The sequence below is a fragment of the Gouania willdenowi genome, chromosome 13, assembly GCF_900634775.1.
Source record: "Gouania willdenowi chromosome 13, fGouWil2.1, whole genome shotgun sequence".
Taxonomy (NCBI): Eukaryota; Metazoa; Chordata; class Actinopteri; order Blenniiformes; family Gobiesocidae; genus Gouania; species Gouania willdenowi.
The window spans coordinates 15,934,561-16,072,607 of NC_041056.1; the positions used below are offsets into that span (position 1 = coordinate 15,934,561).

Sequence of the window (138,047 nt, forward strand, 5' to 3'; positions counted from 1 at the left end):
CACCTCAGGGTGGAACTTTTTCTGTTATCTGTATAAAAGCTTAAGCTGTGAAACTGTTAGTTAGAGTGGGTCTTGCCTTTTTTCTCTGCCACGAGCCTTTTGCCTTTCATTCTTTCATGATGGAAGCTTCTTTTTTACTCCTTTTTTATTTAATTTTATAATAAATCTTTTTTATAAAATCATCAATGCCTCGCCTGGACTCCATCATTCAACCAGAGCAATAAATCATGTCTCCAAATGAGGTCAACCGCAAATTTGCCGTAACACTATCCATAAAAACCAATGGACCAAATCCAAACCAACATAGTCTTTAGAAAATAACTGCTTTATTATTCTGCCTCAACTAAAAATATTAGAAATAAGAAAGCTATTAGTGTATTGATGTCCTTTGTTTATTTTTAAACACACATTATTGTGTATTTTCATTAAAACTAAATTTGATTTAGAACTCTCAGTCAAATATGTAGTCAGTACAATTGGCACCTAGTTTTGGAGATTCTATGTTTATATAAAAAAAAAAATATATATATATATATATATATCATTTTTGAATAATAATAAATAAATTTAAAAAAGTTTGCCACGTGAATGTGCAGAAGCCATCTCTGTAACTAGAAAGCGTAATTTCTCCATTAAACGCTACCCCAAACCCTAGACCTAATCCTTCACATTATGGAGATAGATTTGAAAAACAAACAAACAAACTTCAATTAAAAAAACACATTTTCAATCAAAGAAAAAACTGTTCAAATACAAACAAATATTTCACACCCAAAAAATTGCATTTGAACACTTTGTTGTTGTTGTTGATTGAATTACAATAGTGTTTTTCATAGAAGCAACTTTTTTGTGCAAGGCTGGGCATTTCAAAATAATATCGCTTCAAAAAATACATTTAACCACAAAAAAAAAAAAAATTCAAAATACTATTTTTATTTGAAACAACATATTTTTTTGTTTAAATAATAAAGACAAGAATCTACCGCCATATATTTAATGCATTTTGTAAAAAAAAAAGTGTCACAAAGGCAAAAAACACACCAAAAAAAAAAAGGACATGACGTACTTTCTTTCTCTTTTTCCCGCCAGATCTATGGGCAGAAAATGACGTTTACATTTTTTTGGCTCTGATTGGTCCTTTCTCATTAAATCCCAACACTGATGGTTGGTTATTGGCCAATATGCCTGTCCGTCAATAATCCACGTAGTTACGTTTCCGGATATATTCACTGTTTCGCGGGATTTTGGGACATTCGCGGTCTTTCCTTCGGGTTGTTCTTTGTGACGGACCTGAGAGTGAACAATCCGCTGTTTTTATTCCTGAGGAAGGAGAGAAACAACAAACTACATCATGCATGTGGTTAAACGAGGTGAGTGTCGTTTTTAAGTGAACCTCAGCTTTATAAGAGCCTCACTGTGAATAATGAGGATATTAATCAGGTGTTAATCTGTCACTCACTCATCACAGACATTACACATCAACTCAAACACATTGAATTTAGTCATAGAGCTCGTTAGCTTCTGTCTGCTACTACGTAGTTAGACAGCCGTTTCTGCTACTTATCTGGTTTATATTTGGGATGATTTGAGTGATAAACTAAGTCGTGACGTTGTTGGTAAAAATATATATATATATTTAACTTTAACTTTGGTTTTGTCTGCTGTTAATGAGGTTTGTCTTTGTCGTGAAAGGCGCCAAACTGTGAATTAACGAGCTTCCCTGAACGCCTCATTTATGGCGACGTCTTAACATTCCGCTCCTTCAGATATTAATATAAATTTATAATCTACAGCTGTGATCGACGTGTCATTCAGAACAAACTTACCAGATAATGTGATTGGTTAGTTTTTAATTTATCTATTAATTAATGATTACATCGTGTGTTAGCTGCTGACTGATCCATTACTACAGCATTAATTAAAAAGTAAATAAACAGCTGATAAAACGGGTCAGATGTTTAATGTCTTATTATAAGTACCAGTAAGTTAATATTAATTTACAAAGGCTGCTGTTAAATGTTAAGGTGGCCAAACTACCTTTTATATTTATTACAGACATAGTTTAGCTGAAATAATGAAAGTAAAATATTTAATTCTGCCTTTTTTGCAAAGCAGCTGCTTTTTTTTTTTTGGATAAGATGTGATGTATTTTTCACTAAAAAGGCAGTGGTGTGTGTGTTTGATTATTGTTAGATTGCAGTTAACTATAGTTATTAAAACACTTTTTTTTTTTTTTTTTTTTTATAAACAACGAAAAAGTTTTTAGTTGTTAAAAGTGTTTTAATAATTGTTTAATACTTATTGCAAGTGCAATTTTGTTTATTTGACAGAGTAAATAAATCATTTTATTTATTGCTTTGGTTGTATGTGGGTCTATTTTATTGTTTGTGTATGTGATATTTATTAAAGTGCATTTTTTATGCTAACAGAGACTGAGTCCATTTTTATTTTAATTGTTTGTTTTATTTGTTTGAAATGCTTAAAAGTTCTTGAAATTACAATGGTAAAAAAAAATACTAATAAGAAATACAAGTTGATTGCATTTGAAAGGCTGTACTTGCATTTTTATGATATTACATTAGTGGTTAATTTGGTCTAAAAAAAAAAAAAATCGACAATATTGTTTATCGGCAATAATTTGTGGGACAATATATCGTTCAGCAAAATCTGTTATTGGCCCAGGCCTATCTACAAGCTTATGTCTCACAACAAGCCAAAAATGACCTTTTAAACACTTGTTTAAGTCTTGAGGAAAAAAGTTGAGGATTTGGACTCGAGCTGCACAAAGACTTGGGACTTGACTTTGACTTGCAAAACAAGGACTTGGTCCCACCTCTGCTAAAAACCAACTCTGACTGTTATCAGAACTATTAGATTAGCCTAATGTAGTTTTTTACATGCATTTGAATGGTACAATGTTGAAAAAGATCCTGTGCTTTTATTTTGAAGTGGATTTATTTGTCCATGTATTTCTTTATGTATGGGGAGTGTTGACAAATCCATTTTGTTCTTTGTGTTGCAGTTTTTAAATAATTGTCTGCATAGAAATTAAAAACTGAGACAGGTTTTTTTCTTTTTTAATATTTCATATTGTGGAATGTTGAGAAAGGCACTTTAAAATAAAATGTATTATAATAAAACTGTTTTGAAAGGATTTTTTTGGGGGGAAAACCTGCAAAATTCAACTAAGATTCTTTGATAGAATAAATGTATATTTTCTGCAAGCACTTTTTTTTTTTTTTTTTTTTTTAGTTTTTCAACTATTTGAAGAGGATCATTTTCCTTGATTTTGTTTGTCCAAAAAAAAATTGATCTGAGAACCACAGCTTTAAAATCACGTCACTTCATTTGTATATTTAACTAACAACCTCTGCACCTATTGACCAAATTTAAGGTGTTTTTTCTAATGTTTATTTACTGACTGGATGGATCTCCTGTTTCTTTTAATTTTTTAGATGGACGCCAAGAGCGCGTCATGTTTGACAAAATCACCTCTCGCATCCAGAAGCTTTGCTATGGACTGAACTCAGACTTTGTGGATCCCGCTCAGATCACCATGAAGGTGATCCAGGGTCTGTACAGCGGCGTCACCACAGTGGAGCTGGACACGTTAGCAGCAGAGATCACTGCCACCCTCACCACCAAACACCCCGACTACGCCCTCCTCGCCGCACGCATCGCCGTCTCCAACCTGCACAAAGAGACCAAGAAGGTGTTCAGTGACGTGATGGAGGACTTGTACTCCTACATCAACCCTCTGAATAGATGCCACTCGCCCATGATCTCTAAAGAGTTACTCGACATCGTTCGCCAGAACAAGGATCGCCTCAACTCGGCCATCATTTTCGACAGAGATTTCTCCTACAACTTTTTCGGCTTCAAGACCCTGGAGCGCTCGTACCTGCTGAAGATTAACGGGAAAGTGGCAGAGCGGCCGCAGCACATGCTCATGAGGGTCTCCGTGGGAATCCACTGGAAGGACATTGACGCCGCCATCGAGACGTACAACCTGCTGTCGGAGAAGTGGTTCACTCACGCCTCGCCGACGCTCTTCAACGCGGGGACCAACTGGCCTCAGCTGTCCAGCTGCTTCCTGCTCGCCATGAAGGACGACAGCATCGAGGGCATCTACGACACCCTCAAACAATGTGCGCTCATCTCAAAGTCGGCCGGAGGGATCGGCGTGGCCGTCAGCTGCATCAGGTCCACAGGAAGCTACATCGCTGGCACCAATGGGAACTCTAATGGGCTGGTGCCCATGCTGAGGGTTTACAACAACACGGCGCGTTACGTAGACCAGGGCGGCAACAAGAGGCCCGGCGCCTTTGCCATGTACCTGGAGCCATGGCACTTTGATGTGTTTGACTTCCTGGAGCTGAAGAAGAACACTGGGAAGGAGGAGCAGCGAGCCAGGGACCTGTTCTACGCACTGTGGATTCCTGATCTCTTCATGAGGAGAGTGGAGAGCAACCAGGACTGGTCTCTGATGTGTCCCAACGAGTGTCCCGGCATGGACGAGTGCTGGGGAGAGAAGTTCGAGGAGCTCTACACCAAATATGAAAAGGAAGGACGAGTGAAGCGAGTGGTGAAAGCCCAGCAGCTGTGGCATGCCATCATCGAATCCCAGACAGAGACCGGGACACCCTACATGTTGTACAAGGACGCCTGCAACAGGAAGAGCAACCAGCAGAACCTGGGAACCATTAAGTCCAGTAATCTGTGCACAGAGATTGTAGAGTACACCAGCCATGACGAGGTGGCAGTCTGCAACCTGGCCTCTATCGCCCTCAACATGTATGTCACCCCAGAGCACACGTTTGACTTTAAAAAACTTGCCTCCGTCACCAAAGTAATCGTCAAGAACCTGAACAAGATCATAGAGATCAACTACTACCCGGTGCCTGAAGCAGAGAAGTCCAACAAGCGCCACAGACCCATTGGTATCGGAGTCCAGGGCCTGGCAGACGCCTTCATCCTCATGCGGTTCCCGTTCGAAAGCCCCGAGGCTCAGCTGCTCAACACCCAGATCTTTGAGACCATCTACTATGCGGCCCTGGAGGCCAGCTGTGAGCTCGCCGCTGAGCTGGGTCCCTACGAGACGTACGAGGGCTCCCCCGTCAGCAAGGGCGTGCTGCAGTACGACATGTGGGACAAGGTTCCGACGGACCTGTGGGACTGGAAGTTACTGAAGGAGAAGATCGCCAAGCACGGAGTGAGGAACAGCCTCCTATTGGCCCCCATGCCCACCGCCTCCACCGCACAGATACTGGGCAACAATGAGTCCATTGAGGCCTACACCAGCAACATCTACACCAGGAGGGTCCTATCGGGAGAGTTTCAGATCGTCAACCCTCATCTCCTCAAAGACCTGACGGAGAGGGGACTGTGGAACGAGGAGATGAAGAACCAGCTCATCGCACACAATGGATCCATTCAGGTACTAGTTAACTGCTTTCACACAATTCATTTAAACCACTAATGAGTGATTATTTGACACAGAAGCAACACTTTTTTAAGATCATCTCAGTGCTGTGGATAGAGCTGGGCGATATGGACCAAAACTCATTTCCCAATATTTTTTTCACTAAATGGTGATACACGATATATCTCTTGATAATTTCATTTCAAATGAAGTCATACCAGAGACAATTCTGGGTTAAATTTGCTGATGAAAAATGCCACACAGACACATTCATTAACAAACTATTGCACAATGTGCCACTTTTGTTTTTTCTCTCCTATAACGGACAGCACGTGTGAGTGAGTTCTGTAGTGTGGCTTGTTTAGGAAAAGTTCTGGGTTAGCACGCACTCAGAAATCCATTTAACTGTGCTTTCCATTGCTCTGAATGCGGCGACTCCTAACAGAAGTATTTAATACAAAATAAGCTATACAAAAATATATCACCAAAAACTCAAAATATCTTGAATGTCAACATACAGGTGCTGGTCATAAAATTAGAATATCATGAAAAACTTGATTTATTTCAGTAATTCCTTTCAAAAAAATGAAACTTGTATACATTAATTTCACACAGACTGACATATTTCACGTGTGTTTCTTTTAATGTTGATGATTATAACTGACAACTAATGAAAACTCCACATTCAGTATCTCAGAAAATTAGAATATTGAAGACACCTACTGCACCTGCAAAGGCCTTTAAATGGTCTCTGTCTAGTTGTGTAGGCTACACAATCATGGGGAAGACTGCTGACCTGACAGTTGTCTGAAAGACGACCATTGACACCTTGTACAAGGAAGGCAAGACACAAAAGGTCATCACTAAAGAGGCTGACTGTTCACAGAGCTCTGTGTCCAAGCACATTAATAGAGAGGTGAAGGAAGGAAAAGATGTGGTAGCAATAGGGATAACTGTGTCCTGGAGAGTTTTAGAGCATTCCATGCTTCCAGCTGCTGACCAACTTTATGTAGATGCAGATTTCATTTTCCAACAGGACTTGGCACGTGCACACAGTGTCAAAGCTACCAGTACCTGGTTTAAGGACCATGGTATCCCTGTTCAAGATTGGCCAGCAAACTGGCCTGACCTTCACCCCATAGAAAATCTATGGGCTATTGTGAAGATGAAGATGTGAGATGCCAGACCCAACAATGCAGAAGAGCTGAAGGCCACTATCAGAGCAACCTGGTCTCTCATAACACCTGAGCAGTGTCACAGACTGATCCACTCTATGCCGCATTGCTGCAGTAATTCAGGGAAAAGGAGCCCAAACTAAGTATTGAGTGCTGTTCATGCTCATACTTTTCAGTTGGTCAACATTTCTAACAATGTTTTTATTTTAGTATCGGTCTTAAGTAATGACCAAATTTTCTGAGATACTGAATTTGGGATTTTCATTAGTTGTCAGTTATAATCATCAAAATTGAAAGAAATAAACATTTGGAAAATATCAGTCTGTGTGTAATGAATGAATATAATATACAAGTTTCACTTTTTGAATGGAATTACTGAAATAAATCAACTTTTTCATGATATTCTAATTTTATGACCAGCACCTGTACTGTCCAGCCCTAGTTGTGGACAGTATTTTCATATCCTAGGAAAACTCAAGAGCAGTGTTTCTTAATCTATTGCTGCGTTCACACCGGATGCTTCTCGGGCGTCAAAATCGTGCTTAACGGCCCAAGTTGGACGCTTGTGCTCATTGAATCAGAAACCGAGGACAGAAAGAAGTTGGAAAGAGCGCGTTTTTGGGGAGGAGCTTCTTTATCGCTGGTGAAAAGTTTAAATAACTTTCCCAAGACACCGACCTCCGCACTAATCCTCCTCCGAGCAAGTCCTTTCTATTCCTGTCTCGATAGTAATAGTCCGCTGGGTTATACAGCTCGGAGCTGCCACGAAATGCATCACTACGTCACTGTTGGAGAAAGCTCCTGATTGGTCGACGTGCTGCGATTCAAGCCAAAAGTTTAACAATCCCAACTCTAGCGTTGGAGACACTGGACGCGCGTCAAAGTTTGAAATCTCCAAACGCGCCACACAGGAGGCGTTGTGAGATCCCTCGACGGTCCTAGAAACGCGTCCACCGTATATTGTGTATGTAAACCTGATGCGTTTGGTGTGAACGTGTCATTAGTCTGAATTGTGCATTCACCAAACCCTTTGTAATGGGAAAAATAATAAATGATATACGATTCTGCTAAACAGACTCTAAAGCCTGGACCTATTTAATTTGCTTAGTTCAAAACCTTTTTATTTCATAATTATGTTCAGAATGTAATGTAAAAAGTTCATGTACATTTATTTTAGTTGGCACATTGTTACTCTTTGCCTCCTAAAGAGTTTGTTCTCTCTACAGGAGATTTCTGGGATCCCCAATGATCTGAAGCAGTTGTATAAAACCGTGTGGGAAATCTCCCAGAAAACCATTTTAAAGATGGCCGCTGATCGCGGCGCCTTCATCGACCAAAGCCAGTCTCTGAACATTCACATCGCAGAACCCAACTACGGAAAACTGACCAGCATGCATTTCTACGGCTGGAAGCAGGTGAGGAAACGCTGAAGAACACAGAATGACATGAAGGTGAAACCATGAGGTAACCTCCCTTTCTTTTTCTTTTTCTAGGGTCTGAAGACAGGAATGTACTACCTGAGGACCAAACCTGCTGCTAACCCCATCCAGTTCACCCTGAACAAGGAGAAGCTGAAGGAAGCACCCGTTACAGCCTCAGAGCAGGAGGTGAAGGAGAGAAACACAGCCGCCATGGTTTGTTCTCTGGAGAATAAAGACGACTGCGTCATGTGTGGATCTTAGATGAGATCAGCGTTGGTTTGAATGTTGAACTGTTTTTATAATGACGTTGGACAATAAAATCACATTTTAAATGCAAGTATTTAGTTTGAGGTTATGATTGTATACTCTTATAAAAACTAGATTTTGTGAATTAATCTGGCGTAAAGCTTAAAATGTCAAGACATTTGATATCAGAGGATTTTCTTCAAAGTCCAGCTCAGTGAACTTTGAAGATCAAACAATGTGCTTCATTCCTTAACAAAGCATTTAACAATGTCAATTTTCTTTATTCAAAGTAACTAAAAACTGACATTAAAGCTAATTATTCTATTCTATCTTCAATCTACCTTAACTCCCTTAATCACATTTTAGTTTTTTCAAATGCATTAGTATTACAACTGCAGCATTTACCAATGGAAAAGGATTTAATCCTATTGCGTTTACTTTTTTTTTAGCCTCACAGTATCAACCTTTCTTACAAATTTAATTGTAGATCACAGTGCATCAAAAGAAATTAACTTCACTGACAAGTTATAAATGATTTGGATATTAATGCACACAGGTAATTTAATAAAATAACTAAAAAGATGACAAGAGTCAGAGAGAAAAACAAAGCAGAGACCGGAACAATTTTTAAAGCACTACATAAAAGCCAGACTGAACAAATAGGTTTTAATCTTGCTTGGAAGCGTAAACATATCGCGCCCGCACTTGAAAACCCTCGGCCTGACTTTTGAAATGTCCTCAAAATAGTAACTGTTACGAAAAATGATTGACATTGATTTATTGTGACCAAGCTAAGCACTTCAGTGAATTTATAGTTGGAAATGGTTCATCTATTACATTTATCCCGGTAGGAGAATAAAACACTATTAAATATGATTACTCACCTGTTTATGCATTGAACTTCATTACGTAGTAGATTCTGTGACAAACTGATCTAAAGCCCTGAGGAATGTCCCCTTACAGTGAGGTGTCAATGGTCCGCCTCCTTTCCTTCTTTAAAATCAGTCCACGATTTTTTTTTTCACCAAAAATTGTCCAACTGGAAAAATGTCTTCATTACCTAGAATCCCCATATTAGTACCAATGAATTGTTGCTTTAAGAATTCAGATTTACACCTACATAAAATATCACAAAACAGAGACTTTAAAAAAAATTCAAATTTTTTGCCAAAAATGATCAGCTTGGAAAAATTTTAGCACTAATCTAAAGCCCTGAGTGAAAAGTGAAGGAGTCTTTAAACTTTGTGACGGTACAACTGCTGCAAGCAAAAATATAAGTTAACTAAAGACCAGTATCACATGACTGGTTTTCCAATAAAATCCATTATTGATCATAATGTTCACTATATTTAATCACAAGCCACAGAAACACACAACCAAGCAAATGCTTTGATAGTTATTTTAATATATCTTTTTTTTTTAATAAAATAATGAAAACATAATTTACACTTTTCCAATGTACAGTTATTACAACCCAAAGAAAACCAAAAAAGTTTTGCCTTTGCTTCACGTACCTCAGTCTCACGCTGCGAGCATTGACACCACGTTAGTGTGAAGCTAAACAAAACGCACATACGAAGCAGTATTTGTACAGGAAGTCAAGCATTGTTCACAAAATAAAACACAGTACTCTCACATCATGATGACTGACACAGTGAACAGCATGATGAAAATAAATAATAAAAATACATCTAAAAAAAAAAAAAAAAATACAGTTAATGATATATCAATTTGTTCAACAGGGGGCGCTGTTTCTGCTATAAATAGCTTAAAATTATACAAAAAAACGCAGGCAAAAACCTTTATAAAATGTGTAGAAAACTGAGAATTAAGACTAGAATTATCAGGAAAACCCAGAACTAAGCAGAGGAATTCAAGAAAACAGTAAAATAAACCCAATATAGACACAAACAATTAGATTAGAGGTCAAATCTGTACGTGATACAGAATAAAATCAGAGTCAGAATACAACAATCCTATGTTGTCAAAGCGTTGAAGAAATTCTTTGTCACAGCAAACAAACCAGTATGATCGTATGAGTTGTAGGATCATCTGTAAGGTATAAAACACAGGGTTAAGATCCTAACAGTGAACTACCCTGCTTTATGTGGAGTTATTAACAGCATGTTGAAGAACCTGAGTGTGAGAACAGATCCTGGTCTCTACCAGCACACAGACCATCCTTTATCCACCATGGAACACATCCACCCTCTGTTCTTTCAGTACCAGCATCCAGAAAAACAGACCCCTGCTTTCCATATGAAAAATATATATCGTAGACAATAGTGTTGTTAAGCACGTTGGCTGTAGAAATCGAGTCTTTAGGTTGGATGGCAGCACAGTGAGAGTTACAGAGTGTTTAAAGGAGCTTCAGTGTTGCTGAGAGAGTCGTGAGCAGTAAATGTGACAAATATGACAATAGTTTAACATTTTGAAAGGATTTACACTTATTTTCTTTGTGGAAGAACCTATAACGTGGCAATCACAAGCACTTTGTTTAATAAATAGTGTTTTAAAAAATATATATGAAACTTTACCCCAACATTTTCATCTGGAATGTGAACCTATTGTAAAGGTTACAAGTTATTTCTGTACGCTAGCAGCTATAATGCTTAGGGTTAAATTAGCGGTTCCCAACCTCTTTTTTGGATCGTGACTCCATTTTTATATCCCAAATTTCAAGAAACTTTTTTCAAGAATTAGTTCTTGATCATGTTTGATATACCGTGTTTGTTTTTTTTCCTTCTTTGTTTTTCTCTTTATATTGCATTTTATTTGAACTAGATTTATATTTGAGAAAGAATACAGTCGTTTAAGATTGTGTGTTGTGTTTTAATCTGAAAAGGAATGATTTATATATATATATTATATACATTTATTCAGTCATTATTTTAACACATTCAAGGCAACCCTGTTTAAATTTCAGGCACGACCCCAAGGTTGAAAAACACTGCGTTAGATAGTTAAATGCCAAATCGTAATTTAAAATACAGCATCAAAAAATAAAATTAAAGAAATTAACCAGCAGCAATTGCTGACAACTGAATTGGTCAGCATAAAATAATTGAATTAATATGTACAGTAATGTAGTTTTTGGTCACTTATTTGAAAGGAATTATAATTAAGATCTTTGCATTTAAAGTAAAGGAATATTACCCACATTTACCGTAATTGTTTCACATTTGATCAATTTGAGACAGGAATGTGATTCTGAGGCATTCCTATTAAAAAAAAAAAAAACAGATTCAATCACTTGCAGAACTATAACTGCTGTGTGTTAATAGAAAAAACCACGACCAGCAAATAAGTGTATCCTTCAATTTGCCACAACCATTGCATTACAAATGGATTTTAAAAAGTGAGATTTTAACATTGGCTCAGGGTTAAAACATGGAAGTCTGAGATGACAGGGCACTGCTGAGCATAAAAACTAGAAAGAGTAAAAAGACACGATGCTATCATTGGTCAGTGAGCGTGGTGACATCAACCACTTCCCATGGCTTATTTTCACATCCTTGGGCCAAAGGTCATCCATGTAAACAAAGGACAGAAGTGCGGCCCAAGAGCTTCAGTTCTACAGTAAACGGGTTTGTTCATCACTCAGTAATCATTTATTACTCAGATCACACACAAACACACACTAGCAATAATTAAAAAAATCATTTTTTCCTCAGCACAAACTGCAAAGCTTCAGACGTTGTACCTGCATTCACTCACTCACCTCATACACTCACACTGCTTCAACTATGTTGACGATATCCGAACAAGGCCAATCAAAGGATTTTGTGAGAATTGTACCACATCCTCTACTTGTAGTGAATTCTGGGAAATCTGTAGTGATTCTTTTTGGCTGGTTTGCTGCAGGAACAGTATTAGGCCTCTCCAGGTGATGAAGTGTTTACTAAAACAGTCGTGAGCTCCTCTCCTGTTTGCTCCTCCGGCATAGGTAACATATTCATCATTAGGTCACGTACCAAGGTCGTCTTCTAGAAAACGAGCACCTGCTGGATCGTGGGCCATCGCTTTCTTCTAATCCAGTTGATTCTGACGGACAGAACAGCAGGGCCTTAGTGAGAGAGAAGTAGCCTGTGTAGATCCAGTCACTCCCTCTGTGGGTCAGCGTGATGCACTGGGTGAGCGTCGTGGTCGGAGCTGCTCCTGGTGGCATTGGGGAAAATCATGTTGAACTTGCGCAGCTGCTCGCTGGCAGTGAGCCTTTCCTCCTGCAGCCGCTGATTGTTCTCCCTCAGGTTGGCCATCTCTGCCATTAGAACCACTTTGTCCTTCTTCTCCTGGTGTTAGATGGACAAAAAACAGGAAATAAAGGGCAACAATATTAATTAGACATGAGCATTAAACTAAAAACTAAGGTTTCATTTATTCAGACAACTGTTCCCTAGGAAATCCACTGTGATCTCCTGACACGTTTCGCCAGTCTCCGTCATTGGCGTCTGCTGATCACTTTGATGTTTTCTTTCTTTGATGTTTCTTTGGAAACAAAGCAAAATCCTCAGAGGTGAAAGCAATAGATTACATGTACTCACATTACTGTAATTGAGTTTCTTTTATGCGTACTTGTACATTTTACTTGTACTTTAGTATGTTTTAAAATAAGTAAAGTCATTTGTTACACCACACACTTTACAACACCCAGCCGTTACTGAGTAAATTATTATTTATTTTGTTTTAAAATGATTAACGGACATTGTGAAACTACAAAAAATGAAATGACCAGAATAAACGTAATGCACGACGCCAAAACAGCATTAATTAAATTAAGTTCCGATTGTGCAAGACTTGGTTTCTTCCTTTTTAAGTTTACACATGAGATGTTTACTGTATGTAATGAAACCGTGGCAAGATTTATTACCAAAAATAAACCTGGGAGGGTGAAAGTAACCATTAACTTTTACTTTGGTTAGTATTTAATTGAGCTACTTTTTACTTCTGCTTGTGTATTTTATGTATGACTTACTGGTACTTGTACTTCAGTACAATTTCAATCAAGTACCAGTACTTCTACTTGAGTAGCGTATATCACTACTCCTTACACCTCTGGCTTTGACATCAAAATGTTTGCTGATCGATTTGATGTTTCCTTGGATATCAGCAGACACCTCTGACGAAGTCTGTCAGTTGTCAGAATAAATGAAACCTTAACATATTATTAGAATAACTGAGTTTTTCCCTAAAAGTAGTTTATCTAAAAACATTCCCATGAATCTTTAATCTTTCCTGATTGAAAGTGTTCTTTAAATCGTTCTCTTACCCTCTCCAGATCATTGTTGAGCTGCTTCAGCATCGTTTCAAGGTGGTAGAGTCGAGTGGAGAGTTCGTTGGGCGCCTCATCACTGAACACACACAGCAGGCTTTCATTTACATTGAGCCAACAGGATTGATTTCAAGCAGGCTCTGTCTGGGTTTACATGTTCTCCATTTTGTTTCCTCTAGTGTAATGTGGGACGTACTATGGTTGGCTCTCAGAGTTTAGAAACCTGTTTAAAGTATTTAAAAGTGCAGTGCATAATTTCCACTTTCCAGAATAAGTGAGTATTTTCAGTGAGTGACCACTAGATGTCAGTCTACAGACAGACATGACAAGCATGCACATCAGCCTTTTTTCTTCCCTCAGGGCTTTGACTGACCTGGTGAAGGTGGGGGTGGTCCGAGGTGTCTGAGGGGTCTGAAACTGGACTGGGCTGCTGGTGGGTCTCACGTCTGCTGCTCCAACTTGAGGCTCAGTCAGCGAGAAGAGCGAAACAGCTCTTTGTGCTGCAACAAACACAACATTCTTCTTTAACATGACTCCATCAGAGCAGCAGTCAGGGTGAACCACATGGTCGGACAATAAAGCCATGGGTAAGGCTTTAAGGCAGCAGGTGGGATAAAAGGAGTAGAAAGTTCTGATTCATCACACTCGAGGGCAGAGGGTCAGTTGAAAAGAGAGACAATGTCTGTGTTGTATCTGAGTAATAACAATGTTATTGACCTTTTGTAAATTATGAATCAACTGCATTAAAAGACAATTGAATAGAAACAAAGTAAACATACTGTACTGTTTAAATTTGATAACAAAGGCTTTATTAAAGAAATAGTTATTTTGCTTCAAAAATATTACTTTAAATGTGCTTTGATCAAAAAAAAAAAACTTTGAGAATATCTGTGTCAGACCATCATCAAACATGCATCAGCCAACGTTTTTTTTTAATTCTGGTAGCTGACGTAGTCTCAACTTTCTGCTCTGACCCTTGTTTGGTTTTTTCCTAAAATGTTTTCCAACAACAAAGAAAGTTGTGCGTTATTTGATCATTTTTTTAAAGAAATGATACATTCTGACATATTTCCATGCTCACCTTCGTAGGCTTTAGCAGCACTGACCAGGCCCGACCATTCCAATCCACAGGCTGTGTCGGGGAGGGGCATCAGTCCAGGGTCCAGCCTCCTCAGGGGGGGAACTTTGTCTCTAACTTCATTCAGCGACAGCTCTGAAGAAGACAGAGGCACTGAAAAGATGTGAAACAACGTTTAGTTATGCAACAATCCAAACAAATCATTGACACTGGGATAATGATGCCTTGATGCCTTAAACCCTTAAAAAGGTCCATAGTCTCACCCTTCTTACTCTGCATGTGGTTCGATGAGCTGCTGTGTTTGCGTGTGGGCAGGGTGCAGGTGAACAGCAAGTCGGTGGGAGTGGTCTGAGCCTCGGAGCAGGCGAAGCTGGCGTCTCTTCTTCCGCTGCACAGCGATTCATCGGAGAAGGTTCGCTGCAACGTACGTCTGGGAGACTGGGAGTGAAGCAACAGAGCGTCAGTAAAGAGCATCATCATCAGCAACCAGGAAGTAAGATTGGGTTTGTGCTCCTCACTGGATCTCTCTGTGGACTTTCTCCAGGATTATCCATAATGATCAGCTTCTTCAGGTCGTCTTCAATCGTGCTCTTGTACGTCCGTCGTGGGGAGCGCAGGTCCCTTAGCGATGCTCGGAGGCGAGGCTGACCAAACACATTCTTTGGATTTGTGTCCACCTGTCTGGAGACACAAAACATTAGATTTACACATTAAAAATGTGACTAAAATGTGACAAAAACTTATTTTCAAGTATTTAAATAACATGTTAGGTTTGTTGTGAAATGTGTAGAATTATATTATTATTGTAATATACTATTGTGTTTTCATATATTTTGGCTTTAAACAAGGACACTAGGGAGTTGAACCCCATTCCACTAATGTGAAAGTACCACTACCGGTACCTTTTGCTATTTTAGCCATTGTAAAAAAGCAAAAACAATAATGCAACAGCATGGTATTTTAAAGTGTTTTGGGGGCTAAATCTGGTTAGATTTCTGTTTTGAGGATAATTAATGGGTATGTAAAGTTGAATATTGTAATAAGTATGAATTTGTTATCCATCAAGGTTATACTGTTGCATTGGTGCTAAACACAAACCCTTAGTATGTTTAAACAAACATGTTCACTTTTGAATAATTTGTTTTAAGACAGAAATTGGTAAGGTAGATAAAGAATGACGGCTGGTGTAGCACAGTGATGATTTTATTACAATAATGGTGAGGGTCATTTAAATCATAAATGGTAAATTATTAAATATATGTAATATTCAGGCCTGTAACAAAATGGGAATAATTCAATCATCATGCATGTCACATCATGCAAGAACATACATGTTGGTGCACGTGTACTTACCCACATAGACACACACACACACACACACACATAGACATATATTCACAGGCGCATACACCCACAGCTTTATGTTGAGTAGCACCTAATTCTAGTGATGTGTCAGTCGTGAACGAGCTGGCTCTTTGACGTGAACGATGAGAGCCGGCTCCTGATTGGGAGCTGCTTTGTTTCTCTCTCTCTCTGTTTTTTCCTCTTCAAGCCGCATTTCATTGATCAATATGTGTGTGTTTTGTCTCTGTCTGCGGTGAGCAGACGGGGGAGGGGCTAAGGTGTCACATTAGTTTCAAAAAGCCACACCTGTGAAAACAACAACCCCGCGCATAAAACCCGTCTATGAGGTGAATTCTCGTGCGCGTTTACGTGGGCCGTGGGCGTGGGCTCTCCAGCGATTGGTTCTGGTGCGCACGTGTCTATGGTGTGCTGTGATTAGGTCTGGTGCGCACGTGACTGCTCCGGTGGACAATGAACAATGGTATTTATGAAATAATTTATTCACGGAATCATTGCAGTCCAAACAAATCCGACGTCGCACACCCTTGAACCAAGCAGCAGCCATGTTGAAAATCTCATGGCAGTGTGATCCTGATCCACAAAGATATTTGAGGAACACACAGACAAACAGAGATTCCTTGCTTTTATAGATTTATATTCGAGAAAGTGAAAGTTTGGAACTGTTGTGTTTTAATTTTAAAAACAATTCAAAAATAAAACATATTTTAATCATTAATTAACTGTTTTAATCAATGGCTAGACATTTCAGGCGACCCCAAAGTTGAAAAACATTGGATTAGGTATAAGTAAGTTAATGCTTCTTCCTTCTCCCTTTTCGAACATGTGAAGCTTTAGTAAGCTAAACATTATTAGAAGGAGACATATAAAAAATAGGGCAGCGTTTCACTGTAGTGAGGGAGAGGATAACAAGGGAGAGGGAGTTAGGGTGGGACATTAAAAATGTATTGCTCTATGCTATTTACGTTGTGCTAAAAGTGTAATGTGATGTTACTTTTGTACATATTGTGCTATGGGATGTAAAGTACTGTCAGTCTACTGGTATACGTAGAGTGGCTAGAAAGGGTGATACATCACACTGCTTAAAAATAACGAGTGCGACTGTGAACAGAGGGAAGTGATGGATGATTACAGCTGCTATAGAATAATTAGTTGGGATCAATGTGTCTAAAGTTGGGCGCCAATGAGGTGCAAGCTACCATCAATAACGTTTTCTGTACCACTTAAACAATGAAAGAAACTTGTCTGATCACAAACCATCAAAGAAAAGGCTGATTTAATCAACAAACAAAGGAAACTTACTTCTTGCTGCTGTTGGTGCTCAACGCCGTGTTTGAGTTTGAAGGCGATGCACCTTTGTCCTCAGTCTGCCAGGCGGCTTGCCGGCTCTTTCCGTGGAGCGCTTTGGGAGCAGAAGTGGATAAAGGGGTGGAGTTTGAGGTGGGTGTGTTTCGTACAGGTCTGCTTTTTTCTGTGGAAGGAGTTTTGTAGCCTTGGGGGGTGTAGGCCCTTTGAACACAAACATGAAACACGTTATGAAAGCAGAAAAACAGGTCATTATTGTTCCATTTAAGTGGGGAGATATGTTTTCTATGTTGTATAAAATGTTGTAAAGCTGGCTAGGATGTGACACTTTAGACTTGTTTTAGTTTTAGTTTTTCAGTGTAATTATACAACACGCTTGAATCTCAAATGGGCTAAAACAGAAAAATCTAGATTTTGTGGCAAAAAAAAAGAAGCAATTTAAACATCATTATCCAAAGTGTAAAGCACAAAGTCATAGATCTTAATACCTCCAGGATCTTGACCAGTTCAAAATTCCTGAAAATGGCAATGAATTTCCATTTCCATTGAAGAGTTTTTGTAAAAATCCAGAGTTCTTGCAAACAATTTGCAATTTAACAATTGTAAAATGATGAGCAGAGAAAAACTGCAAATCCCAAGAATTCTATTACATTTGTAAATTTAGAGGGATGAAGATATTTAACATGGAACTAAATGGGGATTTATTTATTCATGTTTTCGCTTTAATTTATACTATTAACAAAACCATCGTTCAGGCCAAATTGGAGGCTCTGGTTGGCCAGATTTGACCAGCTTGCCATTCATTTCACCAACTGTTTTAGAGATCAAACCAATGGATTTTGCTGGACTATAAAAAGAAAGTATTTAAAGGCATAAAACAATATATATATATATATATATATATATATATATATATATATATATATATATATATATATATATATATTTTTTTTTAAGATTCAAAGAAAAGGTTGATTGGTGCTAAAAAGCAATAGGAATGACTTCAAACAAAAAATAAATGCAATATAAAAAAGTAAAGCCCTCATACCGGGGTTTGAAAGCATCCATCTTATCAGCGCTGGAGCCGGGAGGCGGGAATGTCTTGGTCATGTAGCTTTTGTTCTGATTGGCTGCAGGTGGAATGACGGGCGAGGACTCCCGCCTCCTGGTTTCTCCTCCTCCACTGCTCCGTCCCACCGACAGCTCCTGAAAGCCGCTGTAGGTGGCGGAGGAGTGCAGGGGCTTGTGGACTTTGCTGTTGGGAACATTGATGAGGCGAGTGCTGTTGTAGTGGGTGGAGGCGTCGATTCCGCTGTCGTTGGAGCCCCCCTTGTTCAGATGCTCGGGGTCGGGGTCGACCGGGTCGCCGTAGCAACCCCCGCCTCCACCTCGCTCTCCTGATGCACCGCCTTCAAACCAGCGCTCGTCGCTGTGGCTGCTGGAGGCGTTACTGGACAGGGTGTTGCTGCTGGAGTGGCTGGAGTACTGAGCGTCCCCCTGCAGAGGAGATGTGTCCCAGCTCAGGATTCCCAATGACATGTAGATTTAAAACAAATACAGGACCATGGTGAGTCTTACCTTTGAATGTCTGTTTGGAGAATCCTTTCCAGGGATGTCCTGTCTGGGCAGCCTCCTCTGCCCCCCTCCTCCAGATGGTCCACGAGGTGCTGACGTGGGGACATGCCAGAGGGGCTCTGGACACAAAACACACACAGACACTCAAGGGATTAATAAAAAACTGCAGTCGCAGCCCAAGGGTGGCGAAGAGGATTAAATACTTATAGCACATTTAAACGTGGACCTCCCCCCACACACACAATCATTCCTAATAACTGATCTACTGATGCACCCACATCCACACTGATGGAAAACAGTCCAAATGTAGCAAAGATTCTTCTCTCTTAACTGTAAGATTAATATCGGCATCTCTTTGTGACAACAATGAACAGAAATCTACATTTATTAGAAAATTTGATCAGATTATTTAAAGAAAGAAAGACTAAAAATAGATAAGACTCTTTATATATATAATATCATTTTCTTTTTTGCAAGTGTGTGTATAAATCCAACCCAAATCTACAAGCTACTCAGAAAAACTGTTTCAATGTGGCAAAGCGAGAGTAATCTTTGTATTAGAAATATAAAACTTAGACATGTTACAGCGAAATGGGCAACTTTTATTACAGGGGGGGCCACAAAAATGTAATTATCTGATTTAGGGGGCCAAAATATGGGAATTCATGTCAGAATTTAAAATCTAACGTAGAATCTAAAATCTAAAGTCAGTATTTAGAATTTTTTAATCCGTTTGTGTTATTTTGTTGTTTTTGACATCATTTAGTATATTCTTCTTTCTGTTTTTGTGTTTTTTTTGTGGTCATTTTGTGTGTTTTTGGAGTCAATTGTGTAAATGATTTTTTTGTCAATTATGTATTTTTCTGTTATTTTCTTAGTTGACTTCATGTTTATGTTTCAGGCATGTTAAGTGTTGCTTCATGTTCTACCTGTCTTGCTGCGCTCCATGGTGCTTTCCAGGCTCGTAAAGCCTGAGGAGGAATCTCCAATTGAGGCGATGTCCACGCTGAGGTGAGGCTCATAGGGGTGCAGGGGGCGCATTCCTGGTCCATATCTAACAAGATTACAGAAGAAAATGTGATCAATAAACAAATCCAAACAGGATTTTTAAAGAAATGGACTAGTTTAAACTGGAGGTGAAGAAAAAATGAGGCTAAAACAATCCCTAAAGTCCAGTTTGAAGTTTCTTAGAAAGTCCAGTTTGAATTTGTCCTAAAGAACATTTTTAGATACGCTTCATGCTGGTGATATAAAACATGTTTCTCTGGTTGCTTGAGATGTTATCGACCCTCTAACTGCAAGGATGAGCCACCCACACAACAGATTCTTCTTCTGGGACAAAGACTGCTCACAGAACACAGAGCTGCAGCTGCAGTATTCTGCCTCTGATACTCTGAGGATTTTCCTCCTACAGATACGTTTGATCTCAGAGCTGAAGATGGAACCTCACCCACCTGTCGGGAGAGGGTTTGTATCGTACAAAGGGTCCAGGTGTGATTCCTGGTGGCCCCATTGTGGAGAGGCTGACTGGGCCTGAGGGCGATGGGTAGGAAAAGCTGGCTGAAGGGTTCCTGTAGGGCTGCAATCTGTCGCCCCCTGCAGGAGACATGCTGTAGTGGTTCTCCGGGTAGCTTACTGGCCTGAAGTGAAAAAGATTATGTGAACATCTACATTTGATAAACCCCAAAAAGATACATACATAAAAATACATATGAATCATTGTATTTGTGTAAAATGAAAATGGTAAAAGAGATGGTAAAAAATATTTCAATATTTTCACTAGAATTAAAGTGTTACCAATTCAAGTCCAAGAAGAACTCCTTCACTGCAAGTTTTATCTTATTCTACATGTATGATAGGATGAGGTTTAAAGGGTGCCTGTAGTAGAAATTAACATAATCGTATAATGTTTAATATATTACCAATAAACAAAATATGTGCACATCTATTTAAAAACAAATTTAAAGTACTTTTTTGCATGATTTTATACCCTAAAACAATGTTAGGAACAACCATGTCCAGCAGGATGTGACGTAAAGTTGTTGATTCCATTGCGGTGTGTACATCGGCTAAAATTGTTTTATTTATTACTAAGGACAACACAAGGATGTGTGTTGGAGCTACTTTGGAATGGTCGTGTATGAAGCTGTTTTTGTAAGATCACCAAAAGAAAAACATACAAAAACAACAAGCAAACTCAGGGGAACATGCAAACTCCACACAAACACTTCTAGGGTTAGTTTAAATGGTCCAGTGAACATAACTGAATAAAGTGGAAGTTGTCCTCTGAGCTCTGAGAGGAAGCAGAGTAAGAACCTACCTCTTAGCATTGAGGTGCTGAGGCTCTCTGTAGGGAATGCTCTTGTGTGGACGAGGCAGAGGGGGTTGTGGTGGTCCCATTGGCGCCCAGCGCTGTGGGTTGGGGTTACTGTTGAGTCCGAGAGGAACAGAGGAGCTTTCCCACCGCCACGTCTGTCGAGGCGATGGCCGATACCCGGCTGCCAGGGGCTCAGGTTCTGGCTTCTGCTCCATGGTCTTCATCTCGTACTCCTCAGTGCAGCCTCTGAAGAGACAGAGACAAAGATATCTATGTTAATAGTGTTGATCTAAAGACAAAAACGTTGGAGAACGCTGCAGCCTTCTCTGTGACGGCCTGACTTTTATCCAATAACCAGAGGTGGCTTCTGAGAGCAGATAAAAGCAGTTACTTACATTATTGTCTGTACGCATCACACACGCACGCACGCACGCACGCACGCACACTTAGACTTAGAACAGCTCACCTAATGCTGAGCAACAAAACAAAGGATAAATGCACATCAGGACCACATCTTCCCCACTGTGATCCTGAGGCCAAAGTTGTGTCCATGTGTTATTGTACAAGTGACTGTTAGCCAGGGCATGAAATTAAGAAAATATTATGGGGCAATTTTGGCTACCGTAGTCTAACAAATTGCGGCATTTCTTAAATGATTGGGGACCATGGAAAAAAATGTTGTAAAAGCTTGGATATTTTATAAATTAAAATGCACTGTAAATACAAAACAATGAAACATTTTTTTCACATCTTAAAGTATTAACAGGTGCCTTACAAATACAAATGAAATTGAATACATCAACACTAGAATCTGCTTCAGTAATAGCATTTACACATTGAAAAAATGATACAATACCTGCAGACTCAAAGAGCAATTCTTCACAAGCTGTTATTTTATGGCATATATTTGTATATTATTTTGAATATAAAATGTTTGCATGTTATTGTATGCAATTAATTTTTTCCCTCAAATTTATATTCAAATACTTTAGCGGCACGCACCCTCGAGCTCATGTGAACAGCACTCTGCAACCTTTTTATTTACTGTACATCTGGAGAATAATAAAGTTATTGACAAAAAAATTGAGGGCAAATTTTGGTCTGTGGTCCTTGCTGATTCTGACAAGGCTGTTAGCACTCAGTATATGCAGCAGACGAGCAAAGGCACAAAGCAAGTTTCAGTCAGAGCTTTTAAAATATACTTTCACAGTAAAAAAAACCTCACCGCACTTTATATATGCACAGCACTTACTTTGACCCTTTTATCTTTTTGAAAGAATGAGAAGCTCGGTAAGAGACAAACAAAGATAAACTGACATTTATTCTCATCAATTATGAAAGTGAATACCCAGCTTGAGGTGAAGCCATCTTTACTACATAAACCTGAAATGTTTTTACTACCGGTAATCTATGCTATGAACTGAAAAAAGCCTGTAACATGTGGGCAGGAGCACCAAAATGCAAAAAGAAAACAGTAAACCATAAAACAGAGCTTAGGACCTAATTCACTGTACGGTAGTAGGAACTAAAGCATGTCCCGTAACAAGCTCCGCCCCCCTACACATGAAAACATGAGTAAAGATGGAGAATGAATGCTTTCAGCGTGAAAGACATCAGCAGCTCCAAGTCTAATGTTTTACATAATAAAATGCACTGCAATTTCTGTTACAATTTTAAGAAGGACAATATGAAATAAAATAAAAGTGCTGTGTTAGCTAGTTTTCAATGAGTGAAGATGGTCTTTAAGACATGTGTAAACACCGATGAAAAGAGAAGAATAATGAAACTGAAAAAAGAGAGAATCACAGATAGATGAATGAACCGCATGCTAAAGACAATCTCTAGCCAGTGTCAACAGTTCCACAGAAACACAAGCAACAAACCTCAGAGTGCAGCATCTACATCGCTCCAACAGTTCCTCACATCCAGTCCTCCGACACTCGCTTCACACACCCAACCTCTTTCTGCTGCATCCGCACATCCTGTGTGTGTGTGTGTGTGTGCGCGCGCGCGCTCAGGGCTGAGCCACAATGGCAGAGCAGATTTCCTTTCACTCCTTCTCTCCCACCCACTCCTCAAAGTCTCAGTGCTGTTGAAACATGTCGTCCTTGCTCAGCGCTCCTCTTCCTCCCTCAGCCTGCTCCACGCCGCTCTCTCCGTGTATCGCCTGCTCTCTGTCTCCCCTTTTTTGTCCTTTTCATTTGCACATTCTTATTAAAGCTCCTCCCTCAAGCTTTGAGGTCTTTTTTTTTTTTAAACCGAGAGATCCCTTGCCAATAATCTCTGGCAATCTGCTCGTTCGGTACAAACGTGTCAGGGAAGGAGAAAAAAGTGAAACAGAATACTCTAATAATCAGATACTCGATTGCCATGGTGTGTGTGTGCGCGCACATCTCTGTGTGTGTTCGAGGGATTTAACTTGGCATAATTAAACCACCTCCATCATTAAAGAAACCTAACCACAGTGCGCTCACTCACCTCGACATTCGATTGCAGTGTTTAGGGGCTCTGGTTTTTAAAGAGAAAACACACATTGTGATTATTTCCTCACCCCTTTAACACCAGCGACTTATTTAGTCTCATTATCATGATTCCTTTTCTTTCTGCATGGGTTGAAGAAAGCGATTGGAGACTAAGATGTGGAACATGGGAGGAGGGGAAAGGAAAGATGTGATTGAAGCTGCGTGTGAGACAAAGACGTAATGAACAAATGCTCTGTCCTCTTTGTGTGTTGGTTTGTTCGTTTCCTGTTCAGCCACACATCGTTTTCTCGCTGTTGGCTCGCTTCCTAATTTCACACCCTCCCACACAAAATCCTCTCAGAACATTGGAGTCTGTCTACTATCTCATTCCAGCCTCTGAGGGTTAGTATGAATACGGTAGTTGTCCTGCAAACCATGCACTGTTTATTTTGTTTTTACTGCAGCTCACTTTTTGCCAACCTGTTGCTTTAACATCTACATCTGTGACAGATGTTTACAGGACATTTGCTTCCAGGAACTCAACTTCAAAGAAAATGACATGCAAATGCAACTCACCTGCGAGGTCCGCCCTCCTCATAGGGTGGAATGATGACCACTTTGACCGTGACCGACGTCCTGAGCAGGTCGATCATCTGATCGTGGGTCAGCGTCACTGCTGCGACCTTACAGATCTCTACCAGACGGCTACCCTGCCTCAGGCCGGCCTGCCAGGCAAAGCCGTATTCCTCCACCTGCATGGACCATCAAAGGACAACAACATCAAAAACAGGGGGATTAGCAACAGCAGCAGTTTTGTCTAAGACGACATTGTGCGACTGTACCTCAGCCACTGTGCCATCAAGCCGAACATGGAAGCCCAGCTGTCCCAGCCCGTTTCTCCTCAGGGTCATATCCACAGTTTCACACCCAACAGTCAACGACTGAGAGAAAACAGACCAAGAGGATGGATCAGATTTATATCAATAACATGCTGTCATTAATCAATACCAGTAAAACTACAGAGCTGGTTCATTGTTTATCAGCATCAGCTTAATTTTCTATAGTAACAAAAAACCCATTTAATTTATATCTTCATCATCTCCTGTGGTCATACTGAATCTCAACTATGCATTAGAACAGAGTTTTTCAACCACTGCACCGCGAGAGATCGTCAGGTGTGTCGTTGGAAATTATTCGATTTCACCTAATTAGTCTAAAATATTTTTTGAAAACTAATTAATTATTTTCTGGAAATATGTCATTGTGTTGCCGTGAGCCCCACTCCGTCCTTAAGCGCACAGACAGTCAGCTTCACAGCAGCTCCCGACCACAGCTGCAGGTCAGAGCGTAGAGGAAACCCCCACCAATGTGGATGTGTGCAAATAAGAATACCTTAACTTGTGATATTCATAAAAAATACACAATAAAAAAACACCAAGGTGATATTTGCCTGTTATGGGTCCTATTCTCCGGTCTGGAATTAAGCGCTTTTTTACGCCTGCAATTAGGTGTCTCTCTCCAGTCCAGGCTACTGACACGCCCACCGCGCGTAAGTAGACCAAAAGCGCGTAGTCTGTCAATGAAGGCATTCTGAAGCCAAGGAAGTGGACTGGAAATCACGGAACATGAAGTTTTCCCAATGCTGGTAAATGTAAATTGAAATCTGTTAAAAATGATAAAGCGCACTTTTTAATTTGAAAAGCCTTCATTGATAAATAATGTAACAGGTTGATTTGATCAGATTATTGCAATGTGAGGATCAGCTGCACTCTTCTGTCGGAACCACAGTTAAAATCTCTCCTTTTCTCCCCTCATACTAATGACCAGTGTTGGGACCATTACTTTAAAAAAGTAATTAGTTATAGTTACTCACTACTTTGTTCCAAAAAGTAACTGAGTTAGTGATTGAATTACTCTATAATAAAAGCAACTAATTACCAAGGAAAGTAACTATTTGCGTTATTGTTAAAAAAAAAAAAGTTACTATATGTCAAAGAATTCAGATTTTTTAGATGCGTGTGACGTTGTGAGGTGCTTCATTAAATTCCAGTTGCTTACAACGGATGTGGACAAAGTCTTCTCGCCTGGATATAATGAGCACTTCACATGCACGTTCTTGCCTTTGACCACAATTAATTTAAAGTAGTGTTTGTATCGCCACCTTAAAAATGCCAACTTTTCATCAGACTGCTCCACGCTCGCCATCTCTGCTGCTTCATCAAATCTGTAGTGGTTGTGTGTGTGTGTGTGTGGCGCATGTACTGGCACATGTGTAAAAACACAGGCTCTGATTGGCTACCACGAAACATGACGCCGCCTTAGCCAATCATAATCGCTCACCTTGTTTTTAACCCACCTCCTCACTACAGCTGCGTATGAAGCCAGGGGTGCTTTTGGATAACAGTTTATTCAATCAATGCATGTAACGCACCGTATTTAACGTTCAGTAATGTTAACGGTGTTGTAACGGCGTAAAAAGTAATTAGTTAGATTACCCTTATTACCTCACGCCGTTATTTTAAACGCTGTTATTCCAAACACTGCTAATGACAGATTAACGTTTGTGTGTAAAGCCTGATTTTAAAAACTTATTCCATTCCAACATTCAGAAATGATCAGTGCATCAGTATCATCTGTCATCAATACGCAACCTGCTCTAAAGCGTGACCGAGTGTATATAAATAACGATGCAGAACGTCCTGCTTCAATACAGATGAGACGGAGATATTTGCAATGAAACAAAGCCATTGGCTTCCTACATAATACGCAGTTTTAAATATTAAATTCGAACTGAAGCTGAGCCTCATTTAAATATGTGTGGGAACAGTTTCTGGTATCCTTCGTCTCATGAGCATTTCACTTATTTACTCTTTAGTGGATCAAACTGTGGCTTTACGTTGGACATAGTATGAAAATAGTTGGAATCACTGTGACCAACATGGACAGAAATCTGACATCTGTCAGAGTTTTCTTTATCGAACAGCAGCAGCCAAGGCGCAACGTGAGTGCGCACAGCTGATCAGCTCCACGACGCACGACCTACCGTCTCTGCAGAAAAAGGAGTAGACAGCACGGATAAAATATAATGAAATGTAACACATTTTGTCCCTTCTAGAACTGTTAAATGTGAACATATTGAACCCCATGACAGCGTGACAGTGGACAGTGTCCATTTGGATAAATTCTTTGTTAGAGTCTCTTTTGCAATATTAAGAGTCCGTGTTGCTTAAAATGTAACTAAGTCCAAACTTCTAGTTCTAGTGCAATATAATGTTTCACCTTCTCGGGGCACTGCACTTATTCCAGGTTCAGAAGCGCGTAAGAAGAAAAGAACTTAAGCAGACGGGAGAATATGCGCAAGGCCAGATTTGAATGAGAACAACCACATTTCAGGGCTCCACCGCTCCACCTAGAGTGCATAACTGGGATGGAGACACACAGTGACTGAAATGAGTACAAGGGGGAGAATAGCGCACAACCAAAATCAGTGCTGCTGCGTGGCTTTTGTGACTAACGCGCATGGGAGAATAGAGCCCTATAAGCACATGTTAAACACAGCGATAAAAAATGACAAAAAAGAGCATACAACTGCCACTCAGTTCTCATCGTTCATGTTAATAAACTAGATTTGTTTCATTCCTGAACATCACAATAACAGCCTTCACATTTAACAATACAAAACAAAATTGAACGATAAAAATGGATCGTATATTTATTTTTCATTATTGTTATCACTGTTAATAACATATATATACATATATATATATGTATATATACATATATATATGTATATATACATGTCTTAAAAATATAAGATAAAGACTGTTCATTTCTTTTTATTTGAACAAAAAAATATGAAAAGATTTTTTTGTTGTTCATTTGATTCCCATTAAAAACATTTTTAGAATGATTGCAGATTGTTAATTGCACTTTTTATTAAAAAAAAGGAAATATGAAAGCATTTGTCTTTATAAGATATAGTCATCATACTAATAACCTCTAGACAGCATGCTTTTTTCAGCTCAATCCAAACAATGAAAGTGACACTTAACTCTGAACAACCTTTAAAGCACAAACAATAGTTTCTATGGTAATCCTCTACACGGAGACACTAATTCAAAATGAAAATGTTTCATCTGACCACTTGCATCTGATTGCATGGTGACTTGGCAAACGGCCATTTCCCTGTTCCTGATCTGAAAACAAATAGGCTTTATAGTCATCACAAGCAGCCTTTATGAAGCTCCAAGCACAGGTTTTAACAACTGAAAGCTCTTTAGAGCAGCAGGTGAACAAGTTCTGGCCTTTGTAGATAGGTGTGACGCACACACGCACGCACGCACGCCTTTTCCCCTTGTGGGTTGGTTACCACAGAAACCTGCACTAAAACAAACATACAAAATACACCAAGATGTCATCCAGGCTAAGCATCATAAGCATCACTTATTTCACTTCTTATTTTCATCACTTCTTTTCACGGGATGTAAACCGACTACACCTCTTCAACCAATCCGACTCTATACGTCCATTCCTTATCATAAGCTTTTCCAACTAAGATAGGGGGATATTTTATGGATTAATCTAAAGGATCTTATTCTTTATGGGTAAAATTTGATTATCTTTAAATAGATAAGTAATCAAATCCTCATCCACAACCAAAGAAAAATGATGACGTGTAGCCTCACAAAACTTTGTTAGTTGTTACTTCTACTTCTTTGTTTCCTTGTTAAACCGCTGCATACAAACACATTTCAATAGGAAGAAGGATCCCTTAGTTCTTCTTAAATTTCCGTAAACATCCGACACATCTTACTTGTCAACCTCGTAACAAAAACTGAGAAAGGATGTAAAATCTCACCTTTAACCTCTGCACCATCTCCCTGATATCCGGTGCACAGCCCTCCGGCACTCGCACTGCGATGTAATCTCCTCTCCCATAAAAGATTTTCAGCGCCAGCCGCTCCGGTGTCCAGCCAATCACGTCGGCGCAGAAACAGTTAAACACCACCTCCTTGGTGGAGCAGTCAATGAGGAGGACATATTCAGCCGACAGCCCCAAAGCACAGGAGAGCTCTGCTCCTCCTCCGCTGAAGTCCTGAGCGTGGACTCTCCAGCCCACTGCTCCTGCAGCTCCTAGCTCCGCCCCCTCTCTTGCCTTTGAGCGCTCGCGCTTCTTTGAAGCGAGGGAGATGAGGTTGTTAAGTTTGCCAGCCGTGTCGAGCGGCGTGCTGCTGACATAGTTTTCGGCGAGATCTCGGAGGTACTCCTGCCGCGTTCGGGTTGCCATGGTGTGAAACTTCTCGGATTTGTGCGCTGCGTTTTCTGCATTTATGACTTTGGCGAGAAGAAAGTTACGAAAAGTGTCGGGGTCACGAAAGGTGACTGAGTTTGGGATGGGTGGTCCGAAAGGTGGCACGTCCTTCATTCGAGTCACAGCAACACTAAAAAGAAAGAAAAACAAATACGTTCTACTTCATAGACCAGTACTTCTCAAACTTTATTTTGGCTCAAATACCTCATAAATACTATGAAAAAAACCACTATAGAGCAAAATGATGGAATAAATGAGTGATAACACATTTTAAAGAATCCCATTTTGTAAATGAGTGGAATCAAACAGTATTAGTGCCTCCTGATAGATTTATTTCTATAGTTTTTATCATTTTTGATCATCTCCCTCCTGATGTGGAACCCAGACTGACCTTTGTATTTTCAGTTCATGTTCTAATCAAGATCATTTCTATCATCATTTGGTGTGTTTTTGCTGTAAAGTGTTATATTTTGGTATTATTTTGTTTATTCTCTCTCAGAGTGTGTTTTTGGTGTTGTTTGGCTGTTTGGTTTGCCGTTTTGTATGTTTCTGTTATTTTTTGCGTATTTTGTAGTGATCTTGTTTATTTTTCTCTCATTTAGTGTCTTTGTTGTCATTTTGTGTGTTTCTGGTAATACCATTTTTCTCTCTGTCATTTTGTGTATTTTATTGTTGTTTGTCTGTTTTTTTTATAATTCAGTATATTTTTCTCTTATTTGGTGTGTTTTTGTTGTTGTTTTGTGAGTTTCTGGTAATATTTAATATGATTATGATTTTAACTAAAAATAAACATTATAAAAATCCCATATTTTTAATGCTTTCATTGGTTAATTTTCCTCTCTCTCTCTCTCAAGTACCCCCTGTAGTACCATCGCGTACCTCTAGGGGTACACGTACCCCCATTTGAGAAATACTGCCTTAGACATTGAAGGTGTGAGTGTAAGCAGATCTCTAACATTTACAGTAATATTTGCTCTGCCAATGTGTGTTTGTTTTGTAACCAATGTTAATCTGCTGATCAGCTGGGAGCACTCACCTGTAAAAGGTGTTTTCTGAGCAGGGGTTGTGCACCCGCACAATAACAAAGACGTGCTGGAAGTGTGAGCGGATGTTTTGAGGGGTGAAGGGTAACGCTCCCGGCTCCTGGAAGATAATGGTGACGATGTCGTTGCCAATGTGCCTTTTCCTCAGAAGCTGAGGATGAGACAAGTGATGGAAGATAATCAGCAAACATTGTTCCACAGAAAGTAAAAATGTATCAAGACAACATTAAACCAGAAGGTGTTAGTAAAGTGTGTTTCAGACCATGTGGTTTGTGGGTCTGTCAGTGTGTCTGTAGGAAACATAGTGCACAGCTGAACTGGACAATCAATTTCAAACTGTATCCTCAAATAAAACAACCCTCATGTGGCAACATTTTCATCTCCCATTCTGCTTATCCTATGTACACTGTCAGATGCTGCCACCTATAGGTTTGTTCAACAAAGTGAGGCGTTGTGCAGCCCCAGAATCCTCTGGATGAAGTTATTAAACTATGATTGCTTTCAGATTAAGATGGTGTTTTGTTTTTTTAACTGAGGAATTAAACAGAGGGACAATGCCTCTGCAAAGCCTAATGAAATATATCAGAGAGAGATAGAGAGAAAAAAAAAAGGAAATAAAATAATCTATGAAAAATTGCACACGTGAACCATAAAGTCAAATTTGTTTTTGGGGAAGATTATCTTCGGGAATCCTTTCAAATATCCATATCATAAATTCTTGGTAAAAAAAATGGGGGAATGAGTGGCTGGTAAAGTTGAAATACATTCTCCAATCTTGACCACCTGCAGAGTTTGTGTGAGTAAATGTTCACGCCATCATCTCAAGCAAACACACAAATCATAAAGAACTGCACACAAAATGTGTGTATGTGCATAGTTACACACAGTTTGTACTGCAAACACAAATAATTAATCAAGGGAGAACGGCCCTTTAAAAAAATAAATAAAAAAAGAGTAAAAACAAGGGAGAAGTCACGTTACTATTGAGCTCCAGTTTATTCTTATCTTTTATTTATTTATTTCTATATTTAAGTAGGGACAGTACATATTAATGAACATTCAAAAAAATGTAAATATGCCAGATTATAGCCAATGGCTAATTTCCATCTGTTGTTCCTAGACACGCTGATGTGATATAATGTCACACTTAACAATGAGACATGGCGAGACACAAAACAATATACAAAAGGATTATATACAGGACAAAGAACATAGGGATCATAAAATACAGTAACTTTTCATTTAAATGGAACACTGGGATCAGAACAACTACACTCTCAAGAGAATAGACAGGATGGGTGAAGAGTGTGAGGCAAACAGGTGACAAAAACAGAAAATAGAAACTGTGACAAAAGCATACAAAAGCTGTCCAAAATAAACTAAAAAAGAAGTAAAACAATAACCATTTTGACTGAGGTTAATGTTTTAAGAAAAAGATGTAGAGTAATAATGATGGTGATTTTTCAATTTCATCATATTTATATATTGTTATCATTAGTACTATCATTGTTACTATTATTATGTTTCTCCCTCAAGCTCTTCTTTCTTTTTTCTCTCACTCTCTTTAAAGTCTGTTTCTCATCCAGAGTGATCCCTTGATTTTTCATTTCTTCAATGTGTTTATTCATTTGTGTGTGTTAATTACAAACACACCTGTGTAAGAGAGATCTAGGACTGAAGCTATCAAATATTTTGGCAATCAAGTATTCTATTGATTATTCCATTGATTAAATGAGTAACTAAATAAAATAGACTTTTACTCAGTTAAAGTTCAATTTTAGATGTACAACAGGAAATAAGACTGATCGCTTAATAATGCAAACCAATTTGTTTCCTTTTTGAGAAAAAAAATAACATTTATTTGTCACATACATATTAAGCAAAGTAGAAAAATAAATTATATGCATGTTTGTTGTGAAAAGATTCCACTACATGAGGTGTTAAAAACTATGAAAACCAAACAAAAACAATAATAGAAAATTCAAACAAAAACCAACAACTTTTCTTTAAATAAACAAAGCTTTGAGGCAGAGTAAATTAATCGGTATTTTTTTTCTTTTAATCAGGGTCGTCAAGGTCAGTGTGTATAATGAGATCTACTGTATATATGCTAACATATGTAAATGGGCAATAAATGAAATAAAACATAAATTAAATTGATTATTATTATTATTATTATTATTATTAATGTGTTATGTGGATAACCCAGGGGGCTCATAAACTCCTACCTGCTGTGGGTTGTTGGGCATGTATGGCAGCATGGTGGACACGTGGAACATGACCTCATAGCCCTGGTAAGTGGTGTAGAGGGACTGGGTGCCTGTGGAGTCGGCTGGAGAAAGATGAGGGAGAAAATTGTTTTTTTTACAGAGTGTGGAAAATGAAAAATACATTTTGTTCCTGGTTAATTGGGAAGCCACATATGAAATTTTAGGAATGATAAAATATTTCTCACAAAATAATAATTTTAAGTGCTTATTAGACTAAAAACAGTATTTAGACTGACTAGAAGTAATTATTTTTGCAAATTCCTTCAAATCAGTGTTTCCCAAACCTTCCACAGTCCCGTACCCCTTCAGACATTTAACCCGAAGCCATGTACCCCCTACTGCTGCACACTTAAAAAGACAATGTAATGTCGTTGTTTTCAACCTTAGGGTCGTGACCCCATGTGGGGCCGCCTGGATCCCAAATGGGGTCCCCTGAAATTTCTAATAATTTTTAATGATAAAAAAAATACTGACTGCCTGCTGGTCAATTTATATTCCATTTTTTAATATTGTACCCCCTATGGCAATTTGTGTACCCCACTTTGAGAACCTAGGATTTAGATAGAAATACACTACATATTAAATAAAATGTAATAAAGGAGATTTACAATTAAGAAAATGTACCTAATGGTCTAAAAACATCACATTTCATGTAAAAAGAAACAATCATGTATGTATGTGTAGGACAGCATATAGAACTCTCAATAATAAGTGGTGAACATTAGCTCTTACTCTTTGTGTCGAGCTGGGCAGCGTATTTTGTGAATCCTTTGAGGAGCACCTGCTCCCCGAGCAGCTCCAGGAAAGCAGAGAAGGCGGGCGACGCCTCCTCATTGTTGTACATCTCCTCTTCTGTGCTTTGGCCTGCACGGCACAGCAAAACGCCCACTTTGTGCTTTTGACTCAACTATGGAGGAGACAGAAAACATTGGTATGACGCACACTGTCAAAGCAAACAGATGAAGAACGGCAGCTTTAATCTTTAACCCTCGTGTTTACATGCACCTGTGTACACTTATAGCACAGTTGCTTCAACAAACTACAGTAAACGCCTGCTTATCTCCACTACCTCACACTCCAATGTGGGAAAGGTGAAGTAAAGTACACACACACACACAGCAACACTCCACACCCTGTTTTTCACAGCTTTCACTGCCCTTCACCAAATCATACACTTTGCACGGACACCGAGTCAGTTAAACAGGCTTTACACGCGCTATCTTAGCACAGCATATGGCACTCTGTCAGCTTATCAGTGTGTTTTTTTGCTTTGCAGTGGTTCTTGCCTGTTTGAATCCCTCTGACTGAGCAGGTGTTCACTCCATGCTTGGTCATTTGAATAACCGTCAGATATTCAGTTGAACTGAATAAACCCTCTAAATAAACACAGACGGGAGAAGATAAACTCACCCCTTGTTCATCCAGTTTGAGGAGCTGCTCTGTGACTTTGGCTGTACTGAGTGCCAGTCTCAGACAGGACACGCTGAGCTCGGGGACCACCTGCTCCAGGACCTCTTTAAGAGGCAGACCTCGGACGGTGCCGTGTTTCCCTGTAGATGCCACAGTATCCTCTAAAATGGAACCTCGCAGTGTGACGAGCTGCACGTGGAGTAAAGAACACGACTGATCAAAAGCAAAGCACATTTCAGTAGTAAAAACAAAAGGCCTTTAGGATAGGATAGGACATTCAAGAAGCAGTTTAGTAAAATACAGGATTTCAAAGCAATCAAATATTCAGAAAACTCCATGAAAAAAGGTAAAGAAGTAAGTAAATGCTTTTTTAAGATAAGAATCATGGTTTTGTGTGTGCGTGTGTTACACAACTTGAGCATTGGGGGTGGGACTAGGACTGCTGCAGGATTCACAGTTACAGGAACTCAAAAGACGTGAAACCAAAACTGATAAAAAAAATACCAAACCATCACAACATGGACATCATGACAGTAGAGTTCATGAAACAGAAATAAGATGGAAGAGCTGCAATATGGATATAGTGACTATATTATGTAAAATTTTAAATCATAAATTATTGTTGTAACATTTTGTACAGTACATTTGTCTCCTCCTCACTATTATTTTTGTTAATTTTAACCCTTTAAAAGCCTAATGTGGACAGGTGTCGTAAATTAGCACGTGCTAACACACTTAAAACAATACATCTGGGTAACTAATGTAATTGTCATATTCACATCAAATAAACCAATAAAAAAATAAAATTTTGCATGTAACAATCCTACTAAATGAAATAAGAACATTTTGATCATTTCAAAGCCTTACTTTTTATATCTTCCCCATTTAGCACAGCACAATTGACTGTATATTTCATGTATACTCTTATATTTATCTTATTACTGTATTTGCTTATTCAAATTTTATACTGGTGTTCCTGTGTGTAAGTACCCGGAGGAGTGACACACACTGTATGATTGTGTATGTGACAAATAGAGTTGATTTGATTTGATAAACTTCTGTGCCTTTTTTGTTGCAAAGGTAAGTTTAGTTCAACCTTTTTACTTCTATAAAATGAATGTAACAAGAAAGATACAAAATAAAACACTAATTATGTAATACTAAAGACTATACTGTAAGGTAAGATTGAATAAATAAATATCAAACCTGAGTGAAAAATAAAGGTCGCTTATGATCCTGAAGCCTTTTCTCACACAGACAGTGAAAGCTCTGTTTATAGAGGGTTTGAAGTCAACCAGCTGTATGAAATATTAATATTCTACTTAGTATCGTGCTACTACTGTGTGTTATTACAATAACCTGCAGCACAGTCAGAGGATTGGTCTCTCCTTACTACAATCGCATGCAGACTCATTAAAAATGCATGTAGTGCTCAATGAGCCAGCAGGGCCTAGAGAGGAGAAGGAGGAGGAGGAGGAGCTGAACCTTAGAGGTTGATCGTGAATGACACTCAGCTGAAGTTACACAGTCAACGCTTCCATTCATCTGCATGACTCTGGTGTGCAGATCAGAGGAGGATTATTATGTGTGCAGCAGAAGGAAAGGAGAAGGACGTTTGACAGGGAATGCCTCTCCACCTTTGCTGCGTCAGCACTACTGTATAGAATAAATAACAGCCTTTTCATGGGGAGCCTATGAGAAAATGGCTGTGTCTTATTAAATTGGAGGGGAAAACATCAACAATAAATCTCTCATCCTTTCCTGTTCTTGAAGAGTAAGCTAGCATGAGCAAGAAGATTACACAAAGAATACAGCAGAGGCACCTCAATGCAAAACCATGGAGGCACACTATTCTAGTTCACACTGTCTCAGCCTCTGGGTGGCGTGAAGGGTAGCATTCCTACCTCAAAGCAAGGAGATTGTGATCTCAAGCTTTAATCTTTCAATAGAATGTACCTGTTCTACCTCAGTGTGGGTGGTTCTACTCCTCCACACCGTCTTTATCCAACCCACAGTTTAAAATGTTTAGATATTTGGAGGTCGGGAAGAGTGAGTGTCTCTGGGATTGTGTGTCTCTGTAGAGAACTTAGAGAAGTTAATGTAATCTATTACTGCTCATTACAGTTGACTGTCACAATTTTACTAATTGAATTATGAAAATCTTCATTGAAAGACTGAATGCACCAAAATCTGTGGCCTAACGTCCCTGGATGGCAAACTATTAACTAGTTTTGTCATAAGGTTGGGAAACCAATCATCGTTCCAAAAAATACTTTGTGTTTCCTTATTAGTATAAAGAAAACCTGCCATATAAATGTATATACTTATTATTAAACACATATTAGCGACTCATCATCTGTAGCCGGCAACACAGGAGAAGAAATAGCCTTAACATTTGGTGATGGCAGCAGCCTCAATATTTTCATTTGCTCTAAGTAAATAAGCCAGGTGTTTAAGAGGATGTCATTTTTAACATTAACAATACGTTTTAACTTGCAATAGTTATTATCAGCTCCTTCTAGCTTTATGGTACTTTCTATCGTTAATGTAAATGCTTGTTTTCATGTGCAGGTCTGTCGAACCCATTGTCAACTCGCCCGTTAAAGTGAAAAAGGTATTGGTACCATATCAGTTCAAATGTGAAAGTTACCCATCCCTAATTTGATTGCTGAATTGTTCAAAGTATTTAAAAACATGTTTCTTGATCTGAATCTGTAACTTATTGTAAGTATTGTTGGATTTTATCCAGATACATCATCAATTTTAAATTGCTCCTCTGTACATTATTTTGGACAGTGCACGTCTTATTTCTTTTGTTAATTGGTTGGCTTTGACTGGTGTATTTCCTTTCTTCCTAGGAATTTTGCTTTTCATCGTGGCCCAGGCGACCCTGAGGTTAACAAACCTTTCCCTGGTAAAAAAGTACAGATTTTTTTTCTTGAGGCTTTTTGATATGTCTAGTTCTGAGGAGAAATTCTCCGTATACATCAGCCTATCATTCCGCACATTTGGAACTTTGATTCTTGGAGAAGTAGAAAAGCAGCTGGGTGGACTATGTGTTGGTGCAGTGCAATAGCTTAGGTGGCAGCTGCCTGTTTGGTTTGGATTCAACTCATGGTGACTGAGCAGGTGCAACTTTTCTACTGACAGTAAGAAGAGGAGGGGGAGGGGGAGGCTGTGATCACGGCAGAGAGGGTGAGAGGTGTCCCGGGTCGGGTCAGGCCAACTGAAAATGGAATCAGGCTGATCGTGCAAGCTGTGACTGAGTCACCACTGCATCATCAGTCACTGTCAAACACACAGACAGGGGACGCCACTTACCTCGCTCGTTCTGATGATAAGGCGGTACTGGTACTGGTCTTTCAGGTCTTTGGTATCTTCTAATTTCTCCCTGCGGATGCTTATGGCCACAGGGCCTAGCTTGTCATCGGTCCCAAAGTAGTTTGAATGCTCTGATGAAAAATAAATACGTTGGATGTTATTTTTTTGTGTCTGGATCAATACGTCAGAAACACACCAACCCTTTAACTCAATCGTATTAATAACAATAAAGTCATTTTAAGGGGTCTTATCAGAATTATTTGTTGAATTATGAACAAGCCATCCTAAAAAAAAACCCTGAGCTCTGAGGGATGTTTGTGGATATATTTCACTATTCAGCAGGCAAACGCAATTCAAGTAAACCTCTAGGGAGAGATGAGCAGGAGGGGGAATGGACAGCAGGTACTTTATGGGTAATGAGGAGGACCAACTGCGCATGGACATTCAGTCAAGGACAGGACAGGACTAGGATGATAGCAGGCTAGGGATCAATAACGCGGTAAAAACAAAATCAATTTCAGCTAGGACAAGGTTCAACACAGATGATTATAACAATTACAAACAGGATGGGACATTTTAATAAATGAAGGGCTAATGGTCAGAGGATGAGGATTCTATACTGAGTGAGAAGGGTTCATTAGAAAATTTTAAATATCTACAGAAAAAACATTGTAAGGTGTCAATTGACACCTATTTTAGTTTTAATATTGACAAAAGGCCAACTTCTCACATGTCCTATAGCATGTGTGTCAAACTCAAAGCACGGGGGCCAAATCCGGCCCTTTAAAGCATCCAATTTGGCCCGCAGGAATAAGTAAAGATGACAGAGAAAACAATCATTGCGTTGTGGTAATTACCAAATAATTCAGTTGTAGATATCTCCATTCATCCAAATTCACCAACTCAATGAAACTCCATAGTATTTGCACATGCTAGCAATTTTCCCATCCTTTTTTATATGACTGGAGTCATTTTTAATCACAAATAGTTTAAAAAAAACAACTCTCAGTTCCTCTGAACTCCTGCAATTGATCTCAAACAATTAAAAAAAATCCCCTAAGTTGAACAATATGGCTCACTATACTTGTATATTTGTATTATATTTTACTGGCATGTGTGCAATTTTATTTAATCCTGAATTAATACATTTGACTTGTGTATTTTATTTTATTTTTCTTTCTTTGCTAGTAGTGATTCTTCTTTTCACCTGTAATATTTTCTGAGCCTTTGTAACCAAGTAATTTCCCCCTGGGATCATTAAAGTATATCCAATTCTGATTTATTGCTAGGATATTACATTATTACATTCTGTGTCATACACAAGTGGAAATGCAAACTAGGGAAAAATATTGTTGAAACTGCTTTTTTTACTCCCAAAAAAATTGAAGCCCATTTGAGATCAAAGTGGTTGGCATTTGGCACCTGAACGAAAATAAGTTTGACAGCCCTGACAGCCCTGTCCTAAAGCCTCAGGGCTAGCCAAGCTAAAACCAGCACTTCAGTGAGCATGGGAGGAGACAAAATCTTTACACTCAGAAAAAGGAATCTAGACTGACAAGTTTCCCTCCTCCAACTCCCCCTCTGACTGGGGGTGAACTGGGACAACATGAAAGTTGGAGCGACTCGAGCTTGATCAGACTCTGTTGTGCCCTGTGGTGGAATTGTCAGGTTTTTAATACCTCTCTATGACACACACACGCAGGGCATGTCACAGCAACACACGCACAAGGATTGGGAAAGGGGTGGAAGCAAAGCAAGGAAGGAGTCAGCAGACAAAAACATATTTTTGGAATGCTAACTTTGATCTGTATTTCCACAGGTCACAGACATGCCTGACCACATGTGCTGCAGACACAATCAGTCACTAATTAGCCTGCAACCAAGTGCTTCAAGTCAGCAAAATGAGCTCCAACACCAGACATACACTTGTGTGAGTGAATGTTGTCCTTACTCTGACGGCCAGTGTTAGCGCTTAAACTACAAAGGTCTGTGAGCTAAGCTACAGAACAGCGTGTGGTTGTGCAGAAAGGCAGATGGTGCGTTATCAGCTCAGAGTTGGCCAACGGTCCAGTTGTTGGTACAAGTGTAATAAAACCTCTGGGAAGGTTGCCAGATCTGCTATTCCGGTCTCAGCTGGATGTTAATTGCTGGTTTAACAATCTAAATGGTCTTATTCAAACATACAACTGGGCCCAATAGTTATCTTCCATCTATTTGTCCTGAATTTCACGTACAGATGTACGCCGATGACGCCGTGATATATTTCCATGCGAAATCATGTCAGAAAGTAGCAGCTGTGCTCCAGGGAGCGATGGAAAACATCTCAGATTGAATGGTGCAATCATGCTTGACACTAAAATTTAGCAAAACTGTAAAGATATTTTTTTCAATAAGGAATACTTCTCACTCTCCCCCAGAAATGATTGTAAAAGGAACAAGAATTCTAGAAGCAGAGTCTGTTCATTATTTACGCGTAATGTTGGACAGCACACTGTCGTTTAAAAAGCACGTTTCAAAACTGAAAAAAACTGTAAAATTTAATTTATCGCAGTTCAGATATATTCACCCTCAAATGAGCACAGATGCAGCCAAGCTATTAGGGATGTAACGATTCACTCAACTCCCGATACGATTCGATTCACGATACTGGGTTCACGATACGATTCTCTCACAAATTATTTTACAAAATGGGACTGTAGACAAATGATTCCTTTATTTTATTTTTTTTTTAGAAAATACTGTATTATTTTCCTTTTATTTTTAATTGTCAAAAGAATCCCTTGATAAACTATTCAAAACAATGCAATTTAACTAAAAATAAATCTTGAATGATATAAATAAAGGAATAATACAAATGAAGAAGAAGCTTATAATTTAAATTCTGGTTCTATAGTAAACAATGCAAAACTGCATAATAGTTATTTTTCTTTTTAAAAGTGCAACTGAAAATGTATTTTGTGCCTTAACAATTGGACTTTAAAAAAAAAAGATTTCACTGATTTACGTCAGATATTTCTTTGGACCAGCAGAGGGCGCTGGAAACCCAGTGGTCGGTTGGCATGCAGCTAATCTAGCAGTGAAGAAGAGATGCTCTGCTAGCAGACAGAGCTAATAGAAAAACGTGACTTTTACAGATATTCACGTAATATTACAAATATTCTTTCGGTGCTAAAGGGGTAAGGAATCATTTCTTAACATGTAACATTAACATGTAAGAGTAGAAGGCGGCCAGAAAAAAAATAGTAGCAGATTCCGCCTGCCGGAACACTGCTGGACAAGAGAAGGGATAAATATATATCCCTCTGCTGTTTAAAAAAAGTACTGCGATTGAATTTTCAAAGTATCGATGTCAATCGTGATACCTATGAATCAATTTTTAACTGCCTTACGATTAATCGATACATCCCTACAAGCTATGCATGCAATGATATTTTCACATCTTACATATTGCATCACAACTTGGTCTCTATCAACCAACACTGCGTTACAGCCGTTTTAATGCTTGCACAAACAGGCACTCAAAACATTAGATAAAAAACCTGTTCCATACCACTACTGTAACATGGTGAAGAAGTATAAATTATTAACGTTTGAAAATTTCATTTTGTTTTCGAACGTCAGTTTAGTGTATAAAATTATTCATGATTTGGCCTCACAGACCCTGAGAATGTTTGTGAAATCTTGTGTAGAAGCAGGACTTAGAACAACGTGAGCCTCCTCCAGGAGAGACTATTTTGTGATCTTTAGGTTCTCTACCTTTGGACAGAATTATTTCAGATTGTGAAAGCTGCAGGGATGTGGAACCCCATTAACTGTTCGAGAGAGTAGCACCTTGCAACAGTTTAAACTTAACCTAAAGAAGTGGTTGAAAATGTAAAGAAAGTCATTTTATTTTTTTTTAAACTGTAAATAATTGTAATTGCAACTGTAAATACTGTAAATATTGCACTGAATATTTGTTGAGGTGATCCTTTTGCCAGTGCTAATCGTTTTTTTATATTGTGAATGGAGTAAGAATGCTCATTGTCCACTGTATAAACCTGCTGTCACTTTGCCTCTGCCCAGGCACTACCGGTCTGTGCAACACATTTGTTGTGCAATGTCCCTGTCAAATATGTAAATAAATAAAACTAATTAATTAATTCCAATATACATCAAAACCTATTCTTTTATAGATTAACATTTATTAACAGAGAACACCTCAAGTCATTATTATTCTAAAAATAAAATAAAAAGACTATTCAAGACTATCAAGTCTTGGCACATTTTTGTCAAACGTTTTCAAAAATATGTTTTGTTGCTGGGATCCTTACATACAGTATGAATTAATATCACTTAATATTGTCTGTATTGAGAATAGATTTACCTTTCCCATGGAAGCAGTCTCTGTAGTATCTGGCCCCGAGGTCGACGTGTTCTACACTGTAGAGTTTCAGTCTATCCAGTCTCGTAACCTGCTGTTCAATAGGCACCTCCAGTACGGAGATGCTGGCGTTACTCTTCCTCAGCCATCCTCTTCCTCCCTCTCCTCCTCGCTCAGCTGAGGAGCTGAGGAAGCTGATGTTGCGCTCTCCGAGGCCTCCGGTCTCATTAAGGAAGTGTGGGCAGCAGAGGAGCAGCGGGCTTCCACTTTGGGCTCCTAGCCCATCCTGAGGGTCCACGCCTAAGAAGGGTGTGGAGCCCGGGTCTTGGCTTAGAGTGAGATCCTCGATGCTGGAGTAAATGGGGTCGTTCATGGTTGGAACTGAGGATCTGGAGACAGACAGGGATACTGAGGCCGCTGAAGCACCTGTGGCTGTATTCCTTCTTTGGTTGGCAAAGACTCGCTGTGCTGCAGCATCATGGAGGTCAAACAAGATGCTCTGAGCATCAAAGTGCACAAAACTCTTAGGACACACCCATGGTTTGAAGCATGTCTCTGAATTTCGTCCTCCCTCCCCACTTTCCCCTCTGCCGCCATCCAGCTCCCCTCGACTTGAACTTCTGAGTTTTCGGAACAAAGAAGAGGTTCCCAGCGATGACTCAGTGCCTCCACTTTTCTTGCGGACTCTCTCAGTACCGTCCTTCCTCCCCGCCCCTCTGTCGTCCCCGCCAGAGGGACCAGGTGAGGGAGCAGAGGGAGGAGCTGCACTTGCTCCCAGCAGCTCTCCACCCTGTATGGGAGCTGAACAGCGCTGATCGGGCCTCACTTGGTGGAACTGGGTGAGCATGTCGAAGAAGCTCTGGTCAGGGATTCCCTGGATGTCGATTGAGGAAGTGCTGCCATACTCTCTAAAGCGGTTTCCCAACACATTATTTCCATGGATCTCAACCTTGGAATGAGCAGAAGGAAAAGTTTAAAACTTTTGCCAATTCTGTTTCAAATCTACTTTATCGACTTTCCCTAATTTGATGTCAATACTGGCACACGTAAAAAAAATCATGAAAAATATGCTCGATAGAAGTTCATTGAGTTAACGGTCGTTAATAATTATATGTCTGCGTTTTTAAAAAGCCAATTCTCCATTTGTATTTTATTCATGTATTGAGAAGGTTAATAAGGTTACAAGTGGGAATGGAGCATACTTGATTCTCACTAACTAACTTTTGCACCGAATATAATCATCTACATCAGTCCCCATCTTTTTGAGTGAACAGTACTGCTACTGGACAGTTTATTCACTATAGTATCAAGTACACAAGGTCCTGACAGGATGAGGGGACAGACACACGCACACAGTGTAAAAATAACAGTACGCTATGATCTAATTATAAAGAAAACAAATCACATAAGTCTGTCTTGAAGAAATATTCAATGCTTACCTCATTTTCGTCTTGTTCGCTCAGGGTCACTTCACTGTTGGAGCGCTGTCTTAGAGGTGGGAACGCCCTCAGGCTGAAAGGTAAACTTTTCTCGCTGCTAAACCCGCCACCTCTGAACTCTACATCCTTAGACCGCCTCCGAGGTAACCTGGCAACTCCTCCCCGCACCAATCTGATGTCCGATGAAACTGATGACGATATTGAGGAGGAGCAATCGTCTCCGTAATGATTGCCGCAAGTTTGCCCATTTTCAAGCAGCGATTCCCGCGACTGAGCTCGACGTGGAGGCCACTCTGCGATCCGAGCACGAACTCCCATTTTGGGAACTGAGAGTCGAGGCTGCATGGCGGGGTCTGTTGGACAGGGCGCCGGGTGGCCATTTGGGGTTTGGCAAAAGAGAGTATACTGAGGCAACCCTCCTCCACCTCCATCAAGGAGGTCAGAGGAGGTGCAAGTTACTCCTCTGTCTCTATAGTTGTTCATAGCACCCCAAGAAAGCTCAGGGAAAGGGGCAGAGGGCTGGCATGTCGGGGCTAGGTGTTAGGGAAGAGGGAGCACAAGAGCCCCGCTCACACTCTGCTGAAGGTGCCACAGTCTTCAGCGCCTGCACGCATGTCCTTTTAATGTGAGATCAGATGAGACATCACTGGTCCATGTCGGACCAAATCTAGTTGACAATCTTAGCTCTTCTTCCTCTTTTGGGTCTTTTTACAGTTTGATGCAGATCTGTGAAAAAAAAAAAACAAAATGCAAGAGATGAACAACTATTCCAAAAGTTTTGGCCCAAAAATGTAGCAGAAGAAACTGAATCCGACTGGCAATGTGAGATAAAGACATGTCAGAAAATTTGTGACCTGAATGTTTTCCAAAAACAAACAATGCAACTTTTGAAAGAGATAGAGAGAAAAGACAAAGAGAGAAATAATGACAGAGGATTTCCTCTGCTAAAGCTAATCTTCAGTAGGCTGACAAGGGATATTATCGTCACACCCATTTGAGCACTCGTGCACGTGTGCACACGCAAGAACACACCCACAGGATACGAGATTGCTTTAGTCTCTCTACTGTTGATTAATATCCCCGCAACACTTTCAAAAGAAACCCAAACACACAGTGCAGCTTCACACTCATGTATGCCTTGCCACTTGAAACCCATTCAGACTACAAAACTATCAGCTATATTTCAATGTGTGCTCAAGCCTGAATTAGAGCTAATTTATTACTGCACAGACACATGGAGAGACAGTATAATACTAAACCTTACAGCTTCAGTTTTGTTTGATTGTTAGTCAATGGATGTGAGAGATGTGAGTGATTAAGAAACGTAAGAGAAGCAGAAAAGTGACCTATCAGCCAGAATGAATGTACCACAAATAGAGTGACAGCAGAGAGTCAAGAGAATGCTGGGAGGACAGGACTACACTGCTCAGTGAACCACAACAGTGTGCTTTAATATGTCAGTTGCATTGCATAATATCTTAAATGCTCACTGGCATTGTAAGAAGTACTTTTCCACTCAAATACCCAAAATTACTATTACGGCTTCACATAATAATTTTACCAACAATTGCGATTATTAACTTTTTTCTTTGATGAATTATACCAATTTGCATTAAAAGAAAAAAATTAAACTTAGGTTAGAGTGAGGAAAACCCTCTCCTCTCATAAAGGAATGTTCATTTCTGTGTAGCGTTTGCTGATTGGCCATCATTATTGTTAGCTTATTATATTACATTCTTTGGATGTTCAGAGTGCCAAGCCTGTCCTGTTTCATACAGCATGCTTATGACTCAGCTGTGTGACAGAGTGAGCAATGACAGCACACATACATGAGGAAGGGAAAAATGCAAATGTAAAAAGAAAAGCTGCTTGAAGTTCACATGAGCCTCATTAGTAATACATGTAGAAGACATTTAATGACAACGTTTTTATACCCAGGCTTAATATAAATTATCTGGTAAAGTGAAGCCTAGAATGATCTATTTGATTGTACGCAGAGTTAATAATTCATTACTGGAAATCAAAACAAATCAATGCCAAAAGTCTCTCCAAATAGAACTTGTCAGGTGTCATTCATAACATGATCCAGAAACGGAGCCTCATTTTCACAACTGTTTTGATTTGCCTTGCTTAGGTTAGATTCTGTCTTTCTGGTCTCAAATAATTTGTGACATTTGAATAAATAAAGAATACATTATGAAATAAATAGTTTTAATTGTTCTGTATATGAATTATTTTATATTTAAAGCAAGATATAAATGCAACTAATAGGCCGATTACATCAATGGCTTGTGTTATATGTGAATTGAACCAAATTAAATGTATCGCCACTGTTGATATTTTGCTTTGTATTCTTCTACATTACCGGTCAAAAGTTTTAGAACACCACACTTTTTCTAGTTTTTTTTTACTGAAAATTATTCAGTTTATTGCGTTATTGCACTCTGAAATGAAAGCATAGAACAAATGAACAATTTGAGTTAAAAAAGAAATGATGGAATCCATGAACAATACTGTTCACCAGATGCTCAAGAGAGTCTGGTACCACAGTGTGTTCTAACACTGCTTTTATGCAGACAGAGGGGGTTGGACGTAACCAAGAAAAATTGGAATTAGTAGCACCAGCTTTCAAGGCTGATTCAACCTTCATTGCTGCAGAACAGCTTTAAATTATTAACCCACTTCTTGTTCCCTGACAAAGGCCGATTTGTATAATTCTGAAATGTACATTATTTTTAAATTTTGGGTAACCAAAACTTTTTTTTAACCTCTGGCTGTTCAGTACTTACCTTTGTACCATTTCAAGCTATTCATTGGACTTGCACGACTTGAATTGCAATAAATAACTGAAAAAATTAGGGTGTTCTAAAACTGTTAACAGGTAGTGTGTATCTTAGTTACTGATTACAAGATAGTCCTTTTTCTGTATTTTTCCTATTCTGTTATATAGGATATTGTGTATTTTTAGAACTCCAAACAGAAAGTTGTCGATTAAGAAATAAGGGTGGGATTAAATCAGTCTTTCTTCTTCCCACGCCCTTTTGAGCAGACGTATTATTACAATTATGTGTACATGGATCTTATATATCATTTTGAAGATCTCTGATTGTTATTCTCCTTTGGAATTTCCTGTACACAAAAAGTCTTTTTGTTCCTTTTGTTTTTTGTTTTCTTGTCCCTGCTTGAAAAAAATAAAATAAATTGAAATGAAAAAAGGTTACCAAAATAATAAATAAAGTGTGTTGATAACACTCGACTTTAGCATGATCACTGTGACTCATGAATGACTCAGCGATAGGAGAAATCTTTTTACTGACAATCACATCGTATGATGTAAACATCAAAACTCAGGGAGGGACAAAATACAATACTGGGCTCATGATGACAATACGGGACAATGTTTTTGGAAAGGGAAGAAAGACAAAAAAATATGTTTTTATTTGGCTTCAACTCTGGGCATCCTTGCATATATTCTAGGTATGAACCTTTCAACTAAAGTGAATATAGAACATTAAATAAACAACATAAATAGGACCATAAACTAAAACCAAATAATGTAATCGACATTCTTCTAAAACAAATCCTTTCTGTGCATGAACTTTGCATATCAAGTTTTTTTAAAACGTCTCACTATAAAAGTCTACAAAGCCCAAATTTCAGATATGAATATGTTCATTTTCATTATTATCATATCAACACAGCTTTGGACATTGACTTTGTCTCCTGCAGCTGAAATGACAGATGTATCAGAGATGGGAAAGTAGGCTTCACCAACACTGCACCCCAAAAAAATTTCACTGTACCACTTGTACCTTCCACGATATATTTTGTGGTGTTTCAAAAACGCGATATCTTGTCGCATGATATATCGTCCCATCCTTAAAAATATACTGCAACCACAATAAAACAGCAACTTCCAGGTGCAGCAGTAATAAGAAGACAGTCATCAATATCCCCCACCACATTGGTTGTCATTATAACTCCTGTCATTTCCTAATCCTAAATGTCCTAAATCTAAGAACTTAGATGTAAACATAAGAAAATATTATCACACCAGAATATTAAATTACTTATTATCTTAAACGGATGGACGGAGCTCAAACCTATATCCCCCTTTCCCTTCATGGCAGGGTATAACAAAAACACACTAAGGTGAATTTTAGTGAAGCAAATATTCAGTCTGTAAATTTATGAGGCAGAAAGAAAACATTACGTAGGAGCAGGGTCGTGATTTTTCTCCAAATGCTTCAGTCATTCTGACTTCTCATTATTAAGCCCAAATTGCATAATGCTCAAATTTTATTGTGTCAAAATAGCTTGCAGCAGTCAGTACGTTTTTAATGATACAAAGCAAGTTCTTCACTGAATTCATTTTTATTTTTTTTGCCGTTAAAAGGCTTTACTCATTCACTCAAAAACACAGCAAACAGAATTTCCTGACAGTATCAAACCACACATAAATCATGTTCACTTTGAGAGAACACACACAGTTCTGTGCGCCACAGGCTGGCTGACGGTCTTTCTTACTTCTGAGGTCTGTGCTATGATCCACCACATAGACCCAATCCCAGTTTACCCACCACAGCTGCAGAAGCTTCATTACAAGGTCCATGGTTTTTAATGAGAGAGGTAATGGAACTTGAGCGGCCTGCTTTATCAAACTACTGCAATGGTTATGGAGTTTATAAGTATGAAGTGGTGGTTTCAGCATGAGTAGATCCAAGCAGGTCATTTTGTTAGTAAACTGATACTGAATATGAAGCTCAAATGGGAAGCACTTTAATATATCACTTTGAGCTGCATTTTATGAATGAAAAGCGCTTTTTTTATTATTAAAGACTGATTGATTGATTTATCAGGTAAAGAAAGGCTATACTTTGAAAGATCAAGGGTGACGACTACCAAAAAATACATTTATGTGCGTTTAAATTCACATTTTTACTCAGAGATTTCGCCATAGTCTTTTGACTAAATTGCAACTATTTCAGTTATAGTTTTAGTCAACTAAATGACATTAAGATTTTAGTCAACTAAATCGGTTACAAAAGTAGTCAACAAAAAAAAAAAAAAATCATAAGAGTTTATGCATTTTAAAAATGTTTAAATACCATTGATCACCCTGATATGGGATGGTATTAATGTTTGTTAATACACACATAGATTTAGATAGATTTGATGAGAACAATGCATAAGACCACATGATCACATGAGTTCTGAATGGATTACGTCCCATGTTTTGTGGTTATTAGTTAATAAAAACAATATAATTTCATTAAGTTTTTCGTTCACGTTTTCTTTTGAATTATTAATTTTCTAGTTATGGTCACTTAAAAACATAGTTGACAAAAACTATGATAAAAACAATTTTGTTAACAAAATGAACACTGGAGATAGGCTTACAAGAAACATATTAACTTAATACATTGACACAAACTTTACCTACTGCAACTGTACATGTTTAACACTGCCCGTTACAACTTTGGGTATAGTAATACAGTAAAAGTAGCAGATATTTATTAAAGATAACAGTTCGCTTAGAACAATTACCAATGTATCTATTACATCAAAGATGAGGTGATGTTATAGATGAATACTGGTAATCAATGATTTTTAATACAAATAAATAACAATTATGATGGTAACACAATGCAAACGTTGTGCCTCGTACTTCAACAAGAAAGTTAGCAAAAACATAATTTTTTGACATAGTAAAGTCCACTTTATTGGTTAAGTGTGAATGCTAATAACATCTGTGGTGCGATGTGGAATAAACAGAAAAAGATTTAAACTTAGTTTGTCTAATTATAGCACAACATGATGGATCCCACACTGCATCACACTGAGCAGCCACTTGTAAAAAAGTAGTTAGAAACATCAAAGTAAAACCAGAATTCCCAACACAGCACGTGTTTGCTGTAGCTGCTTGGGTGTTTTTTTCTCTCTCCTTGCTCGTACTCTTTTTTCTTTGAGGTCAGTGACTTCTTTAGGCGACACGGCCCTAGCTGAGCAGCAGTTTTACCTGCATGACGGTCAAAACGGTTTGACCCACGCTGTAGGATGAAAATTAACAAAATCAAACAAAAGTTTGACATTTTTGGCATCGGTTGCCTTAATGAAACAAACCTCTTAAACCTGATGTGAAAGTCTCAAATTAAAATGGTGAATAATCCAGCGGGGAAAAAAACCCAAGTAAGAAGAAATATCCATCTACTACATTATTAAGTGAAGAAACGCACCCTCCTCTTACAAACAGACAACTTCAGAGGAAAAAGGAGGCATTTATTTCCTTTAAATTAGTTGCATACAGTAATTAGTAAGCTTGAGCATGCGCTGTTTTAACTACCACACATGCTTCCTGTTCCAATCTCCCGCTCTCCACTGAACACCTGCTTTGACTTGCCCTGCATGATGCAGGCTGGACTTATCCACCACAAACACACACGGAGGCTGGTAATTACACTGGTAAGATGGTAGTAATGACAGAGTGAATAAAGCAGTGCAGCTTCCAGAGGAATGACCATAATGACTGCAGAGGAGGAGCTGCTGCTGCTTGTTGGCATGTCTGCAATGTATGAGACCTCTGTCATATCACCACTGTGTGACAAATAGCTGGCACCAAGCTAAGGTAGCACACACTTGTCCTACGTTGCCAAACGGTGGAACTAGAGCAAGCATTTATCACACAAGGTGGAAACATGTAAAGCTATTTTAGAATAAAAATGCTAAAACGGTCCCCAAACATAAAGCCAGGGTTGGGGGTCAATTCTAATTCGAATTGTGTAATTGATAATTACAATTATGACATAATTATAATTGCAAGTTAAAAAAAAAAAACTCTTGCTGTTGTAATCATAATTGAAATGCAATTGAGTTCAGATAATTGACTTTGTAATTGGCATGAAAATCCTATAAAAACTGTCAGTTACAATTAAATCACCAGTTCTATGGCTTAAACATACGCAGTTAACTATTAATAAAATGTGTTTTATATCAACTTTTCCAACTACATGTCAGTTCTCTTCAGAATCATTTAACATTTAAAAGAAAATTGAAATTGAGGGGTATTATTACAGCCCACACCACAAATATTAATACCAATATTTTCATGGATTAGAAACAAAAAGATGAAAACAAATTGGATGGTGGATGATATTTTTTTAGTGTGTTTTACAGCTGATTTTTAAGACGGGTCAAATTGACACATCATTAGAGATGCTAACAGAAAGCTAACACAAGGGTAAGGTTAAGTTTTATGTAATTATTTATTTCAGTTTCAGTAAATGTGATTAATTGTAATTGAACTTTAGAAATTGAGAACTTTCAGGAGAAAAACAATAATTGTAATTTTAATTGTAACTGGAAAAATGCTGGCCAACATAATCGTAATTGAGTCGCATAGAGCACTGATAGCACTGACCGTTAAAACCAAGCAAATGGAGAGTGGAAAGTGTTAACAAAATGATGGGCCTGTTTAAGACCAGATGGTGGTGAATATGACTGACAGACGTCAGACAGCAACAGAGCATGTTTGAATGAGTCAGTTATATACATCATGATATACATCAGCTTCTCCCCCACAGATAGTCCACAGCAAATGTCTTTTTTGAGGGGAAAACCAGAGAACGTTTTTTTTTTTTTAAATGATTTCGACCTAAATTGACTTTTGACTTCATGAAAATCTTTGGAAACCTTAAACAGAGTAATTGATAATACAGAGTTTACGATACCGGCTGGGGGAGCTCTCTAAACATAAAGCATAAAGAGTTTCTTTCGTGAATTTTAAACTCTGAGACTAATGTAAATATGTAACATAAGCGATCTGAATTTAAGTAAAATATAATATAAATATATGTTCAGGTCACAACAATTTCAGCTGTGAAAGGTCAAAAGTGAATTTTCAACTGCAGGGGGGTATTGCACAAAAGTCGGATAAATACATCCAGGATAAAGGAGAATGCGTGGTTAGACAAAGTGCAAAGGCGCCATCTTGGATAAATTGGTTGCATATTTTCCGAGGCAGGATAAAGAGACAAGGCTTAGTGAAGCCAGCTGTGTGGATGTTTGAGATAAGTGGGCGTTCACGACTTTCTTAAGAAGACCATGAATTCGATCACAGAATCACCGATGAAAGGTATGGATCACGGACGCGTAGTTTCGTTTACGCTTGCCGAACAACTGATGCTTCTGTAGCAAGATGAAAAAAAGACATGACACGGAAAAATGGAACAGCAGCGCTGCTAAAAAGGAGAAAGAGAAGGGCTGGCAGACAATAGCTGACCACCTTAATGCATAAAAATCCCAAACATGTAGAATTAATAAAGTGAACTGCTATAGCTACAGGAGGAGGAGGTGGAGCTGATTTTTTTTTTTTTAAGTTTCTCATAGAATAGAATAAACCTTTATTGATCTCCCAGAGGGGAAATTCACCCCCCAAAAAAGGGAACGTGTATAAGCCGGTGTCATTGCATCGTACTGAGATTGTATACGTGCTATATTTTTGCTAAAAGAAATAATAATTCATTTTTGTTTTCAAAGTGAACAGTCACTTTTTTTTTGACTTAGGTTAGGGTTAGGGTGCTAATCTCAGTACGGGGGTAAACTCAGTATGTGACACCGGGATTTGAACTCAGGATTTGCCGCATGGAAGGTGTGAAATGTACCACTGATCCAACAATACAATGAACCATTATGCGGCATGTTACGAGGCTATCTTACATACACGTATAGATATGTTTCAAGAAATGTTTCATCTATAATTTAACTTTAAAAAAAAACTAAAAAAAAACTGACAGCATTTCAATAAGCAGGATTTATTAGTACTAGTGCAGTGCCAGTAGGAAGTATAGACGCACACGCACTTCACCCAAAGCAAACAAAAAGTGAAGCCACTCCAGCGGAGTGTTGGCGTTCTGCCAGCCGGGACGCCACGGGGCACCGTTCCTCCGTTCCTAGAGCCCCCTGTCTCACCTCTGTTACCCCGCCACTGAGCCTCTGCCCAGCCCACTGCGCACGCACGCACAAAAAGTCCAAAATAATGGATGCACACCCTTGGGCCATGTTCTTTTTGTCTTTAAATATAAACTTTTATAATAAAAAAATTAAACCAAAAATCAAAGGACAAATGAAATGTCTATTTATAATTTGGGGGGAAGAAACACATAGAAAAACCATGAACATTCCTGTAAAACACATATTCTCACAGCACTGACAGCAGAGCCACAACAGGGATAACTTTATCCTGGTTGTTAACCTGCCAGTGCAGCAGGTTAGCTGTAAAGGCTCAATCACCATAGTTACATGTCTGGGATAAACTTGGCCAGCTTTTGTTCAACCGATTGAGGATAAGTTTATCCAGGATAGCCAATTTTTCCAAGCTTTATCCCATATCTTGGTTTTGTGCAATACCCCCCAGGTGCCTTGTGCGACTACAGAGCCAAGCTCTTTTTGAACGATAAGTAGACGCTCTGCTTACATTAAAGTCAAATGGAGGTCTAACTGGTGAACAGTGATGGTTGGTAAATACTGACCCAACTAGTCCCAAAGCACTTGATATTACTTCCCACAGTTACTCATGCATGCATGTGTGTGCTTGTGAGTAAATGCTGAATTCCAGCAACTGTATTGCGGAATTGAGGAACAAAACATTTGGATTTTTTTTTTGGCTGCACAACCAAATGAAAGAACTCCTCAGGTTAAGTGTTGAACTGTGTATGGGCAACTTCATGAGTCAACACAGCAGAGCATGCTACAAACAACACAGTCATTACACTGTGCAGCAAGGAAATGCACCATGAAAGGTCACATCTCAGGTATATATTGTGCTGTGTTTGTCTAGAAGGAAAGATCTTTCTGCTGCGCTTATGGTCATATTTTCTCTTTTCTGGTTAAATCTGACCCTACAGTCATTGTCTCCAATGATTTTCATCTGTTTGTTTTATCAGATTCACACAGATGTCGCCATGTCGTTTCCAACTGCCTGTGGGAGTTTTGTCAGAGCAAAAACACATGATTGGCACAAAATCCTTTGAATAACTCTGATATTTATATTCAGCAGTGAAGCCTCCTCCACTCACCATTATTCGCTCAACTAATCGATGTGGAATAAAAAGAAGTGGGCGGATGAAAACAGAAGCAATGGGAGAACTGAAAGTAGTGTCCCGATCCAAAACAAATATCGGATTTTATTGGACTGCATCTAATATCTCCGATATATATTATATTTATTCAATTGCAGAATACTGTAGATATCATGTTGAAGGTTACAATTTATATAACCAATTGGTTAATAATAAATGGGTCAGTTTTTTTCATCCCTACTGTTGCTCACTATTGTTCTCTGTTTGAGTAACATCACTTGATCAAGCCTTTTCTAACATTCCACACAACAAAATATGTAAGAAAAGTGATGATTGTGATGATTCGTGCTGATATTGTATCGGATCAATATTGGCCAATACTCAAGGCTGCAATATCGGTGTCATATCGAGGTAAAAAAGTTGTATCGAGACATCCCTAATTGAAAGTCAAGTAAGTTTGAATAATAACATTGACACGATTAGTACAGAAAACAATTACATTTCCTTAATTTTGGCTTTTACCAGAATTTACAACATAATACTACATTTCATCAAAAACTAAACATTTCCTTCAGATATTTTTGAAACAATCATGTTAAGTAGAGTTTAAACAAAGATTGAGAGCCTTTTTAATCTTACTTTAAAACACACAGCTGTGTATTAACTGTAAAGCCTTAACGTCAAATTAAAAGTATGTTTTAAAGGTGGCCATATGTAACAAAAAAAGACAGAGCCAGAAACTCCCAATTCAATTTGAGAGAAAAAGATAGGTTAATGGCTGAGCACCAAAGTCAAGATGTCCAAGTTCAAACAATCTTTATCGGTTCACTTTAAATACTATAACCACATGGAGACTAAACATCAGCCACAACAGACTGTTCAAGGACGGGTCGAAATTCGTTGGCCTGATAGTACACAATCATGGGAAAACCAGGGAGCTACACAGTAAATACAAAGCATTTTAGTTAAAGTCATGCTAATACAATTATTCTGAATTAAACTAGACCTTTAAATTGAAAAGATATTACTAAACAATGACAGTACATATTTGAACTCAATGTAAAGTACATAAAAGACAGACATTATTACTGATATAAAAGAACACAATATTTATATGCAAGCCTGTAAATATCACTGAAAATAAAAACTAACAGTAACTGGCTATCCTAATGTTAGCCAGTTACAAATGAAGATTATTGGCAGGTTTACCTTGTTATCCTTGTCCATGGAGGTGAAGCAGGTATGTTGGGGTGTAAGCATCAGCCTGCGGGTAGAGAAGAATCATTGTTGTCATCCGCAGGAGGAACAATAGAGATAAAATATAGACTTCCTGTGACAGCTGTCGTTGAATTTATTTTTTCAGCCATGTTCATTCTTCCTCAAAAGAAAAGTGGGCATGCACAAAGTGTATTTGCTCTCTCTCTCTCAAAAAAAAAAAAATGTGTATAGTAAGCTCAATTGCAATTATAAATTAAATATTTAATAGACAAGATACTTTTAATGCCTCATTATTGACATAATCTGACACTGTAAAAACTCAGGTTGGTTTTTTGTGTTTCTGCAGAGGAGCTGTACTCAGTTTTCTACTCATCAAGCCGCCACACAGACAAAGCTATTGTTAAAAGAAGATTCTGAAGAAAGACGCCTCAGGCAGTCTAGTGGCAAACGAGAAAGAAAAGGAAGCAGGGAAGGAGAGAGAGAGAGAACAATTATGAAGAATTCCCAGAAGTTTCCTCGTTTTAATAAAATACTAAACCACAATCATGTGTACCCTCAAAACAATCATAGCTGTTAGCGGATTATGATCTTTATAAATACACTAAATCCCTCCAGACCAGTACATCTCATATGTCATCAACAGGTTTTTTTTTTTTTTTTAAACTTGTCTTCAAATTTCCCCCAATTATTGTGTATGAACAAATATTTGCCACGCTAAGTGACAATTAGAGGTCAAGAAAGCTGAAAACAACAAGGAAGAAGTGGGCTCTTCAACCATGGGATAAAAATAGTGGTGAAATGATGGCAGAGGAGGAGAGAGCGAGAGGGAATGAACAGATATAATGTCCAGAGGGAAAGACCCATTACTGTCTGAGAAATACAGTTCAAATCAATACTGATCAATCAGGGTCCACTTATTCTAGCACAGAAAGTAACAGTATGCTTGAGTAGAGAGAGATGGGAGGGAGTGGGAGGAAGGCAAGTGATTGCATGAGTGTCTGTGCAGCCACATCAGCTTTGTCCATGCTTAACAAACCTGACAGGGTTTCAATAGATTCAGGGCTTGGTCCTCATCGCCCCAATTTAACAAAAATATATTATCACCACATAGCAAAAACAATCCATTAAACCCCATGAAGAACATCAGCATCTTCACCCAACAGCCTATTAGAAGAAGAAGAAGAAGAAGAAGAAGAATGAGGGCTTTCGCCTTTATTTATTGTTTGTTATTTATATGTTTTTTACACATATACTAAATTTGATCTCTGCATTTAACCCTTCCCAGTAGGTGGTTAAGGGACTTGCACAACATCCCACAGAGTCGAGTGTGAGACTCGAACCAGGGACCGTTCAGGATATAATTATAAATAATTGGATGAATATATATATATATATATATACACTGTGTATATATATATATATATATATATATATAGTACACAAAAGAGACCGACAGCTCGTTAACCCTGAAGGAACAAATACAAGTCTCTGGAGTTTTCCCCAATCTTCCATGATTCCATAACTTTATGTAATGCACAAGATGTATGGCTTTATTTAAACCAACAATTACAAAGTAGATAAAACTAACAGAATTTAAGTGAAATAAGTTAAAAAGACAATCAAAATAAGCTTTAAGAACATACATAATTTAAGCGATCACTTTTGTTAAAGGATGTTTTTTTTTGTTTATGATCAACGTCACATTATCAAAGCTTGTGTTTAACAAGATTCAACATGATTTATTTCTGATTGGTGTGGTTGAAAAGAAGAACAAAAAACCAAAACAAAACAGGAAGTGCAGTCCTCTGACTTCATTTTTTTTTTGGAAAAAAAAGTCTTAAGTCCTCTGACTTAAGAAACGTATCTGTACAATTAAAAACAGTGTGCAATCCTTCACAAGAAAAATTACATTTGCCAAATAAACAGAGGATAATCACATTCACAACTGAAGGAAAAAATAACTACCATACATCTAATAATATTTATTTAATTTCAACTTTATTTCAGACCAATTTGGTCCATATAAAAGAGGTAAAAACAACAAAAATGAATACAATATATTCACATTCAAATGGGTTTTTCTTTGATTGTGAATGAGCCACTGAGACTACACACTGTTGTTGGTCACCATCTCAACACATTCATAATTGAAATGTAAAAACTTGTTTAGCCTCCCTGCTCTATTGTTTCTATAGTGAAGTGAACAATAATTGGGTCAGACATGGGTTCAAATAGAAAATAACATCAATATGAAGATGTGGATGCAACACAATCAATTTGAATGTAATTATAAAATTTGCATTGCAGTATCATAATAATAACAGCTGAAAGGTAGTTTTTTAATTAGCAGCTAATAAAGGGGTCGACTTTCTCCACATTCTTTAATGATCTACATTAAGTTCAGAAATAAATTACTAGCGCTACACTTACACAGGCTTCATTAAATTTGTATATCACTGTGTTAGTTGTTAAAGTTCACTTCACTCATTGCAAATACAAAAAAAGTTTCATATTGATAGAATTAAAAACAACAACAAAGTTCTACTGCTCAAACTGATGAGGTTTATGGACACAGAGCTTTGTATCTGGCAACATAAAAGGAAATAACCCTGTTGAAGTCATTTGCAACACAGAGAGCTCTTTATACCAAAAACCACTTGGAAAGGAAGCTTCAGCTGTTTGAGTTGCTGCCACTGGCTACCATGGAAACTCAAAAGTGCACCAGCTACAAGACTGATGTAGGCGGCAGGCTGAAGGCTATCAAGACACAGCCCGCGACTAAAGTGGTAACGACGAAGACGCGGTGCTGTACATCAGCAGCTCACTCTGAGCATGAGATTTAGAATCACAGACGCACAAATGCTCCAATATCAACATGTTCAGTTTTCATATTCTGCTTTCCTTTTACTTCCAAGTTCCCTCTTCTACCATCTCTATTCATTCAACCCCAAAGAGTTGCACACAGCCACATGGAGCCATGTGCAGCTGTATATCTAAGTCTACAATTTTTTATTAAACGTGGTCAGTTGAAATAGGTGACCAAGCAACTACTTCTATCTATTCCAAAAAATCAAAAAACACTAGTTAAGGCTAATATTAAAGAACTAGAGTACATTTCAAGGATAAATATTGTTTAAGGTAGGGTATCATCTTGACCTCAACAGTGTTTACAGCAGTCGATGTGACTTATAACAGCTTCTTAAAAGGCTCAGGCTTGCACATTCCCATATATCACATATTGAAGAACAGGTCTCATCAGTGCATACAGAGCCTGTAATAACCCTGGGCCTGTAGTCACAAAACATCCTGAGGCTAAAAGAAGCTCTTTTTGACATCTAGAAAAATCTTAGAATCCCTTAAAGAGTAACTAAACTTGACCTCCTCATTAAGTTTCTGCCCCCTCCTTGCTCAGAGATGCTTTCAGAAACTTCCTGGATTACTCTTATCCTAAAAATTCCTTGCAAGGAATCTTAAATTAAGTAAAGAGCTCACTGAGAAGACTATGAAAAGCTTCGTGAATACGGGCACTGGGCGTTAACTCAGTGCGGCGTATCGTCTGGTCAGGTGGCTGTTTGCATGGAGCTACGATTAGCATCTAGATGTTGTCAGCTGGCTATCTGTTGCAGCTGAAGGAGATAGTTCTGTTTTAGCAGACAGGCAAACAGACTGTATATCTGAGCAGGGACTCACAGGTGAGATCAGTCGACCTTGTTCTTTAAAACACACACAATCGCCCAATAGACTGGTCCAAATTAAGTTTCGACAAGGGGTCAAAAACTTTAACTGAAAAAATATCTTTTCCTGAGAAAAACATTTCTGGTTAACCGCTAGAGAACTGTTCAGATTCATTATATAGATGTGTCTGATGACAGCAGGTAGTTTTGGCAATAATAAAGATACTTTGTTGACAGCTGAGTACAAAAACACATGGATACCAGACAATAAAGCAGTCAGGCATTAATCCTGGGCCCCTGGCCTCACCCTCATGGGTTGCAGTAAGGTTGAGTGTGTCACTCTGTGTGTGTGTGTGTGTGTGTGTGTGTGTGTGTGTGTGTGTGTGTGTGTGTGTGTGTGTGTGTGTGTGTGTGTGTGTGTGTGTCAGAAGCAGCGACAGGTCCTGGGGGTGAGTTGCGCAGTCACAGCTGCTGCAGCTCCCACCAACACGTCTCAGGGGAGAAGAGCAAGTTTCTGCAAAGCCACACTGATTAACCTGAGAGTGCGCAAGAAAGACGTTAAGGAAAAACCTCTGCTTCCCACGCACTGTGCACTTAGACAGCGGCAGGGCTGTTTAGTACAGCACTTAAGAAATAATGGTGTGTCCGCAGTTAATCATTCTCTAAATAATTCAACCGTACTCTGCAGACAACAGCCTCCAGATTTCCCTTTTCCTCTATTTTTTTTTTTTTACCTCAGACAACCACTCTGTTTAAATCATTTAGGGCCTAAATGAATTATTTAGCAGTTTGCTTGATCTCATAACCCTCAAATCACGTCAGGACAGCAGATATAAACAAACTATGATTCAGTTATTTTCCAAAGTGAGTGAGAGAAAAAGGAGTGTCTCAGATTAAAGAGAACAGCACAGAAAAAAAAAATTACTATATTATTACTTATATTAAACTATAAACTATTGCAGGATTTTTCAACCTGAAGTCGCCTGAAGTGTCTAGTAAATAAAAAAATTAGATAATAAATAGATAAATAAAATGCAGTAAAAATATCTATCACTTTGTGCAGTAATACTACTACTACTCTGTATTTGTTACACAACATAAACTAATTATATAGAGAAAAAAAAGTATTTCATAGTCATATCAAAATTGGGGTCTCGGTTCACAAAAAGGTTGGAAACCACTGAACTCGTTAGTTTCTTGATTTTTAATTTCTTTATTGTGGCATTTTATTATGATTTTATCACTAAAAGTGCCTTTAGGTGTCGCTTTAAAAAAAATCTATTATCATTATTATTAATATGATTATAAAATATAATTCATAATATTAACCAAGAAAAAATTTAAAAAAAAACATTTCATTTTTCAGGTTTAGTTCCAACCCCTAAAGTATTTAAATGTAAAAACAAACACGTTGTGACTCGCTGTGCAAATTAACAAGCAGGTTTAGCCTGATTAAAAACAATGACAAGGTAAGCAAATGTGTTTCCCAATCAAAATAAAGTCAACGATTTAATGTCTTTGTTTGCTTTTAGAAGTTTAGATTATTTTTAAAGTATATCTGACACTTAATACGCCATTTCAGAAGAAGAACGGCCACTGACGTCCCTCTGCTGCGCCGTTTGGGATTGAGAAGTCAAATTGAATTATGTTACACTTTTCGCGGAGGGTGGGGCATGAACACAAAAATGCAACGGCCTCTTTGCTTTCTTTAGTTGTGTCACAAAATGAGCAGTGTTGAAGAAGAAAATGAAAATGCAATTTTTATTATTTATTACCAATTTGATTTAAAAGTCACATAATGCAGCTAGAACCTTCAATGATTTTAGCCTTTCTGCTAATGCATTTTAATTTTCAAATTTTCAATTTCAAATTTAATTTTGGTACCTATTTGCTGGGCCATCGTTTGAAAACTAAAACTAAAATGTAATTTCCTTTATCATTTTAATGAAGTTACAAAATGAGCAACCTTGAAGAAGAAAATGAAAAAGCAGTTTGGATTATTTATTATTCATTTTATTTATGTTAAAAAATAAAAAGGCATTTTTGTTAATCCATTTTAAATTGAACTATGGTACAGATATGCTTAGGTGTTTTGTCCAGACTCCTTTGATTCTTTAACACAATATATACATCTTAAAAATCTGAGGGGCATTGTAACTGTATTTTTACACATTTTACAAACACGTTGCATAAGTGTAGTATTGTACATTAATATTAAGAGTAAAAAGTAAACTAAACCACTGATTAGTAGTGGTGATTTGTATGCATAAGCAAATATATAAATGCAAACGCATCAATTTGTTTTTCAACAGACAGGATAAAATCTCAACCCCTTATTTAAAAACAGACAAAATTCAAGTTTGATGTGAAAGTATAAATAACAAACACTTTATTTCAATTAGGGCTGGGTTATGCATTAAATGAAAAGGATTTTTGTTCTCTTTTCTAACAAGGGGTTGGACTAGGTATTTTGTCCTTTTGGATATTGTCATGGATTTGTTTCTATCCTTTCACAGAGGAAGCAGAATCTGAAGAGTGTCGACGTCTGTGTCAACTGAGTGTGAGCTCTTGATTAGTAGAGGACTCTTCCTGTAACCAAATCACAGCAGTGACAGACTAATGAGGTTTAATGATGATGAGGCTTCAGGAAATGAAGGTCTCCAACAGCGGGAAAGAAGATGTGTCAAACAGCTGGGGGAGGGATAACACTTCTCCTCTGAAACTTTGGCTTTTATAGAAACGCTAGCTCTGGGGGAGTGGAGCGGCTCTCATCATACGGTACTATAAAAGTCTATGTGGTTGATCTCCTGTGCAACAGAATGTGGAAACTGGAAGCTGGTTATCATGTGAATAATATTGATGCTCAGTTCCTCCTTCAGAGAGATTAGGGTCAAACGCTTGTTTCAAGGTCTTTAAAGTATACCGTTAGGCTGCTTTCACACTGCATGTTTTTCTCAGATCGTACAATGTAAATATGCTTATTCAGCAGTAAAAAAACGAGAAGAACAAAAGGGTGAAGTTGAAACAGGTAATTGACTCAATTAAACGCTTCTCACCTCAGCAGGCGGCGCTCAGGTAAAACAGCTGCATCATCTACTCTAAACATGCCAAAACCTGGTTATTCCGGTGAGTTTCTTCAAACATCCACCCATACCTGCCCTGAGTTGCCGCTTTCTGCCTGCATACAAGTCGTTTTTAAGGTTTTAATTTAACTTTACTTGCGGTGCAGCTGTCAGTCTGCATGTATGTTTGATTGACTGTTGTTCACTCCGGCCCAAACAAGGCGGACTTTCCAGGCAAATAAATTCTGGATCGATTAAAACGCTCCAGGATTCACCGGTGTGAACACGCCCTGCAGCAGCACAGATGTGTGCTTTCATTCATCACTGATCAGCCCCCAACCAGACTGTTGGCCAGCCAACAGACTTAACAGTTCATCACACAACTTTCAGTGACCGGATCAACAAGGGTCAGGCATGGGCTAAGCCTCAATCTAAAAAACTCCTCAACTCTGGGCCTCCCTGCACTTCACTAAAGAGGAACCACTTAATCAGTGGAGGTTGGGAGTATAAGCCAAATCTGGTATTTCGGGCTTAAAGGAGGTCCAGGAAAATTCTGATTTTTACTATAGGACAATCCTGAAAAGAGGACAGCCATCTCTGTGTTTGTTTAGTTTAGACATATCATGTGAAAAGTTAGGCACTGTAAGGACATCTGATGTTCTGCTGCCTTAAAGGAGACGTATGCTTTTAAATCCATCCTTTTTACATATAAATCATACAGTTGTGGTCTATATAAAGTGGAAATGTGATGCTTGGGTCTGAATTCCTCATTATTATAGCTCCACAGGCCCCTTTTCTACCCCTTTTCTGATGTGCTTCTGAGAGCAACTCGTTTTGGTGCGGCCTCTTTAAATGCAAATGAGACACTTCATACCCCGCCCCCTCTCCAGGTTGCAGCGGTGACACTCGGTTCAACTCCACCCTGTTCGGCCATTTTTGTAGTTTGATAGAAGAGATACAATTGCCTAGCGGCGCAGAAAATGTTTATTCACACGTTATTTACAAAATGTCAACAACGGAAGACTTGTCCATCCAGCCTTACATGTTCGAGCCAGAGTCGGACCTGGCGGAGCGAGATAAAAATGTAGATGATGAACCTGCAGAACCCTAACAAGTGAGCTAACACAAGCACCGAGCTAACGCTAGCGCCAAGCTAACGTCACAAAATGCATTTTAATACAGTCTTTTCGGAGACAAAAACAGCAAAATGACATGACTAATGAAAACTTTAGACTTAAATTAAATCACGTAGGCCATATCATCAAGGATCTAAAACGAGCACACAGCGCTAATATATGAAGATGGTGCAACTGCTAATGCTAACAAAACAATGACAGGGACGTCTTATCATCACACTTTTTAGCGTTATTTACAGCTTACCGAAGTGCTCGGTTCACCGTCTCCAAAGATAGAAGGAATTGAACCCTCAATCAGTCTTTCGGCAAATCTTTCTTTATACTGGCGAAGCAGTCATCCTTGAAGTGCTTCACGCACACAAAAATGACCTTACCCACAGATGTGGGTACATTTCCATGAAAAACAAAACTCAACCAGGCACTTCGAAAAGGTTCTGATGCTGGGAGACGTTGTAATGAAGCGTGTGGGTTACTACATCCAACAACCGAACATTTTTACTTATTCTCTCGTAACTTCGGCATCCTTGAGCTTGGACTACAAAATAAAAGCGAGAAATAAAAATGGCGGATTGTTCGAAGTGTTGGACCTGGAGTCGATGTCCTAATTTTGCAGTTCCGCTGCAAATACTGTGACGTTGTTGTTCAAAAAACGTAAGAGAATTGAAAAATCAAAACAGATTGAAAAATATGACCAAAACAGAATATAAAGATATCAACGGAGCACCTGAAGAGACTAATTTGAACTTTTCTGTACTTCTAAACACTAAACAAATATACAACAAAATGCATTTAAGGGCTAAAAAAGTGGATTTAGCATATGTCCCCTTTAAAATGAGACACAGGCTCACCAACACCTGAAGTAAAAAATGTCTCTAGTTAGTAGCCAATTAAAAAGCCAGGCTTTATTAGAAATATTTGATGTTTTTTCCATTAATAGTTCTTTCACTTTCATCAAGCAAGAATATGTTTCAACATATTCACAGCTTAAAACCTTAATTATATCATACAGCCCCGGGGTCACTGGTCAGACCTAGTATGTGTATGTTTGCCTCTCTTGGCGAACTGCTTGTTCTCAATAGGGGGTCTTTTAAGGTAATGCAGACTTCGCCAATTACAGTGGAATCTCAGCTACTGAAAGAAGTTGTGTTAAATAGTTTTTCTGTTGCCATGTTTGATAAGGTTTCTTGTTTTGCCTATAAAGACCATTTCCAATTTAAAATGTGAAATTGAGGCATTGCTTTGGGCCAAATTGAATCCATCATCTTTGTTGTCAGATGAGCTGGCAGCAATCAACATGAACCATTTAAGAGTTTGCTGTATATTTGCATCGCTGTCAGTGTTAAAAGTTGACAGCAAAAATATGCTGGTGAACATTTCAAATAAGTCCTCTTCCTTTTCATTTTAGATCCAACACTTTGACAACCACCAAGTATAAGTATATTCCTTTGATGTAAAATAATTCCCTGACCAAAAAATATTTTCACAAAGTTGAGTCATGAGTAATAATATTGATGACCTAAATGCTCCAACCTCATCAGTGTGCTACACAGTCAATGACAAAAATGTCTCAAAGTTTGTGTGTGGTGTGTGTGTGTGTGTGTGTGTGTGTGTGTGTGTGTGTGTGTGTGTGTGTGTGTGTGTGTGTGTGTGTTACAGTATATTCAAACAAAGAAGGCCCTTAACACAAACTCGTTCAGTCTTCTGTTTCTAGTGAATAGTGGCTTTGACAGGAAAGGCAATGAGGATCTTATTCTAAGAGGGCGTTGTGAGATCCCCAAGGAGTACACCAGCTCTAAAGACCAACCAAACTACAGCAGATCATTTTCTCAGCAGTCAATGTCTTCACAGACTCCCACAGGCGGTGGAGTGGTGTTGGTGTGTCTGTGTGTGTGTGTGTGTGTGTGTGTGTGTGTGTGTGTGTGTGTGTGTGTGTGTGTGTGTGTGTGTGTGTGTGTGTGTGGGGGGGGGGGGGTTGGGTTTGGAGTGATACAAGTTTAGCACAGCTCACAAATTGTTATAATGCCTGAAAATCGGGAGAGTGACGACACAAGCGTGATTTTCAACAAAGTCATGCTTTTAAGTCACAATTCAGCAATTCAAAACTATGTGGCATGCGCCGAGGATTTGAGCTGTTGTGCAGCTTAATTAAGCTCAGCTGTTGGAAACAGAGCGTGACAAGGCTGAAAGATAGCGGTCAAAGATAAAGATAATAGAGCTGGCCGCTCCCTCAGATGTCTGTGAAATGATGGACTCCTTTGGGGGTTTTATAGCAGACAATTTGTACTGTAACTTGATTTGTACCAGTCTACGGTTAGTGTGGGAACGACTTAGTGTATTATGGCTGTGATAATGAAGGCTTGAATTAATCCGGGAACAAGTAAAGGGATCTAACAACTGTTGAAACTGGAGATTATTCAATGCAACTTATTCACACTGTGATAGAGGAGTTGTTTCACTGACTGGTCTCAATAAATGGGTAGTTAAGTAGATGGAGGTTCTCAACCTTGAAGTCAGGAGGACCCCATTTAGAGTTGCCTTCAAGAAATAAAAAATAATTTTAGCCCATTTTCACTTATTTTTACCTTTTTTCTGCAATTACACCAAACTTGACATATTTTCATCACTTTTTCTTGCCATAGTTTTGCTCCTTTTATTGCATTTATTACTCCCATTTCTGCCACTTCTCCATCAAATTTCAATACCTTTTCTGCACTTTTTGTCTCACTTTTAAGACATTTTTGGCATCAATTTAACCACATTCATGATTTGTCATGCCCATTAATTGGCAGTTTAAAGTAATTGTTCCTACTTTTTAAATGACATTACCCCAAACCCCCCTCTTCCCACTTTTAAGCTATTTTTTTATTCTATTGCTGACTTTATAATTTTATTGCTGACTTTAAGGATGGGCCCCTAAAAAGCTCTCCCCTTCAGATACAGTGGGGGTCCAGGGTCTTGAGCACATTTATTTTGAGGGTCGCAGGCTGAAAAGGTTTAGAACTGCTAAAGAAGACTAAGGAGAACAAAGCAATCATCATTGAATTAATGTCATGATGATGCAGGTTTAAGTTTCACTAAAAAACAGTTACGTTACGACCGCATCAAAACCATCCTATTTCTGTCATTTTCACAACTGCCAGAATAAGTCATTATAATTAAACAGAGGCATGGTACATCTTTATTTTTGCTGTTGTGCTGCACAGGTTAGCAAGTGCCGCTCTAATCCTCTAGATCATTTTGAGTAGAGTTTGGATAGTTAGTATCTTAAAAACGGCAAGCATTGGCAATTCATTTTTTAAAATGCTTCTGTAACAACACAAAGACAAACAAAGTGGAATGGTTATCATTTTATTATTATTACAACTACGGTTGACTTATTGGCCAATTGTTCGAGTGTGTAGCTTACTTTCCTTTCAAAAACATTCCAGCTACACTCCAACTGCAAGAATTTAAATAGCTTTGTTTTATGCTTTATTTACAACTTTTACCTGCTGCCAAAACAAGCATTTGAGAAATCTTACCAGTTTTATTAAATACTATTGTGTGTGACGACAAGAATCATTTAAACCTGCTGAAGACATCAGGTTTAAAATAATTAGACTGTATATTGCGGTCCAGAATCACACCTATTACATACAGGTGCTAATATCAAATGTTTAAAGAGATTTTTTGTTTGGTATCATAATGTGTCATTCGTAAAAAACAAGAGGTTTTACTGCTGTATGTCAAGGAATTAACTGTGAATTATCCAAGCCTTCCTAAATGCAAAAATGACAGATGGCCCACATCAGGAACATCAGCAAAAAAATAAAATATACAACATTTTCAAAAGAATTAGCCATCTGTGAGTACATGGCCTTTAAAAGTCACTCCCTGTCCCTGAAATAAAGTGCCAAGTGTGCCACAAAGCCTGCAGACAGAGGAAGCAACATGAGTGTGCTAAACACTGCTAAAGGAAATTAAAAACATCTAGGGCCATTTTCAGCTCGTTCCTATTAAAGTCTGGGTATTAAGCTTCTCGACTTTTCCCACATTTCCTGATTGGAAAACATACAAGCTATTGTGGTGCTACAGTATATGGTAGCTTATCAATATTTAGACCGAGTCTTTTCTTCCTGCAGACTCTCCTTGGTGCTGCTGTGGCCAGCCTGGTGGGAGGAGTGTGTGACTTGTAAATGTTTAACAGGAAATAAAGTCAGGGATCATGGAAAATACAAGGAGGAGGAGGAATGTAAAGGGGAACCCCGAAATACTGTCCTCTGCAATTTCCCATCTGCTCTGCAACTTTTTTTTTTATGGAAACTTTTGAAAACTTATCCTTGATTCTCTGCATTATGGTCACCCAAATCAATTCAGCTAAGAACAAATAATTTAAATTAGTGTTTAACTATCTCCCAAAATATGTAGACAGGAGTATATAATGTAATAAATTACTATCGCACAAAATGGTGAGAATCAAGCGTGCAAAGCCTTTGAATAAAACCTCAAACCTTTCGATCAGAAGATGACCGCTCTACCACCTGAGTCACAGTCCCAATAGATTTGAACAGAGCACACGGCTAGCGTGCCTTGGCAGCTTGTTCCCTCGACAAAATTAGCACAGCCAGCTTTAATTCCAACTTATGTTTGTGCACTGAGTGTGCTGCAGTAATCCTGAACCATCTTTTAAATATCCACAAATTATTGTTTTCAGCAATATCACAAGCGTGAAGAGAACATTTCCTTTAAAGATTAAATAAAACCACTAATGTGTGTCCCTTCTAAAGCAAACCGTTTAAATGCACAACCGCGTAAACAAAGCCTTTGGTTTGCAGGAACTCCTGGCAAAACAGGAAACACAACTTATTGCAGCAGCAGCAGCAGCAGCAGTAGCGTACATAACACAGTGAGGATGACTATGAGCAAAGCATGTAGTCAAGTTTCACGGTCATTCATCATCGCTCAGCCCTGTCAGCGAGAAGAAATAGTTTGGATTTGTTTGCACTCATCATGCTAACTTTGATCCACACACAATTACTTTTCCAGTTTGTACAAAAAATAAATGGTGGTTGTGCTTAATGGGAGTTTTCAAGGTAACCAAGTTTTCAATTAAAATAAGGCTCAACTTCTTCATATTCTTCTTTGAGTTGTCTCATCTCAAATTGGAACATAGATCAACTACAGTGCACTGCTGTCATCAAATGCAAAGTAACAAGACTGAGGAAAACAGCTGCGTGCGCACACACACACATAAATGAATGAATCCATGCTTTTGTGTTTCTTAATATCTTTATAAAGGTAATTTTTTTTCCAAACATCAAATACTTGTTTGTGTTCTGGCTGATCAGATGGCCATTTTCTCTTTTCTTGTGCAGTTTGGATGAATCGGGGGGTGAAGAAGGAAAGAGTGTGCGGTGACGAACACCTTAGCATTGTGTCCACTTCTATCTGGGTGGCCCGTGTTTGCTGACGGTGTGTCACAGCTCACAATGCAATCCCAAAGCAAAAGCGAGGGGCACACAAAGACAGCACATTTGAGCATTTAAGGCATGCTCTGAAGCTGAAGCCCATAAACAACTTAAACTATCTGGATTTTGTCTTAGATACATTTTATAAAAGCTGAAATGGAGAACAGGTAAACAGGGTTAGCAGCAGTCCCAGTGGCAGCTGCAGTTGTTTTAACGTTGGTAATATATCCATCTGGTGGCTGAGTGCTAAATGAAGCTAATATTGACCAAGGGCCAGGCAACCACACTACTTCACTAGCTTTGGGAAATGTAAAAAGACTAACAATTCATTTCTCTGGTACAAATGGAATTTGTATAGTTGTGTGTGATAAAGCTCTGTTTTTATTTAAAAAAAAAAAAAAAAAAACCTCATCAGGTAAAACCTCAATTCATGAACAGTTGCTGAATAATATTTGGTTTTAACATAACTTGGACACAATCAGCAGCACAACGCCAGTCACACATGGGTGTGCTGTATTCACAACCTGGTAGCTTAGGTCTGTGAAAAAAACTAAATCTCAAGACTTGAGACTGTGAATTTAAGAGTGGGAGAAAAGCTTTAGATTTTAGCAGAAAAACATTGATGAATTTGTGAAAGAACTAAGTAGTGCCTTTTTACAGTAAATGTTGTGTTAATGTTCTATTCATCAGCAAGTGTTTGTGAAAACTCGATTGTTTTTTTAAAAAAATACTAAGCAAAGGCTAGGCTAAAACCAGAACTCACAACCTTCCACCTTTTGTGTGTTGTTAGGATCCCTCAGCACACAGTATGAATGAAAACTAATTTATTTTAAAAGTTTTATTGGTAATTTCCGACTTGTGGAGGTCACAAGAGAACTTTTTTGTTGGCACTGTGTCTTAAAAAACACTGCTGCCACCCTCTCACGTCCTGTTTCTGGTTTTTATAAGCTCATACTGGTTTCATCAGAAATACATTTCAAAATAAAAGTCATGCAAGTTCTTATTTTTACCAAACATTACAGCAGCAATAAATTAATTGTAATTTTTTTTACAGAGAGCCTTGTTTACGGACAAACCGAGAAAGAACATTTTCTTTTTATGTCTTTAGATCCACATTTTGAAAAGCTTGGTAATGCAGTCCCACCTTTAACTGTGTTACCATCTGTTTAACCAGCTAAACTGTGCCAAGTCTGGTCTGGCACCACCTTCACAGAGCTGCCATCTCAGTGAAGGATCAAGCTTTGAATATCATTTGCCTTTCTCTATTCAATCACCTTCGCATACAAATGCCTACCAGATAAGTAGCCCTTGTGCAAACATTATTTTGCAAAAAATGTTTATGAACAAATTTTCCTATCACATTCAATCTTCTTGAAAAATTTCATTCTCTCTTCAAAACACAAGAACACAGTAAACAGAAGTTTACCAAAAGTACAAATTTGAATACAAAACAGTCGCCTCATGTTCATTTCTGTCCCTAGTTCCAAAACAGCACTTTCAGTATATGGCGGATGAGCACATTCAAATCATAAATTTACAGCTGGCAAACTGCCAGCAGCTGCTGGATGTTGAACATATTTTATAAAACAGTGTGGGAGGTTTCCATTAACTTGTTGGATACAAAAAAATATACAAATATATTCGACAGTTTTTAAGAGTCAAGTTGGCAATCCCAATGTGAGCAATGGTACAGCACCCTGACTAATTTAAACAATATCTGGATTTGAATCTATGTGCATACTTACACAATATAAGTAGCAGATTAACTCTAAACCCTAAATATATATTTCAGTGTTTCCATTGGGTGATTCATTAGACACCATATATTAATAAAAACTTCTGTTTGCAAAGCATCACTCTGTTATACTGATAATGGTGTCTTCTTTATGTTTCCTAGTTTCAGAAGGTAAAATGTACAGTTGACAAATTGTTGAGGCTTCCCATTTTTCAGTAATACCTGTACTTGTGTGAGTGAGCAGCATGCAAACAGGTTGGTGTAGGCATAAAAAGCAGAGTAATGTGAATCTCTGCTGTGATTGCTCTGGTATTCTGTTATTAAATGATAAGCTACTAAAATCCTTCATGGAAAAAGTCACCATTAATGACCTTCTGTCCTTCATCACTATAGCAATCTGACTGTTCATTATCACAGGACAATATCAGCACTGCTGACATTTATCTGATGAAATTTGCTTTCGTCTGTTTTGCTGCTTTTAATCTTTCCCCCAAAACTAAATTTGTGATATATTTTTTTAGGTTTTTTTCTTTGTGTCTTTTTTCTGAACTACCCTAATGTGGGACTAATAAATCAATATATTCTCTTGTGGTCTGGCTTTTTGTTTTAAACAACATAAAACTAATGGGGTCAGAAGGGTATAAGAGGGCTGTGATTCCTAACACTGTAGGAGAAACAGAAGTTTAAGTGGTCAAAAAATGTTCCAAACTTATCAAAACTGTGCTTGAAAACACCAACTCAGTACTCTGGGTGGCTTTTCTGAAATGCCAAATCCGGGCCTTTAGAGCATCCAATGTGGCCCACAGAAGAAAGTAAAAATGACAGAGAAAACATTAATCAATATGTAAATTACCAAATAACTCAGTTGTAGATACCTCAGTCCCTTCAAATACACACATTTAATGAAACTCCACAATATTTGCACCATTCACGATTTTCCCACTCTACCAACCATCTGATAATCTATATGAAAAGCTTACTTTGTTCACTATCACTGCCTCAGGGTCCCCTCTACATTGACTCTCTCAGACAGCTCGGTTTCAGTGCTAGAATCAGCTTTTGTTAATTATAAACCTCACCCTGTCTTCCTCTCCTAATAGAAGAGGACTTATCCAGAGCAAAAGCATGAAGCATTTAGATAAGCAGAAAGGGTAAAATTTCACTGAGCAAGATAATCAACCGCACATAACGATAAATGACGTGAAATATACAGGGAGAGGCTTGTTTGGTGAGAAAATAAAGACTGGGTTGTAAATGTGGGAGAGCGTGGCTGACCCCGATTCTGCAATGACTCCTCTATGCTAGGAGGAGGGGAGGAGTCCAGACATAAACATACAATGACAGGAGAGCTGCTGCTGCTCCGACAATGCACCCCCATCACTGACTGAGCCTTCACTTGTTCCTGCGTTCCATCGCCCATCCCCCTTCAAACCTTAGCTTTACACTTACAATGACAAACTTCTAATGTTGAAAGGGGAATATTTCACAGTTGTAAATACTATTTATATGGGGGGGGGGACACTGTGCTGAAAAAAGTTAAGATAATTCAGCCAGACTAAGAGCAATGTGCACAGTTTGCATTTATAAATGCTGTGGTCTACATTTCTCAGCACTGCCCATCCATGCACAAGGAAAACAGAAAGAAGCCAGCACATAAAGAATGCAAGGAACGTGGCGTTATGAGCCTGTTTTATTAAGAGAGAAAGACTAGGATTGTGTGTGTGTGTATGTGTGTGTGTGTGTGTCTGTGTAGTGGCAAAAGCCTGTGCCGTGTGATGCTGGAACTATGGCACTAAGCTAAGAAGAGGATGAACTAACTGGAGAAAAAACTAGACTAGAGTCAGTCAGAGCCCTGGGGCAGAGGCCAGCCCAGTACAAAACAGTCTGGAGGGGACAAATAAACATGCCGGCCTTCTCTGGCTGGGAGTGCAGGAAGGGCGAGCAGAGAGGCTTACACTTCAAACCACAGCAGAACTCCTCCTGGTGTGTTTACGACCAGCAAACTGCCCCACAGTATACAACTTCAACACAAGACAGATTCCTTCTCACTTGCATTCATTCAGAAGAAAATCTGTCATATAAGGGGAAATGAAAACACAAGAGACAAAGAGAGAACAACCACAAGCAACAAACCTTTAGCCAATTCTCAGATAGGGATTTGAAGCACTTAGCTTGCCGATTTGCCAGGATCCCCGAGATGGTGCGGCAAGTGGGTTAAAGCACACCCCAAGTCTCATAATCACTTCTGCCCCTCCTTTTGCCTTCTCTTTCTGTCTGCCAATGTAGGCCAAGGAGTGCAATGACAATTCGCACAAAATAGTTGGAGTACGTCTCACACAGAGATACAATCATCTGGACACATTTGAGCCTCACAAGACCCTGGTACAATGTTACTCTGAGGGTTACAAATGCATGATTTTATTTATTTTCATTAGGCTTTACACTGATCTGATCAGCTTTATCGGATTGGTCAATATTTTGCATTTTATGCAATTAATGTGATTGTCTGTAATGTCTTAATTCACCGGTCCGATCAATGACGTCATTGTCATGATTAAACTTTCTGTAGATGCTCCAATTGCACTGTTTTATAGTCTCATTTACACCAAAGAGTTGTTTGCTTTATGTGACACGGCTTTATTTCACTCGCATTTGTGCACAAAGGTGAAAACCTATGAGTGAACGGCAAAAATACCTCTCGGTTGGAGGGGAGCGGCTGAGCGCCGGACTTTTTCTCCAGTCTACTGGCTCTGAAGGGGGGGGGGGGAGTGTCTGCTGTTAGTGTCTGTGTGTGTGTGTGTTTTTATGTGTGCGCGCTTGTTTTGTTTATTCAGCCCGAGCATGTTAAAAGAGCAGCAACTCCCTCACTTCACAGCAGTCATTGAGTATGACTCAGGTTTCATTAAACAGCTGCAACGTTTATTTTGCCAATGACTCAAAAATGGCATACAGCTCATAATCGATCTGCTCCGGTCAAACACGCTCCCTCACTCCGCACACTGGTCGAGCAACCAGTGCATTAATTCGCAGTTTAAGGGCCACGCTCACGCTCGCACACGCTCACACACAACAAATGTTATGTTCCGGTCCTGCATGGAAATTCGTCAACTCTTCCACTCCCTCACAGTCAAGAAAAATGGTACTGTTTGATTTTCCGTGAATCTGTATCAGGTAATACCAAAGGAAATTGGTCAGTACCTAAAAAAAACAACCTGAATTCATATGATCGGATCGGTGATACGTAATCATTTTTTTTTTTAAACTCACTGATCGGTTATCGGCCCAAAAATTCTGTCTCCTTTTTAGATGGGAGAGTCATGTGTGAAGCTACATTACCTCTGAGTAACTATGATTAATCGCTGTAAGCTTATGAAAAAAAATATTCCTCATGTCTCCACATTTCACACAGTACAAGCCAGACACTGGTAACATGAGTATGTGGTGAAACTCAGTAGTATTTGTCAGTAGGGCGGCCTAGCAGAGTCCCAGGCCCCAGAGAGACCTTGCAGTATTTGCCTGCAGGACTTTGACTTTGACTTGTGAGAGCAAACACTGTACAGTAGGTCCATTGAGACTGAGCTGAAACACAGGGCTGCAAAACACACAGTGCAAACTCACGCTGTGAGAAAAGAAGGAACAAAGAATGCAGCCAGCAAGTGAGCAGATTAAACATGAGCAAATAGCAGCCATGATGAATTTCAAAGGTTGCTATGTATTTGTTCAAATTCACCCATGAATGAAGACAGTGGAACATCTCAGCAGGTTATATGAATACTCCTCATTGGACAAGAAGATTACAGTGTTGCATCCGGTTGGATTCAAGTTGAGTTACTGACCTGCTAACACCAATACCAGTGTCTCTCACTCACACACACACAGACACCCACGCACAAGTAGGTTATTTCTTTGTTCTCTCTCTTATTTTTCTTTATTCGTTTTTGCCATTCAGGCATAGCCACATTGAAAATGCTCCTGGTCAATAGGACTGAACCTTAAAAGTGAAAGCATTTACAAATGCTTTACGCATATACACAAGCTTTTGCAAATGAGAAGCAGGTGGTGAGTGCAGGTGAACGCAGCCTATTCAGAAGATCTTATAAAAGAGGGGTTTGTTTTGACTGAAAGAGGATTATCGAAGAAGGGTGTGGTTCTCTTTACTCACTGTGCCATTGTGCACCCCGTTTTACACGGTCAAATGGAGGCACGAAATCTGTTCGACATCGTATTACGATTTAACTTTCAGGGAGGTTTTAAAAATGCACTCCAAACCAATATTTTCAGACTCTATATCAATCACACATAGAGATGTAACGATTAATTGTAAGGCAGTTAAAAATCGATTCATAGGTACCACGGTTCACATCGATGCTCTGAAAATTGAATCGCAGTACTTTTTTTTAACAGCAGAGGGCGCTATATATTAATCCTTCCAGAAGCGGACGTGACGGGCGGAATCTGCTACTATTTTCTTTCTTGCCGCCATTTACTGTTAAACATGCTCATAAATGACTCTTTACTCCTTTAGCACCGAAAGAATATTTGGAATATTACGTGAATATCTGTAAAAGTCACGTTTTTCTATTAGCTCTGTCTGCTAGCATAGCTTCTCTTCTTCACTGGTGGAATAACTACATGCCAACCACTGGGTTTCCAGCGCCCTCTGCTGGTCTAAACAAATATCTGACACTTTTAAAAAGAAAAAGAACTATTATGTAGTTTTGAATTGTTTACTATAGAACCAGAATTTAAATTAATAGGCTTCTTCTTCATTTGTATTATTCCTTTATTTATTTCAATTCAAGATTTATTTTTAGCTAAATTGCATCATTTTACATAGTTTATCAAGGGATTCTTTTGACAATGAAAAATAAAAGGAAAATAACATAGTATTTTCCCCAAAAAAATAAAGGAACATTTTTCAGTCATTTGTCAACATTCCCATTTTGTAAAATAAATCGTGAGAAAATCGTATCGTGAACCCAGTATCGTGAATCGAATCGTATCGGGAGTTGAGTGAATCGTTACATCCCTAATCACACATGAAAGGTAAAGGGGGAGCTTTTCATGCCAAAAGAAGTCTCAGCCCCTCAAAACTATCTCAGGCATCTGGGCCAACAGCAGCATCTCTGTAGCGGAATCTGGCCTGTGAATACAGCGCGAGTAGAAGGTATGTCATTTCCAAGCAGGCAAAAATGAAAGACTAACAAAGGGACTTTACTACCAGATCAACAGCGCATACTTTGTCTCTGTAACTTGGCAGAGAGAGAGCGTGAGGGCCAGCATGGGTGACGTTTCGCTAATTTCCCATCCCAGGGATTTAGAGTTGACACTGTCACAACAACTCCAAACTAGTACAGAGTCAGGTAACGATGATCGAACCCAGTCAGACGTAGTCACTCCTTGGTTCTATGTTTGAAGAGTGGCGTGAGTCCAGGGTGTGGTCCTTGAGTCCTGAGTACACTTGTGTGCACCCACACTGAGCTGCACATGTGCTCACAAAAGCATACACTGGCCGTTTTTTAGATCCAGACAGGATGAGCAAGAAAAGGGATCTTTTACAAAGTAACACACAATTCAACTGAGCCAAATTAAGTGCAGTTGAGTAAAAACAATGGCAGCACAAACTGAGCGATGTGACAATTTGTCAAAATAAAATAGCTTGTTGAATAGCTCGTTGGCGGCTCCAATAGTCCACAGACCAGTTACTTTTTTCCATAGCCGATGGAAAGGATAAATGGTGTAATTACCGGTAACATTACGAGGTAAAGAGAAGAGATAAAGATCAACATGCACACAAAATAATGAAGCATGACACACACTTCTAACATGGAAAAAAATCTCTTAGAGGATGAAGTGTTTGTTTGTGTGTAGAGGTGTTCAAATAAATGACTCAAGACGACTACCAATAAACCAAAAAATAGCAGAAAAAATACACAACATGACCCCAAAAATACACAACAAAAAACGACAACAAAATCTTTATCCTAAAAACTGACATGAATGTTGATAATGTGGCCCTTGAATTAGATTAGATAATCACATTTGTGTGCCTGCTGCTGTGATACACATTGGCCACTGGACGACATTATTAAAATAATTAGTCAAAACATTTTATGGCTGAGACAACAAGAAGCAGTGGGCAATGTGCTTTGGCTGCTTTTAAACAGCCAAGTGGGTCATGCACATTTCAGCCTGGCACTGAGTGATAATGCTGACCTTAACTGCAAGGAAGCTGCAGGAGGGAAAATATCCAGGACTGGGCTTCTCTTAAAGCATTTTACATTGTCAAAATCTTAACGATTGCATCTCCACATTTTCTTCATGGTAAGTCACAACAAGGCTGAGACATTTGCTTCATGGACAAAACATTGCACTTTCACTCTCTCTTTTTGGGGACAATCTCAAATCCACACCTGCGCGCGCACACACGCATGGGATCTCGATATGGTGATATATATCGCGCTATTTTTTCACACGATCGATTATCGATATGCTCGAGCTAAGTATCGATTTTTTTTAATTTTTTTTAGATAATATTTTATTATTTTCAAAACCTTTTCTGCTTTTTCACTAAAATTTGCAGGAAGGTCTTCACAGAAATGTTATCACTGTTTGTTGAAGGAACCAATATTTTGTTTACTGGAATATTGCACTATAATGGTGTCACTGGTAAGAAAGACCCTATTTTTTGTTTACAGAAAGCAATATTGGAGATGTTGATTGTTAACACTTATCTACAGAAATGTTGCACTAAAATAGTGTGACTGTTCATTAGGGATGTAACGATTCACTCAACTCCCGATACGATTCGATTCACGATACTGGGTTCACGATACGATTCTCTCACGCTTTATTTTACAAAATGGGACTGTACATAAATGATTGAAAAATATTCCTTTATTTTTTTTGGGAAAATACTATACTATTTTTCATTGTCAAAAGAATCCCTTGATAAACTATTCAAAACAATGCAATTTAACTAAAAATAAATCTTGAATGAAATAAATAAAGGAATAATACAAATGAAGAAGAAGCTTATTATTTAAATTCTGGTTCTATAGTAAACAATACAAAACTGCATAATAGTTATTTTTCTTTTTAAAAGTGCAACTGAAAATGTATTTTGTGCCTTAACAACTGGACTTAAAAAACAAAAAAAAGTCATTTTACTGTATTTAGGTCAGATATTTGTTTGAACCAGCAGAAGGCGCTGGTAACCCAGTGGTCGGTTGGCATGCAGATATTTTGCAGTGAAGAAGAGATGCTATGCTAGCAGACAGAGCTAATAGAAAAACGTGACTTTTACAAATATTCACGTAATATTACAGATATTATTTCGGTGCTAAAGGGGTAAGGAATCATTTATGAATATGTTTAAGAGTAGAAGATGGCCAGAAAGAAAGTATTAGCAGATTTCACTCGCCGCCAACACTTCTGGGTAGCGCCCTCTGCTGGTTAAAAAAGTACTGCGATTCAATTTTCACAGCATCGATGTGAATCATTATACCTATGAATCGATTTTTAACTGCCTTTACGATTAATCGTTACATCCCTACTGTTCATTGGACACTTTTTCAATTTGTCTTTCAGATATATAAAATAAAAGCTGTATTTTTTCACTTAATCTTTTTTTTTTCTTGTTATGTCAAAGATTATCACAGATTTATTTCTGACCAATAAATCGATAATCGCAGTATCGTCATATCGTGAGATAATTGTTATCGTAAACTGTGTATCGCGTATCGTATGGTACCCAGAAGTAGACACACACACACCGACCCACGCACACTTATTGCTTCTTTAACTTTTTCCAGTTTTGGCTGCTCACTACTGTTTCTCAGGTGGTAGCCAGCCTCTTACACTGAACCACACAGCTATCTATAATCAGGGCTCAGCTGCAGAGGTCACAGGGAACACACAAAGAAAAAAAGAGGAGGATGAACTGAGAAGGTGAAAAGGGAGAAGGAAGTGCATGCTGGCTTTCTTCTTGCAACAGACCTTCCTTTCAGTTACTCCCTCGCTCTAATGTGTACATCCCTCCTCCCCTGTTTAGGAACTTCACTCCCTCTGAGTTATCAGCTCATCCGTCTCGTCCTCTCCCACGATGATAACAGCCTCCGCTTCCAAACTTCTGTCACTTCCTTCTCTCTGTCACTACTTGTCTGGCCTAGTGTGGGTAAGGATGTAACTGAAAGAACACAGAAACCACTCACTAAATTGAATTCAACTGTTGCTTCGATCGCTTCTGCTACAAGAAACAAGTAAAGTAACAACTGTTGTAAACTGCATGTGTCCAAACAAAAAGGGCAGTCTTTACAAGAATACATCATGTGTCAAACTCAAAGCCCGGAGACCAAGTTGGCCCTTTAAAAGCATCCAATCTGGCCCGCAAGAGAAAGTAAAGTTGACAGTGAAAACAATATGCCATGTGTTGTGGTAATTACCATGTAATTCAGTTGTAGATAACTCAGTCCATCCAAATTCAACAAATTCAACAAAACTCCATACTATTTACAGAGACTAGCAATTTTCATGTACTCACATCACATGACTGGAATTATTTTTCATCGCAAATTGTCCAAATACCTCTCCATTCTTCTACACTCCTGTAATTTCTCATTAAAAAAAAAAAAAAAAATCCAAAAAAATCTAAATAAAGCAAAAATTAATAACAAAATCAAGTAATTTTGAAGAGAAAAACCTGTATTTAATGAAATCTGTCTATTATTGCCCTCTTATCTTTTACCGACAACCCCAGAATACATTGTGCTTCCTCTCCAGACAGTGATGAGCGATTTAAAACTATTCTAATGTGAGGGAAAGGCTAAGGAAATGAGCTGCATGCTGTCCATGAACTGCATGACACCCGTCTGAACTTCAAAGCAATGTTTCTACTATTCATGCCCAGTGACTAGTCATTTGTCTTAGTGACAGATTTCAACAGCATAGGGCCACTTTCCTCTAGGATGCCTCATGACTGATTCACAGCAACACTCATCTCAAAACCGCACATTCCCATCCAGCTTAGTGTACACTCCCTTCCTGTCCAAGGAGCTTCATCTGCAGCAGGAAGCACAGAAGGAGCAAAGGTTGATGAACACCTTCAAAAACAAAGTACAGATTAAATGAAACATCCCACAATAAGCTGAAGCCTACCAAACAGATTTTTATTAAATTCCCAGACAAAAAAAATCAGTGTCCTCAGACATTTTTTACTGCACAGAACTGACTCACTGGGACATAATGGAATGGACTGTTAGGGTTGTTTGGCTTTGTGAATCAGGCCTCTGACTGAGATGAAGGGCACAGTACTGACTTTAAAAAAAAACATGTAATTATCAACAAACTGAGGATTTATGGTCTAAAAAGGGGTTGTAAGAGTTTGATCATGGTTGTATTTGAGCAAAGCGCCAAATATCCTCTTTGTCAGGTATTGGCACTTATCTGGATCAGTGATCCTGATCATGGTACCATGACAATTCACACTTTAAAGGCTTGTAAGAAATGTATATTCCCATCTACCTATAAAAGCAAGAATGTTATGTGTGCGTGTACCAAATATCTCCACAACGCGGTGTCTATTCGACCTGAAACTTTTTAAACAGCTTCCAAATACCCCGAGTTTGTGCATCCGTTACTTTGGAGTAATTTGGTGCTGCAAACCATTCATTTTAATTTAATATTACGGCTTCCTCTCGGTATTGAGCGATCAACTGTACTAATTATCAACAAAACAGTAGGTCCAAATGTATGGGCGCCCACAATCTTTCAAAAAATTGTGATAAAATGCCTATTCCGGATCTAATCCAGATGAAACTCAATTAAATCCAACATAACTGAGCCAATTTTATAAAGATTGATTAATTGCAAGCCAAGATAGAATTTTTTGAAATTTCGCCAATGATGAGATATAGGGATTTGTTAATAATTATTGAAACTGATGAAAATTCCGTAGCAACTATGGGTGCTTTGATCACCAGAATAATGGGTGCAATATTTGTCCCGGGTCAATTTATCAGGTCTGAGGATCATCCCTAATCGGGAGGAAGCACTTAGTGTGTGATTGTGGAAATTCAAAAAGCAGCGAAATAGCAAACAACAAATGGGCCAGTCTCATTCCAATCAATCATTCGCTGGAATGAATCACCAAAAACTAAAAAAGAAATTACTTGGTGGAAAAGCCTCATTGTTCACCAGGGTAAGTATAGCATAAATGATAGTTTATATACAAGTTGGTGGTGACAAAGTAAAAATCATAAGCAAGGCAAATGTATTTATTTGTATAGCACATTTCACATGATTAAACAGTGGAACAGAAAGCAATAAACTCTGAAAAAATCAATAAGAGCAATAAACAGTTTTAAATCAACAATAAAAAGATTAAAAATCTCCCTCTTAGTCATACGCAGTAGAGGAAAAGAGTGCCTTTAACTTGGATGTAAAAATGTTCACAGCTTCTTCAGCTCGAGTGGCAGTTTGTTCCACTTCTTTGCAGCATAACAACTAAAAGCAGTGTCACCATGTTTACTGTGAGCTCTGGGCTCCACTATCTGACCTGTGTCCATAGATCTGAGAGATCTGCTGGGTTCATACCTGACTAACATCTCACTGATGAGGATTCTGGACCAAACCCATTCACAGATTTATACACCAGCAGCAGAACTTTAAAGTCTATTCTGAGGCTGACTGGGAGCCAGTTTAAAGACGATAACACTGGACTAATATGTTCTGACCTCTTTGTTCTGGTTAAGACCCGAGCTGCAGCGTTCTGAACCAGCTGTAGCTGTCTGATGCTCTTTTGGGGGATTCCTGTCAGAAGACCATTATAATAGTCCAGTCTGCTGGAGATAAAAGCATGGACCAGTTTCTCATAACAACTATATGTATATTTGGCAGTGAGAGAGAAAAATAGGTTGATGATTTAACAGGTGTGTGCTGGTCAGCCTGCTCCGCATGTGGGGCGCAAAAGTTTTAATTTACTCCTCTTACTTCATAAAAAAACAGATGGAGATGGAATCAGCTGTTTCTTTATCCCGCCCAACAGGATTTCCTGCTTCCAGTGCATTTCAGCCATTCCTCAAGTATGACAGAGCTCTTTGTAGAAACACACACACACACACCACCTGTCATTCCCATGTGTGAGGCGTCAGTTGGAGAAGCTTTGAGGCACGTCTAGCAAAATACTGTTGCTCTTTAAACAGCACAAACGTTAAAAATGATGGGAGGACATTAAAAATGTTAGGTTGGCTCTTTTTAGATATTTAACCGTTCATCTCAACAGTTAATAATTGATCTCTGAATGATGATCCAGTAACAAGATTGAATGGATCACTACTAGTGTTTCTCGCTTTAAAATAATAATTTCCCATAATGGCAAGGAGACTTTACTTTTAAAAAAAGTATGAAAAAGAACATCACATGTTCAGTTATGAAGGACTGTTGTAAATAACAAGCAGGAGTGCATTAAACACATTTTATGTTAGATACATTTCCACTACAGGTACCCTTTAGGCAATAACCGTCACATCTGGTTTGCAGGCATTCCTGCAAGTAAAAACCTTTGAATAGTATGAAGCACATATCCACTTTTATAAATGAAACCAACTGCCTAAGAGTTAAGTACAGGCTCCTCCTTAAGTTGATATCCTTTTATAAATAAGAAGAGAGACCTTCATTTTAAATGAGTTAATGCAGTGTTTTTCAACCACTGTGCCGCGGCACACTAGTGTGCCGCGAGAGATCGTCAGGTGTGCCGTGGGAAATTATCCAATTTCACCTAATTGGTCTAAAAAAAAATTTTGAAAACATATTAATTATTATCTGCAAATAATATACCATTGTCGAGTGTCCGTGCTGCAGTAGTGACTAAAGGTGCGTGCACACCGAACGCGACGGAAGCGATGCCGTTGCCTTAAATCGTCCGTGATCGGTAGTTTGCACATAGTGGTGCTTTTTTGTCAGTCCATCATTTCATCGCTCCAGCGACGCGATCACTAGGGAGCTGTGTGTGTGTGTGTGTGTGTGTGTGTGTGTGTGTGTGTGTGTGTGTGTGTGGCCCCGGTAACAGGGTAGAGACAGAGAGAGAGAGTGTGTTGATGACGTCTTTTTTTTTTTCTTCTTGCTCCGCTTCTACGGTTAAATTATCAACTTAACGGAGATATTAAAGGATGACTTCACTCAGAATGTGTTTGATCAGTAGTTACTGTGGTTTTAAAGAAATTTACCGCTTTAATTTTGAACCTGATACTTTGAGGAAGTAGAACAGCCTCCGCTGCAGCCGTCAGCACTGAAGCGGGAGCGGGAGGGAGGGGCTGCTGCCTCCGCTCTACAGACAGTGGAGGACGGGAGATATCGCTTCACGTCGCTTAAAAAGTTAAAATTTTTCAACTTTGATCATGAAAGTCGCGTCGCTGAGGGGGGGATAAATTGACGTTGCGTCATTTACATTGATTTTTAATGTAATCGCATCGCTTCAGTCACTTCAGTCGCGTTCGGTGTGAACCCACCTTGAGAGCGTAATCATGTAAAACTCTTCCATAACACTAGATGGCAGCAGGTAGCGAATTGCATTGTCCGTTGAGACAAGAGAATTAGTGAGGCATGAAAGTGACAGCTGGCGGTAAAAGCATTGTGGGTAAGCGAAACTACGGTGACAGTGATGGAGAAGTTTTTGAAGAGGAAAAATACCAATTCCGAACTGGGCCCTGGACAAAATTCGGACCCAGAAGAAGGCCCTAGTATGAGTGGAGGAAAGAAAGCAAAGACGGTGAGCTCGAGGCAATACAGCGAGAGTTATGTTTCATTTGGATTTACTTCCACCGGGGATGCAACGACACCGATCCCGTTGTGCTTGGTGTGTGGCGAGAAGCTATCCAACAGTGCTATGGTATAATTTTGGACAGAATTAGAGTTTGCAAAACACTTTGACGTTTTCTACTACCTTTAAGACCACATTGTTGTTTCATTTGTTATGTTCAAGCTGTATTTTTGAAGTGGACATGTTAAGTGCACTTTTTATTTGAAAGAAGAAATACAAATGATGATAAAGTCCTTTATTCTTTGTGTTTATTTGATTCCTATTCAAGACACTTTGATGAGAATGGCTATATTGTTAATATAGGCTACAGAGTATCATTTTTTAACATGTTTGGCTGGTGGTGTGCCTCGTGATTTTTTCAATGAAAAAAATGTGCCTTGGCTCAAAAAAGGTTGAAAAACACTGAGTTAATGGATATCCGTATATGATCCTGGTGAATGGTCTATGTATCATGCAAGGCTGTTTTTATCTTTGAAGCCTATATATCTCCTAAAACCATGTAAAAAGGCTAATGGTTATGTCAGTAACACCAGTTGTCTGTGTTGTGGAGGGACAGTGAGGCTTTTACTCTTTCCTTTCCTTCCTTTACCCAAGCTGACCATCGGGAGGATGCGGGGCCAACCTGTGGTAAGTCAAAACCTCCTGAACATCTGTGTTTAACCTTGAGCTAAAACCAACAACCTATCTTTATCCCGGTCAAATATTCATCACAGTGCAGCCAAATAGAAGAAAAGATGCAGCCCGAGACATCACTGCTGCTATGGCTGAGGAGCTTTTTTGCCTGTTGGCCAAACTGGGAAAACTAAAATCTCAGGAAAAGACAGAGGACACTGTGTCAGCACTAGGGATGGGAATTGATAAGAATTTAGCGATTCCGATTCCATTATTGATACTGCTTATCGATTCGATTCCTTACCTATTCTCATTGGGTGAGGGAATGAAATAATATAAATGGATTTGTTTGCTTTAACTCTTTATCATACTATCTTTGTCTCTTTAATTTCCTGCAGGAATATCAGCTCTCTTTTAATCCACCAGGTATAGATTGTTTGCACTGGATAATAATGAATACAAAAGTGCTATATAAAATTGATGAATTATTATTATTACAACATATGACACATTTTGGCTACAAACATTTGAGAGTATTTACAGTGCTCCTTTTGAACTTGACCAACTTGATCCAAAACTAATTCAGATTTAAAACAAATATTTCTTCTGTAAAAAAGAACATATTAACCACAAGTACAGCTTCACTTGTTATGTATTTAAACGTTAAAGCTTTAGTTTAGCCTTTATTTACATTTCTATAAATGGACCTTCAGAGACACCGTCCTCTGGTTGCTACATGTGACATCATCAGCCGTGTGTGTGAACAAGTGAAAGAGCAAACTAAAGGCAACAATCAGTACCAGTCCATCTCCCGTGTCTGATTACTTGTTTTGAGGACACAAACTGACGGCGAGGTGTGTGTTCTTGCTGAAGTTTGTTGTTTTCGGAAGAAAAGTCCATGCAAGAAGCAACTTTTGCGCGAGTATACAGAACCCGGAAGTGAGTAGCGTAGCAACAGAGATGCTACAAACACAGTATGGAGGACAGGGCAGCTGCGGGTGGAGGAGGTGGATTGTCCGCGGTGGACAGCAAGCAAATATATGGTGGAAGGAGCTTCACTTGACGCTAGCATAAACACAATATACAGGACACGGAGGAGTTTATTGTTAAGTATTTGCAACGTCAGAAGAACCGATAAGCGGAATTGGAAGGCAAGCAAACAAACGATTCCTAGAAATTGGATTACTGGGAACCGGTTCTCAGAAAGAACCGGTTTTCGATTCCCATCCCTAGCCAGCACTGAACTGAAAGCAAAGATTTTTGGACTTTTAGATGCAGAGCTTAGATCCTCTGATTCATCCTCTTCTGTGAGAAGGCAGCACAGATTGGTAAACAACACCCTGAGGGTGTTTGACCTCAGAGAAGTGAGCAGAAGAGGGGGAGGAGAAAGAGAAGGCAGTCTTGATGGATCTACTGTCTGCCTGCCCAGTTGATGTTTTATAGCTTCACTAAAAGCCATAAAGCAGAGATTCATTACAGAAAACACGGTGTGCCCCCTTGATCTGTAAATCTGTGACATCCTGACACTGCTACATGTTGACTTATGGATGAGAACCTGCAGGGACAGAAATGTATTAAACAGAGCTGGAAAGATAGGCTATGTATTTGTTGATGATCTAACAACTTAAAAAAAGAATAATAATAAAGTGTTCTCAAATATACCGTACCGTATAGTAATTTTTGGAAAAGGGCCATCCATAAACAAAGGTTATAAAGTAACAAAGCTAGTTGCTAGTCACATACAATTTCCCACCGTTGCATAACCATCAAACAAGACATATTTTTCTCTGTTCTCTTCGTGAGATCTCACCCACACAGCACTTTGAGTCTTCAGCCTAAATGCTCACTGTCCTCAAAGATGAGTGTGTTTTTCGATTACATAACACAATGTATTATTTATATATTTATATTTATATTTAATGGTCAGTGATTTTTAACAAGTGTGTGTGCGAGATTTCTACGAGCATGAACCAGTTTTGCTACAGACGTCTCGCAAAATGTGTTGCAAAACTCAAGCATCGCAGATTCACACGGGAAAAGTAGTTTGTGCATCTGTAGCGGCAGATTGGAGAAGTTGTAACCGGAGAGTTGTGGTTGTAAACGACCAATTATACAAGTAATTAAAAAACATGTGAATAAATGTTAGATTACAAGTTTGCAGCTGTAATTTTATGTGTAAATATCAGTCTCTAAATTTTTTTCCAACATTTGTGACATTAAATTTATTTCACGTGTGTGGATTTCTTATACACAAGCTCAAATCACATTTTACAAGCTCTCACATTTTGCAACATATCTACCTTCATAGTAAATGCACAAAATGACAAATACACAAAATAAGCGAAAATAAGCGAAATAAAACTAAATGACAACTCAAATACAAAAATTACCCCAAAAACAACAGTAAAACAACAACTATTATAGACAAACGGTGGCACTCATGATCAGACAATCATGTCTTTGTGGCCCTCACTGTGATAAAAGTTTGCAATCAAAATTCACAAGTACAAATTTTAATGTATAAGTTTGTCTGGATTGCATGCTTTTAACTTTACAAGTGATAGACCGATATTATTGGCCGAATTTTGCGTTTTTTACGTGTATCGGCATCGGCCGATGCGTTGCTGCTGCGTTCACCGATCCACATTATTTACAGAGAGCAGAAATCACCTGTTTTTAATATTTGTTCAATATTTTTTACTTCTACCTCACCTTTGCTAATTACAATAAATGTTCCTTTCTTTAAAAAAAATTAAAATTAGACTTGTAGCATTTGTTATCATCATTGTGTAATTTCTATGATGTAAATTGAGGGAGAAAAAGTAATATCGGCTCCAAATATCGGCAGTCCGTATTGGTCATTGGCAAAGGTTGATGGATAAAAAAAAAAAAAAATCCGTATCGGCATCGGCCCTAAAAAAAAAAATCCATATTGGTCTATCCCTAAACCTTACCATAGGTTTGCAAAATATCCAAGTATGCAAAATAAATACTGGTATTTCAACCTATAAATTCAAAATGACTTACTACTACCATTTAAAGAGTAGGAAATAAACTAGCAGTACTGTATAAATATCTGGTGTGACTCATACTATACTACACATATCAATAGTTTTATCAATAATCCAAATTAACGTATGGGGAATGGTGTTGGTTCAATTTTGTGTGAACATTCAATCCAGGATTTTACCCTATTGTTAGCCATCAGTATGCAAAGCTCATCTCAACACCTGTGTCTGCGCAGCAGGCTGAGCAGAAGGACAGTTGGGTTAATACACCTGAGGATGAGCCTCTGCGGATCATTATTGCATTAGAAGGAGGAAGAGGAAGGCACTGAGAGCCACTGGAGCCTGGGAAATATGCAGTGATGTCGCGCTCTGTTGCTCCTACTCAGTCCATCCATCATCCTGATGCTAGACGTGTCATTTCCGGAGGGTTGGGGGGGGGGATACAGCAGCAACATGGGGCATCTCAATGAAAAGAAGGCATCATCAGCCCTTTTTTACTCTATAACGATGCACACACACCTACCTAGCGTGCACCTGTGTCTCCTGACAGCTGAGGAGTTACTATTAATACCACAACCGTATGAAACGTGTTGCACATCTGATGATGGTCAGTGAGCAGACAAACACTGAGCTCCCTCTGAACAGTCCAACAGATGCATTACTAATGCTGCTCATGTTTCAACACAAAGCTGCAGTCAAGGCAACTTCAGAATTGCTGCACAACAACTACTCGTAATTCAAAAGCATTTCCCCCACTTCACTAACTGGCTAGCAGTGCACCCCCAAACAAAGCACCCATTGTCTGGAATTTGTAGTCCCACTGTTTGTATCCAGGCTCTCGCGACTGCGATTAACTCAGGTACGAAAAAAACTACAAAACCAAAAAGTCTGCAGAGCACATCGAGCATGCGCACTGAGCGCTAATGAGCTTGGAAGGCTGGGTGAATAAATATGAGTTATTATTACAGTTTTCATATAGCTTCGTGGGCTCTGTGAGCACAGCGGAATGCGTGGATAGGAGCAGTGAACACAGAGAACCAGGCTGAGCCATAGTTTATGAAGCGACTGGCTCTTCGTTCACTGAAGTTGGTCGGCTCGGCTCGGCTCGCCGCCGCTCCGTGTTCTCCTGCCCACACACCAACACTCACTTCTGTATGTCTCCTCAAAGTCCACAGAGAAAGCCAAAACGAGTACCTGGCCTTACCTGAAGCAGTTCCCGGTGTCCCTTCTTGCCCGTATTCCCTTAAAACCAGTCTAGTGCCATGGTGGAGGCAGACGTCCTCCGCTGCCTGTTCACTACCGAGTCGTTACCAAGAGTGTTTCAACCGAAACCACGGCGGAGCGTCGCCCGTTCACTCACGGCGCATGCGCAGCACTGCCTTCCGTAGTAACATGCAGGACCAGCACAACACAATGATATCTTATAACAAAGCCCACAAAACCACGTTAGAAACAGATAGTATGTCACTGTAAAGCTTAGGATCAGAGAACCATTCAGTTCAATTACATTTTTATACAAGAATGCACAAAGCAATGATACTATACCTAACAAAATACAAGGAAATCCAACAGGTTATAAGACAAAAAATATAAATTACTGAATCATTCTCAAACGAAATCAATAATAACAACTATTTGATATAGCCATAATAAAATAGGCTTTATAAGCCTATAATTACGATATTTTGGGGGGCTCCGTTGTCTCGCTTAAAACATATTAGTCAATAGCGGAGCCTTGTGGTTGCAAAGTGAAGTACACCCGTTGAAAGTGCTTCCGAGATGTTTCATTCATTCATTCGTGCGTCCGTTCATCCTCTTTACGATGGAGATTGTTTTGTGTCTTTATTATTCAATAAAAAATAACTTCAATTAAAAATAAATAAATAAACATTTTCAATCAAAAAGTGTACTTCAATCCAATATAAATATTTTCAATCAAAGAAAAAAAGTGTTCTAATTCCAAAAGTAATAATAATGTTTGAAACGCAAATAATTAAATTTGAACACTTTTTTCTTTGATTGGAATTTTTTGTTTTGTTTTTTCATTTCTGTCAACTTTTTTTTTTTTATTGCAAAGGTTTTTTGATTGAAGTTTTTTTTAAATTACCTTAATTTACACATCTTTGAGGAAAACGCTCTGATTATTTATTCAAATTGTAACTTAAGTCGGTTAATACTAATAGTTTTATATTCAACAAACAACCCCCACGTTGAACTAAAGCAGTGACAGTAACTGCAATGAGGACACCAGGAGACAGTATTGCGCAATTTATGATAGGCGCGGCTGCCATTGTATGGCAAATGATTACCTTATATGAAATAGAAATAGAAATTAGGGAGTAATATGACGAGATACCATATTACGAAATGACAATCAGTTTTACAGGCTTACTTGATTTCACATATTACATTGGGGCACAATAGGATTATGAACAGGCTAAATAAGATTAGAATCTTCTTGTGCTTGAAATATTTGAAGATTACATAAATAAAAAAACAGAATAAAGATTAAGATTAAATTAGCCCAGTGGTTCCCAACCTTTTTCGGGTCATGACCCCTATTTTAATATCACAAACTTCTGGCGGCACCAGGGACTTTGTCTTTCTTTCTGAAATTAGATTTAATCATATTTATTAAAGTGTGTTACAAATCCAAAGTAGCGACAAGATATTTTTATAATGCATTTTTTTTTTTTATTTCATATAATTGAGAAAGTTTAGGCATAATATACAGTTGTTTGATATATGTATTGTGTGTGATGTGTTAATTTGAAAAAGAATACTTCAATATATATATGTGTGTATTTCTTTATTCAGTACTTTTTTTTTTAATTATTATTAATTACTAGGCATTTCAGGCGACCCCATTTGAATTCCAGGCGACCCCACATGAGGTCACGACCATGGTTGAAAAACCCTGAGTTAGCCCTTACGATGGTTCAGTTTGGTTGGATCAGTAACATGTATAAAATTCATGACAATTATTGTATATATGTACTCTTGCTCTATGAAAAAAATAAAAATAAACATATATATATATATATATATATATATATATATATATATATATATATATATATATATATATATATATATGCTAATGTGTGTTTTAGTTTTAAAAAACAAAACAAAAAAACAGAATCCCTGTTTATTATAATACAATATTATAATAAACAGGGATTTGGTCATTGAACCAATCTGTATACAACCTTTATTGATTTAATATATTTATTGATTTGTTTTATTTTTTACAGATTTTTTTGTTCAAACAGAATATAATTTACCAGACTGTAGAGTAGATTTAAATGACAATTCCTTGTTGAAGTTGTGATGTTACGATGTAGGTCAGCCTTTTATGACTACATTACCCATATTGCACCGGTGCATCTAGTCACACCGGGTTCCCGCCCTCCGTCCACACGCTGCATCCACCCGACGAGGAGAGTCTCATTGTTGACAGTAGGGGCGCTGTAGCTGCAGTGTGAGCCGGTGTGCGTGTGTGTGTGTGTGTGTGTGTGTGTGTGTGTGTGTGTGTGTGTGTGTGTGTGGATGCAGTCATAGCCACTGACAGCTCGCTGCGTCTTTCAGTCGGTGAGACTGTGAATAGGACGGAACTCCAGAAGGACGCACTGGGACTGAAAGCAGTTCATTCCCTGTGACTGGCTTCCGGATGATACGGATAACACAAACCCTACTAGCGCCTTATGACTGTCAGTGGATGCCGCTGCTCCCCGTGGATGCCAGGTCGGGTTACAGTAAGCGCAAATTGTATTGTTTACGTATTAAAATGAACCTGTTTGGAGCGGAAGACACACGACGCGACTGGACACAATCGATACTTTTTTGCACAGAATAAATCGGAGAAAATTATTATAATTTCTGTTATTATCATAATTATGTTATAATTCGAGTGGAGATGTGGATCTGATAAAGGAAATGTGGAGACTGTGGATCTGATCATTGCCTGCTCCATCCTGGGATCACAGATGCTATAACGCCACCGTGATACAGTGCCTTATTCTGCTAAAGAAAAAAAAGGTGTTGGACATATGAAGGTGTGATGATGGTGTCATGTGGATAACTCGTCCCGTGTAAGGAGGCTGAACCAGAGGCCAGATTGCTGCGCTCCCACTCCGCTGGATGTTGAACATGGTGGTGGTACCCTCCTCTTCCTCCTGCTCCTGCACTGGATACCTGCATCTTTGACTCTCAAACTGTCTTTAAAAATGCATGGGGCCTGTATTGCAAAGCCTTTTTCATGAAAGTTACACTAATAGGATTTAAAAGAACGGCATGTTGTGGACATGTAGGGCGTGCAGTTCCAGACACAAACAGCCCATGTTCAGTGGGATTGCTAGCGGGGGAGGTGCATCTACAAAGGGCTGGAAGAGAAATAATGAGGACCCCTGCTCGGAGGATTTGATCCAGCTCATACACAGACTACGACACACAACCTCATTTTGTTAGTTTAACCAGAAAATCAAAATATGTTTTTACAAACTTGTAAAGTACAAGGAAACAGTATAAGCATCATTACTTGCTATCCTAATGATTACATCCTTCATTTACCTCATGTCTAATCAGAAACATGAATCAATATTAAGTTGGCTGCTGCATATTTTAAATATGAATCACATGTAATTTCTGATTTTGTTCTTACAACTCATTGATCACACAAACACTTTAACCATTGCACATATGGGAACCAGTGAGGTTTTTTGAAAGGTATGCATCACCAAGTGTCATCGTACAACCTGCTGTTCGTGGGATCTGAGTGATTTTGCCTTTGGGACTTGATGTTACAAATTGTAACAGCTCAGCTGCTGTTGGTGAGAAGATTTGGCACAGATTCTACAGTGAGTGGTGGTGATGGGGGAGAGCAGTGGCATCTCTGTGAGCCTTTGACCTGGACCTCCCACTGGTGTTTGAGGACACCCTGTGTTCATCAATGGGCTCTGTATGGATTTTATGAGTGAGCTGACGGAGGGCAGGCTGACCGTGTTAAACAGCAGCCAAGCTGCTATGAACCCATACGACAGAGCCAGCGGCACAGACCCCCTGCCCTGCACCAGCTGTGGGGGCTGCTGCTCGCCTCCTCCACCGTGCCTCATCCCCCCTGGGCCTACCTCATCCATGACCCCTCCACCACTGATGTGTCCTGCTCCAGCTCTACAGGTGGGGAACGGCAACAGCTGGAAATCTGCGACCATCTCCTCAGACTCACCAGACTCCCACTCTGGCCATCGACGTGGGGCCAAGAACCCTAACCCATACTGGACAGCAGTGTTTGACTATGAAGCCACCGCTGACGAGGAGTTAACCCTGCGGAGAGGGGACCTCCTTGAGGTCCTGTCAAAGGACTCAAAAGTGTCTGGAGATGAGGGGTGGTGGACAGGCAAGATCCAGGAGAAGGTGGGAATATTTCCAAGTAACTATGTTACAAGGGGAGATGCTACAAGTTACCAGCAGCTGACTGCAGGTGGTGTGGGAGAATGTCCCCTTGAGATCAACTTTACAGAACTGCTCCTGGAGGAAGTGATCGGGGCTGGAGGATTTGGAAAGGTTTACAAAGGAGTGTGGCGAGAAGAGGAAGTCGCTGTAAAGGCCGCCAGGCAGGACCCGGATGAGGATATCAGTGTGACAGCAGAGAGCGTACGACAGGAGGCCAGGCTGTTCTGGATGCTCCAGCACCCCAACATCATTTCTCTACGTGGGGTCTGCCTGAGGGAGCCCAACCTTTGCTTGGTAATGGAGTACGCACGAGGAGGTGCTCTGAACAGGGCCCTGGCTGGGAAGAAGGTTCCTCCAAGAGTTTTGGTAAACTGGGCAGTCCAGATTGCAACTGGGATGGATTATCTTCACAACCAAGCCTTTGTGCCCATCATCCACAGAGATCTCAAGTCCAGCAATAGTAAGTACTGACAGGTTTCTTATCTTCTCTGTCACAGGTTTCAGGCATGATGACCTCATAAAACCCCAGAATGTTCATTGGGATATACAAAAAACCCACAAGATGCATCTTTTATTGCAATGTTCTGCCTGAAATTAAATATTTATCCTGAGACATATTATGGACCTTGTATTTTCAGATCCATATTGTTGCACTGAAAGTTTTTAGGACGTCTAAGCCTCATCTTCTGGTGCTCATCAGTTGATGGGTTTTCTGTTGTCTTGGAAACGTTTCAGCAAAGATCACGTAGCAAAAGATTCCAGTATATTTATCTTGGAAAGACTTGTAATAGTTGGCTGACATCATGAAGGAGATAGGTTCATTTCAAGGGCATTGTTGTGTGGAGTTTGCATGTTCTTACTGTGACGTATGGGGGCTTTCTTCCAGGACTTCTTTGACGAAGATGTGTGCGTGTGTGTACCCTGTAATAAAATGCACGCTTCCTCCTATTCATTTATTGTCACATAGAATAGGTCACAGCTCTGAAAGCACAATGTGAAAAAAGTGGATTAAAATTGATATATTCTGTATATACTAGCCATAATCAAAAGTTTAAGAACAAAGATGGAAAAAGGCTAGAGGTGTCCTGATAAAGAACTTTTTTTTCCGATTCAATACCAATATTGCAGCCTCCATAATTGGCCGATATCGTTCCGATAACAATACAGGTCACACATACTTCTTGTTACAAAGTTCTTAAGTGTGAAATGTTAGAAAAGGCTTGACCAAGTGATATTACTCAAACAGAGAACAACCGTAGGTGTAAGAAAAACAACTGACCCGTTTATTATTAACCAATGGGTTACATTTGAACCTTTATCATAAGAATATTCTACAATAATATAAAATAAAATAAATGTAAAATAAATTAACCTCAATAAATCCAACAGAAAGAAAAATAATAATTTTTAAGCACAAAATAACCACTTGTTGAACTTAAATTTGTTCTACAATTAAATACAATAAATAAAATAATACATTAGAAGACTCTGAAAAATCACATCACTAAATTAAATATACACAACGTATTAATTATCATTAAGTGCTTATAACAGATTTTAGATGCTGGCCGACATTATTCTCCTTGTTATCGAAATCGGTAGATATAAAAAAATCAACATCTGATCGGGACATCCTTACAATTTAGTATTCTTTTCTGACCTTTATGAAGAGAGGTTTTTCTTTGACAAATTGAACTTTCAAAAGAAGTTGAAATGATATAAACGTTTTTATGTCATAGACGTGCATGCTCAAATATCTGTAAACAATTGCAAATGTCACTGTTTTATGCTAATAAATTGGCCCACTTTTGATATTGACATCAGTCTAGAATATATATTCGATTTGTGGTCACAGTGAAAGCAGATAAAGATGCCCTACATATCAGACAGTAATAAATTGAATTTTTTGATTTTTTTGGCGCGGCAGCAGTCTGATAGTAAATGTATGTATGTATGATGGAGTGTTTGTGTGCTTGTGTGAATGAAGGAGAAATAATCATTTGTGCGCTGCCAAACTGTTGGTAAACTGCTCTCTCTGCCGTCGTTTCTCTGTCATCCCTCCCTGCACATACTCACACATCCTCCTCCTCCTACCCTCCTCAAGGAAAGCAGTTCTGCTCTGCAACTCACTGTGCTATTTTTGGTCCTTTGTGCTACTTGCTGCTTAAAGAAGCAGTTGCAGTTGTCGGTGCATTAACAAAGTACACAATATGCATTTGAGTGCTGTTTTCCATGTCTGAGACAGTGAAGCTCAAACAGTGTACTGTAATCCCAAAATGAAATGACACAAGACATGAAGGAGGTGATGTGCAAATATTTGTAGCTTGTGCAGAATGCTGACTAATGATTAAGTCAGAGAGACTGAAAAATAAATAGAACTTAGAAACACTCTGCTGATCTGATATTGTCTATTTATTTGGCTAACATTTAATTATTTAGATTGTTTTTACACACTCGTTTCTCCTTGTTGAGCTCTAATAGGAGCCGTGGGGGAGCCAATGCAGAGCCTTGGCAACAACACCACAACACTGCTTTTCCATGGTGACACAGGCAATGCTTGTGTGTTAGTGACTCACACAGCTGCCAGCTGCTGTGCAAAATGTCACTTCACGCATTGGAGTATTGTGTGAGGGAAGAAAAATAGCAACTGATGGCATACAATGAGCAGAAATATCAAATAATCTCTTTCATTCCAAAAGATGAACTTTAGCTGGAAAGTGTGGGGTGCTGAGTTAAGTATTGGTGTGTTACGTGTGTGATAATATGACTCACACTGACTCTGAGGGGTTGGTTCTGTTGTCAATAAAAAATACCCAGTGGAGGATAAAGCCTAAAGAAAAAGAAAGAGAGCGACACAAAGGAGAGGTGGACTGTCAGAAGATTGTGGGATTGTATCTGGTGTTGGAGAGAAAACAAGTGTGAGGACCAGAAAGTATGGAATGTGGTCAATAAATCGATGGGAATAAGCTGAAAGAAAGCATGTGATGGGCATAAACAGTGGTTCATCTCCGTTTAGTGTTACACCTCAGCTCATTGTTCAGGTGCGCTGGTTTCAGGTGTCCCCTTTATCGAGCCGACCACTTGGCATTGCACTGGTGACAGAGCAGCTCAGGGCCTCAAGCCTCCGCTGTGTAGTGTGTCCTATCAGTGCTCCAAATATTCATATTTATTTCCCAAAACAGTAGAATATCTTCAGATCTGAGTATGTTTTAGGCTTACACGTATTATACGTAGTTCAGACTGCAGGTAAATGTGGCCAAATTCTATTTTTTTCCCCCATATGCAACCCATATCCAGTCTGTTAAAGACAGTTTTGAACAGCACAAATCTGAAGAACCCAGGCTTCTTTCCATGTGGTCCTTTTATTCTCTTTATTGTTAGTTACCAGATGCCCTGAACAACCTCAGGCTAAATTTAAAAGCTGGTAGTAAATTTGAGCCATTGTTCGATTTATTATCCAATTAGTCGATTAATTGTTTCAATAATCGATGACTAGTCGACTATCAAAATAGTGAATAGCAAAGTAAATAGTGAGGGTGGAGCTCACCTACCTGCAGGATCATAGGAAGAGACAGTAGGAGGAGTTATTCCTTTTATTATATACAGTAAATGAAAAAAACTTAAACTCCCATGTTTGAGTGCACATTTCACAAAATGTGGAGCAAACAAGAGATGGAGGAATACATTTTCACTTTTAGAAATACATATTACTGTTATATGGGACCTTTAAAAATGTAACAGGTTTAACATTTACGATAGTTGACCCCGACTCGTAGTATCCTGTAGTCAGAAGTTTGTCAGACTAAAGGTTAATCTTATAAAACGTAAGATAATTTGGCGTCAGGAAGGTAGAATATCGGGACAAAAACAGCCTGATTGTCTGTCTGTGTGCACCCAGCTTAAGAGTAGAAGAGTCAGAGAAATGTCAAAAACAGCACGTTTGTTAGTTGGCATGTTATTGCCCTGATGGTTATGCTTTACCTGTCACCTCTAACCACAATCACAAACCAGTTTCACCATAAAACACCAACTAACATGTTTGTTAGTTGGCATGTTATTGCCCTGATGGTTATGCTTTACCTGTCACCTCTAACCACAATCACAAACCAGTTTCACCATAAAACACCAGACCCTGTCCCACCTTCTTTGGCTGAAAGGCAGATGACACTAACAGACAGAGCAACAGACAATATTAAGAGTTTGATGAGCCATATTTCCTATTAATTACTGTTTTTTAAAGCTTATCGAGTTGTTTTTATCTGATCATTGATTCAGCTATCTATTTACTATATCTGTAAGAGCATTTTCTCCTTGCTTAAAAAGTTGGAATTTATTTTTAACATATTGTATTGTGGATTTTCACTGGTGACCTGCCCAGCATGAATTGTCCCTTGTGGCATGGGTCAGGGATCAGCTTTACCTCTCTGTCAGTACAGTCTGTAATTGCTGTGTCACTAATCTCTCGCGTTTCCATAACATTCAAATGTTTAGTTAGCTTTTTTGTGTTACTTTATATCAAATGAAGTAGATGTTTTACTCTTTACTAAATTAATTCTAAGAGCTGTTTGAAGATGCTGTTTCTTTTTTAATGCCCTTACCACATACATGAGTCAGGGTCCATCTTTGAGTGGCATGTGTGACATTGAGAGTGGCTGAAACTCTATCTGGAGCTCTGTGACAGTAGTGAGTCAGCTGCAGGTAAACCAATACAGGTGAGCAGATCATCTGTCTGTGGAAACACAAAGGACACTTCTGCTACCATTCCCCACAGAGAGAAAACTTGATAAAAACGTTTTTGTATTGTCAAATATACTTTACTTTTTCCTTTTTCTTTAAATATCTGTAGCCTCTGTGTGAACATTGAGGAAGAATTTGGAGGGCATTTATTTTTGGGTAATCAACCACTACTTATCACTATGAAAACCTGAACACACAGCCTTTTTTGCGACTAAGTTAATTTGAAGTCTGCTATCTTGTCACATTGAAACAACTAAGACTTTTTCATGTTTCAAAAAAGCTTCTTTGATGCCATACTATGAATAGAGTGACTATTTGTGCACACACTAAGCAGAGCATGGGTGACACTACCTGCATGTTTACACTGTAAACAATCACAAGAATAGAAGGATCCCGAGGTTACAAAGCTTGCTTGTCCAGTGCCCCACCTGCTTTGGATGGAGCCAAATCACAAAACAAGGTTTTTCTAAAAATAAAAATACTTTAATGAGGTTATCACTTGTTATTTCTGCAACTACTTCAAAAACACTGCGCACAGGTGTTGTAGTGGGTACTTAACAGATTAGCAAACTGAGAATATAAGTGTGTGTGAGTGTGTGTTTAAAGGTACAAGTCTGTTAAAGAAAGGATTAGATTTGTTGCCAGCATTCAGCTAATCTCTCTGAGAGATGTAGCTTTAGTCAAGGCTGTGAAGAAATGGAGTGAGAAGTAAAATAAGGCATAAATGTGTTGCCATGCAGGTCCGTAAACACATTAACATACTCGGGTTTGCATGTTCTCCTTAGCACTATGTCTTCCGATCAAAGGTTGGTGTTTCAATCCTGTGCGTATTCTGTCAATGCTTCTTTAAGCAAGACAATAGCTGTGTTCAAAATGGCATACTAATGTACTACTCATACTAAGTCCGACGTCATAATGAGCATGTAGTGAATTCAAATCAAATAGTATGGAATGAATGAGTATGCGAGAAATACCTGGATGTATACTATATTGGGACATTTTTTAAGTATGCATAGTGGGCACACTAGTCAGACTCAACCGCCCCATGATGCATTGCGAGCGGAATGTAAAATCGTCCTGGGACTGGCTTTAAGCTAAAAATCAAACATCCCCTTTTCAAAACAAAAGCATTGCCTCTTGTGTTTCATTTGTTTTGTTTTTTATGGCTCTTGTTCTGAGGTTAACAATAAGTTTAATTCAATTCAATTCAACTTTATTTATGTAGCGCTAATTACAACAAAAGTCATCTCAAAGCGCTATCAAAATATAAAATTCAAAATAAAAAGGAAAAAGGAAAAACTCAACAAATCCACATATACAAGCATAAGCGACAGTGGGAAGAAAAAACTCCTTTTTAACAGTTTTTTAACAGGAATACAGCTTCAGCAGAACCAGGTTGGGGTTAGTGGACAGGAGGAAGAATGGAACAGGATAGAGAGATAGACCATCAGAGAGTTCCAGTCCAGACTAGTTGAGCCGTGAACCACTGATCAGTAACTACCAGCTTCAGCTTCAAGACACTTAAAACAGAAAAGAGAGAAAAGGGCAAGGAGAAGGCACAGACTGCAGAAAAACATGATACAGTATTATCAGGTCTGCCTGCATGGAAAAACCTGGTGCTAAACTATGTGTGAGTGGAATGAGAATGAGTATGGGGTGGACATCTGTGTAAGCAGCGATAGCAGTGTGATGGGTATACACTGAGGTTCAGAAGTGGGAGGTAGGCTGCAACCCGGGACAACCTTGTCTGACTGGACTTCACCCATTGAAACCCATTAGATCTATGTGTAGATGGTGTAGTGTTGGTGTTCTACTTTATAATCTTAGTTTATAGTTCCTAATTTTTTAGGTTTAGGGCTTTGTTCCTAATGGTTAGGTTAACGCTATTATGCGATATACGCTTTAGCAAATAAGTAGGTTTTGAGTTTAACCTTAAAGGTGGAGACGGTAGCAGCCTTCCGTACAAAGTCTAGGAGCTGGTTCCAAAGGCAAGGAGCCTGGTTGCTAAACGCTCTGCCTCGTGTTCTACTTCTACACACGTTTGGAACTGCCAGTAGACCAGGAAACTGAGAGTGGAGAGCTCTGCCCCGACGATAGGGCTCTAACAGGTCTAAGATATACAGAGGCTTCATCATGTAGAGCTTTGTATGCTAAGAGGAGGATTTTAAACATTATTCTAGATTTTACAGAAAGCCAATGAAGGGAAGCCAATACTGGAGAAATATGCTCTCCCCGTTTGTACCTGTTAGTATTCTGGGTGCAGCATTAACTGGAGACTTTTTAGTGAGTTACTGGGACATCCTGACAGTAGAGAGTTACAATAATGCAGTCTCGATGTAACAAACGCATGTATTAGTCACTCTGGGCCAAGATATTCCTGAGATATTAGAGATAGTATGGAGGTATAAGAAGGCTGCCATTGAGTCCCTGAATTTCCTAGGAGCAATTCAGTGCTTGCATGTTGCTGGCTCCTAGTAAACTCAGGGACATTCTGATTGGCTCTGAAGCCGGCATGAGCAGAACATGGCACTGACCCTGAGCAGTGCAGAAATAATGGTGAGTGAACGAGACTCCGATAAAAGAACGTTTGAACAGGCACCGTCATCGTATAGGTCTGCGGTGTGGGATCATTTTGGATTGACTACGATGAGAATTGGAAAAGGACTGTCAACCAACACACCACAGTGTGCAAGCATTGCTTTGCAAGCATCGTAGCAGGTAACACGACCAATATGTTCGTTCACCTACGTCGCCATCTCCCGTCTGTTTCACTCGGAGCAGCACGGACCAGGTCGGTGTCAGCTTTGACGGCTAACAAAGCGCAACCGACAGTTGCTGCAGCCTTCCAGGAGCTGCATGCAACAAACTCTGAAAAACACAAAACAATAACAAAAGCTTTGTGCGTCTTCATAGCGAAAGACATGCAACCGTATTCAGTGGTTGAGGACACCGGATTTCGTCACATGATGAAAACAGTTGAACCTCGTTATCATGTACCCTCCCACGCCCATTTTAGTAGTAAAGTAATCCCTGAACTTGATGAAGTATGCCGGGGGATATTGAAAAAGAACTGAGGCAAGCACCCTACCTTGCTCTGTCCACCAATAGCTGGACCTCCCGTGCAACAGTAAGCTACCTCACAGTGACTGTACACTACATACTTGATTGGGAATTGAGGGGCTTTGTGCTGCAGACTCATCCACTGTATGAGAGCCACACAAGTGAACACCTGGCTGAAGAACTAGTGCATGCAGTTACTGAATGGAAGCTAGAGAGAGCAAATATCCTAATTCCTGTAACCACAGACAATGCACAAAACATTGTGAATGCCATCCGTAATACAGATGTCTTTGGACCACACATTGGCTGTTTTGCACACAGCCTGAATCTTGCACTCAGTGTCACGCCTCCTGGGGAAGGTCAGAAAAGTGGTGACATTTTTCCATAAAAGTACCACTGCTCACAAAGTTCTGGCTGACAAACAGCTGTTAAACATACCACAACACAGATTGATCCGTGATGTCACAACCGGCTGGAATAAAGTACATGACATGCTTGAACGGTATGTGGAGCAACAACCAGCCATTTACTCTGCCATACTTGACAAAGCTGTGAAAATGTCTGTGAAAAACATATTGCTGACTGACAGTGAGCTGAAGCTGGCAGAGGAACTCATCCAGCTGCTTAACCCTCTCAAGAAAATGACAACTCTGCTGAGCAGTGAATCAACTCCCACTTCATCCATGATTCTCCCGCTTAACACTCCAGTCCAACCATCCGGGAGGCCAAGTTAGCAGTCACCCGGGATTTGGAGAAGATACACTGATCCACATCTTCTGGACTACCTGCACAGGGCCACAGTCCTTGACCCAAGGGACAGGTCTTTACCCATTCTTGATGAAGCCATCTGTGACCAAGTCTACAAGGATCTCACAAGTGAAATTAAGGAGCATCAGGTATGTAGCTGTCTGACTTTGTAACTCACTGCTTCAAACTCCACAAACTTGACACTTTATGACTGCTGTTACTTTATATTTCAGGTCACTTTATAAATCATGTCTTTAATAACCTGCACTGATGACATGTTTATTATATTTATTCATTGTATATATATATTTTTTTTATATTTCTAGTGCTATTAGTGCATTTTATTGTATGCCTTATTTTAATTTTATTTTTTTTAATCTATTCTATTGTCTGTTATTGCACCTTTTAAGCACCTGTAAACCAAAACCAATTCCTTGTTGTGAATTGTTTTCATCAACAATGGCAATAAAACATTCTGATTCTGATAATTACATTTTTTTTAAATATACATTGTTATTGTTCGTATTCATAATGTTAATTAAAATGACATATTTGATTTGATTTATTTTTTTTCTTTTGCAGTTTCAAGCAGTGCAAGAAAGCCCAAGCAACGAGCAAGATCAGGCATCATCAGTATCCCCTCCTCATTATTTGGGGATCTTCTCAAAACAGAGCAGCAGACCAAAGCATTTCCCCAAAAGATTGAGGAAGAGGTTTTCTCATACAAAGCAGCTGGTGGCCTTAATGTGGATGCTGATCCTTTCCACTGGTGGAAAGAACATCAGGTCACATTCCCCTACATTTCAAAGGTTGCACAACGGTACCTCTGTGTCCCTGGCACCTCCGTAGCAAAGAGTCTTCTCCACTGCAGGTGACATTATGAGTGACAGCCGTTCTCGGCTTCATCCAGAGCATGTTGATGTGCTCATCTTTTTTCAGAAGAACCTCAACATGAAGACTTAAATCTTGAACTGACTTGATGTTGCACTTTGTGTAATGTTTGCATTGTTTGTTTAGTTTACACATTACCTATTTATAACTGAGGAATAGCAGTTCCCTTGTGCAGGTTGTATTAAGCCATCTTGCTCAATTATTTTGGATGCTGCACTTTACATTGTTGGTAACATTTTATATTTTTCATAACGGGTCAAGGCAAGTACTGTCTTCAAGTGTGCAGGTTGTTAAAAGTTTTGTTGAAGTATTTTCAATGGATGCTGCACTTTATCATATTCACCTTTAATTGTATTTGTAGTTGTAATGTTGGAACTTGGTACTAAACTTAATATTTAATTTGTGTGGTTTGATGTTTGCTGTTGTGTTTAATTTGATCTGATGGTGCACCGTTTTTTAATAAAGTTTGTGGTTTGATTATATCTGTGCTTTTAATTGTTTTTACAATGCAGTATTGCCTTTGTTAGTCTGAGTAGTTTTATATTAAGATATTGAAACCATACCATTACCGTGGCTCAAAAAGCGTGATGAATACTGAACCGTGGGAAAACTGTACCATTTCATCCCTAGTACAGATATACCAATTGGAGTGTGTAACTGTGTAAATACAAGCTACATGTTGCGGATGTTTCAGAAGCTATTTTGTTTGAGAAATTATTGAGCACTCCTGCAGCGGGGACATGAGCTTTGTTTTTAATTGTTAGAATTTTATCAGTAAAGAAGTGGATGGAGTCATCACTGTTCAGGTTGACAAGAGTAGAAGGAGCTGTAGCTTTTGGTAAGCCTAGCTACAGTGTTGAATAGAAACTGAGGGTTATTTTTGTTTTCCTCTATTAAAGTTGAGTAATAGGAAGTTCTAGCTTTGCAAAGAGCTTTTTTTTTTTTTTTATAAGCTAACAAACTCTTTCTCCAGGCAGTATGAAGTTCTATCATGTTTGAAGAGAGCCACTTCCTTTCCAATTTTCGTGATGCCTGTTTTAAAAGACGCAATTCAGAAATACATCAGGAAGTGACCCTCTTATGACATAATGACTTTTTTTTTAAGCGGAGCAACAGCATCCAGAGCTGTGTGCAGTGACAACATTGCACTATTGTCAAGATCATCTATTTTCTCTGTCGTAAGCCATTGATAGCTCATCTGTTGAGGTATCATATGGATCAGAGGTAAGCAGTGATGTAACTAAATCTTTAAATCTAACTACAGCTTTTTCAGACAGTGATCTACTATAGTGTACTTTAAGCAAGCTGATTTTCTGTTGAGGATATATTGTCAGGTGATCAATATCTAAACCATATGTTAGAACAAGGTCCAGGGCATCATATATATATATATAGATAATGAGTTGGTTCGTTTACATTTTCTGTAAAGCCGATTGAATCTAATAATGATTTAAATATTTTTTTTAGGCTGTTGTTTTCATCATCAACATAAATGTTAAAGTCACCCACTACGATAGCTTTATCAGTGCTCAGCACCAGATCAGTGAGAAAGTCAGAGAATTCAGAGAGAAACTCTGAATATGGACCAGGAGGACGGTAAACTATAACTAGTGAAATGGGTTTTTATATTTCGTTTTTAGGAATACAAATTTCAAGAGAGAGACTTTCAAATTATTTGTGGTTAAGTTTGGTTTTTGGGGTGACTGATAAGCTAGAGTGAAAGACTGCTGCCACTCCCCCTCCCTGACCGCCCTCACAGGAAATATGGTGGTTATCATAGCTGGGAGGGCTGGCTTCATTAACAGCATCAAAATATTCATTTTTGAGCCAGGTCTCCATGAGATATAATAAACCTAATTGATGGTCGGTTAAAAGATCATTCACTAAGAGAGATTTAGACGAAAGCAATCTGATATTTAATAGTCTACATTTAATAGTTTTTTCATTGTTTTGTGTTCTATTTGTAGTTTTCATTTTGTTAACTCCTCTTCCTGTGGGCTTTAGTTTGCACTGTGTGCTGCTCTGTATGCTCAACACAATGTTTATAGGATATAAGTGCTCTGTGCTTCGAGTAAGGGGCTTATCTATGAAGGAGTCTGTAGCTGCCTGTTTATTCTCAGCTAGTCATGCACGTGTAGAGCTGTGAATCACAGACTGTAAATTCGATTTTAACATTTGTGCTCCATGTAAATTAGGATGGACACCATCTTTTTTGAATAGATCAGTACCTTTCCAAAAAAGATCGAAGTTATCAATAAACGTGAAATTATGGAGTTCGCAGCAGGATTTTCAGAAGCTGTGCTGCTGGAGAAGACGGCTTAAGCGTTCTATACCTCTATTTAATGTAGGAAGAGGACCAGAGATGAATACTGATTTCCCACATGTCTTTAAAACGTTAAAGAGAAGGTTGAACTCGTTCATGGTCTGCATCGATTCATGTCTGGTAGTATTGTTCGTCCCTGCATGTAATACTATTTTGGTAACAGTTGCTGGCAGCGAATGTCAACGAAAGGCAACGAATGTTGTCCCTTAGTTTGGTAATTTCTTTGTTGGTGTTTAGTAGTAAAGTCTTTTTCTGACAGCAACTGACAAGATGTGGCCACCTTGGAGTCTGTTAATGGCACCATTTTAGTCAGTAGCACAATGGCGGGTCTCTGAAAATTTCTGAAACGTCGGAAATAATTGTGTTTCCGTAAGTTTTATGGATCAAATTACCTCATGTTGATATTCTGCTTGGTCACTTTCTCACTTAAAATGCTTTCAGAACTTTCAAAGGTGGCAAATCAATGAAGATATTTAGCCTCAGTGTGTTTTTGTTGTTGTAGTTTCAAAATGCATCTTGGGAAACTTGGAAGTATACTTCCGTGGGAAGAAAGAACGGTCATCATCCAAACTATACTTATAGTATATAGTAAACTTTATATACTTATTGAGTTTATAGTGCATAGTACGGAGTATGCCATTTCCAACAGCCAATGAGCCCCAAGTTGCTTCTATTGCATAGCTAGTGAGTTGGACATTCAGCCATTTGAATGTATGAATTCAATGAGTAATGTAGGTGCTTTGGGACTCTTCCGATTGTGATAAAGTGACATAGAAGAAACTATTGAAAAGCTTTTGACCATCTTTAGCTTTTGATGGATTCCCGCACCATTTGTCACTGGTTTTGATAAAGAATGTGTCGTAGAAAAATAAAGACAAATTCAGTCATTGATCCGACTGACCTAATTTGTGGCCTAAGCCTGTGGAAATAAGTCACACAAACTGTCTTAATAGCTTTTCCTGTGAGCTTGTCAGGGCAAGGACTCCATATAGCTCTGACTGAAAGATGCAGAGGTGCTCAATCAGAACCCTTGCAATTCTTTTATTGTACACTCATGAACTCCCTCTGCATGACAGCAACAATGACCCCATTCTCACACAGCAGCCAGGGACAGAGCATGGTTTACAATGACAGGAGTCACTGCAGGGAAAGGAGAGGACAAGGACGAGGGATAGGAGATGGAGGCAGCGAGTGGCAAGTGTAGGCAGTGAATGACAGAGTGGAGAGAGAGAGAGAGAGAGAGAGAGACACGATGAAGGAGAGGAAGAATGGGATGAGGAGTCGGACAAGGAATGATTATGGAGAAACCCCTGGAGGCTGGAGTTAGAAGAGAATGGCGCGATAGATGGGGGTGGGAGGGATGTGCAGAGAAAAAGTAGATGGCCAGTTTGAGAGGAGGTCAAACCATCAAACCCTTCTTTTTTTTCTCAGAAAGACAGCTACAGATTTAGGCTAACATGCTGGCTGTGCTGTGGGCAGTAGTTTTATAGACCTCATCTGTGCACTTGTACTCTTCACTTTCAATCTGAAAGCACTGAATATTCAACAGCCATATTTAGATTTTGCAGAACATGTGTAGGCTTAGTAACCTCTGTATGAATACTGTATAATTATAATTACTATTAGGCTTTAAAAAATTATATTTACATTATATAGATTTATGCTTGTTTCTCCTTATATTATTATTGGTTTAAATGAGGTACACCAGGGCAAACTTTTTTTTTTCCCCCCTAAAAAAAAAAAATCTAATTATTTCCTACACTTAGGGCCTGATTTACCAAGAACCCAAATCAAGATTGCTAAATCGGGTGGACATGCAAATAGGTGCACAGCACATGTTGTTGTTGGTAATTTATTAAGATTGCCTGAACAAATGATAATGTGGCTCAGGTAGAGGGGTTGTCTTCTGATCAAGAGGTTGGGGGTTCGATCCGAATCCATACCTGTCTATGTGTCGAAGTGTCCTCGGGCAAGACACTGAACCCTAAGTTGCACCCAGTGGTCGACTACCGCTTTGATTGACAGCTCTGTCCCATTGGTGAGTGAATGGGTGAATGAGCTGATATGTAAAGTGCTTTGGGACTACTTCAGTGTAGGGATAAAGCGCCATATAAATCAAGTCCATTACCATTTACCATTTGGTCCAATATCAGCAAAAAAAAGAGTTTCGGGATATATCGGCCTATACGTCTAAAATCTCTAATATAAGCAGTCCGATAAATTTATGTAACCCATTAGTTGATAATAAACGAGGGTTTTGCTCTATTTAGGTAGAGCAGAGTAGCTGAGACGAGAGAATTAAAGTGCCAAATTATTAGTTAGTTAAGTTAGTTGTCGAGGCGACACAATATTTCAGACTGTGCAAGAAAGTACGTGCTGTGGGTGGGAAAAAAGAACAGCAGATAAAGTCAAGAAAAGATGGCAAGGTAAAATAGGTATGAGAAGAGGAACGAAAAAAAATAATAATTCAATATTGTATTCATGATTAATTTATTCCAAAAATGTTGACTTAAGAAGAAAAGATCCGTGCTTTCCATCACCTTCAGTTTATCTTATATCTTTTCCTTGCAACAATACTTGCAGCCATCTGTGAGTAAAGCTGTGACAGTTAAGACCTGCTTGCTAAATCAATATGCACAATCAGACACCGTTATCAGTTCTGTATTTGATAAATGACAATGTGTATGCTAAGTAGATCCAATTGCATTTCCATCTCCCAATTTTATGCATTATCCGGCAGAGTTATCTAGACTGTATATTTATTAGAAGCAAACGTGCTCTATGAGTGGTTTAAGGTATTTTTCATAGTGATTGAGAAAAGCAGGTTCTCTAGTTGAGTTTCTGTTTTTTCCAGTATGTTTAATATTGTGCTCAGTAACTCCCCCAGTGTTGGCTTTATGGCTACATTGTCTTTATTTTAAGGTATTTGAAAATATATTATTATCTTGGTGTGAAGGTAGGAAAGAAAGGAGTGTTTATCCTATTTTAATTTTGTAATTTTGTGTCTTTGTCACCAGTGTTGGAAACCATGTTTGTGGCTGATATCACAGCTCAACTTTTAACCACAGGACAGTGAATCAAACCATGTGCTTTCCCCCCCTCCCTTATCTCACTCGAGACTGAGAACAAATGGCCTGCAAAAATGTACAACCTGGGGAGCGCATTCTTTTTTCCCCCTAATTATCAAAGGACAAAGTCAAAGTCACAATTTGCTTTCTCCAAGAATTAACAATGAAATCTTCTAAAAGCGGACACAAATTTCTGATAAAAGTTTGATATGTATTTTCCTATACTGTCACTAACTCTCTTTCTTCACAGGACCTCAAGGACATTCTTAGAATAAGATCATATAATTGTAGGTACAGTTTAAAGTTTCCTTAATGAATACGTCTCAATAACGTTGCATGAAATATATCATGTCTAGCGTCAAACTGTCTGGAAGAACATGATCTATGCTTTCATCATGCTTTGAAGGTTATAATTTAACTGTGTTCTGAATTGTTTACATATTTCTCTTTCCAAAAAGTTTCCATTCAAACTCATAAGAATACACCCACATGCCAACTAACAACCCATGATCCAACTAAAGCAATCTGATTGGCTGAAAAAAACACGTCGACCAATAGGAACGCTTAAACCACGATGAAACCAAGTCGAAAAATTCAAATCATTGGATTTTGATGCTGGTCGCTGAGATGCCCAGATGTTTATTCTTATTCGTCACTTTTAATTTCTTTGTAACATGACAGTATTTTGTTTATTAGATTTTTACCAAAAACGTGCGCGCTCCAGAAGAAAAAAACCTCCTTTTCCAACTGCTGTAATGAACCAAGAACCAGACTTGAAGAACCAAGCCTGCATAAGCTGAGCCACTGAACCACAAGGACAAAGCCTGCACAGGCTGAACAAAGAACAGGCGAGTCAGGCCAAACACAAGTCAGAACCAGTAGAAACCTGCTGACTGAACGAGCTGTGAAACACGCTGAACAAGGAACAGAACCACCCCGCCTAACACAGGCCAGAACCAGGAAACCTGCTGCTGCCGGGCCGAACTGTGAAAACCCAGCTAAAGGCTGACCAAGCCAGAACCACGCTTTGCTGCTACAGACTCTTTTCACCAGCCCGCTCTTCCACAGAGAAGGACCACGGACTTGGGCCTAAAGTAATTACAGTCACATGGTTCATCTCCATGCTGATCGTAGCATAGCTATCACACACATACACACACTGAAATCATGCTACGATTTCTTTCTTTCTTTGCTAAGCTTTTTACCTTTTAGTTCATCTTGTCATCCACAACCCTGGATGACAAGGTACTAATAACTAATTAAGTGGCTTAAGACACTTTAAACTCTATTTTACGGGGCACCTCTTGGCAAATTAATTTTATATTAGTAATAATTAATATAACTTTTATCATTCTTTGTCAAAGTTCTTCCCCTTACACCAGTATTTTTTTCTCAAGTATTTGGAGAATTGATTAACTAATTATGTTTATGGACATATAACATTACGACTAACTAATAAACGACTGACTGATATGACAAACCTTGGACTGTGCTCTGTGTGAGGCTTGCATGCTGATAGCAGATGTTTGTTGAAGAAAAAGTTGGATGATATCCAGTCTGCCTCAGAGACAGTGTTGTACATGTACACAGTACACCAAATATAATCCACCAGTCAGACACGGCGTGCCACACACACCCGTACACAGCACTATTTATTTCTTCAATGATCGATAAAAGTAGATTACTGTAATGGCTAGTTCACAGTGGTGACTGTACTCGCTGTGAACTGCTCTGTTTCCCTTGGGACCTGCCAAGCACAGTGACCCACAAATACATATCCTCATGCTGCCTGTTATTTCTCATCATTGAAAATGTGGGACAGTGCTGAGTCACACAATTGCATTATGTATGTTTACCTTTGGAAAAAAAAATGCTCATAGGACCATGGATTAGGAGATCACTTAGACTTTGTTGTTTTCATTTCCATACTCTCGCTATGCTACACACTCAGATGAACATTGTGATGTAAATATATACCAGAGGTTATGTAACTGCTGGGAATTTGCATAAACGAAAACAGTGCAGGAACCTCTCAGCGCTTTGGTGCTTGTTTATCGCTGTCAGCAGAACAGGTCTGAAGGCTTGATATTACAAATCAGCAGCAGAGCAAAACTATGCCTGTTTTCCTGCTACAAGCAGCACATGTCCTTACCATTGCCTTGTTCTTAGTTCAGTCACAGAAGCTCACAAGAGCTCACTTTTTAAACTCATTGATCAATGATCAGTGACTTTAAAAACAATGCACAATATGAAATAAAGAAATAAAATTTTCAACTTTTCGGTGGCTGGAATTTCGGTGCTAGTTTTGGTGTGCGTTTGGTCCGTGTCGAGTGCATTTGTGTTGACAGTACCGCTGAATCACTCTAAACTTTGATTGGAAACACTCCGAGTCCAAACAAAACAAACATTCTAGATTTTGTCTGCCTGATCCACTCTAGACTTAGTTTATTTTTTCATAACGCCTAAATGAAGCGGACAATCCTGGCAAAAGAATCCTACAACATTTTAACCATTCTATGATTCTTCGTTGTGAACGCACCCTAAGAATGATATTATTGTTGCTGGGCTTTACATCTACCTACCCTGATACAGGCTTAATGTGCAGCTCTGAGAGCAAAGGCACAGTTGAATTTTAAATGATCAATTTGAACCGAACAGAGCAAAGCGAGCCGTTAACTTGAACGTTTTGATATAACACAACGCTAAAAACCAAACTTTTTTTGTGAGTTCCCACGCTGTAAACACTAATACCTTCATGCCACACTGACACGCCGACACACACGCACACACACACAGGTATACTTGAGAAAGCCATCCTCTGAAAGAGAAGCTGCGTGGTCACACGAATCTGGCAGCTACGTTTGTGTGCAAACAAAGTGGATGGCTGCAGGGTGAAACTGTGCCATCGCACGGCTCAGGATTAGAGGCCCGACTGCCTGTGGTGGTACGAGTGGAAGCCAAGCTGGGGTATCAATGACATGGGAGCATACACAGAGGATTGTGGGCAGAGTCAGTGACCCGATGCATTTTTGGTTGTACTGGCTTCAGTTCATTAGCTTATATTGTTGTACATATTTTAAGTGTCAGAGTATTGATTGTACTTTTTTTTCTCTTAAAAACATCAAATTAAGATTTTTTGATTCATTAATTTTATTTTTTGCTTTGACCAATGTTCTAAATTCCCATTTGCTTGAAATCTCTTTAGAGACGAAGATATAAAGTCGAATCAAGAAACCCATGAAGACATAAAGACGACCAGGAAAATGTCAAAAATGTTAACTCGACATCATTATCTCCTTCTTTTTCATGTTGTTCATTATGTTTTGCTTTTTTACCTTGCTGCACTCCTCTCATCACTTTTTGCAGCTTTTTCCAAACATCTCACTCCCCTCCTTTGCCCTCATTTCTGAAGCTCTCCTCCCTCCTGTCATTTTTGTCCTATCAAGCCTTTTTCCTCTCCCATCCCCCTCTTTCTCATCCTAAAACCACCACCTTCTGTGCTTCCTCATCTTCCTACCCACCACTCACCTCCTCCCATGTAACATCCACACAATCTGCTCCTCAGTTACTCTTTGATTTTTGACTGCCTCCACCTCTCGATCCCTGTCTCCTTTTGCATCTCTTTTCCCCGGTGTGTTGTGAGCACAGCCAGGCTGGCTACAGCTGCAACAGCAGACTGTCAGACAGTGGGTGCCACCATAGGGGGGTGACGGGAGTGGGTGGGGTTGCTGGGTCTGTTTGGGGACAAGAGATGAGAAGATCAAGTGAGTTAGGGCAGTGTTACTTACGACTTACTACTTACTATAGCAGCAGCTCTTGGTGTGCATCCAGATGAGGAGGTGGAGGTATTTTGATTCTGTGGGGGGGGGTCTCTAGATGCATCGCTGGACCTAATTTGCTGACTGATCGCAAAGAAACAGCTGTTCCACCCTGCGGGCGACACCAGGAGACATGTCTGGATATTCACGAAGAAGTTACAGACAGGGAATTAAATATTCGTAAAGGCAGCTAACACGATATGCTATCAAATATTTAATGCCACAGAGCTACAGAAACCACGCAAATGTCTATCCTTTTAGTGCATTTAGGACAAACTGTTATAGCAGTTCTAGAAACTCAATTAGCGTAAACAAAATGCCAGAAATTGGTTATGCTAGTTCAATTCAAAAAGGTGTATGTTGAAATAAAGCTCCTATATGTGTGCATTTAGCGTTATCTGTGTCATCGCACTGATTTTAGCTCTTGAATAAATCCATCCATCCATTCATTTCATAACCCGCTCATTCCTTTTATCCTGTTACTAAAGTGTTGCTAAGGATGCTTAGAACGTACCGGAAGTGATAAAATTGCGGACCGTGTTTACTATTTACAAGCATACTGATTACATGAATTATTTCATTATTATTATTTATATTCATTTACACTTTAATATATTTCCACACCCAAGGCAAAAGTGTAATTTAAGACTGTTTGAAAACTTTTAATGATGTAACAAATGTCAGTAAACTTTTTTCCTCTTTAAAAAAACCAGGACGTTAGTTATTATAAACTTAACTTGCCTTTACTTAAAAACAAAGATTATTTTTAGATTATTATTTTATGAAAAACAATTTAGACAGGCACTTAAACAAGTTTTTTTTTTTTCTTTTTAAAATGAAATTATATTTTAAAAGATATTTCACCTATTTGTGTTAAAAAGTCAAGGATTTTTATTTGTCATCAAGTACATGATGAAAAAAACGTCCCCAAGTTTCCCGTTAAGTCCTGAAAGAATAACTAAAGTAAAGAATAATAGTATAAAAAAAATGATAAAAAAACAAATAAAAATAGAAAAACACCATTCATCCGTTAATCCATTTTCTGACCCATTTGTTCCTTTTTTTCAGGGTCGTGGGGGTCTGCTGGTGGCTATCTCCAGCTCTCATTGGGCAATAGGTGGGGGGGGACACACCCTGGACAGGGCTTTAATGAATAAATAAACTGAATAAAAATCAAGAAATTTAACAACATAGTGGGACCTCACTGTTAAAAAATGTGCCATACATAAACAGCCCGATTCAAATGCTTTTTCATCAACTTTGCAGTGGAAAAGCAAACTACAAACACAACAGTGACTTTGTTCACTTAAATAAATAAATTACTGGGAATAAAAGTTCCTTGAAAAGTTGTTGGAATGAGGATCTTTAGCCTTTTTATAAATGGTTCTTTGTCACTGCTACCTTAAAATGTGTAATAAATGCAATGTTTTGTCATGAATTTTATGATGTTGCTGAATGAAATAAATAAAATAAAAAAGATATAGACTTGCAGAAATACATGAAAAAAATAAATATGTTTTTCCCAAAGCAGTTATTTGGTAATTTTCTATTCTACTTGTTTAGTAACACTGACCTGCTTGAGAAAATGCAAAAATAGATATAGTGACATGAGGGCATTCATTTCTCAACCGTCCAATCTGCCTCTGAAGCACAGTTTCACTGATGTTAACCTTTGCCCTTGTTGCCAAAACAACAAGTTAATGACACAGCAGTTTGGTCAATTCCACAGAAATACTTGTAACACCCCAAACAAAAAGTAATTTCACCATTTACCAAACAAACTGTCTGATTTTGTTCTCTGAATTTGTTTTTGAAAAACAAAATCATATTTTAAAGCAATTTCAGCTGTAATACTTGACAAACTGCATGTAAGATATGCTTTGCTTTAGAGGTTTGTCAATGCACAGACATAGAGTGCATGTGTGTGCTGACATTTACAACATTTAAACAGAATTCTGTTACTTTTGTGAGTTTGTCTATATTAATGATGGATCTGTTTGGTTTTTTTTATGGAATAAAACAGGATAATGGGCTCCACCTGCAGTGTTTCTCTGATCGTGTCACCAGCTGATACTGGGGAATGATCTTTCAGCTGACTGCTCAGAGGCAGCCACACCTTATTAAACTCTGTCCCAGTTTGTTTAGGGCGAGGCTGGGCAGTCAGAAGGGCCACTTAACCCAGGGCGGACCAAAAAAACCAAACACAGACAAATGTTGATTTTAAATAGTTGGTCCTCATTTGGGAAGAAAATAGAGATAATTATATCCTTGGACATTGAAGGTTTTTGGTTTACAGGTTAGTTAAGAAAACACAATGGGTTCCTATTTATGTTAATAATTTAATCATTTAAAGTTTACAATTTACCTCAGCTGATACCCAGCCATCATGTCAAATAATAAGCCTGAATCATCTGATTGGGTGTTTTAAGTTATTATGAATTGGATGTTGGTAATGAAGAACGCCTTTGGTTGAATTGACGTCAACTCAGTTTCCAGTACTTTGGACTGAATGTTGAAAAGTTACATAAAATAATAATAATATTAGACAGTGGCGTTCTTCAAGCTTCAAGCAGGATTTTCTGCATTTTTCTTCAACCCTTCGTGGAAAACTATTTTAGTGACCTGTCAGCTAATGAGTCACCTACCTCTTTATTTACTGACCGACCATTCTCATGAACCTAAACCTTCAATCAGTCCCATTCTGTCAATGTTTAAACACCAGCTGCTATAGACACTATAGGGTCCAGGGTCCAATGAATGAGACTCTTTGGCTGACGACTGTCAGTCAGTTGTTACTGACATTCGGTTAACACACCGAAGATTCTAATGAAACAAATGTCACCCCTGAATCCTGATGCAAAATGCAGTTATTCATACACTCAGTATACACATAGAGTGGCAGAAACCAATGTTACAATAGGAGGTAGATATTGTAACACTTTTTTGTGACTCCATGTTGTAGCTTTGTGTTAAAGGTTTTGTCCTTGATAGTCTTTCTGGATTTAAAGCAGATGTAAATGATTAACATTTCAAATCAAACCAAAAAAGGAAAACAAGGTGGTGTGATTAAAGCAACCAACAGTTGGTCTCGCGGACTGTTTGCAAACTCTTTTAATCGAATAATGTACTTTAAAAGATTCTTTGTGATGTCACAGTTTTTGTCCACACAACTATCTTGGAAATGCACTCATTGTAGAGACATACTGTACTTTACAGTTGCTATGAAAGAAATATTTTACCCACACAGTCTACTATAAACTGTAAGTAAACCTCTGCCACAGGCTTCATTATCAATTGCTTATGTCATATTGATCAGAATGTATTATATGGGTCTCTGTTGAGTAGCCTCACACCCTGCTACATTTAGGCATTAGTTCATCACATAAGTCTTTATATACAAAAAAGTTGTCATAATATGTCAATCATATTTCTATATACTTTCATTAGACTTTCAGTCTAAATCCCCCTGACTATAAATTGCTCCCAGGTGAATCTTGACTTCCTCAAACAGATTAGATCAACCAATGAAAAAAACAACCAGTTTTCTGAAGTAGCACAAAGATGCATCCCTTGAACCATCAACTAGTAAATATAGATATATACTATATATTCTGGCCGGAGCACAACACTGGACAGGGTCAACAACGAGAAGAAGAGGAGTGAGGCTACAGGCAGGTGTAGACATTCCTGATGAGATATGAGACATTGACACAAATATTTAGGATGAACAAAGGATTTTGAGCAAGATACTGGCTTTTGCAGAAATCCATGGTGTTTTGCTATTTGTTCAAACTGTTGTAAGAAATGCTCTTAATGTCGAGGATGATTCGGGAAATGTAACAAAAGAGAAAAACTGTAATACCCCTTGTTGTGAGCTGACTTATCTCGGCTGTTACTGTAGCTAAACAGTCAGTTAACAGGCGAACATTTTTGAATTATTGTTGCGTCAAACTGTGATTTTGCAGAAAGTATTGGAACTTGTTTGGAGATAGTGTTTCCTATAAGGTGCTTATGATTTGTGGCAGTGTTTAGTTTGGACCAGGCTTTACACAATCAGGATTTTTTGACCGATCAGTAATTTTGAAAAAAACGATGACCGATCTGATCTTATGAGGACGGATGGGCACCGAATTTTGTACTTGTTTTAGGTACTGACCGAATACCTTTGTACTACCATGTACCAATTCACGTAAAATTAAACTGTACCGTGTTTCAGTGACTAAACGCATCATTGTGACTGTGAGGGAGTGGAAGAGTGGACCATTTCCTTATTAACAGGTGCAAGTCATGTCATTTAGATCAAACATGTTACACGACAATGACAATGACGTCAATGATCATATCAGTGAATTAAGACATTACTGCCGATCACAATAATTGCATAAAATGCAAAATATCGGCTGATCCAATATAGCCGATCAGATCAGTGTAAAGCCTAATTTGGACATATTCTTCTGTGCTTTGTGTTAGCTCTAATGGTGCTAGCAATAATCAAGAAATGCTTGATTACAAGTGAGAAGTCATTATTTTGGTCATGGTTGCAAGGCTGTAAGATTAATCATAGCCAAGCCTGTGATATTCTCCCAAGGACTTTGTGAAAGGTTTTCTGCCTCCTTGTGTGTCTCCTGTTTGAAGGTAATCATTTCATACAAACAGCCCTGACAGTGATGATTTAGAAAAATAAATCACTGTAATGAAATGTTAGTGTTGTTTCCCACACCTCTGAAGTATTACCGCAGCCAGGGGTGTTGATGTGTGTGTGTGTGTGTGTAAGTGAATTTATAAATAAGTGTAATTACTGCTGAAAAATAAAAAAAGAGGTTTTTCAAGTGTGAAGCCAGGCGATGGTGTTTAGGTTGATGCTGATGCTATGAGCATCTTTAGCTGAGAGGGAGCAGGTGGAAGTCCTGCCTGGTTTACTCACCACCAGGTTTCTGTAAACACGCCCCTTGGTTTCTGTGTTTTGCCTGGTTGCGTGTCTCCCTTCCCTCCTCACCTTCTACCTACATTTGGAGTCCTCGCTGTGAGTGGACAGCCGCGCTCAAAGGTTGTACACACTATGATGACGTAGAGAGGTGGAGGTGAGGCGGACGCACCCATCTGTGCATGCAAACACCTCCTGCTCTCAGTTTTGGTCAGACTGTTTGGCTCCATCGCTGGGCTGTGATTGAAACTGGCTTTTGCTCAAATTAATTTATGATTATGTCTGGAACATTGGTCACTGCTGGGTTCTTTTTATACCCCAACTATTAACTATCAGGCAGAACCAGCCGTGCATCAGTTATCCATTCATCTTGTATTACTGATTCAAAGCAAGGATGTAGAGTGTTGAAGCCTATCTTGTCCACAAGGCCTAGTTTAGGGGCTGATTTTGACTAAAACAATTGACAGTGGTTTGATAACCTCTTCATACAGCACACAAGTGTAACCATGACTATCTTTACATCTTTGTCTATCTCAATTAACAGTTGCAGTATTGGCACTAATTTTTCATTGTAACCGTGTTTATGCAATAGAAGAGGGATGATTTTCTTATTGTGGAAATGTATATAACATAAAATGTGATTAATGTTTTACCAATAAAAAAACACGTGCATATGTATTTTTAAAAAAAACAAACAATTTTTTAACTACTTAAAAAAAATAATTTTAGAACTTAAAATACAATCTATGTGATGCAGCCATGTTCAGCCGGATTTGATATGAAGTTGTTGATTCCGGTGCAGTGTTTACAATTGGTCGCACCTGATTTCTTTGACTTTCCTCTTTGGTTTAGTTTTTTGAGTGATTTTCTCCACATTTTTTTTCAATATTGTTTTATTTATTACTACAAAAAACACAAGGATGTGTTTTGGAGCTACTTTGGATGTTTAGAAGTAGACGTGTCCCGATCCGATTTTGATATCGGATATCGGTCCGATATCAGCCAGAAAACGAATATCGGATTTTATCGGACTACATCTAAAATCACCGATATTAGCTCTCCGATAAAATTTTCCGCTCCAGCACTTCTGTCCATAGGTGACTGTGGTTCACACTGGGGAACCTACTGATGCTGACTATTGTTCTCTGTTTGACTAGCATCACTTGATCAAGCCTTTTCCACACTACAAAATAAGTAATAAAAATATGTATGATTCATGCTGATATCGGATCAATATCGGTATCGGCCGACACGCAAGGCTGCAATATCAGTATCATATCGGAAGTGAAAATGTTGTATCGGGACTTCCCTATTTAGAAGGCTGCTGTTGTGAGCTCTTGTAGCGCATCGGAGCAGCCACAGCTGGCAAACACCACAAGTGAGTAGAAGAAAGAGTGGTTTTACAGGGAGACGAGTCTGGGAGATTGACAAGATTTAGGGGAGAAAAATCAGCTTGAGAAGTATCCGTTGGTGGAGCTATTGCCACGTCATGGTATTTGAGGTGAGCAAAATGGCGGCGACCGTGTCCCACAGACGAGCAGGTTTTCCCTCCTCCTCACTGCTCCACAAAGACTTTTAAAGAAAATAACCCACCTAAACCTCTAGTATTATATAAGATCTTTTAATAGACTTTTCAATTAAAATTCACTACAGATACCCTTCAAGCCAATTTCATTATTCCCAGAATGCATCCTGTAGATAGTACAACACAACTGTCTAAAATGTTTCCACCTGCTTCCCACAGGTTTTTACTCAAAAATATTATCAATTCTTTGGTCCTGATTAGCTGGAATACTATATGGTGTCACTGTGGGAACACTCTGTTCCTACTATACTATGAATTAACAAAGCAAAACACTTTAATGACTAAAATTGAAGTTTAATTGGAAAGTATCATTAACACAACATAATGCATCATGTGGCTATAATTGTAAATCATAGCTGAGAGAGCACCTTTGTTATTTGCATTTCTAACATTTTACCAAATACCTCCAACCTCCAGGGTGTTTAAGGTTTGCAGTGGTTATAATGGTCTAAATGTCATCCAATGAATTAAAAGGGGCTGTGCACTGCAGTGCGGGGTTCAAACCAACACAGACCCTTGGGATTCATTTGCAAGTTCTCCTCCAGTATGAACTGGGAAGAATGTTTCAGTCCATGTAGTCAGCACACAGCAGCCTCTGTGCAGAATTACATTACATTAGAACAAAAGTCAAATGTGAGTATCTGTCACTCTCTAATAAAGCATGTATGTCTTTGGTAGTCAGATTAGTGTGGCTGACAGTGGAAGAAAGAGACACACCTGTAGAATAGTGTGTGTGTGTATGTGTGCGTGCAGGTAAGGTAGCACAAACAAAGAACGTGTGTGTCCCTCTCTTTGCATATGGCTCTACGATAAGAGTGAGAGAGAGAGCAGGAGCTCATCCCATGTGCAGAACTCTGTTTACACTCCAAACATTTCCATAGCCGGCCACTTTGGGAAGTCACGTATAGAAACCATCCAAAACAAGAGCGAGATGAGATGAAATTCTAATGTCAACATCAAGACTGCAGCTAAACCGCGTTGGCTACTACACTTATACATACAGCGTAAGGCCTCAGAGAACACGTCTGACCACACCTGAACAGCAAACACTTCACCTCTTTATTAAAGAGTAACTAAACCCAGAGAGTGAAGTGAAGACATGCCCAATTTGTACTACAGTATATAAAGAATAATCTATGCTATGCTAGCTACCTACTCACTATAACGCTCCGTCTACAATTCTATCAATCCATCCAACTCACCACAGGTGTTCCTTTTAATGTGAGGGGCGGGGCTATTAGTGGTGGTTTGTGATGTAAGAAGCCACCAAAATGTCACAAACCTTCATTCTCAGCCAATAGCCAAATTTTATTGTAATAGCCAGGATTGAACCCACAGAGGGCAGTTACTCTTACATTTTTACAAGAAAATACGACTAAAATGTGAATCAATCAACAACTCGACCTCATACAAACACATTTGTTTTCAGTTTTTTAGTTCAGTTATTCTTTAAAGCCCAGACTTTTTTTTTTTACTCAGCAACAAAAAATAAATAAAAATAAACAAATAGCATTTATAATTTTGTGAACATTTTTATGCCCCCCCACCTCCCCCCTTCAACATTGCTTTTTTTTTTTTTTTTTAAATTCACAAATTCCCTGGGCTACAGTGAGTGTAGATAGAACTAGTAGTAGTTTGGACGTGAATAAAGTTTACTTTTGACTGAGGTGTTGTTGATGCTAGATTTGTTTGTGCATTCCCTCTGTAACTGAAAAATAGAAATAAGTTACAGTCCAGATGGCTTCTTTTTGTTGTCTTATTGTCATGTCGCATGTTGGAAAAGCCTGTAAATATCTGTCTCTGGAAGAAAGAGCATCTGAAGTGAGAACTAGCTAAGTCTCTGGTGACACAAAGTATCTGCAGTAACAAAACAAAAAAAAAGAAAACCCAACAGATGCTTTTTCTTCATCGACATAGTTTCTGTGTTTTAGTTTGATAGTGACCACTTTGCTCTTCATCTTTGTCTTCTCTTTAGTCCTCATCCTACAGCCGGTGGAACGGGACGACCTGAGCGGAAAAACCCTGAAGATCACAGACTTTGGTCTGGCCAGGGAGTGGCACCAGACCACTAAGATGAGTGCGGCAGGAACCTACGCCTGGATGGCCCCTGAGGTCATCAAACTGTCCCTTTTCTCCAAGAGCAGTGACGTTTGGAGGTAAAAAGCTATGGTGGACTGGGGTTTCATAATAGTAGTTACATTCCAGAGAGTTTTTAATACACTTTGCATCAAGATGTCTGTACAGTAGGGCTGGGCGATATGGACAAAAATTAGTATCTCAGTGTTTTTTCTCAAAATGGCAATATACGGTATTAATCGTGATAATTTTAATCAAAATAAAGTCTTACCAGAAAGAAAATTCATGGTTATATTTGCTGATGAAAAATACCACACAGGCTAACATCACAGTGCTTTAAGATTGGTAAAAAAATAAAAATTGTATCACAAACATGGGCAACTAGAGGCCCCAAAATAAAAGCATGAAATGACAGCAAAAAATACACAAAATGATAATGATAATTAATAGAGAAATACTCAAAAGAGCGACATAAATACATAAAAGGACACAAAAAGAGGAAAAAACGCACAATGGAACAACAGAAATACATAAATGAACTCAAATGACACAAAAGGAGAAAACGACTCAGAAAGACATCCAAAATTACAGAAAAATACACAAAAAGAACAACAGAAATGCATAGTACAACAAAATACACAAAAGGAGGGAAACAGCTGCACAATATGTTCCATTTTTGGCTTCTTCTCCTCTAAGGGACAGCACGTGTGAGTGAGTTCTGTAGTTCTGTGCTTTTAAAGCTGTTCTGAGAAGTAGTGAAAGCAGCGACTCCAAAAACAAGTATTTTAAATACAAAATAAGCTATAAAATAAAAATATTTACAGTATATCCATATAGGCAATATTGTACTATTCTATATCGCCAAGATAGAAAACTCTGTATATCTTCAGTCTCGATATATTGCCCAGCTCTACTGTACAGCTTTATAAGCTCATGGTGACACATGTGTTTTTCAGATCTGAATTGCTGTAAAGGCGTAAACCTGTAAGGAAAGGTGTTAAATGCTAATAAAATAGATATAGATAAATAAATCTCATCTGTGTATTTCCCCCATGCTCTGTTGCTCCTTCCAGTTTCGGTGTGCTGCTTTGGGAGCTGCTGACTGGGGAGGTTCCTTACAGGGAGATTGATGCTCTGGCTGTAGCGTATGGTGTTGCCATGAACAAGTTGACCCTTCCCATCCCTTCAACCTGCCCTGAACCATTCGCTCAACTGCTTGGAGGTAAGCAGGTGCCAGCATGGATACTTTAAAGTCCCTAAAAGTCAAAGGTGCTGTCTTTATTCAGACCTCAGTCTCACTAATTCAAGCATCTGTTGATTCGCTGCTTGACTCATCAACCACATCCATCCTATTAACAGCCAAATATGACCTTAAACAATAAACAGATGACACGACTTCATAAAAAAAAAAAAGCTGTCTGACTGCTCTCGCTTACTGAACAAAGGTTTGTGCTTTTATGAGGCTGCTCTTGTGTGTGTTTACCGTCAGACAAACAGGGATTAATGAGAGTCAGACTGTCAGACCTTTTGTAGACCTATTGTGGGACAAATACAGAGGCTAAACTTTGACGCCTCATTCACTCTTCTTCTTCTTTTACAGAGTAATGCTGCTCATCAGTTTTCCTTCAAATGAAATCAAAATCCTACAAAGCATGACTACTAGTAGTCACTCAACCTGTATCAAAGTAATGACAGATAACTATTGATAATCTCTACCTAAACTGACCTAACAAAAGCATGGCGCCAACACTAAATCTCCTCTTTAACTGAGGTCTGTGACACGTTCATTCGATTCAATGTTGATTTGGATTCAGATTTGTTTTATCAATGAGTCGTTGAGTCACTGCTGTTCAAATGAAGTGGTAATGAATCAATCTAATTAAAACAGAATTCATTATATTGGCATGGATGATATACCATCAGTGGTTTATGGAAACTGCTTTTATAGCAATAAGGAAACACAAAAATGGCAGATTGATATAGCAATTTGACAATGAGACGAATCGGTTACTGAACGATCCGGGTTAAAGAGCTGAATCTTTGTCCTGAACTAGTACTCAAGAGTCCCTTGTCTTTATGAAGCTGGATCCTATGAGTCTTTAGAGACCTGCTACTCAGATAGCAACATTTTTCTGGTCCACATCTGGCCCAGTGGGCCCACTCCTGCCAAGTTCATCTGGCCCACATACCACATGGAATGATAGCACTTGGGCACTCCGCTCCTGTTTGCCAAAACCTGGCCACAACCAAGCCAAGACCTACCAAATAGATATGGTACCTTATATATGGGCCACTTATAGCTCATATCCAGGTTAGTTGACGCTAACTTGCAATAATTCAGCCAAAGCTGTCCCAAATACGTGTCAAGATAACAAACCCACAATGGCAGCATCATATATGGACCAATTTTGTCTGACATCTATTTTGTACAGGCCAGAAGAATGCCAAAATTGCCTGATCATTGCAAGATATGGGCCACGTCCATATGCTAACTGATGTTATGCACACAAAGTCGCCAAACTCAGGTGGAGGGATCTCATTTACTTAAATGAACTGGACCAAGTTAGTCAGTGACTCAGATTAATCCTAATCTATTTACCAGTACTATTTAAAATAAAAGTTATAACGCATCGAACAACTTCTCACTTTGTTCAGTGACAGTTTTTCTTTTATCGTGTCACAGAATACTTTGATAGTGAGAACCACACTGCCTCTATTGGTTGTTGTTGGTACTGCATCATTTGGTCCATTTTTATAGACTTTCTGAAAAACACAGTTCTAAAAGTCTAATTGTAATGCACTTCATCAATGCCGGAGAAGTGTAGGAAGTTGTATGTTTGTCACAGATTAAATTTAATCTCGAAGTTTCCCGTTTGTATCTAAAAGTAAAAGGTTGTAAATGAGTAGTTTTTTAACATTAATTTGAACTTTTCTATTAAATGATTTGAATCAGATATTTTTAATAAACAGATTTATTCTATTTTATCAAATTTTTGTTTGCAGTCGAGAGGAAAACTTTTTTTTTTTTTAAAGTGAATAGATAGAGATGATGTGACGTAATCTATTCAGCCTGATGTCTGTGACTGATGTTCAGTGTTGTAACATTTCTGCTCATATGGCAAAATGCAGTTGTTGGCTCAAACTACGGTGCACGTCCACCATCATACGTATGATACGTGTACATCTTGAAATGTATATTTTATTCTGCCTGCTATCTGCATATTTCTACATGTGTCCTTGCATTAAGATTTGTGGTAGGAAGTAAAAACAAAAATCAGTTTACTTTAACGTCTCCTCCTGTCCCTCAGAGTGCTGGAGTCCCAACCCTCGCAGCAGGCCCTCCTTCACCAACATCATGAGGCGTCTGATGGCCATCGAGCAGTCGGCCATGTTTCAGATGCCTCTTGAATCCTTTCATTCGCTACAAGAAGACTGGAGGCTGGAGATCCAGCAGATGTTTGATGAGCTCAGGGCCAAAGAAAAGGTGAGGTGACTTATCAGTTGCTAGCATACATTTGGTTTTAGGGATGTAACGATTAATCGTAAGGCAGTTAAAAATCGATTCATAGGTACCACGGTTCACATCGATGCTCTGAAAATTGAATCGCAGTACTTTTTTTAACCAGCAGAGGGCGCTATATATTAATCCTTCCAGAAGCGGACGTGACGGGCGGAATCTGCTACTATTTTCTTTCTGGCCGCCATTTACTGTTAAACATGCTCATAAATGATTCTTTACTCCTTTAGCACCGAAAGAATATCTGTAATATTACGTGAATATCTGTAAAAGTCAGGTTTTTCTATTAACTCTGTTTGCTAGCATAGCTTCTCTTCTTCACTGGTGGAATAACTGCATGCCAACCGACCACTGGGTTACTAGCGCCCTCTGCTGGTCTAAACAAATATCTGACGTAAATACAGTAAAATGACTGTTTTTTTTTTGTTTTGTTTTTTTAAAGTCCAATTGTTAAGGCACAAAATACATTTTCAGTTGCACTTTTAAAAAGAAAAGGAACTATTACGCAGTTTTGAATTGTTTATTATAGAACCAGAATTTAAATTAATAGGCTTCTTCATTTGTATTATTCCTTTATTTGTTTAATTCAAGATTTATTTTTAGTTAAATTGCATCATTTTGAATAGTTTATCAAGGGATTCTTTTGACAATGAAAAGGAAAATAGTATAGTATTTTCCCCAAAAAATTAAAGGAATATTTTTCAGTCATTTGTCTACAGTCCCATTTTGTAAAATAAATCGTGAGAAAATCGTATCGTGAACCCAGTATCGTGAATCGAATCGTATCGGGAGTTGAGGTAATCGTTACAACCCTATTTGGTTTTTATTCTTTGCTTTTTTGAAGGAAAATATGCTTTCAGTAACTAAATTCATTGGTATTCGTTAAGAGAGTTTCTTACTGTGTCACTTCTAAAATTTCTCAAGATAAAAGAGGCAATAAAACAGGTCCTACGCCATCACTAAACCCCACTACTCTCTCCTCCTGTCTGACAGGAGCTGAGATCCTGGGAGGAGGCGTTGGCCCGAGCAGCTGAAGAGCAGCGGGAGCAGGAGGAGCAGCTGAGGAGGAGAGAGCAGGAGCTGGCCGAGAGGGAGATCGACATCGTGGAGCGGGAACTGAACATCATCATCCACCAGATGTACCAGGAGAAACCCAGCGTGAAGAAGAGGAAGGGTCACTTTAAGAAGAGCAGGCTGCTGAAGCTGGGTAGAGACAGCAACAGCATCAGTCTGCCATCTGGTGGGTGCATTGAGCACATGCAGGCAGTTTTAACACAGCCACATTAACAAAATGTACAAAGACTGATCAAAACACAATAATTGACAATGAAGAACTAAGTAGAAAATAGAAATGTCACTCAAAAGACACATTTCCTATAAGTAGGCACATTTTAAGTTTACAGCAGGATCAAATTGGACAAACCTAACATTTTTCAGTTTTTAAAGATCAACGTTAATAAATGAAAAATTCTGTACAAAAAAAAAACATTTACTTGATTCTTTATTTTTAAACAAAATGTATTCTGACCAGAAACCCACTTCTGTAATAAAATCCAAAACATTTTTGTGTTCATATGTAAAAAAAAAAAAAAAAAAAAGATTATTAGTACAGGCCCTCTGGGTTAATCCTTTGTTGCCACATTAGCCATATCCTGCTAAAGCATGTACCGGTAATAAACTGGACCTCTGATACATGATACCAATGTATGAGCAACATATACAGTTAATTGGAACGCCAATGCTCGATTCTATAGAAAATTGGGTCATTTTGACTATTAATACTAAAAAAAAGTGTCTATGTTCTGCAACAGCACCAGTGTAAAAGCACTGCTGGCTTCTTCTCCTCCAATAGTGGATCATTGTGCCATGTCTTTCAATGCTGATGTATTGATCGTTCAGCAGCGACTGATACATTCCATTTGTGTTGAATTAAAATGAATTTTCTGTTTCTGTGTAGGCTTCGAACATAAGATCACAGTGCAGGCGTCCCCCAGTGTGGACAAGAGGAAGACACCACAACGGAGTGAGAGTACCACTCCCCCTGCCAGCCCCGGAGTCATCCCCCGCCTCAGAGCCATCAGATGTGAGTGCAGAGTAGACTACCAAACACATGGTGGGGAAGCAAAGCAGGTGTTAAATCCAGCTGTATCTTTGCTCGCCGTCTCCTCAGTGACCCCGAGCGATGGCAGCAAGACGTGGGGCCGCAGCGCCGTGTGTAAGAAGGAGGAGCTGACGGGAAACAAGAAGAAAGGACGGACGTGGGGGCCCAGCTCCACCCAACAGAAGGAGAGGGTGGGCGGGGAGGAAAAGTATGTGATCAACACACAGATGTGACGTTTTTCTTGCTCTGCACTGGAAGCATCCATTTCTCTGTTACTTTTGTTGAACTAAGTTGGACTTTTTTCTCTCCTCAGGCTGAAGTCTCTGGGAGAAGGTAAAGTTTGGTCATCCAGCGCTCCAAACCTGGGAAAGTCCCCCAAACACGCCCCCATGAGTGCTGGTTTCTCCAGCTTGAATGAGATGGGTGAGTGTCATCATCACCGTCAACTCAGTCTTTTTTTTTCATCAACATCTCATCCTGATCCTCTGCCTCCCCCTCAACCGCCCTCAACCCCCGTCAGAGGAGAGCTGTGAGTTTGAGGAATCCCCAGGATCCCTGATGCCCTCCGACAGCAGCAGTAACGGGGCCACTGAAGACTCGGGCTCATTGTGGGGCAGTCTGGGTCCCGGCTCGGCCGCACCTGTGGGCTCTATGACCTCCTGTCAGGTGACTGGAGGTCAGGGGTCATGTGTGAGCAATCAGGATTCACTTCGTCGCTGCAGTCAGAGGAAGAAGAGTGACTTGGTGCTGCTGGGCTGTGCCTCTCTGCTCGCCTCTGTGGGTTTGGGACAAGACCTGCTGCAGCTAGGAAAGATACAGGTAGGAATTCTATTACTTTTACCTGATCTACAGGTAGGAATTCTATTACTTTTACCTGATCTACAGGTAGGAATTCTATTACTTTTACCTGATCTACAGATAGGAACTATTACTTTTACCTGATCTACATATACTAAAGGAGGTTTTAGGATATTTTTTTTTTTTGCATGATCAAAAATGACTTTCCTCTTTAGTCACACAGACCATTTTTCTTTACAGCAACTATTTAAACCATCATGTGACATTTTAATCAGCCCCTTTAGCCTTCTTTAAACTGTAAACCAGTGGTTCCCAATATTTTTTGGCCCATGTACCCCCTTTGCAAATTTTGTCAAATTCTTTACATCATAAGTCTCTCCATAATGAGGATGCATGGCATATGCAAACTTTATTATTATTATTTTTATCAGTTTTCAACCGATTTAGACAAGTCATGTATCAAAATGTGCATGTACAGTATTGGGTTTGGACTCTTCAACTTTTTGAGTTAGTCCACTTTTTAATTTAAAATTTTCCTCATTAATTTTCCTATTCACTTTATCACACAGTAATGGCTGATGGGTCATTTGACCAGCCAATCAGGAGCCAACAGAGGGGAATGCTACGTTAATGTTTGTCATCATCAGTTACTTAGTTACATTACTTAGTGACAGTTAATTGGCATACGTTAACATAGATACAATGAATCTCATTCAATATAGTTACAGTTGTATAGTCAGCAGAGATAAATACCAGCTCCTGATTGTTGATGCCTTTCAGTTTTGCATCCTCACTTGCATTTTCTTCTTCAGGAAATGTTAAATATGCTTTTTTTCATTTGTGGAACAGTGGGTTCTCCTCAACCCCTAACTTTGGTTCCCTAAGGCTTAATCTACAAATTCAAAACAATGCGTGGAATTTATTTTAAAGAAAATACCAATGCAACTTTTATGTGATTACTTCAGTAGTAAGTATTGTAAATGTGGTATTCTATGTAAAATGTCGCTAATTATTGTCTCCTATTGTTAGAAGTGTGATAAAATGGCCTCTACAGCATAAAATAATCCTGTTTCAATAAATTACAAGAAAACATAGTATTTTATTGAGCAGTAGTACTGTCAGTTTGTGGTGAATTTGTCCAAAAAAGGAATTAGGAACATTTACTGATTATTTTTAAATTAATTGTTTGCAGAAAACTAAATAACACTTTGGTGCCAGACTTTGGCTTTCAATAAATGGTCTGTGTTCTTCTACATTTAATGAGGATTTCTGTCATCATAGTTACTGGTATGATCTGTTGCAGTGGTTGCTTTAAAGGTGAATAAACAAATGCATAACGTATTAATACATAACCAACAATGTTTGAAGTTTTTGAAGGTTTTAATCTAAATCTCTGACTTGTGCTGGCTAAATGTTAAAGTTTGGACGTGATCTGATGTTGCGTTCAGGTGCTTCAGGACGAGCAGGACTTCAGGGAGGAGCAGCGTAAGAAGAAGGACGGTCTCTTCCAGCGGACGGGACGTTTTCGTCGCAGCACTTCCCCCCCGAGCAGAAACCTCTCGCTGTCTCTGTCCAAGCACCAGGATTCCATGCTCCCCTGCATGGACCCGTCCCCCTCTGTGACCCTGCTCTCCTTATCCTCACTATCTGACTGTAACTCCACCAAATCCCTCATCCCCTCTGACTCAGACGAGTACCCTCTGACACCCGCCCCCCTGGGGGTCAAAACCCCGGTGGCGTCTTCAGCCTCAGCCCTTAACCCACTGTTGGACCTACGAGCCGAGAGCTTTAAGAAGGAGCCCAACCAGTCGCTGACGCCGACACACGTGTCTGCAACCATGGCTGTGAACAGGGGCCACAGACGCACCCCCTCAGACGGAGCCATTCGACCCCGAGCTCAGACTCTGGGACACCACAGGACGCCATCGGACGGGAGCATGCCCATGCCACCTCCTCCTGGCCGACAGCATAGGACAACAAACAGAGGTACTTCTCCCCCCCCACCCCCAAAAGCCACGCTGAAAACATCACATGTTCCTGCCTAAGAGTGTAAGAGAAAAAATTCAATTTTAGCATTTTAGCTTGGATGTTAATTGCACTTTGTTTTCACTAAACATACTGGGCACTTTTACAGATGTACAGTATGTGGTTACTTACTTTTTTTTCATTAAATAATTAAAGAACTTTACAGAATCAGAATCTGTTGTAGAAGTAAAAGTTAAAAGTTTTTTGGGAAAATGTAATTTGACAATTTGATAAACATTATTGATACTTGAATTACAGTTACCGTAGTTAACATTTATTTGTTCTCACAGGTTTAAAAAGGATGAAATGAATTGTATTTCATACCATTTTGTACTTGTAAAGGTGACAGTTGTAATTATTGATGTGGTGATTATTGACATCTTATTGTTTAGTATCGGGATACATCGTATCGTGATGTGCAAATCGTATCATCAGATGCACACTCATATTCCATTTCATTTTCACTTATTTATTAAGCACACATTAAAGAAAAAACAACGTTAAAGGTGCCATGGAGGGAACGAAGACCAAAGGACTTGTATAAGAGCTCCACCCCTTTCAATAAACACAAACAATTTAGAATAAGGGCTAACAAATAATCATTTATAAAATCATGAGACAAAATGGACAATTTAAACTTTGATTTACGAGGATAAATGATATATAAACAAAGTACACTATCGGATATGTTAAATTGATAGATGTAGATATGACAGTATTTGTTTCATTCATTTCCTCTTATTTTCACTGCTCCTTCCTCTCAAACCTCTCGTCACCTTTAGGTGCAAACAACACCCTGGACATCCCACGGCTCCCCGACCCCTGCACCATCTTCCCAGTCCCTCACCGGCGTAAAGCTCCCGCTCCTCCCATCCCGGATCCAGATCCTCAGCGCCTCATCAGCCCGCTGGAGAGACCAAAGACTCTGGAGTTCGCCCCCCGACCACGGCCGACGCCGGCCAGGATCAGAGCCGACCCGTGGAAGCTCAGCTCGCTCTCACGGACTCTGAGCTCGTCACCGGGCAGCAGCTGTGAGAGCCCCCTCGGCTCAGGGGACAGCAGCGCCAGCACCGTACGACCCAATCTGATGGACATGGACGTGGAGGGCCAGAATCTGGACCCCACGGTTCCCCTGTGTGGACAGCAGGACTCGTTGTGAAAAAGCCGATTGGCTCCAGGACAGCAGAGGTCGTGCTAAACGGTGAATGCCTACTGACACCTGAGCCCAGCAAAGTGCACTCAAATTCTGCAAAAACATCCCACTTCCTGTCATATTTTTGGCTGTCTGACAAAATGCCACTTTGATGTCCTTAAAGGTGTGAAACCCTGACAACAAGCCATTCCTGACGTGCACCATCTTAAAAGCTTTGTCATGTGCTCATATTCCTTCTTCACCTCCACTTTCCTGCTTATACTATCTCCTCTGTCTTCTTGGTGCATCCTAAAAAAGTCACTTAAGCAAATATTTTAAATCACATCCTAGGCTTTTTACTGTTGACCTGATTCTGCCTGTATTTCACACCACACTTTGCTTTCTCTGGATTGTTTTCTAACCTAAAGGGCCTGTACTATGAAGACGTATTTCCTCTTGTCGCACTAACTTCCAGGATTTATTCGGTGTGTCCTGTACTACGAAGCTGGATAATGTCTTACCGAGCTAAATCACCATGGTAACCTAGCCTGAACACGTAACCTGATCGGGACCAGGTTGTGAAGTGGATAAGATCTCAGAGAGTAGAAAAGTCCCACCTTCTGACCAACCAGTTCTCTTTGAAAATGACCTGGCCATTTTTAGAAGATCCTGGTTAGGTTGATTTGACAGCTGTGTTTATAAAGAAAGAATATTAATGGATGAATGAATGCAATCCTTTCATTTTCCCGATGACGTCCTTCAGGAAAGATATAGATTTACATCTGATGGAGTGATCTACAGTCAGCTGATGAAGCTTGTTCATATCGCGGGCAGATTAACCCATTAAATCTTTTATGAATTCATAAATACGCAGTCAGGTAACGCTGGTTACCCTGTCAGTCTCAGCTGGAACATACTACAGTGAAACACTGCGCTCTCATCCCAGTGTGTGTGTGTGTGTGTGTGTGTGTGATAAATTGAGGAGGAATACCTGAAACACGTCTGTGCTGTAGGAAAAGTGAAACAGGCGGATCAAATTTTTTGATAAAATCTCACGCTTTAATGCTTTAACAGTGTCGACAGCTTCCTGCCTGCGTTCTTCAACAGTGTGGTTTTTGGTCTGAATTATAGATTCTAGTTCTTCATATTTTTTAAAGAATTATTCTTCAATCGTGAAGTAAGTTGCTCTACACCAGTATTTCACCGTGATTGTCTGATGCCGCAATCATACGTAGTCTGTCTGAAATCAACTCGCCTAACTGAACGTGTTTATATCCCGCTTCGTAGGACAGCTGCTCTCTGAGGTGAAGCCCACTAACGGAGATAAATCCAGGATATACTTATCCAGCTTGGTAGTACAGGCCCAAAATCAAAGAGCTGGTTTGTCAGAGATTCTGTCTGCCTTCACCTCTTCTTCATCCCCTCCCCTCTGGGACTGAAAAAGGAAGCTTTTGTTCTTACATTATTTAAGGACTTTCAGCCTTGTACAACAGAGTTTTATTTTCTCAGTGATCGCACCATCCCTGCGGTAAACTGTCAGGGAGCCCATGTGTTTGCTCAGTGTGTGTGTCTGTGTGTGGATGGATTCATGTGGGTTTCTGCTTGTCTTTTACATGTGTATATTATTATTTTTTTTTCCAAAAACATTCCTGGTGAGTGTCCAGCAAACATCTGTGTGTGTGTAGCGACAAAAACGAGAAACTACCTGAAATCCATTTCACACGTTGAGTTTAACATCCCCATCAACTGTGGCACTTTAGGAGCCGCTTTTCTGCAACATTACGTTTTCATCCTCCCTGTGGAATCAAAACTCCAGGCACGGCTGATGAAATCAACTATTTTGTACAGTGGAAACTTGATTTCAGCTGCGGTGGAAATTTTACTTGACAGTGCAATTTTTTTTCTCTTGGTGAGAAAGTGTGTGTGTAAAGAATTAGGTGTGTGTGTGCGCATGTGTGTGTACTGTTGTTTTTTTTTTCCTGGGATAATGTGGATGAAAAGAGCACAATCTCACTCTTTTTTCTGTGCTTAAACACTGAGTATTTATTGAATGCATTGTTACTATTTGACCGAATGGAGTATGGTTAATATAATTTGAAAGCTCTTCCTGGAATATTTGTATATATTTGGTAATTCAACTGTAGCGAGATTGGGACAATCTGGGAATGGGCTCACAGGAACATTCATGTCGTCACTGTCAACCGTTGACATTGCTGTTTTTATGAAGAAAAAGGTAAAATGTGATGAATGAGAGACAAATAAAAGAGGGGAAAATGCATTGGCGTCAGTGCTACATCTGATTGATGTATTTATTTATTTTACCTCTACTAGTCCAGTGCCTGTCAGAAGTATGTATTCATATAGTGGGGGCTTAAGTAGAGCTAGCAATTATGGCCAAATGAGTATGTGCTTGAAGGTTGGATGTACAAAGAGCTGGAAATACTCTGTACACTGTAGTGTTATAAAGGGGTTTTATTTGCGGGTGCAAAGTAAAATAGCGTGTGCAATTTCTCTGGTTTAATTCAATGGCACATGCGCAAAATAAATTGGTAAATAAAGTTTGCACCAACTTAAGCAAATGGATAATAAATTTCCCGGATCATGCCCTGTCCCTAGACCCTCATTTGGCTAGGAAAAACTCAAAAAACCCATTGGGAAAATTAATTACATACAAACATGTCAAGTACATCCAACATATTACCATCGAAAAAAGAAAATAGGTGGGTTTTACACCAAAGGCGCCCATCAGCAGAATCTTCTCATATTCTGCCTGTGGCGCCAATGGAGCTTTCAATGTAACAATCATGTGCTTCCCCACATGCTTTTGTTTGACTTTTCCTTATTTTCGTAAAGTGTGCGTAAGGTTATAAACACGTGGTGAAAATATCACTGTTTATAATCTTCTTAGTGTCTATTCATACGGAAACGTATCACAAGACCCCGGGACTATTGACACGGAAACGTACGCGTTACGGAAAACGGGATGGCTGAGTGGTCTAAGGTGCCTAACTCAAGAATTCTCACTTCTGCTGCCGTGGGTTCCAATCCCGCTTTTGCCATAAATATTTTTTCATTTTAACATATTTACCATGGCAAACTCCACCTTTAAAAACACATACGAAAAATGTTAACATTTTATGGTATTTCCTGGTTTAAAGTTAGGGCTAGAACAAAAGGGTTAACGGGATAGCTAAAAATAAATATGAGCTAAAATAAAATGGTACTTTAAGTCACGTGGTGTCACTTGTCATAAAATGGCTAATGAGCGGGCGCTACGTACGGATAGATTGGGAGTCAATTGATACGTTTCCGTACAAATAGCCACCGCCTATAATCTTTCCCTGTACGTTAGTAGTACTAGTAGTAGTAGTAACTAGTAGCTAGTAGTAATAGTAGTTACTAGTAGTTAGTAGTAATAGTAGTTACTAGTAGGTCTAACCGGCCGTCCGGTGTTTACAGTATAGCTGTTACTGCTAGCATCTTAACACATATAATAATAGAAGAAGAAACACTCACCCTTGCGCAGAACAAACGATAATCATCATGGAGCCGTGTTGTGGACCTATCCGCTCACAAAAAAGTAATATTCCTCTGTCTGTGATATGGTCGGCTATTAGCCATCAACAACTTCCGGGAACAATTTGAAACTTCCGGGCACTCTTAAGTTGTCGCAACTCTCTCTCTCTCTCGCTCTCTCTAAATTGCTCTCTTTGTGTTCAGCGTGTATATCCAAGGTGCGCATTAGGTTATATAGCACGTGGTGAAAATATTATCAGTGTTTATAATGCCGTGTTGACGGAGAAATGTTAATGTTTTGCTTTGAGGACAGCCGCTGCTTCCGGGTCCCGTGAAAACTTCCAGGTCCCGTACGTCCGGGGCCAGCTGTCAAACTAAAATGAAATTAAACATTTCGAAATCATCAAATAAGTCCAAAATAACGGCTGCACACCCTCGGGCCTCTGGGAGGCGACACAAACCATTCTACTGGTTGTCAGAGGTTGTAAATGAACAGATCGGTGCGCTAGCGCCCCCTCACACTGAGGTCAAACGCTGAACAGGTTTCATTTTCTGGTAAACCGTCGGGGCTAATCCGCGTGCAAAATACATTTAAAATGAACGTTTTTGCAACACCAAATATCTCCAAAATAACGGGTGCACACGCTCGGGCTATGTGGAAGCCGTTGAAAAAGTTTCAGGTTGAACAGACGCCGCGTCAGGGAAATATTCGCTCCACAAACACACACACACACACACACACGCAGAACTTCCTTGCTTTTATAGAGAGATACAGAAGACAAGACAGAATTCATCTTTGCAAGACTCACCAAAAGTACTGAGACATTATCTTAACTAATACGTGAAATTTCAATAATACACACTTAATCATTAGAATTTTATTTTGTATATTGGAGCACTTTTCAGTCTCTTATGAAGAAGACTGGCAGTTGACAGTCAAAACATGTCAGGAGATCAGAGTAAATTTCCTGAAAAGCAGTTGTCTGACTAAGAACAACATATTATACAAACAGGAGACAAAAAGAACTTAGAACGAGGAACCCTTCAGTTTATTTACTCAGACAATTAGCTCGAATTAAAAGGCCAGACTACAAACACAAAAATTATGACTATAATGAAACTAATATTTGTCCAAACACTAATTCTAATAATAAATTAAATAGCACTTTTTAAATCACTGCTGGAAACCATTTTATGTAGATAAATATTGGTCACCAAAGGTTAGATCGTGCACGTGCACTGTGTACCTATTTATAAATATATGATCGTTTTTTAAAAGTTTTATTATGTTACAATGGAACGCAAATACATGAGCAAAGAATTTAAAAAGTGGATTTACATAGTGTTGATTTGGAGCCTCCTCTTCATAACAACTGACAAAGGTGTCTGCAGTACCAGGGAAACCCTCTGGGTGGCAGCACCTTATCCGATGATGTCATTTCTTTTGCTGTTTATCTCGACGCCCTCAGTTAATGTGGTCGCTGCTGCTGCAGCTGCTTCACATCTGGCAACCCGAGCAGTTTATTTACATCCAGAGGAACATGGAGAGACATCTGTGAACACACACACACACACACACACACACACACACACACACACACACACACACACACACACACACACACACACACACTTGTGATGTGTGTGATACTGATGGATGGTACGAAGAGCAATGTTGTGTTCATGAAATCAACACTATACATATTTATTGATGTATGAATAAATTTATATGACATGTATTTATATATTAATTATTTTGAAAAGGAAAAACAAAAAACAAAAAAAGGATTAATTATTATTAACTATTATTTTATTAGTTTCATATTCAGTAAGTTAGTATTTGACTTTGAACTTGTTTTGAAAGCACAGAAATTTAAAGTGCTACTAACAGACTGGTAATTAATGCCAGTATTAAATGGTCATTACCATCATGAGATCCTATAAAACAAACAAACAGAGAGACATGACATCATATATGTATGTGATGTCTATGGGAGTTAGCTGTCAAAATGGAACCCCCCAAACACACACACCCTCCAATGAGACGTTACCAATCCCCATCAGTGCTACTGTGAGCGCCAATCAAACACACACTCAGACGCGAGCCAGTTGCCTAGCAACCTCTCCTCACTCCATAGTGATGCTATTAAAAGCAACAAACACGAGCACGCGCGCACAGTTACACCACGTTCTCAGCTACAGAACAAATCATGTTTTAGATCTTGTGTTATTTTCACCAAACTCTGTGGCTTTTTTTCACTTCCCCTCGCTTTGTTGAGCACACAGAGAGAAGTTAAGATGGACAAACTAAAGTCAGAAATGCGTCATTAATTTGTGTTTGAACTAAAGCAAACCAGATGGATCTGCTGTTTTACTGAATCTCTGTCCATAGCCATTATAAACTCACGCAAATACTGTACATTTCAGAGCAGATTATTTAGGGTGCTTATAGTGAATAGAATTAAAACCTGGTGGTCATGTGAGCTGTATAAAATATAACTTATGACCTTAACAGAGACTAGTGAACTCATGAAAGCTGTGGTGTATTACATCATCTGTGCCTCAGTCTGAAGGACTTTTTTTCCTGGGCCGTGTGGGGATTGGTGTGTGCTATGAGGAAAACACATATTCATCTCTTGATGATCCTGATTTTAGTGCTAATTTTTTTTAAGGGGATTCGACTAATTATCAGTCTACACATGGACCATGAAGCCTAATCTACTACTTTCCAAGCTGATCAATCCTCTCAGCCTTTAGGAAACCCTTTTATAACAATACAGGTGTGTGGATGGATGCACTTCCCTATAATGTTTTATATTGTGATTTTAGGTGTAAGGCGTAAGTGGGGGCAACAATAACGTGATTGGTTGATTAGAGGGCCACATAATGAGAATTCACATCAGCATTTAGAATCAAATCTAGAATCTTACTTCAGCATTTAGAATCTAACTAATCTGTACATTATTATTATCGTTATCAATTTTGTTGCTGTTTTGTATGTTTTTCTTGTCATTTGGTGCCATTATGTTGGATTTTGATGTTGTGGGTTTTTGTATAGTTTGTTTTTCTCTGTTGTGTGGTCGTTTGTGGAATCAAAATTCTAGTGTAGATATAGTGATGAAAGGATGATTTTAGTGTAGATATAGTGATGAAAGGATGATTCTAGTGTGGATATAGCGATGAAAGGATGATTCTAGTGTAGATATAGTGATGAAAGGATGATTCTAGTGTAGATATAGCGATGAAAGGATGATTCTAGTGTAGATATAGTGATGAAAGGATGATTCTAGTGTAGATATAGTGATGAAAGGGTGATTCTAGTGTGGATATAGTGATGAAAGGATGATTCAAGTGTAGATATAGTGATGAAAGGATGATTCTAGTGTAGATACAGTGATGAAAGGATGATTCTAGTGTAGATATAGTGATGAAAGGATGATTCTAGTGTGGATATAGCGATGAAAGGATGATTCTAGTGTAGATACAGTGATGAAAGGATGATTCTAGTGTAGATATAGTGATGAAAGGATGATTCTAGTGTGGAAATAGCGATGAAAGGATGATTCTAGTGTAGATATAGTGATGAAAGGATGATTCTAGTGTGGATATAGCGATGAAAGGATGATTCTAGTGTAGATATAGTGATTAAAGGATGATTCTAGTGTAGATATAGTGATGAAAGGATGATTCTAATGTAGATATAGTGATTAAAGGAGGATTCTAGTGTAGATACAGTGATGAAAGGATGATTCTAGTGTAGATATAGTGATGAAAGGATGATTTTAGTGTAGATATAGTGATGAAAGGATGATTTTAGTGTAGATATAGTGATGAAAGGATGATTTTAGTGTAGATATAGTGATGAAAGGATGATTCTATAGTGATGAAAGGATGATTCTGATGATTGTGTGGTCGTTTTTTTTGTTTTCATGTATATTTTTCTGTATTTTTGCAGTCAGCTTGTGTATTTTTCATCATTTTGAGCGTTTCTTTTTTGGGTTTTTTTCTTGTCATTTTGTGCTTTTATTTTTGGGGGCAGCAAAAAAATTAGACTTGGGCCACATGTGGCCCACAGGCCACCAGTTGCCTGTGTCTACTATAGTTATCCTTTGACAGTTTCTCTCAGCCTTTGGTCCAGGGAAGTGAAAATGTTGACATTTCCTGCTTCAAGGAATAATCATCACTTTAAAAAAAACTTTTTTCTCAGTTTAAAACTTTATTCATAATCTTCATTTTCCAGTAGTGCATTCCAAGGCTAGCAGTCCAGTAAAACCAGTGATAAGAGGCTTGTTTGATGTTCGAATGTCATTTAAAAAATAAGGGCCTCTTGGGATTGAGGTCGGACTGAGATTCAGTCTTAGCCCTGCTTTTCGTCTTCACTTCCTTCCACACAGAACCAAGGCTGGGCTGATGCCTTAGAGTCTCCTTCTCTGCTCCTGTGGTTTATATCGGTGGTCCTCATTCTACTACAACAGACAAACTTGATCGGGTGTTTGTTATAGACGGGGGCGGATGGTTGAGGGGCATCATTGTAACACCTCTGCATCCCTCCACACAACGGTAAACCAACATAAATACCAACACATACAGACACAGTCACAAAGTTGAATCCTCTTTTCTATCCCTTTAGTTTCTGTTGATAAAGTAACCGAGTAAAGTAAAGCTTTGCACAACCATTAAACTTTTTTTTGTACATTGTTTTCATATGTTCACAAAAACTACTTTGACATTAAACGAACATTTACCTTAAATGACATCAAAGTAAAAAAAAAAAAAAAAATTAAATACAGGCTGTAGCTTTTCTTTTCTGTCTTTTGTTGTGCTTTTTGTTAGTTTTTGAAGCCACACTGAGGCACTGATCAGGTGTCTCCATCTGTGTGTCTGTGCACACTCCAGGATGTTTGTAATAACAGCCCCAGAGGCAGCCTGGGTGCTGTTCAGGAGAAGAATAAACATTAAAGTTGTTTACTGTGCAGCTCGTATTCCCCAGAGGCTCGTAGCACATGTTGAGCTAGGATGACTTAGCACAAAGATAAAAACAAGATGGCCGACTGGTGCCATGAAGACGGCGCTGTGCGTGTGTGGATCACACTGAGGCCCAGAGGTGATTTCCCTCTCTGTTGTGGTGATTTACCTCCACTGGGAAGAAACTGGGGAAAGCTTCTGCATCCATTGTTTGTGCTGTAATCAGCCTATCAGTAATGATCTCCTCACTGGATGAGAGCAAATAATCACTGCAGCAGTGTTTGAACTGTGTGTCCACATACTTTTGATGATGTGGGTTTACTTTTACTGATAAATTCATATATTTGTTTGTATCTTGTTTGCATCACTGGGGCTGATGCTGGCCTATACTCAACCCTCCCGTGGAGCCTCTCTTCAACACACAGTGCTGTCTCTCCAGAGTCCCAGTGACACGTATGTTCCAGTTTATCTCAGGGTCAGCCAGTTAAATACAAGGCCTAGCTCCTTCTTGGATTTGAAGTTATTCTTGTTGAGCTGTTGGCATAATTTATGTCTATGTAAAGACAAAAGTTGGCTCTTTTCTACCTTAGAAATATTGTTAACACTTTACTTGAAGTTTTGTACATAAGGCTGACATTACGCTGTCTCTATTACGACATGACACCTGTTATTAGTATGAATAAGGTGTCATGAAGGCTGTCGTTAAAGCTGACATCAGGAGTTTCTGAGAGAACGTATCGATGTCCCGCCCTAAACAGCCTCACTTCCTCCTCCTGCTTCTGCAATCTACCAGAAGCCACGCCTCTACTTTTCTGCACTCGCATCACGGAACATAACAAGGTCGCATAGAGTCGCATTGATATAGGTCTGTGGGGTTAAAACATAAAAATACATATAGTTTCCTGTGTAACATGCATTTCACAGCATGTCTGTCAAAAGAAACGTGTCTTTCAAAATAAAAGACAATTAGAGAGACGTTAAGTATATTTTTTTGACCAGCTGTTTGCGACCCACCCAGTACAGGTCCATGACCCACTTTTGGGTCCCGACTCACCAGTTGAGAATCGCTGCCCTAACTCCACAAGATCCCTCCACCAAACCAAAACATGCCAACATAGGGTGTCATAATTTAGCGAACGACACTTAATGACAGCCTTCATGACACCTTATTCATGCTAATGACAGTGAATGACAACGTAAGATCAGCCTTATGTATAAAACTTCAAGTAAAGTGTTACCGAAATATTCAACATCAAACCATGAGAAAAGTCTGTAACTTCTGATTTTTGTAATTGTTGGGGCAGAAGAAAAACAAAAACAAGTATGAGCACAGTTTGGTGCAGCATGCCACGTCAGGAATGCAGATGTTTAAGTATCTCAAACAGCTGCATGTTTTTCTATGGAGATTTTTGGAAACCAGAATCTGGTTGGTCATGCTTTCACCAATAATAAATCAACCTAACCCCATCTTCACAGCATTGGCAGCCTGTTGTTTAGCTATCATAAATAAAAGCAACATTGGCATTATCGATGATTCAGCTTCACAAGTCACAAGAGAAGCAGCGGCGGGGAATAATGGACGACGTACACAAACCCTAACGTAAGCTGCGTCTAACGCTAATGCACTGTGTCATCTGGGCTTAGAGCTCAGTGAGGGAGGAGGGCTTTCAAATGCTTTTTAGACTTAACAACATACGGTGAACTATACGCAGGAGAAAAGTCTAATGGCTGGGCAC

At 39.0% G+C, this 138,047-nt stretch overlaps 3 protein-coding genes across 6 annotated transcripts; 2 read left to right on the plus strand and 1 right to left on the minus strand.

Annotated features, from left to right (window-relative positions):
- The first annotated feature begins 1,199 nt into the window (after window positions 1-1,199).
- Window positions 1,200-8,444, plus strand: LOC114474942 (ribonucleoside-diphosphate reductase large subunit). The gene is made up of 4 exons (XM_028465564.1): window positions 1,200-1,370; window positions 3,456-5,437; window positions 7,824-8,012; window positions 8,091-8,444. The coding sequence occupies exons 1-4, from the start codon at window positions 1,352-1,354 to the stop codon at window positions 8,277-8,279; spliced, it is 2,379 nt and encodes a 792-aa protein (XP_028321365.1). The 5' UTR covers window positions 1,200-1,351; the 3' UTR covers window positions 8,280-8,444.
- Window positions 8,445-9,836: 1,392 nt separating this feature from the next.
- sipa1l3 (signal-induced proliferation-associated 1 like 3) lies at window positions 9,837-86,915 on the minus strand. 3 transcript variants are annotated; one of them, XM_028464259.1, is made up of 24 exons: window positions 86,782-86,915; window positions 54,078-54,132; window positions 42,793-43,518; window positions 41,357-42,302; window positions 36,991-37,121; window positions 33,670-33,858; window positions 32,992-33,166; window positions 32,218-32,321; window positions 29,983-30,140; window positions 28,494-29,076; window positions 24,478-24,576; window positions 24,212-24,387; window positions 21,177-21,419; window positions 20,311-20,496; window positions 19,786-19,910; window positions 18,860-18,975; window positions 18,330-18,778; window positions 17,279-17,485; window positions 15,133-15,295; window positions 14,887-15,052; window positions 14,618-14,767; window positions 13,910-14,036; window positions 13,534-13,615; window positions 9,837-12,556 (listed from the first exon to the last, which is right to left on the minus strand). In XM_028464259.1, exons 3-24 carry the CDS (start codon window positions 43,273-43,275, stop codon window positions 12,365-12,367), a joined length of 5,250 nt encoding a protein of 1,749 aa, XP_028320060.1. In that variant the 5' UTR covers window positions 43,276-43,518; window positions 54,078-54,132; window positions 86,782-86,915; the 3' UTR covers window positions 9,837-12,364. The 3 variants fall into 3 exon arrangements, with proteins under 3 accessions (XP_028320060.1, XP_028320061.1, XP_028320059.1); XM_028464260.1 differs by having other exon boundaries at window positions 14,618-14,749; window positions 14,878-15,052; XM_028464258.1 differs by having other exon boundaries at window positions 9,838-12,556; window positions 14,878-15,052.
- Window positions 86,916-89,092: 2,177 nt separating this feature from the next.
- Window positions 89,093-130,106, plus strand: map3k10 (mitogen-activated protein kinase kinase kinase 10). Of its 2 annotated transcripts, none has more exons than XM_028464536.1 (11): window positions 89,093-91,488; window positions 118,157-118,337; window positions 119,331-119,479; window positions 121,566-121,741; window positions 122,768-123,014; window positions 123,732-123,857; window positions 123,945-124,083; window positions 124,189-124,298; window positions 124,396-124,694; window positions 126,122-126,659; window positions 127,481-130,106. In XM_028464536.1, exons 1-11 carry the CDS (start codon window positions 90,537-90,539, stop codon window positions 127,855-127,857), a joined length of 3,294 nt encoding a protein of 1,097 aa, XP_028320337.1. In that variant the 5' UTR covers window positions 89,093-90,536; the 3' UTR covers window positions 127,858-130,106. The 2 variants fall into 2 exon arrangements, with proteins under 2 accessions (XP_028320337.1, XP_028320338.1); XM_028464537.1 differs by having other exon boundaries at window positions 89,095-89,332.
- The last annotated feature ends 7,941 nt before the right edge of the window (window positions 130,107-138,047 follow it).

Bases quoted from the DNA above. Each gene is read 5' to 3' on its own strand.
- LOC114474942 (XM_028465564.1), top strand. The intron at 5,438-7,823 runs GTACTAGTTAAC...TTCTCTCTACAG, and splicing joins CACACAATGGATCCATTCAG to GAGATTTCTGGGATCCCCAA. The intron at 8,013-8,090 runs GTGAGGAAACGC...TTCTTTTTCTAG, and splicing joins ATTTCTACGGCTGGAAGCAG to GGTCTGAAGACAGGAATGTA.
- sipa1l3 (XM_028464258.1), bottom strand. From the start codon at position 43,275: ATGAACAACTATAGAGACAGAGGAGTAACTTGCACCTCCTCTGACCTC. The intron at 42,303-42,792 runs GTAAGCATTGAA...GCTCATTCCAAG, and splicing joins GCGAACAAGACGAAAATGAG to GTTGAGATCCATGGAAATAA. The intron at 14,037-14,617 runs GTGAGCATGGAA...TGTTTGTTGCAG, and splicing joins TGCTGCTAAAGCCTACGAAG to CACAAAGAGCTGTTTCGCTC.
- map3k10 (XM_028464536.1), top strand. From the start codon at position 90,537: ATGGATTTTATGAGTGAGCTGACGGAGGGCAGGCTGACCGTGTTAAAC. The intron at 119,480-121,565 runs GTAAGCAGGTGC...CCTGTCCCTCAG, and splicing joins ATTCGCTCAACTGCTTGGAG to AGTGCTGGAGTCCCAACCCT. The intron at 121,742-122,767 runs GTGAGGTGACTT...CCTGTCTGACAG, and splicing joins AGCTCAGGGCCAAAGAAAAG to GAGCTGAGATCCTGGGAGGA.